The 144,179-nt window shown below is 39.5% G+C and overlaps 1 protein-coding gene across 5 annotated transcripts; it reads right to left on the reverse strand.

The window, feature by feature from the left end:
* Positions 1-12,124: 12,124 nt before the first annotated feature.
* On the reverse strand, positions 12,125-41,565 carry CPSF6 (cleavage and polyadenylation specific factor 6). Of its 5 annotated transcripts, none has more exons than XM_019748948.2 (11): positions 41,409-41,565; positions 33,277-33,486; positions 31,745-31,848; positions 28,290-28,435; positions 27,206-27,379; positions 26,964-27,074; positions 26,019-26,523; positions 23,676-23,791; positions 23,011-23,164; positions 19,524-19,713; positions 12,125-12,739 (listed from the first exon to the last, which is right to left on the reverse strand). In XM_019748948.2, the coding sequence occupies exons 1-10, from the start codon at positions 41,466-41,468 to the stop codon at positions 19,527-19,529; spliced, it is 1,767 nt and encodes a 588-aa protein (XP_019604507.1). In that variant the 5' UTR covers positions 41,469-41,565; the 3' UTR covers positions 12,125-12,739; positions 19,524-19,526. The 5 variants fall into 5 exon arrangements, with proteins under 5 accessions (XP_019604507.1, XP_019604510.1, XP_019604508.1 ...); XM_019748947.2 differs by having other exon boundaries at positions 12,312-12,739; positions 19,524-19,716; XM_074325433.1 differs by lacking the exon at positions 12,125-12,739 and adding an exon at positions 19,342-19,443 and having other exon boundaries at positions 19,524-19,716.
* Positions 41,566-144,179: the final 102,614 nt, after the last annotated feature.

A 144,179-nucleotide genomic window follows, 5' to 3' on the forward strand; every position in this document is an offset into this window, starting at 1 on the left:
ATTGGTCAGGATGTGGAGAAACTGAAATTCTCATGCATTGCTGGTGGGAATGTAAAACAGTGCAACTGCTGTGGAAGAGTTTTGGGGTTCCTCAATGTTAAACATAGAATTACCATAAGACCCAGCAATTCCTCTCCTAGGAATATACCAAAAAGAATCACAAGCAGGGCTCAGATACTTGTACACCAGTATTCATAGCAGTATTATTCACCGTAGCCAAAAGGTGGAAACCAAAATGTCCATCGACAGTTGAATAAACACAATGTGGTATATACATACAATGGAATATTATTCAGCCATAAAAATGAAATTCTGATACATGCCACAGGGATGAACCTTGAAAACACTAAGTGAAATAAGGTGGTCACATAGCACCACATACTGTATGCTTCTACTTATATGTGGAACCTAGAATAGGCAAATTCATAAAGTATAGCAGGTTAAAATAGTAGAGGTTGCCAGGGGTGCGGAGAGAGGCAGGAATGGGGGGGAATTAATGGGAAGAATCTGTATGAAAAAGTTCTGGAAATGGATAGTGGTGATGGCAGTGCATTGTGAATGTACTTAATGCCACTGAAATGTACACTTAAAAATGGAAACTTTTGTTGTATATATTTTTAGTGTGAAAGATGCTGAATTAGCTCTTACAACTGTATTATAAGCTTAAGCTAACAAGATAATGAAGTCGACCTACACTGAAAAGGACATTCATTTTATTCAAATATTTATTGAACACCTATGTGCCACATGCTGATGTAGGCACTTGGGACTTCACAAAAAATAAAACAAGACCCTATATATTCTAATGGACAACAAACATAATATATTGTGCTAGGTAATAACATATATTGTGCTAGGTAATAAGTGCCTGGGAAATTAAAGAATAAAGCAGAGTAGGGAGATAACGGGTTCCATTCTTCAAGAAAAAGGTGAAAATAAATCTCAGTAAGATGACACTGTGATGAAGTTATGCAAAGCATTCCAAGTAGGGGAAACAGCCTCTGTAGAGGCTGAGCCAGTAGCATGCCTGGCCTGTTTGGAAAACATGGAGGCTAAGAGTGGCTGGAGTGTAGTGAGCGTGGGTGAAGGTACTGAGAAATCTGATCAGAGGTTAACAGGGGCCAAATCATGGAGGAAACTTTTAAGGACTGGAGCATTTTTACTTTCACCATAATAAATGTGTATGATAGCTGCTATGTGTTGGGCATATAATCTAACTTAATTTTCAATGCAAGAGTAGGTGTTATATCCCATTTTATAAATGAGGAAAATGGAGCTCAGGGAATTGTTGTAATTCACCCAGGATAACACAGCAAGTGACAGAGTCAGGTTCCATAGAAATGGGGCACCACTGCAGGATTTTAAACAGAGACATGATAAAAACTCTTGACAGACGTGCTGAGAAGACCACAGGGAGGTTAAAAGCAGGACCTATCAGGAATTACTGCAGTAAAACAGGCAAAGAATGAAAGCAGTGGTAGTAAGTGGTCAGATTCTAGGCATTTTCCGATGGTAGATAAAAAGCTTTCCTGATGTATTATTGAAGGTGGGTGTAAGAAGTCAAGAATGATTTCAACATTTTGGGTCCATGCAACTGAAATGATCGTGATGTCAGCTGTTGGGGAAGTGGGCTGAGTGGGAGGTGGGGGAATGGTGGAGGGTGAAGAGTTCAGCCTTGTCATGTTAAGTTTGAGATGTCTATTAGATATTCAAGTAGAGACGTCCAGTAGGTAGTTAAATCTTCAGTTTGGGGGGAAAGGTCTGAATTGGAAATATAAAATTAGAAAATCGACAGATTAATACGTAAAGCTGTGGACACGAAAAGTACCACGGAAAGCAGGAAGACTAAGCCTCCTGGGAGTACTCCAAAATTAAAAGGTTAGGTAAGAGCCACAGCAAAGGAGACTAAGGATGTGTGGTATAATGAAAATTTAAATTAAAATATTCATGTATGACTCCTTGCTTTATCTGCCTATTTATGCTGACCAACTGACCAACTTCTGGTAAGTCACATTCCATCTTCAATATTCATGTAAGCTAACAATGGTAGGTTAACTTAGGTAGATTACTGCGCAGATATTCTCAACAGGGATGAGAGTTGTACCATTCAACTCTGTACCTCCATCCTCCCTTTAGTGTCCAATCAGATACTCAGGTCATTTAGGATGCCAGAACAACATAAATGGATGCTACGTAAGTTTATGGTAGGCAATCTCCCAGTGTGCACAGATGCACATGGCATGTTTTTTAAGTAATGTGAAATATAAAAACTGAAATTTATACATTCAAGGTAGAATGGTTGCCAGCAATCCTGGAGTAATTTCTGAGTTGTATAAAAATGACTTCAAAAGGTTAAGTGCTTACGATATACTACTGTGAAAAACCAGCCATCACTGATTAAGTATTAGCTCCAATCTTCACATTCTGCAAATCACTTTCTACTAAATTGAGCATGCTCTTGGGACAGGTTACATGCTTAGGAAGATTCTTGCATTTTGTGTTTTAAGGTGATATTCCCCTATGGAGGAATGCTGAAGATACAGGTAATAATGTAAAATGACTTAATCAGTTTGGGAGAAAAAAAAGAACCTAAAGAGGTAAACAGTAGTATTAAGATTCTATACTATCCTGGGGTGGGTCCCAATTCCTGAGTCAATGACAAAACTTTCCACAATGTCAATTTAACATTTTCACTAATGTTACACCCGTCTATCTTATACCTGGTAAGATAGCTATAGTAATTATGTAGGTAGAACCTGTGCAAGTTATCTATTAAAAAAAAATTAACAAGATACCACTAAGTTGCTATGGCCTGTCTTACACATAAATACCTAACGCAGTATCTTGTACAGAGCAGGTATGCTAGTTGTGGAAATGAACATTTTAAAGAATTCCTGGAGATCCAAGACGGCAGAGTAGATAAACACTGTGCCTGCTTCCTTCCATGAACAGATTAAAATTACAACTGAATTATAGATCAACCCTGAGAACCATCTTAAGTCTGGCTGAATGCAAGTTTTATAATTAAGGATATAAAGAAGCCCCAGAGACTGGTAGGAGGGGTGGAGACGCGGAACTGGCTAACCCCAAACCTGTGTGTGGCAGTTGAGAACCAGGAGGGACATTTCAGCCATGGAGGTTCCTCCTAGAGGAGCGAGGGACCCCAGCCTCACACTGGACTTCCCAACCCACAATACTGGTGCAGGAAGAGGAGCCTCCACATTTGGCTGTGAAAAACTGGGGATTGTGACAATCCGGATGGGACAGAATGGGGCAGAAAACCCAGGTGTTCTCTTAAAAGGGCCCATGCAGACTGAGTCCCAGGCACTCACCTTGGGCTCCAGCAGAGGAACAGTAACTCGATGAATGTCGGAAACACATGGAGGGGCTGAGTTCTGTTGCTTCAGGACAGTTGGCATTTTCTGTGGGGTCCTTCTCCTGTGCAGGTTGGTGCCATCTTTCCTGTGTTGAGCCCTCCTGCTATGCGTAAGGCCAAATCTGAGTCTGATTGGTCTGGTGAGCTCCACAGCTCACCCTGCTGACTCACTGAGACCCCACCCCACCCAATGACAGAGGCACTTTCTCCAACAGCAGCCAGCCCTGCACCACACTGCACTTTCTTGGAAAATGAGTCCAACAGACCCCAGGAGGGAAGCGATTGGCCTTGGTGTGCTCAGACTTTTGAGGAGTAGCTTCAGGCTCAGCACTGGCACCAAACCAGAATTTACATTATTCTGGTGACCACAACTCTTGCCACTCGTGACTCCGAGACCCTGTCTCACCCAACTTGTGTACCACATGAGGCTTTATCAGTGGCTGAACCTTAAGGGAGCTGGCAGGCAGAAGCAGGCCTCCGGGTATCCTGGCATTTTGTGGCGCTACCCCAGGCCCAGTACTAGTGGCAGACATCCTCGGAGGGGCCTCTCACATGCACTTCCAGGGTTAGCACAGGCAGTGAACTGCAGATCACTTTGCATCTCTTACCAGTAGTCTCTGGCCAGTCACAGGAAGTGGATGACCTGGGCCTGAACAGAGCCCCTTGGAAGAGGCCCCAGAACATACTTGGAGGTTGGCTTCAGATCACAGCAGAGCACTGCCCAATTAGCCCCATAAGTGGCACACCCAAAGGATGGTCTCAACAGGCACCAGAGCCCACAGGGGCGAATCCCACTCATTGGCTGAATCCCCCACACAGCAGCCTGTAAGCTGTGGACGTGGCAAAACCCCACAACCAATCAGCCTGAGGGTCGATCCCACTTATTAACCTGCGAATAGCAATCAAGTCTCAACTGTAACAGGAGGGCACACACAACCCACATAAGGGACACTCCTGAAGCACCGGTGCAGATGACCAGGGCGACTGCCACTGAGCTCCACAGGACACGTACTTCATCAGGCCACCTGGCCAAAATTAGGGGACGAACCAGATCTAATACATAGAAACAAACAGGAAGGCAGCCAAAATGAGGAGACAAAGAAATACATCCCAAATGAAAGAACAGGAGAAAACTCCAGAAAAATAACTGAAATGGAGACAAGCAATCTATTAGAGACAGAGTTCAAACAGTGGCTATAAGGATGTTCAAGGAACTTAGTGAGAACTTCAAGAAAGATATAGCAAGCATAAAAAAGGACACTGAAACCATAAAAAAGAAACCAAATTTCCAGGTATTTGTTAAGTCATGGGGATGTAATGTACAGCATGGGGAATATAGTCAATAATACTGTGACAGTGTGGTACAATGTCAGATGGTTGTTGGACTTATTGTGATCACTCCTTTAGGTACTTAAATGTTGAAAAACTAACGTGTACACCTGAAACTAATATAAAATTGTATGTTAGCTATATTTTAATAAAAATCATTTAAAAAAACTAAAAAAGTATTCCTAAATGCTTACAATTCAGGTATTAATATAGCTTGTAAAGTTTGCTCTTATGGCAGTGGGTAACATGAGCAAGTAACTGAAAAGAGCTGATCTGGCACTTCATAAACCCATGCTAAATTCGACTCGCTATCCTGCTGGTCATAACCCCTCAGAGACCATTGGTTCACTTGTGAAACAATACTATCTTGTAGGGTGATTTAAGAAGCTCTATGGAGATAATAGTTACACCAGCAATTTTTAAAAATAATGGCAACCTCTCCCCAAAAAAACGCATGGGTGATTTTACTCTGCAGCTGGGTAGACAACCACTGAATTGAAAAGTGATGAATTATTGTCTTCCTCATCCCATAGCTTGATCCAACTACCTACCTTCTCCTGGGTGACTGAATGTGTTACTAAGTGGACTGCCACCACTAAAATGGAGCCTACTTTCAGGTAGACTAACCAAGTCCTGATAATGCTTCTACAGATCATTCTCCCAAACTTCAGCTTGGACCTATTGCACAATGCCCTCAATCTCATTTGAAAGAAAAGTTACTAGAGATCTTAATATTTCTACCACCTTCCTACAGCCCAAACTTCCACATATTTACCTACCCGTCTTCCCTCCTGAAGGGGTGTTTCTCTTCCAGTCCAAAGCTACTCTGTTATACTACTGATGTCAGTGTTTGTGTCCCAAACCAAGAACCTGAAAGTTGTACCAGACTCACTTTCCTCTTTTCCACTATTCTTCCCATATTTAGATGGTTTCTTCTCTATTTTAACTGTTACAAAAGTTAGTTTTAACCCAGATGTCTTCTAAACTCCAAAACCATATAGCTACGTGACATGCTATTTCTCGCATTTTATACTGCACCCCTACCTTTCCTCAATTTCCCGTAGTGGCATACCATAACACAAGCTCTAAGTCACCCTTCCCCACCTTGTCATATCCAAACTTCCACTTACCAATTTTGTCTCCTAAGTCTTTCACTAAATCAATTTCTGTACCTCTATTATCCCCACTATCTCCCTATAGTTGAAGACTTTTAACAGTATCACTACTTTACCCCATTTATTCTTTTCCCTGTTTAATCAGCTGCCAACATCTCTGAAATACTAATCTAATTGTGACACTTCAATGATTCCACATCATTCTTAGGACAATCTTCAATGTGGTTTACAAGCCCTGCAGAGTCCTGGCACTTGCCTATTTCTCCAGTCCCGTACAGAAGCAATGTTCCTCACTCTGTCAGCCAAAATGGCATCCTTTCAATTCCTACAAATATGCAAATATGCAAAAGGCCTTTTATGTAAACCTCTTTGCCTAGAAGGTACTTGTCTTCCATCTTCAACCAAGTTATGTCTTATTCTTTCTTCAGGTCTCAGTGGAACATTAAGAAAGTAGACTCTTGGGCCGGCCCGGTGGCTCAGGCGGTTAGAGCTCCGTGCTCCTAACTCCGAGGGCTGCCGGTTCGATTCCCACATGGGCCAGTGGGCTCTCAACCACAAGGTTGCCAGTTCAATTCCTTGAGTCCCGCAAGGGATGGTGGGCTCTGCCCCCTGCAAATAAGATTGAACACGGCACCTTGAGCTGAGCTGCCTCCCGGATGGCTCAGTTGTTGGTTGGAGCGCAGGCTCTCAACCACAAGGTTGCCAGTTCAATTCTTTGACTCCCGCAAGGGATGGTGGGCAGCGCCCCCTGCAACTAAAATTGAACACGGCACCTTGAGCTGAGCTGCCGCTGAGCTCCCGGATGGCTCAGTTGGTTGGAGAGTGTCCTCTCAACCACAAGGTTGCCGGTTCGACTCCCGCAAGGGATGGTGGGCTGTGCCCCCTGCAACTAGCAACGGCAACTGGACTTGGAGCTGAGCTGCGCCCTCCACAACTAAGACTGAAAGAACAACTTGAAGCTGAACAGAACCCTCCACAACTAAGATTGAAAGGACAACAGTTTGACCATTGTTCCCCAATAAAAGTCCTGTTTCCTTAAAAAAAAAAAAAAAGAAAAAAGAAAAAAGAAAGTAGACTCTTATTTTCTCTAAGTTTTCCAATAAGCTGAATGCAGATTTTTGAAAGGTAAAGAATGTGTATATCCCTTATCTGGCATTGACAACAGCAGTCAACTGGAACTGATAGAACATGAAAATCCAAAAACTATTTTAATAAAATATAAAAGGGAGACTCAAGACAGGAAAAAACAGCATTAGAAACCATTTCTAGTAACATTTCTTGTTCATGGTAATGGTTAGGAAATAAAACTAGGGGTTTGGAAAAATTGTCTACAAATCCTTTGTTAAAAAGCCTCCCCTTTCACTATGTTAAGCCTTGACTGACTCCTATGAGTTTTGTATGGCACCTGGTTCCTAATAAGATGTTCCTAATAATCTTTTCTTTCAAATACTCTTTGCAAGTTTCAATGAACTCAAATGCAAGTGAGGATCAATGAATGCAATCTTCTTTAAAATGTAAACACATAACAAAGAATAATAGGGAAACTAACAAAACCTGAACCACAATTTTAACTAGGATATGGAAAGGGAATTTGTTATTTTTCATATGGTCATTTTACCTGTTTAGAACTGCTACTTTCAGCATACTTTGAAGCATACAGGTGAAAAATCTGAGGCCTATTACCTGGCACAAAAATCCTTATTGAAATCACAATTTGTTACTGTTTTTAAAATACTCTATATTGTTTCCAAGCTAGCAGCTGAAATACTTTGTCTGTGATCTAGAGACATTTTTGATTAAAATCTAATAAGGTTAATAATCCCTTAAAACTAGACAAATGTTTTCTGAATCTTAGATTTAAGAATAAAAGAGCCTAGAAATTTTTAGGTTTCTAAACCTTAATTTTAGCCAGTACCATCTGCTTTAAGGAACATCAAAATGCCAAATAGCAACTAGGGTGCTGACTTAAAGATAAAGTACAGACAACAGTCCAATTTTTCTTATACTGTATACTGCCAAGATAGAAATGTATTCAAATCATATACAATGGTTAACAAATTATAAATCAAACAAAAAGGACAAACTGCAAAATATTATCAAAACTGAGTTTTATTTTCAATACAAGATAAATACCATGCTTGTTCCTAGTGCAGTTTAAGGCCAACAATGGCCATACAGCAAACTGCTCAACAATCACCTAAATGCTAAAGAAAGAAAAGACAGAACGTAAACATTAAACACAAAATTGTAATTACAAACATTTTAATAAAATGGAATGAGCTTTCTAATAGAAGCTAATATGGAAATCTAGTTTTCATGGACACCAAAAAGATGTCATTTTCATCAAATATCACCTTACCTTTGCACAGAAATCTTTTTGTGAAGTCACCATAGAGTCAATAGCTAAAATTTTAAGACTTTCTTTGGCCTTCTGATATTAAACAAATTATTTACAAACCGTGATTCAGTAATTCATGGATACTGGCAATATGATACAATTTTTTTTTTGTTAAGGGCTTTCCATTAAAAATTGTAAAACAACTTTGTAAGGCTGTATAAGGCTGTAAACTACTTTGCTAATATACCATGGGATGACGAGGAAGAAGGAATAAGAATAGACCTTTTTTTAAGGCTCAAGTCATCAATGTTATAGATGCATTCCTTGGAATACACTATGATTTACCCCAAAGGATCTTTTCCCATTAAATGCCACCTGAGTACTACAATTTTCAAAGTAAAAATATAAACATGAATTCACCATTGTATTTTAAAATAATTTAACGCACAGAATGCTGAGAAGTGTTATGCAGTAACAATGAAACAAGAAAAAAACATCTTGAAAATGAAATGTTTTTACTGAATGCAGGGTCTGTTCAATTATGAAATTAATGTAAAACATTTACACCCATGGCGGAGTTTAGGATACTCCCACATGAAAAGCTTTCCATAGTATCTATTATCCGCAGATACCATTTCAAGATTTGTGTGACTTCAATTAAATTCTACCTAATATTTTAAAAGACTCCATTACAATACGTTGGTTAATATAGCAGGAAGTCTTTAAAATATTAAAATCTGTCTATAACTACCCAAGTCTTATACGTCCCATACAAAAACCATAGTAGCTGCATACTCAAAGTGAATACCAACCTGAAATTTTAAAGAAACATTGGTTAAAACAAGCCTAAATCAATCTGAACAGGATACAACTACCTGAATATTTTGAATACTCATAAAAATTCATATTGCTTCTTTCTAATGCCAAGAAAGAAGACTATAAGAACTTCCTCCCAGAAGCCTAGACATTTTAACATGTTTTCTATTTCAACTTACAATGAAACTTAAATCCTGAATCTCTTGATTTCTCTAAATCAAAAATCTCACATCACAAACACAAGGAATGCTATATGTAAGGCCACATCTTAATAAATTTATAATTTTTGGTTGAATATTTATTAAAAAATTAGTCTAAGGCTTCTAAGAGTCAAGTTGCTAAAAAAAAAATACACCAGTGTTTAAACTGAAGATTAATGTAAAAAAACAAGAAAACAACAAACACACACTTTAAAAACAGAAAAATAGAATGCTTTGCTACAAAAATCCCACTTAATATATTTTAGCACAAAAATGTCTAACATGTACAATGGATAAGCGTGCATTAAAGTACATACAACTATGGGAAACATTTACAGACAGCTATGGGATGCAAATGAACTTAATGGATTAAAGTTTAAAAGGCAGTTTCTGTAAAACACCAAGAATTCTCAATACTGTGTTTTCAGTAAGGAATCAGAACACAAACTTTCTCTTAAAATAACAAGCTAAGTTTAAAACACAAAATTGGAGTCACCTTATAAAATACAGAAAATGCAATGATCATTCAGGTAATGAAAACCAAAATGTCAAGAGCACTCCAACAGAAAGTCTTGTAGTAGTAGCATCTCATTGTATAAAACAGTATGTATTTAGGTTATTGGCACATTTAAATACATAAGGGAAAGAGAAAGTCTTTACCCTTCCAACAACTTTCCCCCTTCACTATAAAATGTTATACAACATTCATTAAAACCTTCATGTTTAAGAACTGACCTTAAAAACTAGTAAAAAACAAAGCAATATTCTCCACAGGAGAATTAAATGAAAATAACACCTTAAGCTACAATCCATAGTTATTTGTGAACTCCAAATTGTAGTTAACTGCTTAAGACTATTTTGATAAAGGGGACATGAAATGGACTAACTACGATCCATAGCCATTGCAACTTACTCCAAGTCTTGCTTATGAAAACTGACAAAATAAACACTTCCAAACTTACACTGGAATATACTTTCCACAACATATGTCCTTTAACTAGAAGCAGCACATTCAATTCAAAGTGTTGCTTCAGAAGCAACACCATTCAGGAGCTGCATCACTCATTTGTAACTTTACTGGCTGAAAAGGAATGTGACTGCATAGCACTAATAAATGCTATGGTTTAAAATTAAACTCAAGTTTGTTTTCATATCCACTATTTAAAAAGAAATGAAAGGTCTCTGGGACACTTTCTCTCTTTTTGGTGTTTGTGTAAAGATTTATCTCTTTGGATTGTTTTTACACACTAAAAAAAGGGATTTTTTTTTTTTTTCAAATTACATCAGCCCATAGACAACAGAAGGAATATAAAGAATAAAACAAGGCTTGCAATTTTTACCTTTACAGCTATACATTCATGTGTTATCAGGTTGAGAAAGACTGCAAAAATCAATTAGTCAAACCAAAAAGTTTCCTTCTGACAACACTTAAAAATAATGGACTAGCAGCAAGCAAGTCTAATACACTCACATTGTCTGCAACAAGTCACGTTATGAGATCAGCCACACGGGGAGAAGAGTGATACAGAAAGAGCAATTAAAGGGTTCCACTGATAAAAAATGAAAAGGTAAATGAAGGATTTAATTAGTACAAAATTTCCAGTTTCAAGTTCAAACGCAGTTAGATTTTTATGATTCCATTTTAAAATTCTTCAGAGAAAATTTTATTCTCATGGACATTTACTTACCTTTTAAGCTTACTATTAACTAATTTCCCTTGTAATATGTTTATGTCCATCCTTCTTTGCATTAGGGCATTGTAATTAAAATATTAAAAAGCTAGGAAATGCATAAACACCTATACACAAAACAAGAAAATCATTTTGATACAACTCTCAAATAATGTTAAAAAGGCAACTGCATTTTCAACAAAACACTTGAAAAATTTCTGAGCCAACAGTTCTGATAAACATCAATGATCCCATGCACAAATACTCTACTCACAAAATGTTTTAAAATAAAATGGGCAATAATGTGAATAACTTGAAACAACTAATTTTGTAAGACCTAGTGTGACAGTGCACAAGATGAAAGTAAAGAACTACAGTGCAAATCTCTGGAGGGCTTCTATAGTTGCATATGACATAATATCTACGGTACCTAAAAATACTTTAGTATTTTTGGCTATACTTTTTAAAAACCAATGTGTATTATCAGATCTCTCAAAGATAATCAGATCTTAAAAACATCAAAAGCAAATTATAATTTGCTTAAGGATCTTAACTCAAATTTCTGAAGTAGTGATTCAGAATGACCTACCTCTAAAAATGTCTAATCAAGGTGACACTGCCTATGCTGAGTTTGCAATTAAGAACATAAGCTAGCCAAGTGCTTATGGGCCGATATGCAAGGCAGGTTTGAAAATAATCTTTAACTTAGCGTGAATCATCAATACAGGTTGCATGAGTATACACAAAATTCCTTAAACTGAAGATAGAGTACACCTATAATCTCCCATTACATACACAGGAGAATATGACCCGATGTTAATAAACATCAGACCCTTCAGAAATCTATAGTTACTGAAAAATAAACTAAGGTTCTCTACTTAAATTTGTCTGCTGTATTTACACTGCCCATGGCTTCAAAAATTAACCACAAGCACGATCAATATAAAACCGCAAATAACTACCGCATCAAGTCGGAACTGTCAAAATTTCTTCAATGCCAGCAGTTTACAATTAGGCATTTCAGTACATCTGTGTGGTAATTAAGCTGCATTACTGTAGCAAATAATGTATGGTTTTGTACTAAAATGTTAAAACCACAAAATTTTTTGACCCCTAACACATTGACTGGATTGCTATGTCTGTGAAATGTCAATTTACAACTTTACATACCATTCAGCAAAATCACAAGCTAACTAGGTAAAAACAGCTAGAAAAGCAGAATATAGAAATATTAAATATCCATGTAATCACCTATTCTAATATCAAAATCAAGGGCAAGAGACACTTAATTAGTATGTTTAATTCACTGAACGCAAGATTAGATCGATGCATATCCAAAAATGCTATTGCAATGCTTTTTTAAAGGACAGTATAAATGTCATAGTAACATTATCTTTAGATATTGCTGAACACAAGACTTTCCCTGAGGTGTAAACATCAAATAACTTGAACAGCTTTACACATCAGCCCCATGAAACAGTTTATTACAACACTACATCTATTGTAATCAAAGTGGTGCTGTTTACAGACATTATCATATGAACATTTTTAACAAGAACAAACTACTATAAAAACAAGCATTTACTTGACATTTTTCCAATTGCTTGCACATTATAATGGCCAAAATGTATATAACCAGTAATAAAGTTGCAAAAGCTATAACTTTTTAAATCACACAGGTTTCCTTCAAATAAAACAGTTAAGCAACATAAAAAATAAAAGTAGAGCTACTGGTTACCATTTATGCAGATTTGCTTTATTCAGATCTATTCCTGTTCATTTTATCCATGAATCCTTACAGGTTCAGTTCAATCACAAGAAGCAAACTGCTGGACAAGCGTCATGTTTCCCTCATGAAGACTGTTTTGTCTTGGAAGGTGTTCCTCTTCCTTCAGCTGTAATGTGTCAAAATTTGTGATGTAGATTTTGCTATTCCCCATAATACACAGAAAAACGCTGCCTTAACTATACATACACAAGTCGTGCATCTACTTCACTGTTACGTATTCTAACACAAAGTAAGAATTAACTGAAACAGTAGCTGCTTTTGTGGTGGAGAAATGCTCCCAATTTCTGTGATAATTAAAACTGAAATATTCTGATTTCGTTCTTCTTAAACGTTATTGCCTTATAAATTTAATCACTGAAACAAATGAAAATATGGCAGCTACTGTTTCTGTGATGATGGAAACATTTGTAAGTCATTTTCTAAAGTATGCATACTACAAAAATAAATGGAAAAATACTTGAATGATTTTAATGTAAATATTTTTCATTCAACCACATATCAATTCTATAGAATGCATTAACAATTAAATGCGAACTTAATATAAAATGCAATAAATTATTTTACAAATTAGTTGTATTTATTTGACAACATACAGGAACGTCTGCAAATATTATAAATCAACCGGTACTCCATGTTACAAAATTTATAAATAAAATTTATAAATATATACTTCAGTATGCACATTTAAATATATATGACATCCACGTACAAATCTTTAGACATAATACAAATTTAAAACATTTACTTTGCTTTTGCTCTATTCCACCTGTATTTAAATACCTAATGTAATGTATAAATAACCAAAAATAATCTAAGTAAGAATCTACAATGATAATTTTCATGGAAAACCCACATAAAGAAAAAAAAACCCAACAAATTTTGTAAACTAAAATTTCAGGAATACATAAATATGTAAACTTCAGGTGGATTCACAAAAGAAACATTCAATTAACCTGGATATAAGTGATAACTGAAACACCGTATCTTTAAAATATAAATTCCGACAGAATTTCATTAAGATGATGTAAGAGGCAAAAGAGCTCAATATTTAGTGATATTTTACCATAAAATCGAAAATATTTTGCTCTACAATAAGAGTAATTAACATTTTGCCCAAACTATAAATTTTATCTTTTATGTCCTTTCCTCCCCACTAGGCTGTAAGAATCTTAAGAGCATCAGCACACATATGCATTCACATTGCCTAGCAGTAAAAACCGTAATTTTATAACTGCAAAAGGAAAAAACAATGTTATAGTCCTGGACTTCTCTTTTAAATAGTTTTTATCTGCCCACGTTTCAAAGAGATACTTAAGCCATTTTTAATGTTACTTGTTATTGTACCTTTATCTTATTGTTGATGAACCTTTTTGGTAGAATTATTTCATGAAAAAAAAATCTAGAAAGGCAGCTTTTATGTATTTTATTTTTACTATTTGCAATGCACTTTTAAAAACTAGTATTACAGTATTAAATATAAGGAATATGTTCTAGTCTGAAAAAAATGGGTAATGGGAAATTCATAAATCTTATTGCAAAAGATGCTATCTCCCTAATTTTTTTTTTGTTATGCTGAGAGGGATAAGTCATTAAGATCAAGTCACAGGGAGAGAAACAAAAATAACCAACCCTTCCAAAAAACATATGGCACACACTGCAACTTTTTATCATTCATTATTCCAATGGAGAATTTCACTACTTTTAATGTAGGAAATCCTGTTTGTGAAATTATAACACACATCTTTTTCCAGGACGAATGCGCTTATCTTCTGCTTGATTATACTTTATATTTATAGTTAGATCTTTACTATTAATGAGCCTCTCATTTTCACCATAGAGACATAAAATCTGGGGGATAGTCTGACAGTTTTTATTTCTATTTCTAAACACTTTACATTTATCCATTTGGAAATACAAATTTTACAATCTCAAACGGAAGCAAATTTGAAGGCAATACAACCATTTCCAATAATCCAATTCAGTGTGATAGTCTCAAATTTCTAAGTAGAAATCTACATAAACAAAGATATCAAAAAAGCTTAAAAATGACAAATACATTCAATGTTCTTGTTTTCAGAATACCATTTGGTCAAATCTTTTCATGTCAAAGCCACACAATTACTTGCTTTAGCTATCAGTTATAAAAGACCTATGTTAACAGTTGTTAAAAAACTAAGAAGACAAATGGAATCTGGAGCTCTTTAATAAAGTCTGTATAGTGAGCACTAAATAAAATTTCAATACAGATAAGCATCTGGATTTTGAGATAATATAAGATCAAATCAATACTAACAACTCAAATTATGAGTGTCTGTTAAAAACTTATTTAAGCAAATTTGTTAGCCATCAATATTTCTAAACTCATGGCAAATTTATCCTTCAAATAAAAGATTCAAATGTATATTTTCACAGTAATATATTGAATTTAAATAATTGTAATATAATTTTAGAGTTGTACTTTTATTAACTCAGTGAAATAAAAATCACTTTTGTGTGAAAATTTCTTTAACGAATGAAAATGGGGTGAGTAAAAGAAACAGAAATATCTAAATATACCGTGTTTCCCCGAAAATAAGACCTAGCCAGACAATCAGCTCTAATGCGTCTTTTGGAGCAAAAATTAATATAAGACCTGGTCTTATTTTACTATAAGACTGGGTATAACACAATATAATACATAAATATAGTATGTCGGGTATAATATAATGCAATATAATATAATATAATGTAATACCAGGTCTTATATTAATTTTTGCTCCAAAAGATGCATCAGAGCTGATTGTCTGGCTAGGTCTTATTTTCGGGGAAACACAGTTAAGTTAAATCTTTTAAAATTAAAATTCCTTCTTGTGTTGAACAGAACATACTACACAAAATTATGTTTACTGTAGATGTTTACAAAAAATTCCCTTGCTACCAAAACATTTTGTATTTTCATCTTTCTATCTTTGGAGATGGTACTTACCTCATTTTAACTAAAACCTTTTATCACACTATAAAACATACATGATTGTTGCTCTAGGCAGTTCACTAAATAGTAGACATAAACTTCATCACAGTCAAAGAAAACTCAGCTTTGCCCCCAAAATTTCACAAAATGGACATTTCAAAATAAACTGTTAATGTGATTTAGAATTCACTGTAAGAGTTAAAACATGCTACCACAGAAGGCAAATTAGTAAATTTGGATAGCATATATGGCAACCATTACCCTTTTTTGTTATTAGGTTTTCTTTAAACAATGCTAACTAAATATTTATTCAAAGCATTATTTATTCAGAACAATCTAATTTACAAACTAAAACAATGGTAATAATTTCACACTGAGATGAAGGTGAAAGAGCAAGATGACTCACATTGGCATGGAACTTTTTTTTTTTTTTCAGCAAGAAACACTAATTGTTTGTAAACAAAACCATATTCTTAAACCACAGTGAGCAAAAACACACTATCCATCCATTCAAAGAATCACTTCCTACCATCCTGTTACTTCAATTAAGATAGCTGTGTAGTCAGAAAGGTTTTACAAATAATATTAAAAGCAAGGAAAATTAGAGCGAAAAAAGTGAGAGCTAACATATCCAAATGAAGCAGAATAGTTAGTATATGGGAAAACACAGGAATGGACAATATTAGGCAGAACTCAGATGATCTAAGAGTTGAATAAATAATTTTTAAATCTTATTACCACCAGTATCATTCATCAGGTAATTAAGAGTTTAGTTTTCACATAAGCCTCAAAGTGAACACTACCTCTTACAGAGATGAAACATCTTCATACGTAAGAAAAAACTTGTTTCTTTCGCTTTGGTTTTCCCGAATTAATAAAAAGCTATAAACCGAGTAAGAAATGCAAAAAACCCTAAGTCTTGTTCAATAACAACATCTAAAATCATGATATTTATGGTGTAAGTAACCATACAACAGTGCAGTTATTTGATCCATATCTTATACATGATGCTTAAAAATTTTATCAAAGAAATGGATTTGAGAACACATGAACCCTCATATATCAGAAAAAACTGAATTGTTAACAAAAATATGCTGAGTAAGGTTGTTCCAAACAAGTAATAAGCAGAACATAAACTAAATAAAAGAACTACGAAAGTAAAATTATTTCTGTCAGAAGTATACAACCTTAAAAGACTGAGCTACTTTTGTTTTGCTCAGAGTGGTCTGAGAATAGAGGCAGAAATTACAGAATATGAAGCACAATATATATACATACCGAAATTTTACAATACTGATATTCCCATTAAAATATTATCTATTTGAACTTAATACTGTCTGCTTTTAGAAAAACTAATACATTTTTTAAATGAGAGAATGCAATTAACCAACAGTTACCAACAGTTTAAACACAAAAAAAATTAAGATGGGACAGACATTAACAGTTTGCCAACATCGTTTCCAGTTAAATTAAGAACTTGCCTTTTAGCCATTCATCATCACTTTAATAATAGATTACATTGTTTTATTTGTATACAGACTTACTGACATTCACTTTAGCTTCCAAGTTACCCTTCGTCCATTAAGTCAATTTAAGATTTACATGAAAGCTCAAAAGGACTCATATTTAAAAACTTCTAAAAAGGTCAACAGACCTTATTATTATGGTGATTAAGATGTGCAGATAGTTGATTTAAAAAGTTTTCACTTGACTGTATTTAATCCCAGTCCCCATCCCTTTATTCCGCAATAAATACTATTTAGTATAGCAAAGGTATAATATTCCAGGATAACAGAATTTTTCACACTGGAAATGCTTATGTAAAATTTTTGCTTGGATGAAGGCACATAACAATATTACAACTCAATTTTGATTAATGTACAAACAAAACATGGAAATTTTGGTATGGTACATATCAGTGATTAAGAAAAAATGTGAACAGTAGTTTGCAAGTTAGGAATTCATAGTTAATGTTGAATGTAATGAAACTCAAGCCATGATATAGTTAGGTGTACCCATTACTGAAATGTGATGTTAGTTAATTCAAAGTATTTAAAATTAACAATGAACTTTTCAAGAAGGAGTTTACTTGGCTTACTATTCTAGTTTAAATAGAACCAGTAAGAAAACTCATTCATTAACTCTGGGTATAAACTGGTTCAGAAGCCCCTTGATGGACACACCCAATTTTAGAGATGACTGAAAATGTATGCTAGCCTCATTACCATACCTTCAGTAACTAGAAGCTTGTTGATAACTGACAAAATCTAAATACAAGTATAACTCATAGGACCTGTATCTTACTATTATAAATGAAATGGCTGATATAGTTAAGCATTTCATGTAGTAAGTTAGCCACAATTAACCTAAGCAACTGATGGACACTGAGAATTGTTTTGTAAGATGAAATCAGATCTATTCAAACCAGGGGTGGAAAAAGCTACATCTTTAAAATTTAATGTTTTAAATTTACATGATACAACATTCAATTCTTACTCATATCCAAAAAACAATATCAATTTCACTAAGCTAATTTTAAAAGTGAAAGATGTTTTGCATATTAAAGAAATGTTTTTAAGAATTTCTTATATTAAACTCTACAATACAGTATGTGGAGGACTATTTTAAAATTAAAATTTTGATATTCACAATGCATATTCAAAATGCAAGGAAAAGTATTAAACTGGCCTTTTCACTTCAAAAGCCCTTAAAACTGTAAATCATGTAATAGCTTAATTTTAAACCATAAGACTGTATTACATGCTTATTTTCTAAATTTTATTATCCAAAAAGGATCTCATTTGCTAAAATAGTTTAAGAAACCACTATTCTATCACAGAATTACACACTTGACAAACTCATTTTGCCCATAACAATTTAAATACTAACAATTACCATGACTTAATTTTCAGTGTTTCCCATGATTATGGAAAATAACTGTGTAAAGAATAGTTACCTATAAAAGGTCTGTTTTAGCCTAATTTAATTTGAATGTCACCAACATATAAAGAAAAAATATTTGTTTACAGAATAACCTGTGTCACATGCACAAGCCTTATAGTGCCCCCTTCACATGAATTAATGCTGTTCACAAATATAAAAATAAAATTACACGTGAAAATGAAGTATAAACAGACAACTCTTTCCACTTTGTGAAAAATGTATACAATAAATAGTTTTAAAATACAGAAAAAAAGACAATGATTATGGTTTATGAATGAAACATCAAAGAAAATTATTTCAAGGTTATTATAACCTGGGATGTATGATTTGATACAATTTAAAACTCTTAGATATGGAGTACCCTAAACCCATTTTAATTGAATAAGTTTCACATCTTCTTTGCAAATTAAAGGATACTGCTTCTTTTCTTTTAAAAACAAAAAACAGATGCCAAGAAAAATGTTCTAAAAAAATTTTAAGCAGAAAAGCTCTTTCAACATTGAGAAACCATCCTCGTGCATTATAAATTATTATAGTGTTAAATTTTGTTTAAAAGTTTTAGGGATAAATGAAGTTAGTTCAAGGGGAGCAATTTTAAATTTATTTTTAAAAGCCCAAGCACATTACACATATATGAATTAACTCCCTGCATTTTATATTTTAAATCATATGCAAACTATGTATGTGATTAAGAGAATCCCAATTTTTACATTTTAGAAGTACACAATGAGTCCTCTTGATTATTTTCTTGCTTTCTTAAGACCCTTAATCTGAAACCTGAAAGTTATAATTCAGCAATATTCAAGGACAAGAGGTCAAATTTTTTACCTGTTATTTCTTACCTGTCATTTGTCTCTGATGTTTCCAGAAGATTAAATTCAGAACAAGTAGTTGATCATTTACAATGTAGGTATATACTGTATAAACAATAGCCTCGGAGTTATAATTGCTGTTAATAATGTACATACTAAATGCAACAGGAACAAGGAATACCCACCTTCTAACGATGACGATACTCGCGCTCTCGGTCACGTTCTCGGTCCCGGTCTCGGTCTCGGTCCCGGTGTCTCTCTCGTTCTCTGCTTCTCTCTCTATAATAATCATCATGACGATCTCTACTGCGGGATTTATGACGCCGACTCTTTTCTCGTGATCTACTATGGTCCCTCTCTCTTGATCGTTCACGTCTTCTAAAAGAAATTACTGGATTAATGCTCTCCATAACTGGATAGCTTAAAAAAAATTTAATATTTTGGTGTTTAAAAATACCTAAGGCAAAAAATTATTTATAAATGTATTTTAGACTTACGATATGTTGAACTGTCAATAATGATTTACCAACTCACCTAGAGGCATGAACTAGAAATTCCATTTTTTAAAAATATTCACTCCAAAATTGGGAACCAGACACACCAGGGCAATACATATCATCCATTATATTTATTATAACTAGATCTAAACCAGACATGTAGTGTTTACTGAATGAAAAAACAAAAAGGTGAAGGAGAGAAAATTCAAAGGCTTTGTGTTTTAAACTAAAGAACCTATCGAAGGTAGTTTAGATAGAACATTCATAAAATTACTCAATATACAATGGACTTAAAAACACAAAAATTACCACCCATTAACACAGGTTATCTAAACCTACATTTAAGTTATCAATTTTGCATTCCTAACTATCCAAAATATGATACTCCTCTGAGAAACTTTCTAATAGTATATACAGTGTTTCCCTGAAAGTAAGACCTAGCCGGACAATCAGCTCTAATGCGTCTTTTGGAGCAAAAATTAATATAGACCCTTACTTTAATGTAAGACTAGGTCTTATATAAGACCAGCTCATATATTAATTTTTGCTCCAAAAGACGCATTAGAGCTGACTGTCCGGCTAGGTCTTATTTTTGGGGAAAGAGGGTATATTTGCTGGGAGGGCTGGGGGGTGTGGTGGGAAGCAAAGGAGAAACCTAGTAATTATGTCCACGAGTAAAATCTGGGATATTATTCATATTATAATTTAATAAAGAGAAATGTTTCATGAACCAGCTTAAAAAACAAACAAACAAAACAACCCACAGGTAATTTATCCAAAATATATTGCCTAAAATACTTTTAGAAACTCTGCTATTCGAAATTTGAAATTTACAATAAGGAAATAAAAATTGCCTATTAGTGTAAATGTCTATTTTATATTTTTGCACCAGACAACTAGACTTAGCAAACATTATTAGGTGCTTACTTTGTGGACGTAAAAAGTTAAAAAGAAGACTATGTAAGATATGGTGTTTAGCTATGACACTTTTCTTCAGATACAAAGATCCTCAACACTAGGTCAAAAGTTGGGAACCAGACCGGCCCGGTGGCTCAGGCGGTTAGAGCTCCGTGCTCCTAACTCCGAAGACTGCCGGTTCGATTCCTACATGGGCCAGTGGGCTCTCAACCACAAGGTTGCCAGTTCAATTCCTCGAGTCCCACAAGGGATGGTGGGCTCTGCCCCCTGCAACTAAGATTGAACACGGCACCTTGAGCTGAGCTGCCTCCCGGATGGCTCAGTTGGTTGGAGCGTGTCCTCTCAACCACAAGGTTGCCGGACTCCCGCAAGGGATGGTGGGCTGTGCCCCCTGCAACTAGCAACAGCAACTGGACCTGGAGCTGAGCTGCGACCTCCACAACTAAGACTGAAAGAACAACAACTTGAAGCTGAACAGAATCCTTCACAACTAAGATTGAAAGGACAACAACTTGACTTGGAGAAAAAGTCCTGGAAGCGCACACCGTTCCCCAATAAAGTCCTGTTCCCCTTCCCCAATAAAAATCTTAAAAAAAAAAAAAGTTGGGAACCATGACAAAGATAAGCTCCTTTTTCTTAACTTAATGAAGAAGACTCCACCACCAGATAAAGTAAACAAAAGACAGATCTAAAAATATCATGTGAAGATTAAAGATCTACCTTTCCAAAATGTGTACTATTTCAAGGTTAGCAGAATGCTAAAAAAAAAAAAGGAATTTACCTCTAAGAATAGATTACTCATTCACTAACTCCCTTGTTCAAAAAACATTTATCTAGCACCATTCTGTATCAAGCACTGTTTAGTCATTAGAAACAATGTGAGAGTCACTACTGAAAACAGCATGGAGGTTCCTCAAAAAATTAAGAATAAGGCTACCGTACAACTCAGCAATCCTTCTTCTAGGTATCTACCTGAAAAATTAGAAAACATTTATTCATAAAAATATATGTATCCCTATGTTCACTGCAGCATTATACACAGTAGCTAAGTCATGGAAACAACCTGAGTGTCCACTGATGATGAATGAATACAGATGTTGTTCATCTACACAGTGGAATACTACTCAGCCATAGGATGAAGTACTGCCATTTGTGACAACACAGATGGATCTTTAGAAAGTATCATGCTAAATGAAGTAAGTCAGGCAGAAAAGGACAAGAACCTTATGATTCGACTCATGTGTGGGATATAAAACAGAAAGCAACAAATGAACAAAATAAACTCACAGACACAGACAACAGTATGGTAGTTACCAGAGGGCAATGGGGGTGGGGGGAGGCTGAAGAGAGTAAAGGGAGTCAAATATATGGTGATGGAAGAAGACTAGACTTTGGGTGGTGAGCACACAATACATTTCACAGATGATGTATTAAAAAGTTGTGCACTTGAAACTTATGTTATTAATCACTGTCACCCCAAATAAACAAATACAGAGGATGCACTGCCAAAAAAATGTATACACATTTTAAGGAAAAAACTATTAAAATCATGCTGATGGTAACCACTTTGAGTGCGTCTTGTAAATGCAGAAGTCAAACATGACTTGTATTCATCTTTTGTTATCGGTATATATTATTACAATTTTAAGTTTTTTCCTTTCTTAAAATGTGTATACATTTTTTGGCACCCTCTGTATACTGTAGTGAACAGTACAGATAAGGCCCCTTCCATCTTTCAACAAGTATAATGAAAAAACAAATGTGAATTAATAATAAGTAAGTATAGATTATGGTAAGTACTACGAAGAAATAACAGAACAACACAACAGGATAACCTGGGAAAAGATACCCCCCCCCCCACCCGCCAGAAGCTAGATTGAGTTGAGGCATAAAAGAAGCCAGCTATGTGAAGAACCAAGGAGAGGGCTCCTAGCAGAAAAGAGTATCAAATACAAAAACAGAGAGATGATCAAGCGCTTGAGTTGTCAAGAGGAAGAGAAGGGAGACCAGTAGGGCTAGAGAAGTGAGCAAAGCAGGAGGTACACAATGAGGCCGAAAGACAGACCGGAACTATATCACACGGTGCCTCAACGTTTGCAGTCGTATTCTGAGAGTAACTGGAAGCCTTTAAGGGTTCTAGCTGCTGAGTAAACAGTAATAAGTACAATCAAAATTCTATTTTAAATTCCCAAACATAGTAGTTTTTCCTGTTTGTAAAGTAGCAGTTTTAAATACACATGAGACAGGAAAGTGTTACCTTGATCCAGAACCATAAGACTTAGATTCAATTCCATGAAGGCAATCTTGCAAAGAGCTAATGAGAACTTTGCAACGATCATCAGCAGATACTTTGGATTGTTTAATTAAAGAAATTGCGGTTACCAATGTCTCAATAGCACTCCCATAATCACCTGTAAGGGGACAAAGAAGGGTTGAAGTGAAATAAATGTTATTTTCAAAATACCACCAAACCACCAATGGTAAGTGATAAAGCATTTCACAAACAGAATGCACTTTAAAATGACCACAGAAGATGTTTTAGCTTTTTTTTGTCTTTCACCATTTAGAAAAGGCTTTTAGGAGTATATGCATGAAATCAGCACAATTTGTTATTATTAAAGCTGTGTGAAGCAGGTATCATTTTGTAAATATGATAATAAATGAGCTGCCATAAGGTTCCTCAGCCATTAAATATCAGGGCAAAGATTTAAATCTACACCTAAAATTTTTAAATTGGGGATCTTTCCATTACACTGTGACAAACAACTTTCTTCAATGCATTTTAAAAAGTACAGGTAATGACTTGGGAATATAAAAATCACTACTATATGTAAATGATCAATCTTCAAGACTGTACTTAAGTTTTAGGTCATTCCTAATAACATAAATAAGAAATATTAATACAGAAGGAAATCTACAAACCAGCACTGGCATCAGACACAGCTCTTGAAATAGCACTGCTTGAGATCGCCCTATTTCTATTCATGATTTCTTCAAACTCAGCTTCACTCAATGGCGTTCTTGCAGTATCCATTTCCCTATAAAATCAAAATAAATCTTATATCGTACTCAACAAATTTTCTAAGTTAGTTTTAACAATATAAAGCAATTCATACTGGTTGCTTTTGACAAGTGCCTTAGAGCTAGTAGTTAGTTATCCAGATTGAAGCATGCTATTCCTCCTACAAAGAGAACAAATCTAAGCAAAATTTTCTTACACCACTGTCGTATAGCTAAAATAAAATAGCAGCTTAAAATCTTGCCTTTCTAAAGGTCAGAAATGATATATTTACATATCTACAACATAATATTTTTCTGTCATATAAAAACATAATTGTTTTGATGAATATATATTCATATTTCATGTACAAAATACATACAAATATACATACGTATAAATGTACATATAAACAAAAAAACATTGACTGCAAAAAAAATACATCCTACATAATCAAGAGCAGGAATTTGGTTTCATTTATGTTTGCATCCTCTAAGCATAGGGCCTGACTCACACAGAAGGATAATAAATGACTGACTAATAGAATTTCAGGAGGGACAAGATCTTAGACGATCCTGCTTGCCACCGAATCCCTAGAAGAGTTTCTGGAAAATAAAAGTTACTAAGTAAGTGTAAATATTTGTTGAAAAAGAATAAATAAAATGCCAAGATTTTCTAAAGCTGCTTAACAACTTTAAAAAGGTACACATGTACAGTACAGGAAAAGGTAAACTTTTTGCCATCTTAGTTACTAGTCGGTAGGACACTGAGTTGAGGCAAGCAATAGCCAGCTGTTCACGCTAATGAAATAAGGAAATAACTAATCTAACCTTTTGCTTGCTTACAAAGTTAATTTTATTCCCAAAACTTTATAAACAACCCAACCAAATTACAAGTTGTTCAAAAATCCAAGTATGAGTTCAACTAAATGCTGACTTGTCCATCCTATTTCCCTAAAAAAAGAAAAAAAAGAAAACAAATCCCAGGTAAGATAATCAGTTCTTTTCCCGATAAAAACTAGTCAATTATACCCCACACCCCCCTGCAGCCCCATTTCAATCTTGAAAATCTGACACTGGATATGAGACTCAATTTTATCCTGTCAAACTAAGTCACCTAACCCACTCCTATACACTAAGGGTAAACACTTGATATGTAATCGCTCACTGAAATTAAAGTGACCAGGAGAAAATTTGTACTATAGCTTAGCAGGTATAACATTTTTTTCTAAAGAAAACAAAGCATTTTTGGCAATCACAAAGATCTGACATCTATGGATAGGCAACTGTCAATAGACTCTGTTTACATCAAATTTACTGCTGGGGGCCTGTGCAATTGTATGAAATTAGGCAAACGTTCAAATCCATCCTACAGGACATTATCAGACAAACTGAAATACAAAGTAGAGTAATACTGACAGTTAAAGAATACAAAATCAAATGATAAACTCAAAAGAAACTGAAGGGCAAATTCAAATACTTCTTGGAGATTATAAATACAGCTCTCCAAATTATGAAGAGTACATAGATAATTTTTTAATTACTTTGGAAGGGGGCTAAGAGATCACTCAGTTTTTACAGGAGTTTCCTCTCAGCTTTTTTCTAAGGATCACCATTATTTTAATTTCCATAAAGTCTGTGTTTTACCAAGCCTTTGTGTACTCAAATATCCTTATAAATTATTGTTCCCAAAAATGAAAAGTTAGCAGTTTGCTACTCAGGACTCCCAATCAGCATGAGATAATCTATAGCACTTATCAAACTGATCTGATTCCTAAAACAATGAAGAAACTTTAGTGTTCTGTGTAGTGTCATCAATTAATAAATGAGATTCAGATTTAAAAATCTTAAAAATAACTTAAGGATTCTACTTGCTCACTGAAATTATACCTTACTTACTTATTTATGGCAGACATGATGACCCTTTATCCTTAAACTGTATTTTTATTTTATATAAATTTTTTAAGATAATAAATTATCTTTATTAACCTCTTTTAACTTAAGAAATGATGGAAGTAAATCCCCAAGATTTAGTGACTTGCCCTAAACCACATGGTGATGTAAGTGGCAGAGATCGATTACTCCCAACCAGGTTCTGTACGTTTTTCACTGTATCATACTGCCTCTTCTAACAACAGAAAATAATACAGAAAATTAAATATATGGAGGAAAGGCTATCATTTTATAGAAACCTCAGTAATGGAGCGTTGGCTATCTTTTAGCAAACGAATACACCAAACCTACTTTCAAAGGTCCACTCTAACTTACCTTCCAGGAGGCCCATAGTCACCCCTGTCATATGGGGGAGGTCGGCCATACGGATCTGTTGGTGGGGGACCCCGGCTATCTGATGTAGGCATGCCGCTGTTAGTTGGTGGAGGAAAGAAAGCTGGGTTCACATGTGGAGCTGGCGGTGGAGCACCTGGAGGTGGTCCAGGAAGATGCGGAGGAGGAGCAAGTGTAAGGGGTGGCCCCAGAGGGCCAGGTGGGCGAGGTGGAAAGGGGCCTGGAGGTGGAGGTGGTCCCTGTTGTGGAGGTGGTGGGCCAGGAGGGGGGCCGTAGCCTGGAACTGGAGGTGGAGGACCAGGTGGCAGCGGACCCAATGGAGGCTGCCCAAAAGGTTGTCCAGGAAAGAGAACTGGCGGTGGAGGGCGATCTCCTCGATTAGGAGGCCCAGCTAAAGGAGGAGGCAGAACCTGCCCAGGAGGTGGAGGACCTGGTGGGCCAGGTGGGCCTGGAGGACCTAAGGGTGGGCGTGGTGGAGTTTGTCCAGCTACGGAATAAAGGGGGAGAGAGAAAAAACACACTTCAATAAGGTATTTTAACTTTTATGCCAAGATTATACTTTTAAAGCATAACTCATAGACCAAGATTCTTTCTCTTTAAATAAAACCCATATGGTAAATGCTACACTAACGACTACAAAAGTGAAGTATATCCTTACAATTTAACTACATCAATTTACGCTTAAGAAAAATTATTGAAAACAAAAACTTTAATAAAGATTACAATGCTTAGTTAGAGATAGTTTCCATCTTTCAGCATAACACATTTCTTACAGTGAAATCACCCACCTTATATTCTACTCTGATGCCAAGCTAGAAAGTGAAACAAGGAAAAATGGTCTTGAAAGGATTTTTTAAGAGGTAAGATAATAAGACGGATGTAAATATTCTATATATAAGTCAAGCAAGTTTGGAGAAAAATAAAGACCTTTTAGGCCAAAAATGGGTATTTCCTCTATGCTGTGCCCCATATGCCATGGAATCCTAGTATCCAGGAACAAAGGCCGAGTTCCTTTAACAAGATGCTTGATCAAATTTCCTGGATTCCAAAAATAGCATAACAAGGAGAGTAAGTCACATTAATAATGCATTACTTGAAAAGAGAGAAAAGGAAAAGAGGTATTAGGTAGACACATTATATCCATGGTAATTTAAAAAAAAAAATTTTACCTGGAAAAGGTGGGGGTGGCCCTCCTGGTCCTGCTGGCCCAGGAAATCTGTCCCCACCGGGAACAGCCCCTGGAAAACGGCCCCGTCCTCTACCACCTTGTGGAAATGCTGCACGTGAACTGCCTCCTGGAGGACCAGCTTTACCTTCCCCAGACATTTGTCCTGATTGTGTAGCTGCAAACATCCAAATACTCATAAATAGCATTTATTAAAATAGTTCTCTGAAACGTAGCCACTGTTATTAGAAACAATTGCACCTCAAAATTCATTTACACTATACATTAACTTATAGATAGATGCCTTGGGCCTGTCCAAACTACATAAGAAGTACTGATTAGGAAAACATTCACATCTATTTAAGTTGTTTTGAAGTCTCAAAATATAAGGCATAAATGTATTTCCAATGAGTAAATAGTTACTTTCAAAAGACCAGTAGTAGTACTCTGCAGCAGCCAAGACCAAAATTCTCCAACAGAAATCTGAATTTCAGTAAGCACAGATCATTTAAATTTTGTAACATATTCTTTAGTTAAGTCTTAAGTGCTAAAACATTAAAAGAAAAACAACCACTTGAATTTCTGTAAATTACATGATCATCCATCTTATCTCAATAAGCGACTACATTCATAAGTGTGTAATGGCAAATCTTTTCTATATTCACTTTACCAAGTGGTGAAAAGTCTTGGTGCCAAGCAGAAATCAACGAATATTTTCTGGTTATCAGTGGTTTCTCCCCCACCATAACACACATCCACATAAGTTTCCTTCAATCTAAGGATTAGAATGTAGTTTCTTCCTTTCTCTAGGATGGGAATGACAGGACAAGAATGGCAGGGCTATAGAACTTGCACACTGTTGAATAGTATTGGGTTTGTGACACCTAGAGAAAAATGGGAGTAGGTTTCCAGTACACAGGACCAGTCATAACCAGTAAATAAATCAAATTCAAAGCATGGACTTTCTAAAATGGATTCTCCAACAAGCTAAATATTAAGATGACTTCTCCAGTATGACATCTAACAAATGTTAGCAACACTGGTAAAAATGCATATCTTTTAATAAAAGCCTCAGAGAGATTGCTTACTTTTCCTGGACTGCATTTCAAATTGACTCAGGAACTGTTTATTGCATGGAGTTACAACAGGATTCTGACCATGAAGTTCTCTTTTAGGCAACAGATCCATTAACTTTTTTGAGGATGCTTCAGATCCAACACCAACAAGGGCAAACCTAAAAGATGTTTAAAGGGGTGAGGGTAGAAAGTGAGGAGAGATTAATAATGCTACTGTTATTATAAAGGAAACGGCCTGAATTTAATTTTATCTAAGAGAACTAAAAATATTTCATAAATTAAAACTATATAGTTCAAACTTTCATCTTTAACTTTTTAAATAACATACCACACAACCCACTCATGAGTGTACAATTCAGTGTTTTCAGTACATTTAGTTTTACAGCCATCATCACAATCAATTTTAGAACATTTTTATCACTCCAAAATGAACTCCATTCCCACTGGCTGTCACGCCACTTCCTCCCATCCCCCAACCCTAAACAACCACTAATCCACTTTCTGTCTCTACAGATTTGCATATTCTGGACATTTCATATAAATAGAATCAAACAATAAATGGTCCTTTGTGACTGGCTTTTCACTTGGCACAATGTTTTCAAGGTTTATGCATGTGGCATTATGTATATGTACTGAATTTTTTTATGGCTGAATCATACTCCATTATACAGATATGCCACATTTAAAAAACCCACTCATCACCTGCTGGACATTTGGGTTGTTTTCACTTTTCGGTTATTACGAATGCCACTGTGAAAAGATGCTCAACATCATTCACTATCAGGAAAATCACAAAATGAAACCACGAGATACCATTTCACACCCACTAAGGTAGCTTTAAATGAAAAAGACAATTAAAAAGGGTTGGTGAAGATATGGAGAAACGGGAACCATCATACATTGCTGATGGGAATGTAATATGGCACAGCCATTTTGATAATCGGGCAGTTCCTCAAAAAGTTAAATATAAAGTTAACATATCTAATAATTCTACTCTGGACAGACACACACACACACTTAGCAGAATTGAAAATACATGTTCATACAAAACTAGTACATGAATATTCATAATAGCAAAAATGGGAACAACCCCAATGTCCATCAAATGATGGATGAAATTTAAAAAGGGGGTACATTCAATTAATGGCGTATTATTTGGCCATAAAAAGTACTGATACATGCTACAACATGGATCACCTTAAAAACATTAGGCTAAGTGAAAGAAGTCTGTCACATGGGACTACATATTGTATGATTCCATTTACAATGAAAAGGCACATCCATAGAGACAGATTGTTAATGGGTATGAGATTTCTTTGGGGGATGATGAAATGTTCTTCAATGAGGTAGTGGCAATGGTTGCACAACTTTGTAAATATACTAAACACCTGTGAATCGCACATTTAAAAGGGTGAATTTGATGGTATGTGAATATTCCAATTAAGAAAACTACATTTAAAACAAAGAATGAATGATTACCAATTTTGTACAGTTATAGGATATTCTAGATTATTATCAGAAGTGCTCTTAGGAGCTTAGAACCTTTTTCTCCCTAACATTCAAAATGGTCCATTAGATAGATCCCTTATTCTGGTCAACAAATTCCAGTTTGACTCAAGATTATCTTGGGTCACAACATTTAGAAACAATTTAATGAATTCATTAATCTAACAAATCTTTATTGAGCACCATCTCCTACATGCCAGGCAACATTCTAGGGCTAGGGATACAATAGTGAACAAAATAAAATCCCTGCTCTCGTAAAACTTACAGTCTAGTGGGAGACAAGGCAATAAACAAATAAAATACACCATCATAAAGAAAAAAAAATAAAGGAAACAGTGTAACGGGAGCAGAAGGTGCTATTTTGCACAGGATGGTCAGGGAGGGGATTCTTAAACCATCTTGAATGAAGTGAGATCCACGTGGACGTTTTGGGGGAAAATAACCAAGAGAAAACAGCTAGTGTAAAGGTCCTAACTAGGAATATGTTTGAGGAACAACAAAGAGACTAAAGTGGGTGAAATAACATAAGGAGGTAAAGAGTGGAAAAAGATAAGGTCAAAGAGATGGTGGGGAAACATCACACAGTGCCTTGTGGGCCACAGTAAACATTCTGGCTTTTACCCTGAGATAGGAAGACTCTGAGCAAATATTGATGTCACTTTTTTCAACTCCTATTATGTGTAGTATAGACTCTAGGGGATTGCAGTGAAAGCAGGAACACCAAGTAGGAGGGTGTAGCAAAAATTCAAGAGATTTATATAAAATGATGCCTACTGTAACATTATTTGTAATAGGTAAAAACTTGAAATCACCCAAATAACCAAAAATACGAACGGTAAAATAAATTACAGTAGCATACAAGGTTATAATGAATTAGAGAAGATGTGTATTTATTGATAAATATTTGTTTTACTCCTGTATCAAACATGTTACAAAACATGCGAGTTACAATCCTGTTTTATTCATTTTTTTGCAATAAACATAGGAAGCCCTATGAAGAAACCTGAAAGTTCTGTATTTTGCCGTGTATAATGCACACTTTTTTTGTGTGTGAGGGAAAAATAAGGATGTGCATTATATATGGGTAGTACTAATTCCGTATCTATATAAATGTTTTTAATTCTTTTATTTATGCCTATGAGTTAAAAGTGTAACTCTAGAAATCAATAATGATATCTGTATGCAAAATAATACCCTGGAATACAATTGGTTTTGTTGAACTTATGATGAACTTGCAATGAGGAAGAGTTCTTGGCCTTCTATGATGCGTAAATATTGTAAATTTGTTACCTGTACATAAAATTAATTCCTTGTACGTTGGCTCTTGTGTTTTGTAATTTGTTACATAAAACTTCTTGTACCATATGTTAAAAATGCTAAAATTCCTTTATAATACAAAAAACAAGTACCTAAATGTAAACAAATAAAAATTTGAATTAAACAATTAAAACAAGAGTTTTTTCCCTAAAAGTTTGGGCCAAAAACGTGGGTGCGCATTATACATGGCAAAATACGGTATATTCACTAAAATGTTAAGAGTGTTCATCTATGGATAGTGAGATTGTGGCCTTTTCTTTTCTATATCAGTATTTTATAACATTCCTATAATGACCCTACCACATTTGTATAAATAGTTTTTAAAAATTAAGCAAAATATCCATGTTATTCCCATTCTCCAGTTGCTCATCTTCTTGCATCCCTTAAGCACAGGGATAGTAAGTAACACTTCTTCAAACTGTTATTTCAACCATACATGGAACTCAGGAAAATTAGCTAGATCACAGGGCAAGTGAAATGAGTATGAATCTGTCCAGGAACCTCCTGCCAACGTGGATACTAAAGCATCTTACACACATGTAGTCAGCATTAACTTTCAGGAAACACCCCCCCAAAATTATAATCACTAGCTACTAACTTACACTAAAAAAAAAAAAAAAAAAGAATGAAAACAAAATTCTTACCCCTTTGACTGGCCATTTGCCCGATTTTCAAAAAATTTTATCTCCAAAATATCATTTACTCCCAAAGAATGAACTGCTTCAGTTAAGTCTTCATCTGTTGTCCACTGCAAGACATTTCCCCCCCATCAACCATCAAACCATATCCAAGATTCCTATTGCTTCAATTTAGTTTTTAAGGGTAAACTCAGGATAAACAGGAGAAAATTAATACTCAGGGAAAAATCAAAGTGCAATTACTGCAAGTCAGTCTCCAATTTTTAAACAGCAAAAAAGCACCTGAGGACTTAACTACATCCCTTGCTACGTTTCGGAAATCAGAAGATACAAACTCTTGGAGATCAGATATATGTATTTTTTTATTCTTAAAAAGTTCTGCTCTTTTCCAACTTTATAAACTGCTATGCTTTTAAGTTTTCAATAAAACCAATGTCACTTAGGGCTTCCTCTCTTTAAAGGAAACTATTTGGGGAAATAAATTCCATCTTATGCTTTAACATAAGATAAAAAGAAACATATGTATTGAGCACCTACCATGTACTTTATATCAAATATTTAACTCTTAATAACGTACAAGTCCTATTACTATTCCTATTTTACATGTGGTGCAATAGAAAGGTTAAAGTGCTTGTCTAACGTCACAAACTAAAAGATGGAGAGGTAAGATTCAAAGTCTTACTTAGCAACCACTCTCCATAACTATACTCCTGTCTCCAATATTGTAAAAAATTGCTCAGACCGGGTGGTAGATCACTCAATTCGTTTAATTAGTTTTCTTTTAAATGGAAACATTTAAAATGCTATTAAGGATGGGAAAGAATGATGAGTTTTGATTTCTACACAATTTTAAAACTTTACTTAGAAACATTATTGCATATAGTGGAAAGATGTAAATATTCTGTAGCACTGCTCTAATGCATATTTAAGATTTAATGCTAATAAAATTATAGATACACTGAACATCCAGTTAATGAATCTCCCAAACACTAATTTTAGTCTCATATACTCAAATTACAATACAATATATATAACAATATTTCCGTAAATCAGATTTCAAATTTAAGAGCAGAAATTAAACTCAACAAGCCCATAACATGGATTAGATATTGAAACGTTTTTTAGACCAAGAGTCATATTGTCTCTTTCTCTCCTTTTACAGTTCTGAATCCTGGTTGAGACCTTATGTAAGCAGTTTTTTTTTTTGTTTGTTTGTTTTTTTCGTAAAATTGGGATAGCTGAAGTGTAGGAATAGTAAGGTAAAAAGAATAATTGATTTGACGATAAAAATAATTGAATATATTTAACTGAAATCTCTACCAAAATAAGTTGAATGACTACAAAATTCAAAACTAGAAGATCTGAATTTATAATGTTTTAAAGATACTTTTATTGCCCTCCTCATTGCACGAGCAAGCATATAGAACCACCAATCTCGTAACTTCAAATTCTTATTTTATAAAACTGGAGAAAAACGTTATCTGGACCAGCTCAAAATCAATTACCAATAATTTAATTCATATGCTAAGTTTACTTACCCATGTTAGATTTCCAATATATAATGCAATTCTCTTTCCAGTATATGTATAGACAACATTTGGTGCTGCTCCTTTACCCACATCATCACCAACGGTTGGCGGGAGAGTATCCATGTAATCTCGGTCTTCTGGGGCATCTCCATTATTTGCAGATGGAGAGATGACATCATCATACAAATCTATCTGATCATGCCCACCATATTCAGCTTCCTGAGATACAGAAATAACGCTCTAGTTATACAATAGTCAAACTACTACTAAGATTTGAACACAAATTCAACATTTTTTGTTTTAAAAATCTGGTTGAAGATAGAAAAAGGCCCAAAGGTATAGATACAAATCTTACACTTTATGCCATACATGTATTCTTGAACAGTGCCCGTAAAGTGAATTTCTAGCCAAAGAATTCTATTTTCCCACAATTTTACTGTAATATAGAAAATAATGTTCCTCTGGGAAAAGAATGATATGGAGGCAAAATTAATAATGTAAAACTTTTCTTGGAAGTAAAATACTATTAAAGTAAAAGTAGTAACACCAGAATTAATAAAAATAGATAAGCTTTAGAAAATTGATACAAAATTATCACAGAAATCAGAGCCATTACAAATCTTTAGCATTTAACTGCAGAAAAAGAGAAAAGGACAACTATTATTTTCTGTGATATATCAGGATCTTCTTTCCCAACCCTGTGAAAGCTATTAGTTTTAGAAAAAAGCAGTGAGCTGAGCCACAGGGAATAAGGAAATGTGGGTAAGTAAATAATTCCAAATGTCATAACAAAGGTACAAGGGAAAAAAAATAAAACACACTTAAAACTATACAAATTAGTATCTATCGACAGTTGTATTATTCCCAGTCAACGAAGAGTTAATGCTTACCTGACTTCTCAGACATCTAGTCAATTAGCAAGAGAAAAAAGATGTGAACAAGGATTTGGCAGTAAAGCTTTGCCACTGTCACCAGCTGAATTAATGCAATGCTAGTGAATGCCACTTACATGCGTAAATAAGCAAGGAAAAGGAAAACGGAAAAGAAACATATGTAAAGAGGAGAAAAAATGGAATAAGGAGGGTTTAATTTGTAAATAAGCCCAAGAAAATGCAGGTATTGGCAGAACACTCAACACCATTTACATTGCCTGTGGTACCATTACTGGGCCACAGGCTAAGCTAGCCTACAGAAGTGAAACCATTTTCATTTTCCTCCCTTTTCCCACCACTAAGTACTTAAATTGATGTGACGTATTTTATTCTTATGATATAGAATATTTGAGATAATAGAGAGGCAATTAGTTACAAAACAACAAACTTAGAATTCAGCCATAACTCACATCCTCTCCCATTAATACAATCTATAAAGGATGAATTGTTATACAAATGGCATGTAAAAAGGAGCTGGTAGTTTTAGAGATTGACTATTACATGGATAGAGAATGACCCAGAGGAAGCAATCATTTAATTGTAAACAGATCAACAAAGTATTATTATAGGCCCCCGAAGGAACAGAGCTGCTGTTTTGTTATTCAGAAGGGAGCCAAAGTCAGATTTTTTTAAAAAGAAAAATCCTAGAAGGGGAAATACCATTTATACACATAGCCAAAGGGTCCTGAAATCTGTGACGTCATCTTCAGATAATCTTATGCATAACAGAGCTAACCAATTTACTAACTATATAACAAAATCTTTACATAACAATTTTGTTATGAGGTAGAATGTAAGGCTTATTTAATAAGGGATTCAAAATCTCAAGGTTAAGTCAGAGAACAAACCCATCTTTAGCAATGGGCAGACCAGAAGTCACTGAATAATCCATTAATTTTGCTTGTACAGCAACACCAAAATAATCTTTCAGAACTGAGTTTTTGTTAAACAAAGTAACATGCTCAAATTGCAGTGAAAGTAAAAATTAGAAAAAAGGAGGGTGAGTTTTGTTATGAAGTTTCAGTGTAGCTGAAGCTTCACGTGACGTAGTTGCAGCAGTGGTTCAACACACTTAAAATTACTAAAAAGCATCCCAGAAAGGGTAGTGGGCACTTTAAACTCTCTTGCAATCCAGTTCTGTACGTCAAGTAGAATTATAATAATAATAATTATTATTCAAAGGGAGCTGTGTTTCCATCCTCCTCAGCAGAGACTATAATCACAACATGTGGTCTGAGGGAGAGTAAAAAAGAATGCATGGGTTATTAATAGCAGGACTAAAATAAAAGTATTTAAATGTATACTTTCACCAAACAAGTTTACACATTATTAGATTTTTCATTGGTTGTAAATCTAGGAAAATGTTTACATAAGTAGACAATAATTTACAAGCATAATTGCAGCTACACTAACCTGGTGATCACAATCACTTACTATTTTTGTCCGTCCATGAATTCCTATGTTGACATCAACCAATTTTCCATATTGATATGATTCTACCAATATTTAGGATCAGCCAGATTGTCTGGTAGTTGGACTGCTTCCAATTGGTTGAAGTATGATGCTAATTGAGACCATGGTCCTGGGGTTTGATCTCCATGAGGACTAGTTAGCTTCGCTCTGTTCCAAGGCCACAGCCTGTACTTCTAGCCCCAACGGTATGCATTTGGTCGTGGTGAAAAAATATTAATGAATCTAAATACATTTGCTACCATTATAAAAACATAACTCAAAGCACACGTTCTTTTGTAGTATCAGTAGTCTTTTCAGCTTCAGCATACGACACCTACTCTCCACATTAAAAAAAAAAAAAAAAATACAGAACACAACCTACTTATTGTCCCCACTTTAAAAGGGGGGAAACACCCATATTCTGAAATTTTGCAAAATGTACGTCACAGGTCATATACAAAGAAAGTGAACTCTGAAAGTCTACTGAACAAACAAAAAAAATGGTTTCTACTTTGTTAAAGAGAAATGGTCAACAATGTCAGCTTCTACTACGTAAAGAGTCTTTTCAATTATTACCTTTTGGAAATTTTAATGGCATTCAAAAAACAAGAAAATATCAACATTACTCCTCTAATAATTTTAGATACCAAATGCTGCACAATCTCAACTATCTACTTTTCACAGTAGCTCAATAGAGCTGCGCATTATATATAACTTCCAATAATTAACAGCGCTTAGGGTTTATTTAAAAATCTATTGAGTAATTTTTTTCTTTTCTTACATTCTAAATCAACTACAATCACTCTAAAGGTAAGGTATCCTCTCAAGATCGTATACTTCAAGATTATGTTCTACATGGTGTACACATAGCTGTGGCCAAGAGAAAACACTTAAAAATAACATGGATAGTAACCAAAATTCTATTAGTTACTTTTAAAAACAATGTTTCTCAATCATTTTATTTTCATTATCACCCTCCCCTTCCCTCCAAGGAGTTATTTTTAGACATAGTTTCCCCTAATTACCTCCCATAAAATTTTAATATCACAGACATACTGTATATACTGAATACCATCATAGGGATGACCATGGTATAGTTGTAGTATACTCTTCATTCTTCCTGACCAGCCCAACACTGCTTTTGGTCCTAAAATTGCAGTAATACCATTCCTGCACGAGATGATACTACCAACAATGGCACAGCAAAGGCCATTTGTTTCAAAGCCCCTCTATTTAATCATAAAAAAAAAAAAAAAAGAAAGGAATTTAATAGTCATTTCCATTTAGAGAAATATATGCAGGGGGAAAAGTTGCATCTTCCATTTACAAAATGCACTCTATACCAAGGAAGACAAATACTAGTTATAGCACACAAAATCCAGTATCAGATAATATAACACATATGTATCTTTTTAGAAAATACAATCATTTTCTGATTTCGTCTAGCTATTTTCTGGGGAGATATTAAAATTAGTTTGCAATTCCTGTAAGAAGCTCAACTAATAGTAAGGAAGCCAACTTCGTACTGAAAACATTCCACATAAACCAAAGTGGACTTTCACTGGCAGCTGAATGGACTACACTCATAAATAATAAAATTGAGTGAGAAGAGTTCTAGCTCCTCTAAACATTTCTACCCAAGTTTCTGAATCAATCTCTACCTACTTCATCATTCTTGACCTTGGACTTTTTTTTTTTTTTTGGCGTTATGTGTTCACCACCTCCGCGGAGTCAGTTCTCCTCCCATCACCATATATTTGACCCCCTTTACCCTCTTCTACCACCACCACCCTCCCCCGTCCCCCTTTACCCTCTGGTAACCACTAAACTGTTGTCCTTACAGACTTATCTTACAGGGTATTCTATTAAATATAAATTTATCAGAAATAAGGTTTCACTGATTTGTCTAATAAACGTATTTTCCAAAACTGGCTAGACAACTGGATAGAGATACATAATCACTAAATATAAAATATAACTAATGAAATAAAGGCAAGCTGATTTATAAGAATGTCTAGGTGAATGTCTAGATTAACTTCTAAGGGAATTTTTTTCCAGCCACTACCTATATACATTTCCATTTTCAAGCTGGTGGTCAGAAAGCAGCACTGTTACAGTGACCCACTGCCAGACAGATCAGTAACTAAATTCTACATTAAGAGCTTCTGATTTCCAAACAAGCAAAATACACACTATTTCAATGCATACAGTCCAAGCTTTCCTGAAGTTCATAAAATTTTGGACTTTCCTCTTCCCTGCCAGCAAAAATTCTACAGATAAAGGTACATATAAAGGAGTGGATTCTACAATACACAACCTGTCTGTGTTATAATTACGTGGGTGTTTCTCACCCACACTACAGTGCACTCTAAAGGTAGAGACTACCGAAACTTTGCATCCCTCCTTGTTGGCATAAAACAGATACTCAAGAAATGTATTTTGAAAAATTGAGTTTTAAATTTTATTTAGTTTTGGTCAAAATAAAAGTCTATAATTATTAATTATTAGGCTATTAACAATAATTTGAGTACAAATCCCAGTTCAAATTGAACAGATACACACTAAAGGCTAAAACAGAACCGCTTTCTTCTCAACTCCAAATTCAAGTAATGTAGAGGTTTGGAAGTAGTTCAAATTCTCCTTCCACTGGGGCAACTGTTCTCGATTTGGTTACATCCAAAGACCTTCAATTTAAGAACTAAAGAGCACCCATAAAGAATAGCTCAGTCCCTTGTGCCTTCTCCCCTTCGGCTTTATTCCCATTCTTAAGTTCTTCTGGTGAAGAAAGGAACTCTATTATAGCTTCATTAACTTATTCTCACCCCATCTCCAAATTAAAGTTTCTTCTAAGACAGCTGAATGTCTCACATCTTTTTTTAAAAAACTTTTATTTATTTTAAGTGTGTTTTTTCCAGAACCCATCAGCTCCAAGTCAAGTAGTTGTTTCAATCTAGTTGTGGAGGGCGCAGCTCACAGTGGCCCATGTGGGGATGGAACTGGCAACCTTGTTGTTAAGAGCACCTGGCTCTAACCAACTGAGCTATCCCGGCTGTCCCCATCACACTTTATACTGTGCTTTCCCAAAATACACACTCAAAAAAAAGCTTCATGAAAGTACGACCATTTAAAATAGAATGGGAAATACATATTCTACAGAAAATTTCAAAGTACGTATACAAATTCAATGAAACCTGCAGTTCACATTAAAGAACAAAACATTTTTTAAATGTTTACAGCAGTTTAGAAGCTAAAGTAAATCAAGACTGGTTATACTTAGTAAACATTTTACTCAACTACAATAAAGTGAATGTTTACTATACACATACAAATAAGGTCATCAGCTAATAGAGTGCAAATTAATCAGTAATAACTTTGTAGTTGCCTCTAATTCTGATGAAAATTCAGAAAACTATTTCAATAATAGTAACATTTGAAAAAACAGGATGAACCTTGTTTTGGCCATATTTTGTACAGGAATTGCTACAGCAAGCAATAGAGTACAAAGGCCAATGACATGCAAAATAACAAAACAAAGCCTCTATTTAATTCCCCCATTAATCTATCCAAAAGTACAAATATTTTACTGGTAAAATTATACAACTATGTGTTAGATATAATGCTATTGGTACAAGTCAACAAAAAGTTACATTTTATTTTTTTTATTGAAAATAAATTTTTTTTTCAGTTACATTTTAAAAAGAACCATATGGAGTAAATTCCTCACCAGGGCCACAAAATTCTAATCTCATCTTACCTCCTGCTCAGTCACAGAGATAAGCACTAGTTACAGCACAGAGATAAGCATGTATCATTTCATCCAGCGATATGGAATAGAGAAATGCCAACCCCAAATTTAGTTTATGAAAGCCTAAAATATATTTCATGGACAGGTCCTAAAGAAAGCTCAACTTCTAAAATTGCACACCAATTTTTCCTTTATTGTGGGTAGAAAGGCAAAGCAAATGTATATTCTTGCAAGTAAAGCTAATGAAAAGAGATTTGAATACTTAATTGTTCCTTTACTTGCAGGTATGGCCCTCTTTTGCATGAAATGTTATACTCATTTGATAAATAAAAATTCCTGAAAGTATTTGTCCGACTTAAAAGCATTAGAATCTGACTTTAGCACTCAAGAGAATATTCTAATTTGTCACTGACACCATTAAGGCATCATATGTTCAAAATATAAGCACAATAAAAACAATAATTTTAAAGCTTGACGTTTGATTACACTGGGTTACATTTAAACATATTCAGTCTCTAACAGAGTAGGAAACATTTAAGCTAACTGAAAATTTGTTTCTAATATTTAAACCAGGGGCACAAAGTCATTCCTGAAAAAAAGAGCGGTAAGGATTACTACTAGCTTGCGCAATTAAAAAACAACAACATCCTGAGCCCCTAGTCACAAATAAGATCCTTAACGGAAGGGAAGAAACAAACAGATTAATCAGTAGAATTTGATTAAGTTTCTCATACGGACCTGGAAAATATAAAAAATAAAGCTTTCAGGTGCACTGCAGTTAGGCACAATTTGATTTTTTAAAATGTGTTACTACATAAAAGACAGTAAAGATGTGGACAGCAGGTTTAGAGCTTAAACGTCACTGCTCTAGTACGAGATCTTTTGCAAGGATGCCCAACATCAGACATCATATCTCCGCGGCTTAGTTCTAGGCCAACGGTGGCCTGTGAGATACCGGAAAAACACTGCCATTCTCACTTTCTGCACCCTTTCAAAATGTAAAGCAGATCCCTCGGAGGGTATCTAACATTGTGCTTTTGGAAATCGGGTCACATCTACAACCCTTTATTTTTAAACTATAGCATAAGCATTTCAGGTGGGCATTCTTTATTTTAACCACTCCATTGATCTCTAGGTGAGCTACCATCTTTTCTGTTCCATTCAATCATCGCGCTTGTAAGTCTTCCTTTTGGCCAGACCCCCTATCTCCACAGGTATTTTCATCAAAAAGGCCAAGAACGACTGGGCCTCAAAGGCACTGCAAGCCCTCTACCATCGAGGCAGGACCCAGCGCACCGACTTTTAAAGGATCTAGATGGGGCCAAAAGTCAAAGGACTTGTTGCAAACGCGCCCACATGCAAGCCGCCGTCTGAAAGTGTGAGGAGAGGAGGAGAAAGGCGACACGCCGAAACCTGTCGCAAACGCGAGCAGGAGGGCCCAGGAAACCGGGCGCGCGGGATACAAAGGGCGGTGAATGCGGCCTTCCATGAGGCGACCGTGCGCGGACACGGAGACAAAATGGAGCGACGACAGGAATCGGAGCCCGAGCGGCGGGCAAGGCCGGGGAAAAGGCGGGGGCCGGCGCGCGCCCCGCCGGGCTCGCTCCTTGACCTGGCGGCAAGGGAGGGGGCGCGGTAGCGACCCGTGCTGAACCCCCGCCACACACACGCGGCCCCACTGCCCGGGCCTAGCGCGGCGGGAAGCGCCCGCCCGCCGCCGCTAACAATGGGAGGCGAGGTAGCGGCGAGGGAGGGGCCGACGGCGGCTGCACAGCGGCCCGCGTCCGCGCTCTGGGCCCCCGCGGCTGGCCGCACCGCCCTCGGCCTGCGAAACGTCGCGGTAGAACGAGGGGCGAGAGGGGCGCCGCGCCGGAGCCGGGCGGCACGGCCCACGGGCGGCAAGGGCGCACGGTCTGCAGCCGCGCCGGCTCGCAGCCCACGACTGGCCCGGCTCAGCGTCCGGGCCGCAACACTGCCCGCTTCGGCGGCGGAGGCCTGGGGCCCTCACGTACCTGGTTGAACTCTTCACCCACATCCGCGTAAATGTCTATGTGGTCCACACCGTCCGCCATCTTTCCTCGGCCTCGGCCGCTGCCGCCGCCGCCGCCTCCTGCAGGTCCGCCCGCCGCGGCAGCAGCAGCGGATCTGGCGGCGGGGGCGGGGCGCGCTGCGTCACTTCCGAGGCCTGGGGGGAATGAGGCGGGGGCGGTTGGGGGCTGCCTGGGGCAGCGGTCTCCCCTGCAACCCCGCCAGCCGGCGGGCCTGGAAGAAAAACTGCGTCCCTGAGGGTAGAGGCAGTTTCTTTTGTGTGTCTGGGTTAGGCCTGCAGGCGAGAGCGGGGCCGGGTGGGGGGGCGGCGGGGGGACGTCCCAGTTTCCAGAGACTGTTTCCACGTTGCCCCAGGCACACGCAAACGTGTTGTAATATTTGCTCTTCCCAGTGTTTCTGACATTTCTCACAGCTAGGGCTTCGAGAAAGGTGGGAGTTACATGTGCACGATTAAATGCGAAGTGTAAATTCGCATTCTATGAGCGCCTTGAGAGCGAGAACAAGGTCTTACCCCTGCGTCCCCACTCAGAGCCGAGCAGAGTTTCATTTGCCTTGTAAACGCCAGATACCCGTTGATGGTTAGCTTGAGTTATTTGCATGCTACTTATGTTATTTGCGTGCTGTTTATGTTTCTGGCTCTGTCTTAGGTCATCTTTCATCTCTTCCCCCATTCATTGTCCTTCATTTTTTCCTCCTTAGAGCTGACGTTCGTTTTCTTTGGAATAATTCAGATACCTCTGACTTACATGCGGTCAGCTTAAAGCCCACCCAACAAGGTGCAGGCTCCTTGAGGCAAGAGGTTTCTCTCTTACAATCACAAAATATCCCAGTGAGAAGGGAACCAAGGTGTTACTAGGTCTAAACATCTCGTTTTACAGAAGAGGGAAAAAAGGCTTTAATAAAATCAAAGTGATTTAACCATTTGCAGTAAAGAAAAAACTCTTGCCACCCATACTTCAAAGATGTCGTTCCAGTTTGAAACCTGACCCCCCTCCCCCATTTTAATTTCTTTTTCATTCATTTAAAAACCCACCAAGTTAGAGTCTGTTTCCCAAGATATGAACTGGCCAGAAATCATTCATACAAGCAATATCTGTACTTGGTATGGTGGAAAAAGTGTGGAGTCATAGACGTCAATCTGGTGATCTGGATACAAATTTCTAGTCAGACTCTTTGCAAGCTAGGTGACCTCAGTCAAGATACCTAATTTCTCTCATGTTCAACCTTAGAATCCTTAAAATCAGGGTAATAATATTTGCTTAGCCAAGGTTGAAGGTTGATGGTGGTTTTAAATGAGGTAGTATGCAAAATGCCCTATCTTCTTGTGCTTCTTGGAAGTACTGTACTAATTTCCTTTTTCCATGGAGCTTCATAGAACAGCCACTCATGATAAAAGATGGGCACAGTTTTGGGATAATGTGGTGGGCACAATAATGGCCCATCATAGATGGCCACATCCCATTCCCCAGAACCTGTGAATATGTTACATTGCAAAATGGACTTTGGGATATGATTAAGGATCTTGAGATGAGATTATCCTTGATTTTCTGGTGGGCCCAAAGTAATCACAATTGTCCTTATAAGTGAAAGAAAATAAGAGTCAGAGAAGATGTGATGATAGAAGCAGTTTATGTTCTTTCAGTGTACTTAAAACTAATTTCCAGATTCTGACTTCTGTTGTTGCCTGTGAAAAGTCAGCTGTCAGGGTAGCTGTTTCTTTGAAGGTTATCAGGGGGGGTTTATCCCCTCTGGCTGCTTTTGAGATTTTTTTCTCTCAGGCTTTAGTGTTCTGCTCTTTCATTATATATGTTTGGAAGTATATTTCTATTTATAATGCTTGGGATTTACTGGGCCTCCTGAATACATTGATTGATGCCTTTCCTGAGTTCTGAAAAATTCTGTCATTACTTTTTCAGATATTGCTTCTGCCCCAATCTTCCTTCTTTCCTCTATGCCTCCAATTAAATGTTAGATCCTCTCTGTTTACTATTTACTATTTCTCTTACCTTCTCTTTTTATTTTTTTATCCTTTTATCTCGTATGCTTCATTTTGAATAGATTTTTTTTCTGACTATTTTCTATATTACTAATTCTCTCTCCTATGGTGTTAGCATCTAATTCTTTGCCAAAATTGTCAATCTTGGCTTTTATCTCTTTGAATGTAGCAGGTATCATTGGTATACGATCTGGGTCACTGATAATTCCAGTATTTGGAGTCCCATTGGGTCTGTTGTTGGTTCTTTTTGTTCTAGTTATTTGTTGTATATTGTTCATGCTGATTTTCACTCATGTTGTCTTGCTACCTGACTATATTTGTGTGCTTGACATTTTAATTTAATGTGAGACTTATGATGTGTGTTTTTTTTTAAATAAAGGATTTTCATTTTCTTCTGGCAGGTACCTTGGAACACCAACAAATCCAGATGATTGGGAACCTTGAGGAAACTAATTTAGTTTGGCTTGCCTTTACCTCCCAGGTGCTATCCTTTTGAGGACCAGCCCAAAACCTGATTTACCAGAGTCACCACTCTTGGCAGGTCCTAGACTCTATACTTTGTTCCCCTAGATGTCAAAAGTGCAGCTCCACCTCTCAACCATATCGTTTGAATAATCTAAAAATGTCTCCCAGGGCAAAAGCACTCTGAATGCATAAACCCAATCCTCTTCTGCTTTTTGACCAGGTGATTCCTCACTCACTCCCTGGTTACCTTTTTGATAATTTTAAAATATTGTTTCAGGTGTTAAAAAGAAGTCACTTTTAGTAAGCCCTACCATGACTTAATAATACCTAACTTAATTGCAGTTTCAGCCTCTCTCAGGAGTGGAATTTTAAACCAATCAGTCTGGAATTTCCTGGTTACCACTAGTGAGGTAATCTATCTGATAAGACCCCCTGCCTTCTGCTAAGAAGAGGTGCCCTTAATGATTCACTCTTAACGTTTTCTCCTCCACTCATTTCTACATATAAAAGCCATCCATTTTATACAGCTCCTGGAGCACCTTTCTTTTTTCTAGATGGGATGCTGTGCAATTCATAAGTCATTCAGTAAAGCCAAGTAGGTCCCTAAACTTACTCAGCTGAATTTTTGGTTCTTTAGCACAGGGTACCTCCTTACTTGACGATGTTTACAAAATGAAATATTATTATAGATGACCAAAAATGCATAATAATGACAACAACAAAACACTCCACCACTTATTGACTACCTTCCATGCACCAACGTCTTTGTTAGACATCTTATCATCATTAATGTACGCAGATGAAAGATTGGAGACTTGAGTTCTTGTCCTGGCTTTACTACTGACTAGCCAAGTAACCTAAGAGTAGTCCTTTCCCTCAAGTCATCCATGAAGGTCCCTCTCAGTTCTGAAATTCTATTATTCAAACCTACATAGAATTGAAAGTCCAAAGTGCCTTGGGAGGAATTCGACAATGGTATGTTAACTGTTGCAGCAGAACTTCCTTCTAGCCCACCTGCATTAGTTTCCTATTGCTGCTGTAACAAATTTAGTGGCTTGAAACCACACAAATTTATTATAGTTGTGGAGGTCAGAAATCCAAAATGTATCTCACTGGACTAACATCAAGGTGTTCACAGGGCTGTGTTCTTTCTGGAGACTCTAAAGGAGAGTCCTTTTCCTTGTCTTTCTCACATTCTTTGGCTCTGGACCCTTTCCACAATGACATCACTCTAACAGTATAAACAATATAAAATCAAAATATTTAAGAAGAGTAGTCAAGAGGTTAGAAAAGAGGTAAATAATGTCCTAAGGTTATCGCTATATCTGCTTCTGGCCTTCTAAGCTTCTCTGTACATCTACTTCTCTGTATTGAGGAACTCTCCTTTCCTTGCACGTGGCTATGCGACAATTGCAACATCAATTCCAGAGTTCAGATCTCCACCATTGAAGAAAATGGCCATCTGTGTTAGTTTCAATTGCAAAAATCTAAGGATAAAGCAATTGATCAGTTCAGTTTTCATAGGAATCTACTCCTAGCCCAATGAAGTTTGTCGAAGGGGATGGGGGTCACAGAGTAAGAACATGGCTTAGGAATTCGACTTTGTGAGTTAGGAAAGGGTAGAGAATTTTCCGTGAGAGAAGGTTGCTTTGAGCTAAGCAGACATCCCAAAAGTTGTCTAACACATTTCACCTATGGTATGACAACATGTAGACAAAGGCCTGATGATTGGGGAAAATCCATAATCCATAAATAGTTAACACATGCTATCGATCTCACTTCAAATAAATCAATGCCATCATCTCTGTAGGAACATGACTTTGGTTCTAATACACTGAAGACCATAGTTGAGCCCTGTGGTCCCCAGACTTTTTTCTTAAAATAACCATTTTCCAGCACAGTGTGAGCATGTGTTTAAAAAAATAAATAGTTCTCGTCATGGTTTTAAAGTGTATGGTTTGTTACAAGTGGTCTTATTTTGTGCTTTGTAAAATGTGTTTGTTGTTGTGTTTTTAATGATTTGTCCTGAAAATTACTGAAGGCGAAATTGAAATACAAGGTGCATGTGAAGGGCTGGACTTCAGCAAAATACAATAACATTAATATGAGTGGAAGTATTTTTCAATATCAAAAACTGCTTTTTAGTGGAGCTAATGGGACTCAAAATTAGTAATTATACTGTTTATTTTTTCTTACAACTTATACAATTAAATAAATGTGTAATGACAGAATTTATTCATTTCAGCAAACTATTCAACAAATATTTTTAATGCAACTACTGTGCAGTGGCCACTGTAGTAGGTAGTAATGAGCAATACAAATGTAAATAAAATTATAATGTAGTGAGAAGTGGCATAGTGAGCTGCAAAGTGACGGATCGTGGTTTAATACACAACTCTGTCATGTGATACCCAACTGTGCCATTTTGGGCAAGAGTTATTTAACCTCAACAAGACCTGTTTTAAAAAATAGGGATAATAATATCTACCTCAAATGAAATATCAGGTTGAGGATGAGAGAAATAGAAAGAAGTCAACAATTATTGAACACATAGTAATACCACGTTTCCCTGAAAATAAGACTCAGCAGGACAATAGGCTCTAATGAGTCTTTTGGAGCAAAAATTAATGTAAGACCCGGTCTTATTTTACTATAATATAAGACCAGATCTATAATATAATATAATATAATATAATATAATATAATATAATATAATAATATAATATAATATAATATAATATAATATAATATAATATAATATAATATAATATACCGGGTCTTATAGTATATACTAATTATATTAATTTTGCTCCAAAAAATGCATTAGAGTTGATTGTCTCGCTAGGTCTTATTTTCGGGGAAACATGGTATGTGCCAGTCCCGAGATGAATGCTTTATAAGCATCAAATCAAATTAGAAAGTATATGTACAGTGTGGGAGATGAGGTTGCTGGTAGTCCTTAGAAGCACAGATGTTACTTTGGAATTCTCTGGAAAGATGTGTCAGTCAGAACCTGGCAGGAGAGAGATGGCACACTCAGCAGGGAAAATGAAGGAGAATTTATTTATGAGGCTGTGGGCAGGGTTAAGAGAAACTAATAAAAGATGACAAAGCACTGTCGGGTAAGCCTGAAGGGACAAAGAAACAATCGGTTATTAAAGCTCAGAGAGAAATCTGTAACTGTAGGCGAAGGTCACCTGACTCTGCTGTAGCCTTCAGGATAGCCAGACCGTGGAGAAAGCCTGGAAAGGGAATACAGTGGTTTCCCCCTTCTCCATGGTTTTACTTTCCATGGTTTCAGTCACCTGCAGTCAATTGCAGTTTGAAAACATAAAATGGAAAATTCCAGAAGTAAACAATTCATGTTTTAAGTTGCATGTCGTTGTGAGTACTGTGATGAAATCTCCCCATCTTCCTCCAGCCAGCCTGCCATGTGAATCTCCCCTTTGCCCAGCACATCCACACTGTGCGCTCTCACCATTAGGCATGTGGTAGTTGTCTCAGTCCGCAGATTGACTGTCATTTTATCACATGCCTGTGTTCCAGTCACACTTATTTTACTTAATAATGGCTCCAAAGCACAAGAGTAGTGATGGTAGCAACTCAGATATGCCAAAGAGAAGCCATAAAGTGCTTCCTTTACGTGAAAAGTACAGTTGAATAAGATATTTTGAGAGACCACATTCACATAACTTTTATTACAGTATATTGTTAAATTGTTCAATTTTATTATTGTTAATCTCTGACTGACTAATTTATAAATTAAACTTTATCATAGGTATGTATAGGAAAAACATAATATATGTATATACACATATATATATGTGTGTATATATATATATGTATATATGAAGTCTCAGTACTATCCTCAGTTTCAGGCATATACTGGAGGTCTTGGAATATATCCCCTGAAGATAAAGGGGAAACTTCTATACTTGATATTACTCCTCTCCTGACCCTACCTGTGGTAGGGCCTCCCATTAGTCGAACCCAACTGGAAGTCAAGAGGGGAGAGGTACCATTGATATGGGCTAAAAGCAGTGTGGAGAGGGTAGAAAGCAGATCTGGAGGGGCAAAGGAGATTATCTAGCATAGAAAATGTAGAAATGAGCAAATGTTACCTTCCATGTATGTTGATTTGTGGGATCAAAAAGCTTTAATACACCTGTTTGGAGACCAGGGACTTCAGAGAAGGGATCTTTCTAGGCTAGGCTTACTTTAGAACACGTGTTGTTCTAAATCCTACCTCAACAGTGGTGACATTAAAGTGTAGATATTACCAGTAGTTAATTCTGATAAACCTTCCACATGGCCAATTCAGTGATTAAATTTTCAATAGTGAGCACTTACACAGGTTTTTAAAAAATAATGTCTCCTCATCATCCAGAGTCAAGAAGAAATGTTTCATCTCAAGAGCTAGGTAAGCTGTTCCGAAGCATGGGTTCCGACTAGCAAGCTATTGTATCCCCAACTCCATCTCATTTTCATGGACCCTCACAAAATGAAGCGAATCCTGCCACTCTTTTCTATATGCAGTCTCCCTTCTTCAAAAAACAACCCCAAATACATGGAGCCAAGAACGGAAATACCTAGGGTGAAGTTACAAACTATTTCTGCACTAGGCTCCAATAGTATTAAGACTGGCCTTGGACGCAAGCAGACCTGAAGAAAAGAACATTGATGATGATGATGGCGATGATAAACTCTTATATCACACTATTATACTGTGAATTCCTTGAGGTCAATGAACATATTTTCTCATCTTTTTGTTCCCATAGCATCTGGAAGGATGCCTTAATTGTATAAGGTATTTAATGAATGCTGGCTAAATTTAATTGTTAAAACAAATCAACAAATTTCAGAGCTGAAAGGACCTTGAATCCAAGTTCCCCCCATTTATTTACAGAAGCAAAAATTAATCCTAAACAGGTTGGTGGTAAAACAGTGCTGGTCCTACCACATAAATCTTTGAGTAAATAGGTAAAAGCAATTGGAACTGAGATACAGGTGTTTGTTTACTAGGTAGTGTTGAAAATAATGAAAAGAAAAAAATGCAAATTGTTGAAAAACTTGGTGTCACTCAGTCTCTAACTTGTTGAATTTTCCTTTAAATGTTTCTCAAATACTTTTTTTTCCTGCTATTATTATCCTGACCCATGCCTTCATCACCACATATCACCGACAAAAATAATCTAATTCAATGTGCTAATTTTTCCATGGAGGAAAGTGACTTGCTCCAGCTCATAGTTAGAAAGGATGCATTTTGTTCCCTCTTTATGAATGATTTTCAAGTTTTGCCTAAAGTAGAAATGGAATCCTCATCTATTAGCAAACACTTTTTTGCTTTAGTTTTCCTAGCTTCCTTTGTAGTTAGGAAAGCCCTGTGACTTGGTTGTAGCCAATGCAACCTAGTTGGAATTCTGCTAGTAGAATATGGGAAAATGTTGGCTTTCTTTTATAAAAAGGATAGATGTAACCTTTATTTCCCCTCTCCTTTTTTTTCTGCCTTGAATGTAAACTTGATACCTAATGCAGTTGTGGCAACCATATTACAACCATAAGGCAATATGGCAAAAGCCAGTATGATGAAGAAAATGGAATAGATAGATAGAAATGGCCTGTGCTAAGGTTCTGTTCTGAAGTATGATAGAACTATTGAATAACTTCAGACATTGATGGAAAAAAGCATATGTTAAATTGTTGTATTGTTAGGTATGTTATTCAAAAAATTAAAGGTCACCTCCAAAATCAGAGAGACAATGTATAGCCTTCACACCAGGGAGAAAAAAGGTGGGAAGTAGAAATTTTTTTGCTAATCTAACAGGAAACAGGAAAGGAGAAAAGAAAGAAAAACAGAAGTATAAATAGAAAACACAAAATAAAAAGTGAGAGTTTATGTCCAAATACATCAGGACACAACCAATGTATATCAAATTAAACTTACCAATTAAAAGACCTACATTATCAGAGTCAATATGATCTTGAAATGATACTATAGGAAACTTACCTAAACAAAGACTCACAGAAGGGTTAAACATACAGGGACACAAAAAGGTGTAACAAGCAAGTACCAGCGGAAACAAAGCTTGCATAACTACATTAATATCAGATAGAAGAGAATTTAACCATTAATAAAAATAAGTATAACAATGTCTCTTCTTTAAAGAAATAGAATGCATAAAAAAGTATGAGATGAAAGAAAAATCACTGTGTAGAGGCAACTACTATCAATACATTGGGTATTTTATTTGAGTATTTTCCTTCGCTTTATTTCCTGACTAAATATAACTCTATTTTTTAATATGCCACAGAAAATTAATATATGATAAGTACAGAAAAATTTAGACAATGCTGAAAAGTAAAAAGGGGAAAATAAAAGTTAATTAACCTTATACATGGAGATAATCCTATTACCTTCATGTATATCCTCCCAGATATTTTGATGCATATGTATAAATATACATTTGTTTTTAAAATGGCATCGTAATATATGCCCCCTTTTCACCCAAGGATATAATGTTAATGTCTTTTTATATCAACAGATATTCCTTTATATCATTTTCATGCATATTTATTATCCATTGTGTGACTTTACCCTAATATTTCTCAATGCATATTATTTACAAAGTTGAAATAATGTTATGTATCATTTTCCATCTTGCCTTTTTCACTTACAATAAAATAAGCAATTTCTCATGTTATTGAAAATTTTTTCCTAAAGATATATATGAATAATCAAATAATATTTTGTCTGTGAATAACTAACTTAGCTATTTCTCTATTCTTGAATATTTAAGTTGTTCACAATTTTTCACTCGTAGATACTGCAACAATAAGTATTGTTCAGGATAATTTTTTGAGATTTGGGTTCCCAAGATTTTGCCTCAAAGTTATTCTAAATACAAGGAAGTCATCAGCAAAGCATTAATTAAATGTCTGATTAGTAATTAATATTTATATAATTAACATATTTGCCCCGGGTAAGTCAAATTTATGATTTAATAATGTTGAATTTAATATGCTGATTATGTTCTTGATAGGGTAGTCTTAGGAAATCTATGCAGATAGGACACTTATTTCTGTTTTATAAGACTTAAGATGCTTATTACAATTTTTAGGTGGTATAGACTTTTCCAATTGATTCTTCGCTTTTTTTGATATTTCATTGGTCAAATCTGTGATTTATTTGATGCTGAGTCTTTGGTAACATGATACCCCAATCACAACATTGTTCTTCCCTGAATCCCTTCTTTCCTTTGTCATAAGGACCGGCCAGGCTGGTGGGGGAGGTCTGTTGCCGGAAACTGTAAATGTCTCAGGAATCGGGAGCGTGCCAAGCACAGAATTACATGTTGAATTGTGCAGAGTGAGCTGGAGAAGAGAATTCTTGATCTTCAGCTGAGGGTGAGGGGCAGAGGCAGATATTAGAAGTCAGAGTTGTGCCCAGAATGGAAAATGCAGGGAGAGAAGAGTATAGAAAAGATAGATTTGGTGAAGAGTCTGCAGTCTGGGCCTGTCCACATACCTGGTTGGAAGCTGTTACTGCTGGCTTTATGGCATTTATCTCTGTGTGGCACAAGAGGGGGTGTTCAAAGAGTCAGGAGCAGAGCTATCACCAAACATGCCCCTCCTGCCACCTCCAACTTACCTCCTTCTTTGGATTCAGTAGTATTACAGCTTCCCTATGTTAACAGTGGAAGACTTAGTTTCCTATGGTTGCTATAACAAATTACCAAAAGCCTAGTGGTTTGAAACAACACAGCTTTATTGTCTTTACAGTTCTGGAGGTCAGAAGTCTGAAATGGGTCTCACTGGCCTAAAATCAAAGCGTTAGCAGGGCTTGTTCCTTTCCAGAGAATCTGTTCCATGCCTTTTCCATACAAGATCAGTCTTCAGACTTAAAACATGCCGGAGGAAACCTTTGGCTGTGTGATTACTTGCACAAAGGCTCCCAATACCTATGCCACAAAAGTCCGTTTTGAAAACTAAGCAATCCCAAGTCAAGCACGTTCTACACAGCCTACTTCAGATGTGGCCCTAGAGAAGAACGGACAGGAAGAACCTCCCATAGGACAAAACGTAGGGGTCATAGAGAGGGACAAGGATTCAGGAGAAAGGTCTCCATGGACCCCACTCGCCCACCCCCCAGGCAACAAAAGAGAAACTGCCAGATGGATAACCCAGGAACTGAACTCCACTACCAGGGCAGGGAGGCTTTGCAATAACTGCTCTGTAGGATTTGGTGATGGCTATGAACCAGAGGCTGCTGTGTCTTTCCCATTCTTCCCTTTTTCAAATAGATTATCTATCTATCTATCTATCTATCTATCTATCTATCTATCTACACACACACACACACACACACATACGTATATATAATCTCGGGGGTGCCAAAAAAATGCATGCACATTTTAAGACATGTTATCTATGTATTACTATTCAAAGTTGAATTGAATTACGGTAGCAATATGTAGTATGACATTCACTCAAAAGATGTTTTTGGGAATGATCGATTTTACTTCCAACAAGTATTACAATTTTAATACAGTTTTTTCCTTTCTTAAAATGTGTATACTTTTTTTGGCACCCTCTGTATCTAAAAGACCATGTGTGCTATATATATATATATATATATATATATATATATATATATATATATGTATATGCATATAATATATATAATATATACACATATATTATATATATATACAATATGCATATATATAATATATATATATATGATCTCTCATTCCTTCTGTGCAATTTCTAACAGGAAGATTGGAAGAAGATGACTTGTCTTTTAGTTTATATGTAAATAATCTAGTTGCAAGTCTTTTAGTTTATAAACTTCTGGACCATGAGAAATTATATGTAGACATCGCAAAGAGGACTGGGAATTAACCAGAGATTGTGCACTTTGAGCTGGATGCACTTTGAGCTGGATGCAGAAACTGGGTGGGACTTTGGTGATTTCTGCCTCTAGAGAGGAAATAAATGTGTGGGAAGAAGGGTGCACATGGATATTCATGTGACCAGAGTGGCAGCATGGCCAGAGACTATTAGTTGCCCCTCAATATCTCTTCTCTTCTGTCTTAGAAGTCTTTAGTTTGGAACATGGCTACCCCAAAAGACAATATATTTCCCAGCCTTGCTTGCGACTAGACTATTTACATATTAAATCCTTAGCAATGGGATCTCAGTGGAAGTGATGTGTGTGACTTCTGGGCTGCACTCTTAAAGCGAATAGTGTATTCCCCTCCTCTTTTCCTTCCTTCTGGTCAAAACGTGATACGATATTAAGTCATTTGGGACCATGAAGAACAAGCGAACACCATGGGGACAGTGAAACTACAAGATAGAAGGTACTTGGGCCGTTGACACTGTGGAGTAAAATACCAGACTTTTACATGAAAAAGCAATATCTTTTCTCCTGTAAAGCCAGTATTCTAAGTTTCTATTTGTGTGCCTGATTATATCTTAACTTCACAAACATGATGAGTTCAAGATGCCTTTAAAAAATTTCTTACGGAAAGTGTCAAGCATACAGAAAAGTAGAAAGAACAGTATAGTAATTTCATGCGTACTCACCTATCGCTTCAGCAACTACTATTTCATCTATCAGATTTAAGCTAAACCTACACTTCCCCTTCTCTCCACTGGAGTATTTTGATGGAAATTTCAAATGTCATATCATTTCTTCTGTTAATATTTTAGTGTGTATTTATACAAGATAAGGTTTCTTGTTTTAAAAAGTAGAGTTTCAAATACTTTTGAATAAAACAAATGTAGACATCTAGCAGACAGTTGAGCATATCTCTGTGACATTCAGGACACAGGTCTGGCCTGAAGGTACAGCTTTGAGAGGTATGGTATTTAAGGCCTTGGTAGTAGATGAGATAAGCCAGGGAAAGTGGCCCTGTGGGGACAGAGCCAGGAGTGCAGTTTCCAGGCTCTCGGCCTCACGTAGAAAGGTGCTGGCTCAGGTAGTAAATGGCCATCAACTGTGATTGGATGGCCATCAGCCGTGGCTAGTTGGCCGTCAGCTATAACCAGTAAGTCATTGGCCACTAATATAACTGCTGTGGCTACGCTAGCAGGAAAATGGGGGCTAGCAAGAAGATGGTGGCTGAGCTAGCAAGAGCGGATTGCAGAGAGGCGGGTGCCACCAGCGAGAATATAGTGATGTGACTCCCCTACTTATGGCTCCGTGGGTGTTCCTTTTTGGCCTCACCATGTTCTGCGTTCTTATGTGGGGAGCGGGAGCAGAGACCCCACATGACACCCTGCACGACAGGCCCCCTGAGTTGAAAGTAGAAAAATTACATCAGTTTAGATGAGCAAAGTTTTCTTTCACTGATGTCAGGTAGCGTGGGGGGTTGTGAAAGATAGGATAAATGCCCACGGGTAGGAATATTTCATGTACATTGTTTTCAGTACTCCACATCCCTTTCTCATCTTGATTTTCTTTGGGGTAGAAAGCTCCAGTCTCATTTCCTAGATACTACTTGTTTGTTCAGGGATGGCCAGGCATCTTAGTCACAGCTGATAAGACCCACGGAATGTTTGCTGGGACTTCTAGGAAAGCCTCTCAGTTCTTCAGGAACTACTTATGCGTGCCCGGATGGTGTGGTGTGATGGAATGTGCTGGAATTGCAGCAGTCATTTCATTAACATGAGAGAATTCTAGAACCATCAAAGGACCTTGGTGCCGAGACAGGAAAGAGCCAACACTGAGTGGAGAGATGGAGATGGTTTGTGCTGCAAGTTCAAGTTTCTTAAAGCCAGCATTCACTCTGGATTTTTGAGTTACAAGTTTTGGGGACAGAGTCCCAGAGAGCAGTTTCCAGGCTCTCGGCCTCGTGTGGAAAGGTGCTGGCTTGGTTATTAGATGGCCATCAGCTGTAATCAGATGGCCATCCACTGTGGCTGGGTGGCCATCAGCTCATCAGCTGTTACCGGTTAGCCATTAGTCACTAATATAACTGTCGTGGCTATGCCAGTGGGTTGGTTGTTTGGCAGAGAAGTGGATGGCAGGCTGCAGATCGTGTGACTCCTGCTTCCTGAGGAATACACTATATTCTCCAACCCAGCCGCCAGTGAGAATATAGTGGAATGACTCCCCTATCTATGGCTCTGTTGGTGTTCTTTTTTGGCCTCACCATACTCTGTGTTCTGGTGCGGGGAGCAGGACCAAAGTCCCCGCATGACACAAGCATGAGCTAACAGTTTGCCTTTGTTGTTGAAATCGTTTTAAATTGGATTTTCTGTCACTTGTAATACAAAGTGTTCTCTCTGATAGAATAGGCCACGAGGTCAATGTTTTTCAAGACCTGGAGGAACCCCAGTGTTAGTGATCTCAGTTTTATTAAATAGCATGGGCAGGTGATATGTTTACATTAGAAATAACTAGACTAGGCTGGTTGGCTCAGTTGGTTAGAGCGCAGTGCTCATAACACCCAGGTCACCGGTTTGATTTCCACATGGGCCAGTGAGCTGCACCCTCCACAACTAGATTGTAAACAATGACTTGACTTGGAGCTGATGGGTCCTGGAAAAACACACTGTTCCCCAATATTCCCCAATCAAAATTTATCAAAAAAAAAGAAAGAAAGAAAAAGAAAGAAAGAACTAGACTATGTCCTCTACTCAATACATTTCCTTGGTGTTCAGTAGCGGTAAATACCTATTGTTTGGGGCAGATAGGAGGATTTTCCTGCAGGCTTTCTCTAGTGGCTTACAGCTTCTACAGGAACTGGCCAGCTGCTGGGAGTAATGGTGGTGCTTAAAGGGTTAGGTAAATAGGAGATGTGGAACCAGCTGCTGTGAAATAAGTTATTCTGGGTAGAGAAATGCAGTGAGTTGTGTATAAAATCTGCTTTGGTTACGGGATAGACCTTGTTATTCTCTGTAGACGTACAGTCTGGAGTATTGCCCTAAGACCTACCTATAAACCCAACCAGGTGAACAGAAGGATGCAAAATTATATCATTTTGAACTTTTTCCTTCAAAACAGCAGTCAGACTGGTGTGGATAGTTCTTAGAGATGGATATTTCTTTGACAAAATGCTGAGGGGCGGGGGTGTGGACGGTGCTAATGGAGGGCTGGAGCAGGAGATGAAATGAACTATATCGATGAGAGATGACCTCACACTTCAAGGCTGTGTTAAGCTGTGGGGCTGTCATCGCAGGAGTGTGGTTTCATTCGCAGCACTGACACTTCAAGTCATCATTAAGCAGAGTGCTCAGTGGTAGGTGATGTGGACAATTACTCAAGTTACCACTAAATGATGTTTTTATATGTGGAAGGGGGAATCTCTGTTCCTTTTTACGTTCCATTGGGAAAACTGGCAGCCATGAGGACTGTTCACCAGGAAGAGTACTCATACTTTTCGACAAGTCAGGAAAATGAACTGAGGTCACAGATCCCTTATTAGGTAAATGGAAAACAGCACATGATTATTTCAAAAAGCAATTTACACCTATTTAAATTTAGCTCAGAGTACTATAGTTTGTCAAAACTCCATGGACAGGGGCCTATAGAAGGACAGGCTCATTTCCATTTTTAAGTATCTAGAACCCAGCATTTAGAGAAGCAAGAAGGGATTTATTATTTAATTATAAAGTATTTATGAATACTCGCATTAGCAAATCAAGCATTTTCTTTGGAATCTAGATTCTAAAGTAATAGAATTAGTAACTGCATTTGCCAATGTTGGGATAGGGTGGGGCAGCTCTCTTAGAAAAAGGGAGCAAAATATTCCAAGTGGTAGAGGGAACTCCTGAGGACAAGGATACAGAGCCCCCTTCTGGCAAAGACTAGAATAGACAGACAGAGACCAAAAAACTAAAAGCATTCACCATAACGCTGTCTGAAGTAATGAAGGTTTAAACGTGACGGTTTAAAGTTGCCGTGTCGGATTAGGTGTATTGTCACCCTTGGCAGGACAAGCTGAGAGTTTTCAGGGTTAGAGGACCTTGGCGTGTCCCATAAAAGTTTACCCAACTGGTACAAATGAAGATTATGGAGGACCTGAGTAGGAGTCAAAGAAAACAGTAACAAAATATAACTAGCAGCAGCCAGAGTCACAAACCACAGGTATAGGTGTTGGTCTCTTGGGGGATAAATGAATTGGTAAGCATAGAAGTGGCAATATGGGTCTGAGGGGCAAGTTTTGCCAACAATTTCTCTAGAACTAGAAGGACTTTTTGAGATGATAGTCTCTAGATGCTCCTGGCCAGGGACTTAAACTGTATATTCACCTGATATCTCCGTTCACTCCCCGACCCCAACCCCAGGCTTATTTATGAAAAATATTAGGAGATCTGACTTTGTGATGACGATGGGACCTCAAAGAGGTTACTATTTGTAATCGCTGCTTGCTGTTACTGGGCCCCAAACTTCTGGACCACTTTCAGCCATCCTATTTTCCTCAGGGCAAGGATGGTGGTTGTTTGTTTGTTTATTTTAATCTTTTCAGCTGCTCTGACCCTTCTGAATACAATACCTGATTCATATACTAGATGCTTAATCCATACTTGTGAAGTAAATGGATGAATCATTAAACCAGACCTGTGGGAGGCCTATAATTTGGTGATATCTCAGAAGGGTAATTTACTTACATTTACTTCTTACTTTAGCTCTATTATGTATTCTTCCACAAGGGATTTGGAAAAGCTTATAAGAATACCTATGATCAAATATAAATAATAAATACAGCCAGGATCATTGGAAACATGTATTAGGCAAAAATAAGTCACTGGAATGGAATGAGTTATGCAAGCAGTAGGGCTCCATATAGTTATGGAGCCACAGATTCAGATTTGAGTTTTCTGCTGAACAAAGGAAGGCCAATCACAATTCTCATGACTGCAGAGGCAAAGCATTCTAGTTTCTCAAGCTTTTTACTAGAATTTAACCCTAAGATAAATTTCTGGTATGGAGCTTTATATGTGGGACCGTGAGTGACGTGGCAGTGTCCTCAATGATATTGTTACAGCAAATCCAATAGGGCTTTTCTAAAGCTGTGTCTATAGCATGAAACCTGAGGCATGTCCCATAGTGCAACTCATTGGAAGAAATTTCATAGGAGACCAAGGAAATAGGGTTTAAGACTGAAATTTTCTAAAATTTTAGCTAAATTAAAGAATATGTATAGAAAATCCCAAGGAGTGCAAGCCTTCAAACAGTTCTCCATTAAGATAACTTCTTGGAATCAGACCTTTCATAAGGGTCATTGGAGTTTATATCTTCTCTCAAGGCCTGAAGGGTGATTGTTCTATGTTGCTCATTTAGAGTGGCAATGAATACTGTAGTTATCAAATGAGATTTTTAAAAAGCTTTTATGAAAATTGAGATATCTAACCAAAACCTTTTTCACAATGGATAACTAGCCAGCCCTCTGTTTTGGTTATCTATTGCTGCTGTTGACCTTAAACAAATAGACAGACAGCGGATATTTCTCTAGCAAATGGGTTTCTTTGGAAATGACAAAGAATTGCATTCAGGACATGCGGTCTAATGGCAAACCATGTCATGTCCAGAGAAACAAAGGAGAAGACTGCTCTTTATTGGACTTGGGAGAAGCAGTTATTAAGGAAGAACTCATTGGAGGAAACTGAAAGGTTTGAAATAAAGTGACTTTTCATTGGCTGAGTATGGCAATCTCCCATTGGCTGAACTGTTACTGGGCAAGAAGAAATCTTTTCTTCTTCCTGAGGTAGTAAGGTAGTATAATTTACTGTCAGAGATGCAAGGTACATCTCTTCCTGTTGGGGTCAGTGGTATGTGGTGAGTGACACATGTGTGAGAGTCTGTCTTCTAGCATCCTGACTCCATTTTAAGTGAGGTTTCTGTTTTTTAAATTTTTCAATAGCTAGCAAACTATCCTAAAACTTAGCAACTTAAAATACTAATCATTGTTATTATCTCCCATGATTATAGGGGGTGACTGGGCTCAACTAGGCAGTTCTTGTTCAGCTTTTGTCATGCAGTTATAGACGGTGCCTGGGCCAGAATTATCTGAAGTCCTGATCACTCATATATCTAGTACCAAGTTAAAAAGACTCAATCATCTGGGGGCTGGAACAGCTGGGCTCCTTGGGTAACTCTTTGTAGTCTCTGCATGTTGTCTCTCCAGAAGCATGGCTTCATGATAGTTGGACTTCTTACGTTGTGGCTCAGGCAGAGAGAGAGAAAGAGAGAGAAAACCAGGTGGAAGTCATGCACTGTCATTTCTACCACATTCTATTCATTGAGGCATGTACAAGCTCTGCCCAGGTTCAAGAAGGGGGCATATAGACTCCAGAAGGTATTGATGGGGAAGTGGCAGAGTTTGGAACAGCACATGGGACCAGAAATACTGTTGCAGCGATTTTTGTGAAATATAATCTGCCACACCCTCCTCATTCCAAAGGGAACACCTATAAACTGGCAGGATTGTTCTTAAGGACCTATTTTGGCACCTTCATTAAGTGAACAAATTCAAGTTCCCTCCCCCCCAATTTTTATCATAGAGCATAGATGCGGTGACTTAGAATGGTGGATTTTCCAATCACTCACGATAGATATAGAAAAAGCTGCATAATGCACCTAAGAACAGTCCAGTTTTGAGCAACATTGAAGCCATTCTTAGTTCATGTCTCCATAAGGGAGGAATGCAACCAGGTCATCCAGTGGTTTTCTGTCGTTCAAAGAGCAATTAGAAAGAAAGTGTGGGAAGAAGGAAGAACTTAGTCTTACTTTAGGTCCCCCAATATAGTTATCTGGTTTGCCAGGAGACCTGTCAGACGACTGATACTGACTCTTGCTAAGATGTTAAAATGCAGCATTTGTATAAGAACCAATAACTAGGAGTTAATAATGTGCTCAGGAAGCTTAACCTAGAATCGTTCTTGTCCAGGGGTAAAGACAAAGGAGAGGTAAGTTAAAAACAAACAGGAAAAAAACCAACTCTGAAATTCATTTATTTAAGTTTTTAAGTTATGCCCATTTAATTCCAAGAATTACCAATCTATTGTATTATTCTTTTTTTGGGTATTATTCTTGATAATTTTTCCCATTAGGAAATAGTAGAGTATCTGTGTTTGAAACTCTATTGAATCTTGTATAAAATATTGATCCAGAAATCCTCAGTCTGACATATTTGAAGGAAGAAATTGGCATAAAGTTTAAATGGACTGTTTAACAAACAGATGGGTTTATATATTAGAGGAAGTCATTTAGAACAGGCTTTGAATAATTTTGTTAGCAGAAAGTCTTCACCTGCTTCTTTACTTAAATTAAACCTAACCAAATGAAATAAATGAGGAGATTCCTGGGTAGTAATCAGTGAAGACCTTAGGAACTACAAATTTCAGTGTAGTCCTAGGATGATACTAGCAGGAAACAAGGGAGTCCTCCCAGTAGCCAAGTGAGATTTGCGCATATTTGTGCTTCCCATAAATAATTATGTTTCCAGATCTGTCTTCTTTATTGGTTCTGACAATAAACACCCAGGCCCCCCACAATGCTCATGAAATGGAATTTTAGGCAACAGGTTTAAATTTGAGGAGATCCTGCCTAATCCTTCTGCGTTCCTTTTACACACCACTGCACCGACTCAAGTAATGATCAGAGGAGTATTGATGAGAATTTTGAGTTCCCAGCATTCTAACTCCACCAACCTCCCCGGTGGACGTGCTGAGAGAGAGCTCCTCAGACGCTCCTTTTTCAGAGGCTCAGTGGGGAATGCACTCCAGATACGTAGTGTAGGAAGACCAGGAACGTCTGTTCTCAGATCTCCTGGAGTGAGTGTGGCAGACACTGTTCTGATCATTGCTTACCCAACAGTTTCTTGAGAATAGAAACTTTTACAGAGGTATAATACACATACACCAAAAGCACAAAAGCTAAGTGCAGACATAGCTCAATGAATTATTGCATATGTATTCACTTGTGTCATCACCACACAGGTCAAGATACAGAAAATTTCCAGCACCTCAAGAGATTCCCTCTTGCTTCTTCCCAGTCTGTACCCCCAACCCCATGGGGAGGTAATCACTATTCTCACTTGTATCCCATTGACTATTTTGCCTGTTCTTAAACTTCGTATGAGTGGAACCATACACTACGTATTCTTTTAAATCTGGGTTCTTTCACTCAATTCCTATGCGATTCATCATGTTGCATGTACCAATAGTTTGTTCTTTTTTATTGCTGTGTAGTATCCCATTTTATGCATATTCCACAATTTATTTATCTATTCTTCTGTTGTTGGGCATTGAGTTGCTTCCACTTTGGCTAATGTGAATAAAGCTGTGATGAACATATATAATTTGTGGACATACATACTCATTTCTCTTGGGTAAATCCCTAGATTTGGAATTGCTATCATGGAGCTGGCTGCATTTAGCTTTAGCAGAAACTGCCACATTTGTTTGCAAAGTAGTTATGCTATTTTATACTCCCATCAGCAAGGTACAAGAGTCTCAGTGTCTCCACATTCTTGCTGTCCCTTGGCACTGTTTATCCTTTTAATTTTAGCCATTCTGGTTGTTGTCTTGTGGTATTTCATTGTGGTTTTAATTTGCATTTCCTTAATGAGTAATGATGCTGAACTCCTTTTCATAAACTTATTTATGTTTGGCTATTTTATTTTGTGAAATGTCTGTTCAAGTCTTTATGCCTACTTTTAGTTGAGTTGTTCTTTTTTTTTCTTACTGATTTGTAGGGGTTCTTTATGTATTCTGAACATGACTTTCGTCAGAAATATGTCCTGTGAGTATCTTCTCCCAACATGTGATTTGCCTTTTTATTCTCTTAATGGTATCTTTCAATGAAATAATTTTAATGAAATCCAACTCACCAAGTTTTAGAGTAGTGCTCTTTGAGTCCTGTTTATAAAGTTGTTGCCTACCCCATTGTTATGGTATCAGTCAGGTTTGAACCACAGAAGCAGAACCACTAGGAAATATGTAAGTGTATTAAGAGATATATTGCAAGGAATTGTCTTATGTGGTTTTGGAGTCTGCTAGGTAAGTTCAAAATCTGTAGGGCAGGCTATCCGGAAGGGCAGGATGGAACTCTTGGCATGAGCTGAAGATGCTGTACACAGGCAGAATTTCATCCAGAAAGCCTGCTCTGAAGGCCTCCACGGATTGGATCGGGTCCACCAGATTAACTAGGATAGCCCCCTTACTTAAGGTCAACTTTCATCATATCTACAAAATGCCTTCACCACAACAGAACAGATTAGTGTTGGAATGGGAACTATAGCCTAGTTGAGTTGACACATCCAAATATCATCGTAGTCATTCCACATTTTTCAGTTTTCTTTTATAAGTTTTATTGTTTTACTTTTTTACTTAGTTGTGTGATCCATCTGGAAATAATTTTCTTGTACATGGTGTAAAGCAGGGGTTGAGGCCAAATGGGGTATAGTTATGAGGCAGCAATATGCTCAGAGAAGGTGGGCTCTGGCCCTTGCCCCAGGGAATGGGTCACAGATTGATCCAATCATGGTAAGTTTTTGTTCCTTTCATTTATTTAGCAAATACGGAATTTTTGAGTGCTTACTATATGCCAAGCCTGTTCTCAGTTCTGAGTGTACAACAATAAATAATCTAGGTAAAGTTCCCGCTCTTATGACATCTCCCTTTGCAAGTAATTGATTAGAGATTAGGTATGTGATGCCATCCTGGGTAATGGGATCTGAAGGGAAGTGTGCTGTGGACATCTGGGGAAGGTGTTTCTCCTTGATAAAAGGGAGACTTTCAAAGAAAAACTCCCTGCCTTGCATATGGGAGCACATGATATTTGCTGCTGCAGCAGTCATGTTCTAACCCCTAGGGTAAATACCCAGAGAACGACAGAGAAGCCAACCCAGAGTTCTGCCATCTTTGAGTTCCTTTATTAATTGATTCTGGAATGGCCTATGTCCAGGTTTCTTATGTGACATAATTAAATATCCTTATTGTTTAAACCAAGCTAGGGCATTCTGTTAGTTGTAGCTATATATACATAGATTCCTTGGCAAGACACCACTGCTCTCTAATACTTGTGCCATAACTTACATCAGTTCCTTTCACCATCCAGCTCCAGCCTTAATTCTGTCTTCCATCTTAGACACACACTGCAAAACTTTTCCAGCTCCCATTCTAATTTGCTTTGGCCTAAATAAATCAAATTGATCCCTTCTGCTTAGATCACTGCCCTAAGTTTCCACCTCAAAACTATATCCACCTCAATTTTCCTGCCACGTCTATCTTCCCTTTCTGGTTTGACTCCCGTCTCCCCAACCCACACATACCAAGCCCAATTGAAGAGGTAGGCACTAGATTATGATTATATAGTGTTTGAGCCAGAGGTGGTGCAAAGCCAAACAAAAAGTGATGCCGTGGAGGAACAAAAACTAAAAGCTTTGTCCAGAAGCCAGACTTCAGAGACTGAAGTGGACATACAGCAGAGCTGAGGGAACATGCTGTCCCCGAGAGATAGAGAATAGCTGCCTGATAATTTCCAGTTGCCATATGGCCTAATATACTTACTGCAATTGAGTTCCTTGGAAGTCCTCTGTGTTCTCGTAATAAAACTTCCAAGCCACCTTGAAAGGATTTCTGTTTCTTGGAAACAAGTCACTTAGACTGTGTGGCTCTTGTAGCCCCAAAAGGGGCCTTATTCTTTCAAGTGTACAATTCCCTCTGTTAACGAAAGTTAGCAACTGTTTGGAAGTTAAGCCAGGTACATCTGTTAAGTGCACTTCCAAGCTGTCCAGCAATGCCTTCTGCAGATTCTAGCTTAGGATTCTGAGAAAGGGAAGAATGCTTCCTCAAGCCTTCCTCAAGGTGGGTTTCTTAATTCCTAGAGTTCCTTTCTTGAGAAGCTAGGAGAAGTGTTTGACTTCTGTTTTAGTTTAGGTTCTTCCCCAAAGCAGAGCCTGGGACAAGGACTTGAGCTCAGGTAGTTTATTAAGGAGAAAGCAAACAGACAGTGACACAGGGTGGGAAGAAAAAGTCAGTAAGTGGTGTATTATAGGACTGGTTACAGCTGCAGGTGACTGGGCTCAACTCCACTGGAAACTTTCTGAAAACCCATGTAAAATATGCCTTAATATCCACCTGTTCTGTCTGCAATTGGTTAGGGTTTGTCCCCAGGATGTTAATTCTCCTGTACTTTTGGGTTATTCTTCACAAAGGATGAAAGAACTCTTGTGGCTTCAGAAAAACCCTGGTGGCAGAATAGCTGAGAGTTACAGGGGCACTCGATATGGGACACTGGCAGTGAACATGGGAACTGTTCAACTTCGTCTGAAATCAGAGGTCAACTAAGGGGATACCATCTTCTATATCCTCTCTTTGGGGGTAAGGGTTTTATCCTAGCATCATTAGACTTGACTATGAGCCCTGAAAAACAAGGACCCTAGAAGTATGTATGGTAATCCTCTGTGACAGACCTGCTATCTGCTCACCAACAACCCATGGCCTCTTCTTCCTAGGTATTCGGCTGGCCCATATTTCCCAGCCTTCCTTGCAGTGAGGGGTGATGAACTCACTGAGTTCCAATCAATGGAATCTGAACAGAAATAATGTGTACCATTACTACCAGACCTCGTCCATACAAATCCTCCCAGCTATACTTCTCTATGTTCTGTTCCCTTCTGCTGGCTCAATTTTGATTCTTAGGTGACCTTGAGACCGCATGCTGAAGATAGCAGTGCCTGGGTCCTTGAATGATGATGTTACACAGCATCTCTTACTCCCTCTCCTCCCATTACTCCAGCCCCACCTCACCCACCTGAAACTGCCTTGCTCTGAGAGAGAGAAACTTCTATGGTGTTAGGGCCATTACACGTCTGGGGATTAATTTATTACTGCAGCTAGCCTAGCCTAACTGATATACCTACCACAATAGCTTACCATTGCCCTGGCACAGAAATTATTCTTCAGGTATCTTTGAATTACATTATTTATGAAAGTTTAGAAATATAATTATAAAATTAATACATGAGCATGTAAGAAAAAAAATACAAGAGAGTCTAAAGTCAAAGTAAAAGATGTCTGTCTGCCTCCTCACCCCACTTCCAGCTCCACTCCCATTTGCAAACCACGTTTTAAGTATTTTGGCCTTTATTTTCCTGACTGTTACCTCTATATAATCACCTCTGCTTCTAGTATTATCAACATTAAAAAAAACAAAAACATTTAGTGGTATCTCACTATGAAAGACAAGTAATTACCACAGATTTATTTTTTTTTTTAACCTAGGAAAGTAGAAAAAAGTACTAGGCAGAAGGAATAATGTGATGGTAGAAGAACCTTACACCTGCTTTAATTATATGAAAGAGAAGCAGCATGGTGATATGAGATAAACACAAAATTTGAAATCAAATTTGTGCAGAGTTTAGCTTCTGCTTATTTACAAAGTTAGAAGGTTGTTATGAGATAAAACAATGCATCTGTAGGTGTTTTGCTATGAGTTCATCTCTAACGATATTTGCAGGGTCTTCACACTAGATGGTGGGTGCCAATTAATCTCATTGTCAGATCTGATAAATCAAACGCTTCTGGACATCTGTGACGGATCTTCCATTACTGAATAAACAATTCCACTCAAGCCTACACCTCTCGCTCCAGCCAACAGAGGGCAGTAAAGAGACACAGAGTGCATTTGCTTTTAGAGCAAGGAAAGTCTTGCTTAGAAACCTCAGATTTGAAATTGTAGTCAGCCTATCAAAATGTTGTCAGATTTGAATTGCTGTCAGCCTGTCAAAATGTTGGCCAGAAGCCCAGAAGTATATAAAATCGCCCTTCTCAAATGATAGGTCAATCAAAAACAACTTGAAAAAACATCCAGTGTATTTTTCTTTTTCCTTTTTAAAAATTTTTATTGGGGAATATTGGGGAACAGTGTGTTTTTCCAGGACCCATCAGCTCCATGTCAAGTGGTTGTTTTTCAATCTAGTTGTGGAGAGCGCAGCTCACTGGCCCATGTGGGAATCGAACTGGTGACTTTGGTGTTATGAGTACTGAGCTCTAAGCACTGAGCCAACCGGCTGCGCCCAGTGTATTTCTTGAAACATCATAAAATAATACAAATTCCATATTAATTTAGAAATATTCAAAATTATAATTAGACACTTTACTTAACCATCAGGTATCAGCCATGAGAAGATTATGATCCTATTGGTAACGGTGTTCTTATATGAGGAAAAGAGCTCATTTTCTTGTTCTCTGTGTTATGTCCAAACTGCTGATTCATGTCCCTAAAGAAATGACATCATCTAAAATCTGCCACAGAGTATTCTTCTTTGGTGAAACTCTTCTGCTTCTGTCTGATTACATGTTCCACTGTGGAATTTTTTAGACCGAAAAAATAACAAACTCCTAACTGACGACTCAGTAATGGAAATTTCATAAATCCTTAAATTACATGAATAAATCATGGAGGGAGTATGCCTTAGACAGGATGTGCTACTATGGATCAAAAGATACACGTTAGGCTTTCAGACTTGGAAAGCCAGTCATTTTTTCCATTGCTACTTGATCTTAGAATTTAGATACATATCGATTAATTCCAAGTTTAGGTGGGAGGGTAATGTGGGAGAGTGGGTGTAAAGGAAGAAGGAAGAGGTGACTACACCTCAATATCATTCCTTTTTTCAAAAAAATTGTTATTATTTATTTTTCAACATCATTCTTAAACTTTTTTGTCAGAAGGAAGCCTTCCAGGATAGCAGTTGGGAGCCTCGAAATAGTTAATGTGTGTATTTTATGGACCTTCTAGACTATGCGTTTTTGTACTCTTGGAGGACATATTAGAAACTATATGCACATTCCAGCAGAAGGCAGTATTCAACTAAAGTGAAAATATTCAATTAGTGTTTGTCCATTCATAAGCCTGGAGGCAACTCAATTGGAAGAACAAAACGTTTTGTGGAAGAGGGAGCCTCGTTTTAAATAAACATTAGTAGCCAGAACAATGAAAAATCTGACAATACATAAATTTAATATTAAAAATAAATAATAAATTGTTAATATATATTTTAAACATCTCTATAATAATAAAGAAAATGGTGTTTATCAGAAATTTTCTTAAATGAACAATTCATTCTCAATTTTTCTGCATGTATTGCTAGACTCTTGATTGAGAATCCTCACTGACCCTATGAGTTTGCATATTTAAGTAGAAAAGGATAACAGTATCCTTCAAATATTAAGAAATTTATTTGGTATAAGTGTTAGAAAAGAAAGTTGCCTTTTTAGGTAAAACTCATCAGGAGGCAGTATTGTGAGGTGGTTAATAGGTAGGGCTCTGTGTCAGACGGATCAGGTCTCCTAATTCAGCTCTACTACTAACGAGCTGTGTGATCATGAGGAAGTTACTTAGCCTCTCTGTGCCTTAGTTTCCTATCTGAAAAATAGGGGTAATGATAAAATAGGGATAATGCTCAACTCATAGGGTTGGTATATTTGGGATATGCTAAGCACTCAGTAAATATTGTTGTGTTTTCTTTTTTTTTAGTGTCAGAAATCATTTTTTAGTAAATGCCTAATAAATGTTAGCTTCTGCTATAATGATATTAGTCCGTAACTTCAGTAAATATCAGTTATTTAATTTTTCAAACAGCCTTAGCTCCTCTATTACCTGCATCTGCAAATCTAGGAGTATCCACACTCTGATGCTTGGTCCTGCTCTAACAAGAATTGTAGAGCATCTTTCATAATTAATTGTTCTTGATAGGGATAATCCACACAGATTGGAGAGGCCAGGACTAGAATGGAAACAGATTCATGGCTAAGCCTGCAAGTCTGAACATGGGAACAAGGGCATGGGGCATGTATTTAAGACTGCATGTGGGACATCAGCTTACACAGGAGAAGGAGGTTGTAGGGGAAGGGGAGGAAGAAGTATGGAGATAACATTAGCCAATTGTTTATACTGATCCTGGATGCTGGGTATGTAGGGCTTGAGCAGGCAAGCACTAGCACTTAAGTCACCAGTACCTGGTAGGTCTTTATATACAGCTGGCATTCACGATAGTCAACTGATATTAACACCCCAGTCATGAGGACACTGGGATTCAGGGGCAAAAAATCCACACTCTGCAGAGAATGAGGTACCAGAAGGAATTTGGTTTGGAGAAAATTGGTAAAAGACAAACTATGGGGGAACCTGGGATTTGTTTCAAGGAAATTAGTTAAGATTTTCTTGGGCAGGATGACCCTTGGGTATGTGGCTTCTGTCCATATAAACCATTTGAGTCACCTAAAATCAATGTGTCAGCACCATTCCGTTGGCTCAATTTCACATGATTTCAAGTGAGGGAAAGATGCCTGCTGGTCAGTGGAGCTATCTGTTCCCCAGTCAGCCCTCCTGGAACTGGAGCCATCCATGGGCTCCCTCAATGATTCCAAAGGTTCACATCTCAGAGTACTTTGGGGCATCTATTCAGCTCCTCTGATTGAGTAGGAGGTGTTGGGGAAAGTGTTGGAAAGTTCCCCCAAACAGAAGAACTGGGACCAGGGCCAATGGAGATCTTGGTCCAGACTTGAGTCCCAAGCACTGGATGGGGACTAGAAATTTTGGGGGAAAGTGCTCCAAGGAGAGAGGCTATGCAGGACCCAACTTCCGGGCCCTGCTTGCCCAGGCCCAAGGGTGGTACTTAACGTAGGTCAGAGTTCATCAACAGCTCCTATATATTAACTTGTTTAGCTAAATAGCCGTCTGAGAACAGGATTGATCTAGAAAAAGGAGGACCCTACTCCTGACAGTTAAATGCACCTAGCTATGAAGGTTAAGCATATCGGACAGTGCTTGGGCTCTACCCCGGACCAATTATTAATAAATCAGAGTCTGTGGAAGTGATGGTCTGAAATCTGATTTTTAAAAAGTCTCCCCAGAATGTAGCCATAATTGAGAGCCACTGTTCTAGATGTTCCTTACCCCAGGTTGCTCTCTCTCGGTTTGATTTCTGGGATTCCACTTGGTAGTTACTGACCACAAATAACTGTGCTCTCCAGCCAAGTCTGTAATATTTAAAATTGGGGACCCCTCACTTACTCATTACTTCTGTCAGCCCCAGATTTTGTAGCTTTTAGGGCACCTTTCCAAAAACTCTGACTTCAGTCTGGTGTGCTTTCTTGCCCAGTGCCCCTGTTTTGCATTGACCATATTGCATACCTTTATTCAGTCATTATAGAGCTATAATCCTTGGTATTCTTGGAATCAAACAAATGGGTTGTTTCGCTAAAAGTACTCTGTGGGCTTTACTTATTTTATAAACCATAAAGGAAGTGGAAATTAACTTGGTTTGGAGACTTCTGAGAAGCATTAGAATATCATAAACGAGATTGAAAATAATTGCTATAGAAATACCTTACTCCTTTAAAACAACAAGGAAACCCTAGCAGAAGACTTGACCGTCAGCCCTTTCTAAGAGTTTTTCTGTGCAGGTAAGCAGGAAGTGTTGGGGAAAGTGTTGTTCCAAGCATTTGTAGGTGTTTTCTTCTCCAGGACAAGGAAAGTGTACTGAAGACTAGAGGCTCTGAATTCTTGCTCTGAATTCCCTTCCTCCCTCCCTCCCTCTCTCCCTTCCATTCATTTATTTTACCCCTTAAATGGCTTCAAGGTGCTCCTGCTGGAGGAAAGTAGATGGAAGAAGCAAGCTACCAGAATACTTTTTAGCCTCCACATCTGATTTTTATTAGGAAAAGAAAGAAACTGCTTCATTCGGAGCAACTATTTTATTTTACAAAATCCTTCCTCAGCAAAGTATCCATATCTACCAGTTTTCTAAGTTCTCTCTGATAGATGCTAGCCCTTGAAACCCACAGCATTTATGTGTGGCCTTCCTGTGACAATTTAAATGTCACTCAGAAAAACTGACATTTAATAATAATTTTGATGTTTAAAATACCTTTATGTCTTTTACCTCCTTGGAGTCTGACACCAACCTGGTGAGGGGCAAGGGACAAGGCATGTAAGTCTAGTCCCATTTCCTTTTCCTGTTGTACAAGTGAAGGACTCAGACTCAGCTTAAGTGGGTCTGGAAAACATTCAGTGAGTCAGAATCAGGACTCCGTTCCTGGGTGTTGGAGTTCATAAGTCTGGCATCTCCTCCTGAACTGTGAAAATGTTCAATCCCCCACATTTATTGTTGAAGACTGTATTAGTCTGGGTTCTCCAGAGAGAAACAGAATCAATAGGAAATTATATATAGAGAGAGATTACAAGGAATTGTCTCATGAGGTTATGGAGGCTAAGTCCCAAGTTCTGCTTCCGGCAAGCTGAAGACCCAGGAGAGCAGATGATGTAATTCTAGTCTGAGTCCAAAGGCCTGAGAACCAGGAGAGCTGATGGTGTACATTACATTCCAAGTCCAAGCCCAAAGTCAGGAGAAGACCAATGTCCCAGCTCGAAGACAATTAGGCAGAGAACCAATTCTCCCTTACTCCACCTTTTATTTTATTTAGGCCTTCAAAGGACTGGATGAGGCCCAGCCACACTGGGGAGGGCAATGCTTTACTCATTCTAGCAATTCAAATATTAATCTCATCCAGAAACACCCTCACAGAAATACCCAAAATAATCTTTAACCTAATGTTTGGGTACCCCTATGGCCCCGTCAAGCTGTCACATACAATTAACCATCACAAATACCCACATAATTGTATGTACCTCTCAGTGCTAAGACATTCCTGGTACTGCCCCATTCTGTGTCCGTTCCCTGGAAGTCAGGAACCCAAGTTGCCCTTTTGGATCTCACATGAACTGGCTGTGGTAGACAAATCATTTCATCTCTATAAGTCTCAGTTTTCTCAAAAAGAAGGGGGTCAGGTTTAGATGACTTTGTAGGACACAGCTCTAAACTGGTATTTCTGTGATTCTGTAATTGAATTCTAGGAAAGATTTAAACACTGATTTGACTTCTGTTTCATTCAATGCTGTGTTCTGGCTCCAAGAAAAGCATGAATATTATGGGTACTTAATCATCAAGTAAAATTAACACAAAGGGGTGATAATGCTGTATAATTGAATCCATAAACAAAAGTGTGAAAAATTACGTGGTTAACTTTATACTGAGTGTCATGGTAGATCCAGATATAATGCTGCCCTTGTACCAGGGACATTACAATCTGTCGGAGAGATAGTTAGCACATGAGAAATTCTGGTATGATTTAGAATGAAGTATAGACTACAGGTGCCATTACCAGACAGAGAGGGTGGTCAATGACTAAGGCTTACCTTGAAGTACGAAGTAGGACTTGGGCTGGGTTTAAGAAACAAAACAAACAAACAAAAACATGGGAAAGATTTGGATGCATAAGAGGAGAATTTTTCTGGCCAGGGAAGAAACCCAGGCCGCGATAAGCAAAGATCATTTGTATGACAGTGAATGGACCAGGCAGATATGTTCGGATAAGTGGGACTGCCAATAGAAGACGGCAAAGGAAAGGCAGTATTTGAAGAAAGTGTCATCTGACAGCAATGGGATGATGGATCGAAGGGGAGTCTCAGAAACTAGCTACCTCTTACTAGTGCCTATTATGTGCCAGGCTCTGTGATAGGATTTTATGTATATTATCTCGAATCATTGCAACAATTTACAAAGTAGGTTTTATTATCTCTCCATTTTACAGATAAGGAAATTCAAGCTCAAAGACATTAAGAAACAATCCAAGGCCATTCAGCTGACAGGAGTTTCAGTAAAAAATCTAACCCACTTTGGTCTGACTCCGTAGTAACCCTGTATTCTACCGTCCCACACTGCCTCCCCAGAACTAGGAAGCTGTTGGTATTGCCATTCCCCTAAATCAGCCAAAACTTTGAACCCTTGGTGGATTTTGCCATCGTGGCAGCCAGTTACTGAGTAGCCACTCTGTGGTTTGTCTTAAGGACAGGTTCTGACCCAGTGGGTGGCCGGCAATGTGACTGAGGACAGAGGAGCCGTGAGACTGACAGCTGCTCACAGTAGTGATTCCCAGAGGCATGCTGCAGAGGCAGCCAAGGACAGTCCTTTATTTGTACCTAATACAGAATAACCATTGGTCACGCATCAGTTGTTTCAGCAACACCTGCACGTTCATGGCCTTTGAGTACAAATTAAAAACCAAATTTCAGTTCCAACGTGAAAGTTATTTACATGAACTGCTTTACCACACAGAAGATCCGAGGGAGAGCCCGAAGTAGAAGTCACAGTTTATAATCTCCACATGTCCTTTGTTAGTTTCCCAAAGAAATCAGAAGAGGGATGATTGTATGTTTGGGGCGGGGGGGGGGCGGGGGGGGCGGGGAAGAGATCCGATTGTTGTGTAAGAATTTCTTTTAAATTATATAATAAAGACAAATAATTGTATAAACCATAGTTCTGGAAAAACTAGGTCTTCTCTGTCTTTAAAAATAGAGTTGATACCCTGCACCCCACATCACTGATGTGGTTCAACTTCACATAAACAGCCTGATTACATCACAGTTGCACCTCCAACTGGCTTCTCTATTGAGACCTTCCAAGGTGTAAATTGCAGTTGTGAATTAATCATTATTCTAACTGAGTCAGACTCTTAATTTCCTCTTGAAGCTTTCTGTTAATTTTCCTTGAATTGGTTAATGTGAGGACAACCTCAGTAGAAATTATTCAGCAATCCGCTACTAAACATGCACAATTGTTTTTGTTATGCACTCTAACTATCGCATGCAATTTTATATGTGGAAAAGTCATAATCAACCAGTTATTCTCAAATTCTGTTTTAATTTCTTTATAATCGTTCATGTTCAAGAGTTCAGGATTTTTATCAGGCTCTCCTTTGCCTTTCACACCCTGAAACCTACAATGAAATCCGCTTTCAGGCTTTTCAGAAAGTCACCTATTTCAGAAAACAACACCAGTAAATATTTTGTACGACTGCTTTTCAAAAGTAATATCTCTTCTCTGCCGTTATGTACATCAACAAAGCTGTTGTAACAGTCTCATTATGATAAGAATAAGTCAGCAAAACTGGTCATTAATCTATCAAAGGGAGGATGTATAATTCCTCTACTTTCCAGAAGTTTTCAGTGCTGGAGCTGAGGGCTTTTAATGAAAGTGCCTCATTAATAGTATCTAGAGGAAAGTTGCTCCTGTATCTTAGGAACCACTGGGACTCAGTAGGGGTCTAACCAGGAGAAGTCTAGCATTTGGCGCAGAACCCCTTACTGGAGTATTGGGCACTGGGGATGCTGACCTTCTCATACCTATTTGGTAAGCATGCATGTTCAGTGGGTTGTGGTCTGGGCCTGAGGTTGGGAAAGAGAGAACCAAGATACAGCGACGGGAACCAGTTTGATGCTTAGCAGATACCCACTTTTTCAAAGAGGTAAAATCCAAAAAGAGTCAGAAATCCAAGGAAGAAGTCAGCATCTGGCTCATTTGTCAAAGAGCCACTAGTTTGGGATGCAAGGAGCAGGGCTTCTTCTTGAAGGAGCTGTCTCAAGGCCAGGTGCTAGCACCAGGAGGAGATAGAGCAGCAGCAGGGTATTCTAGGACCTCTGCTCAGTACACTCCTAGAATTCTGTCCCCCTACAGTACTCAGCCCATCTGTGGATACTAGTTGAATGTGTTCCTTCTAAGCTCCACGAAGTTAGAGACTTGGTCTCCCGCTTCTCCTCTTTCCACACGCTGCCACCTCCTCCCCAGCCTCCCCTTCAACTAGCTAATTTCTTCCCATCCTTCAGCTCTCCCCTTAACAGTCATTTCCTTGGGAAGTCCTTCAGTGAAACCCTGGTCTCCCTGGGAGTCACACCAGTAGCTCCTGGTGCTTCTTTTTCATAGCACTTTCCCCAGCTTCTGATTCATGCATTATTGTCCTTATTAGATTAATGCCAAATTACAAGTCTAGTTTGACTTGTAAATTCCATAAGTGTGGGGAATGTACACATTTTGCTCAGTGTCTGCAACAAAACAGGAACCCTAAATATATGTTGAATTAGCTCATGAATACTTAATTTAATGAGAATTGGAGCATCGAGAGGACCGAGGAGTGGAGGGCCCTGGGCCTTGTGAACCAGGCAAGAGGGAAGTTACTAGACTCGGGGACGGATGGAATTAGAGCAGCTTGACACGAAGCCACCAAGAGGTGGTCTGGAAGGGAGTAAGCACCTCCTGCCTCAGCTTTGGAGGGGCCTCATTTAACTCTCCCAGCCACCCTGCACTTAGGTACAGGAGAGGAAGTGACACGTTAGGTACAGATGAATAAATGACCCCTTGCCCAAGATCACACCGTTGGTCAACTGATGATCCAAGACTCAAACGACCTCTAAGTTCAGGTGGCCCCATCACACCACAGAGCCACTTCTCTTTTGTGTGAGAACAATCAGGTAGCAGATAAATAATTACTGAGGCGTTTGTCTGGGACTTCTCCTGTCTTGTTTCTGCCTGTCTCACCCTCAGTAAGAGCAGCAGCATCTGTGTTACTCATTTATTGATTCTTCCAGCTTGAGGACCGGACATTATCTAGAGGTTTGGGCAGAACATCTGTATTCCAGGCTTTGCTGTTAGGGACTGTCTTCTGCTGATTCCTGTGGGTACTGTCATTGGCCAGAATGCTGATGGAGCTGCTCAGGAAGCCAGATGGGAGCTCGTCACCCTGTGGAGTTGCTGGTGGCAGACAAAGTGGTAGAACAGACAGCAAGCAAGCTGGACTATGGATGTTCCTGTCTCAGGAAAGGCTTTGGGGTAGCAGCAAAGAAGGCAGCTGAGAAAAGTGCCAGAGACGGGCTCTGCGACAGCAAGTCAGATGACACCCCATTCAACGAGTGGAAAACATCAACCACATTCCCACACACACTGGGGACTTTAGCAGAAGAAAGACACACTTCATTTTGTCACTTGCTTTAGTATGCAAGTTTTTCTGAGAGAGGAAATCTGTGGTATTAGGAGAGATACTTTCCTGAGTGTACTGTATTCTACCAAAGGTCTGTTAAGGAATTGGACACTTATTGCCTTCCTACTCTTTGTACAGTTGTGTTTCTATTGATTGAAGGAATTGCCACGGTGCCCTTTTGGGTTTGCTTCATTGATTCACAGCCTTGATTTTAAGCCATTTTGTAAAAACAGAATTTGCACCTAATGAGAAAACCTTTCTTTTTAGAAACAATTTCTTCTGAGCCTTTCAGAAATTGTAAAATCCTGTCTCTGCTTCAATTTCACGACATTGAAAATGTCTATACAAGGAAGGTCTCAGAAAATGATGATATTTAGTATCTTTTAAAAATTTACCTAGAATTCTAATTTCTAGCTGTTTATGCAAAAATGAATTTCTGTACTTCTGTCCCTTTTTCAAACAATTCTAAAAGCTTTATTTCAAATATCTTTGCTCATTTAACTTTGGTTAACAAGGTTTTATATCAAATGACCCACTCAGACAAATGCCTTCAATGGAAAAAGTAAATGGCTCTAGGAAGATAAAGATGTACCGTCCCTTACCTTATAGGCTGTGAAATATTCTTCATGTGTCCTTGGAATTCTTTAATGACTTTTGTCCTTGTATCTAGATAGGTGATATCTGCAGTGATACATGAATGTGTTTAGAATCAAACTTTGCAATGTCAAACCACTGGCTACTTTAAATACGAAATCAATCACATATCTGAGTCATTTTAGAAACGAGGGTTACATAACACACATATCCCTCCATACTGTATTTTTGGAAGCTATTACAGACTTAAGATGTTCCTTAAATAAGGCATTATGTTTATCATTTATCTCAAGCCATCTTTCCCCTTAGTTGTGCACATATTTGAAGCAGGGAACTTATAAACATAGCATGAATCCACTGATTTGGTATTTTATTCATAAAGTGAAAGCTTACGCTTTCTCACAGCCTTTCCAGTTTTTTTTAACTTGACAGTTGTTGAAATAAGTGTCATAGAAGCTCAGGTTCAAAGGCCCTTTTGGAACCCATCTAAAGACCGTAGGTGCCCTTAACATGCTCGCTGCTCAGGAACTGGGCCTTGGGCATCAGCGAAAGGCTCTCAGTCCTAGGAATGGAATGGAAGCCCTTCAGGCCTCCCTGTGAACTTGCTTCCTGTGTCCATCTTGCAAACCCCAGACTAGTACTATTCTCACTCTTGTCTCCAGGATTTGAAGCATTAGACCTTTCCTGGCTTCCCAGCAGTCCTCTCCAAGATGTGTTTCATTCATCTTTGCTTTATCCAGCTTCAGTCTAATGCCAGGCTCTGGCTGCTTTCGGCTCCATTTCTCCCCTCGGGCCAGTCTGGCCCACCTCAGAAGGGAAGATGGGACAAAATTATTTCCTAAGTGTGTGTCGTGCGGGACACCCTGCTCGCTGCGCCATATGTCGTGTGGGGGACCCTGCTCGCTGCGCCATTTGTCATGCGGAGCGGCCTGCGGGGTCTCTGGTCCCGCTCCCCACATAAGAACACAGGACATGGTGAGGCCAAAAAGGAACACCCACGGAACCATAAATGGGGGAGTCATACCACTATATTCTCGCTGGCGGCATCCTCCTCTTTGCAATCGGCTCTTGCTAGCTCAGCCACCATCTTCTTGCTAGCCCCCATTTTCTGCTAGCGTAGCCACAGCAGTTATATTAGTGGCCAATGGCTCACTGGTTACAGCTGACGGCCAACTAGCCACAGCTGATGGCCATCCAATCACAGTTGATGGCCATTTACTACCTGAGTGAGCACCTTTCTACGTGAGGCCGAGAGCCTGGAAACTGCTTTCTGGGGCTCTGTCCCCACAGTGTGAAACATACCTATCATCTAATTTGGAAATATTTTGATATTGGTTTATTCACTCAACAGATATTTATTGAGCACCTACTCTATGCCAGGCCTGTGCTGGGAGCTGGGTATAATGCATGAAATCATCAGGTTTGTCTGTCATCACCTGGCTGACCAACCAGTGGGGAGGCAGACATTACTGGAAAAGTCACACAAACATCTACATAAATAATTAGAGAGTGATAGAAAGAATGGTTTAGGATGCCTTGGAACTGTGTCAGGGTGACTTGATCGGTAAGAAAGGTGGTGGCAGAAAAAGCAATGGGATGATTTTTTTTTTTTCTTTTTTTTAAAGACACAGTCCTGTTATGCAGCCTAATTTGGCTCTTCTCAATCCTGGCTACATGTGGAATCTCCTGGGGAGCTTTACTAAATACCCAAGCTTGGGCTTCATCCCAGAGATTCTGATGCACTTGGTCTGTGCATCAGTATTTCTTCTAAAGCTTTCTGTGTGATTCTAAAATGGGACAGAGTTAAGAGTTACTCTTTTAAACTTATATGTGTATTGTTTCAATGTCTTACACTTTTATCTGCTGTTCAAATGCAAATCATCTGTATGGGATAGACCTAACTAAAAGTTTCAATAAAGTTGGTAACAATACTTACCATTCCTTACTTACGTGGAGTAACTGCCAGTAAATACCTTGCAAGCTGTACTTTTGTTATCTTTAAAATATTTTCCCTTGTGAAAGTAACATGAGCATATTATTAAGCATTTGAAGAAGAAGAGAAGAAAAATGGAGACACATCCATAAACTCACTATTCTACTATTATACAAGCACTGGGAGAATTTTAGTGTGTGGTCTTCTCCCTTCCCCCATGTATCTGTGTAGATAATAAATTAAATGATGATTTATAATCTACAAAATAGAAAATAGTTTCGATATAAATTATATATTATATAATATATATCACTAAATTAAGTTTTTTGGACTGAGGAAAATTCTTGAATCCTGTGACCCCACCCCCCAGCATCCCTAGCCAGCTCAGTACAGACTCCTGTCCTCACCTCTTGATCAAGCATTGCTCTCTGGCTTGAAGGAATAAAACTTGGCTTGGCCAAGGTCACGGTGACCTCCTAACTGCCAAACTCATACACTCTTCAGCCCCTATTTAACTGCTCTCTGCAGCGTTTGGCACAGTTGCCCCTTGACTTCTTGAATACCATTTCCTCCCCTATTTTTCTTCCTCTTTCTCTGAAAATTCTTCTTAGTTCCCTTTGGAGTTCTTCTTTCTGGTCCTAGATATTGGGGTTCCCCAGGGTTCTATCTCTGGCCCTTCCTTTTCTCTACCTACTCTTTCCACAGGATTTCATCTAAGCCCATAGCCTCAGTTCCTATTTATAGGCTGATACCTCACTGGGACAAGCCTAACGTACTGAAACCTCCAATGGGCCAATGGCATGGCAAGAAATAAAATGCAGAAGTCTGTTGCTGGGGTGCAGCAAGAGATGACTTATATGGAGACAAGCTGTACATTTGAATGGTGACCTGTTTTTCCCTCTTCGCCATCCTCTACCACAAGCCCTGCCTACAATAGAATAAAGACAGCAGACTGAGCCCCACAATTCTGCTTCTCACAGATTTTTCACACCTAAGCATTGTTGAGACCAGAACTTGTGTCTACGGGACCATGTCTGCACACCCTCAAATGGTGTATATCTTTTGCAGGGTTTGTTTGGAAGTAAAACAGTAAAAAGTGGCCTTTCTTGAGTTCCCAGTCATCATTCTTACAAATCTTTGAAACTGAACTGATCTCTGTGGCCTAGCTAATGCCCAAATCTATTGTTCCAGTTCAAGCCTCCCATCTGACCGGCTCACGCAACTACCTGACTTTCACCCAGCTGGGCCACATTCCCCAAGTGGGATCTCCATCTTCTTGCAAGAGCCTTCGTGATTAGATGCCCTAGCGCAGTGGTTGGCAGTGCCACTATTCTACCCACTTGCTCATGTCGGAAAGTTGAGCATCAACCTAACTTTTCTCTCCTCTCCATGCCTATATTCCGCTATGGTCGAGTCCCATCTCATAAATACCTTTCAAGTCTGCACTCCTCCCCTCTAGCATCCACTGTCAAGGGCTGGATCCACGCTTCCACGATCTGTTAAGGCTTAGGGTTAAGGCTTATGTGTGGAGCCAGTAGCCCTCTGGGATTTGAAAAATACAGATAAAACCAGAAAATGAGATCAATTTATTCCATTATTAAGAAAATTAACCTATTTAGAAAGATTACAATTATGCTTCTGAAAATGGAAAGGGTTATAGGGTATTTTAAAAGTCGCCATTTATTTTTACTCCCTGAGCTGCTATAGATTATTTTTTAAATAACGATTATCTTACTTTTCCCAAATAAGCAAGAAATTGGAGAATTTTTTGTTGGCTTGTTTTCCTTTTAATAACTAGGCTTTTACTTACCACTACTTAAACTATATCAATCATATATTCTTCAACAACTTTTTTCTTTCGTCCAGACTTCTAAAGGACTTGAGACCAAGGAAACGAGTTCAGTTATCTTAAATCGGAACACAAATATGACTGAAAGATAGATATTATGGGTCAGGAGAGTGCATTTTGGGGCCAGGAAAGTAAAGCTGGTATTCCTACAACTACGCAAAACTAGTACCAATAGTTAAAAAACAGCATTACGTGGATTGAAAAGCCCTCTTCGATATCATTTTTCTATATTCTCTAAATATAAATTATTGTTAGCAAATAACCATGGTGACAAACAACACTGTCACTTAATTTCACGCAGCTGAGGTCTGGCAGAGTTGAAGCATACTGAACGTAATAGCACGCAATTTTAGAATTGAACAATTAAACTCAGAAAACAGAGGAGAAAGGTTACCTTGACAACCCAATCCCATGACTTTGCGTGTGGCCATGTTGTTTCAGTGTTTGAGTCACAGCAGCTGGTTATTGTGATTTATCATCCAGGTAGTTTGGGGGTACAGATAGGGAGTTTCCCTTGTGCAAGACGAGAAAGGACAAGTACTTTGGAATCTGCAAAAGAGGATTGTATGATCTTCAGTGACACTAAGTTAATGGACATAGTAGTAACTAATAACATTTAGTTTTAAACTATGCCATAAAAATAATGGAATTATGTGCTCTGTAAAAATAATTGCACTGAAATTTAATAGTTAAGTATAATTGTATAACTAGTTTTTATTCATTCAAAATATTGATTAAACCTTAGCATGTGCCAGACCCTACTGTAGGTGCTGGGATTCAGTAAACAAACTAGGGGAGACAAACAATATACCTTTAGTAAATAATTTATGGTATCTAATGTAGTAGAATATGATAAGGGCTATCAGGACAAAATAAAGCAGGGAAGGGGGATTGGGAATTCTCGGGACCGTCCAGGTGTGGTATGCCAATTTTAAATTGGCCTCACAGAGAAGACCTCACAGAGAAGATGGCATTTGAACAGACTCAAAAAGGCCTCACAGAGAAGATGGCATTTGAACAGACTCAAAAAGGTTAATGGGAGGACTCATGTAGACATTTGGGGAAGAACATTCCAGGCAGAGGGAATGCCAGTGTGAAGGCCCTGAGGTAGAGGTATGCTTGTCATATACAAGGAAGCAGTAAGAAAACTGGAGTGGAGGGAATGAGGGTGAGAATAGTGAAAGGTGAGATCAAAATAGTAACTGGGCAAGATCATATAGGGCTTTGTAGGTCACTGAAAATGTTTTGGCCTTTTTTGGAGAGAAATAGGCAGTCAATAAAAGATTTTGAACAGAGGAGTGACGTGACCAGTTAGAAGGCAATAGCAAAAACGAAGGGGGTAGATTTTGGTGACCAAGGGGTTAATAATGGAAATAGGGAGAAATGGTCAGATTCTTTATTTATTCTGAAAGTAGGAACAATAGGATTTCCTGATGGGTTGGATGTGGGGTATGAAAGAAAGAGGAGCGTCAGAGATGACGACAAGGTTTTGGGTCTAAGCAACTGGAATAACGGAATTGCCCCCATTTGAGATGGGAAAGATTACGGATACAGTGGTGGAGGTGGGGTGGAGTGGGAGAGCAGACTAACGTTTGAGATACCTATTAGACGTACAAGTAGAGAAAGAGAAGGCAGTTGGGTATACAAATCCAGAGTTAAGGGGAGAGGTCTGGGCTGGAGCTCTAAAGTTGGGAGTCATAGGGCAAATAAAACCACAAGACTGGGTAATTCAACCATGGGACAGAGAAGAGACCAGTCTGAGCCCAGTGCACTGTAACAGTATGATGTAGAGAAGAAAAGATGGAACAAGCAATAGACTAAGGAGAAGCCAGAGAGAGAAAAGCCAAACCAAGACTGTGGGGTCCTAATAATGAAATGAGGAAAGCATTTCCAGGAGGAGGGAATGATCAAGGACTGCTGACATAGTAACTGTCACTGATCTCAGCCACGGGGAGGTCAGTGGTGCCCTTGACTCATCAGTGATGAGGGTGAAGCCTGACAGGAGTGGATGCAAGAGAGTGTCAGGCAAGGAATGGAGACAGTCGGGAGACAACTCTTTTGATGAGTGTTCTTTCGGGGTGTCAGCTAGAAAGAAAGTGGGCTCATGAGGTTTTCCTTGTTTTGTTTTGTTTTAGATAGGGGATTTAACGTAAATAACAATGTAGTATGTTTTTATGCTATATGTGTATGAAATTACTATTTTATATATATTTTTATTTTATATTCAAATTTATCTTTCAGACACTATATCCCCTATCCCTAGGGCCTTCAATGAGTTAAACCTTTGTCCTTCATTTGGGATATTGATGCTTTCCTGGCTATAGCAGTGTCTTTATTCAGCCTGGATGACGTGGTCAGTCTTTCAGTCTGGAATTTCTCACCAACATGGACTCGAATGCTCCTTGTTTTTCCAACATGCCCAACGAGCTACTCCAACACTAACAGTCTCAGTCTCTATTCCTAGTCTCAGGTGCCACAGTGATGCTGGAGGAAGATGCAGAGCACGCAGATGTGATCTGCAGCTCATCCATCATGTCCAGCACCATCCCAGCCCTTGGTTGGCACTGTGGGAATTTCCTGTATTTCTTGTTAGTTATCTATTGAACTGATCCCAGTGACTGTTTTAGTCGAGGCTAATGGGATCCCTTGCAGATTGTGTGCCACCTGGAAGCTCTACCTCCCAGGCCAAAGGACAGGATGGCTGTAAAACCAGGCAACATCCTTGCAGCCCAGCACAGAGGCAGAGCTCACAGGCAAGCAAGAGAGGGGTATGACTTTCACGCAATAGCAGTAGCAGCTGGCATTTGCAGGAAGGCTCACAGGAGCAATGCAATCCCTTTAGGAATATAGTGTGACGATGCTCTTGGAGGGTGACCTCTGAGAAATCACAGGCAGAAACTGACAGTCCCCTTCTGTGTACACAAAACCCTCTTGCTGGAGATGGCCCTTCAGAAGCTGACAGGGAGAGAGCGAGGCTGAGGGGTTGAGTAGATGGTGCCCTACCTGGCTGAACAAAGAGGATCCTCACTGCATAGGGAGTGACTTTTCCTTTTCCTGCCCATGGACCTCAGGTGCAGAGCTGAGTTAATCAAGCTCCTGGGCTTGTTTGATAGCTCCCTCCCCAGTCCCACCTACCATCTCATTTTCCTAAGTGCAGTTATTTATAATTGTAACAACACACACACATAAAGGTAGCTCATTTTCATAAAACTGTGTCCAAATATAGCTCTTATTCCATTGTGAGGGTTCACTGTTAATACTTTTACTATTTTCATAAAGTCATGAGGTAAGGAGTTGTTAAAAGTACAGAAATTGGTGGCACCAACTAACAACTGTAGTGAACATTTTGGTGCTCACGGTGAGCATTTAGTCTTATTAGGTAAATATTTATTAAATGTCCACTCTGTATTAGTACAGTTTTAAGTTTTCTTTCAACTTTTAGAACTACTACATTTATCAAGTATCCGCCGAGAGTGCTTTTCTGACCGCCAATCAATTCTCTGACTCCAGCTGGGTGTGCTCCAATTCAATCCCGTTCTGACACCCAACTACTCAGAGTTACTGCAGATCTCACAATGTAAGGACTCAGTCCCACAAGACTGTCTCCATTTCAGATACCAGTTGCAGATCCTGGGCCACTTGTACATCTGACCAACTGGCTCATGATCCCTTCCTCAGGTTCCGTAATTTGCTAGAATGGCTCACAGAACTCAGAACACACTTTACTTATGTTTACTGGTTTATTATAAAGGATACAACTCAGGAACAGCCAGATGGAAGAGATGCATGGGCAAGAGATGCATACGGAGTGGAGGGTGGAGGAAGTGGAGCTTCCATGCCCTCTCTAGGAATGCCGCCTCCCAGCACTTCAATATATCCACCAACTGGGAAACTCTCTGAATCTCATTCAAAAGTTTTTATAGAGATCAATTTCGACCCCCACCCCCTTTCTGGAGGTTAGTGAATGGGGCTGACGTTTCCAATTTTCTAATCATTTGGTCCTTCACATGACCAGCCCCATCTAGGCTATCCAGGGGCCCCACCCTAAGTCACCTCATTAGCATAAGGTCAGTTGTGATCAAAAGGCGTTGTCGTGAATAACAATAAAAACATCTCAGGGCAGCTGGATGGCTCAGTTGGTTAGAGCCTGAGCTCTGAACAACAGAGTTGCAGGTTCGATTCCCACATGGGCCAGTGAGCTGCGCCCTCCACAACTAGATTGAAGGACAACGACTTGGAGCTGATGGGCCCTGGAGAAACACACTGTTCCCCAATATCACACCCCCAAAATGTATATAAAAAAAAAACCCAAAAAATAAACCTCTCATCACTCAGGAAATTCCAAGTGTTTTAAGAGTGCTGTGCCAGGAACCAGGGACAAAGACCAAATCTACTTTTGCGTTCTACTACATGACCATTTGTCTCTAATTCACTGCCCATATCTCTGCCTCAGATCTCAGCCTCATTCCCCAACTGCTGGGAGTGCTAATGGCACTTGACAGCTCTCAGCCTCTGGGAATTGCTCTCAGCTGACAACATTCAGGGCCTCCAAGGTCACTTCCTGGGGAAAGTCAGCGGTCAATGACTGCCTTGTGGGGGGCAAGGCAGAAGGACTTTGAAGGTCCTCCCCCCGCTCCAGGCCTCACTCTGACTGCATTATAGTTCAATTTTCCTTTCTGCCCACTCCTGTTTCTTCCTTCCCCTGTACTGTTGATCATAAGACTTTCCCTAATAAAACTGAATGCAAACCTCCCTCTCAGAGTCAGTTTCCAGGAACCTACCTCAGACACCACGCATTATGCTTGTAACACATATTTTAATTGTCCTAACAAGGCAGACATTATTAACCACTTGAAAGAAGAGGAATACTGAAAACTGGTGAAGTTGGATAACTGTTAAAGAAAAAAACCATAGGCCCAAAACTGCATCATTAGTGCTAAAAGCCCATGATATCAAACGTAGATTTTAATACCGGATCTAACTGCAGTGTCAACCTCTCCCAGACACAACCTTAATCAACCACTCTGGAGTTTTCTGGTCAAGCACCAGTCATGTAACTGTCACAGTGGGCCCTCCTTGTCCCCCACAGGAAGATTCTGCATGATGAAAAGCCTTGCTATTCCCTTCTCCACCAAAGGAGATATCCTGGTCTAAAAATAATCCCTTCTTTTCTTTTGTTAATAGCTTCCTTGCCCCTCCCCTCTTCCTATGGAAACCTTCCACTTTGTACAACCCCACTGAGCACCCATCTAGTTGCTAGATGGAATGCTGCCCAATTCATGAGTCGCTTCATAAAGCCAATTAGATCTTCAAATTTACTTGGTGGAATTTTGTTTTTTAACGTAACTTTCTCAAATTCACAGAGCTAAGAATGTGGCAGAAGTGGGATTTGATTGGAGTCCATTTAACTCTAAATCTATGCTCTTCTCACTGTGATGCCTCAAACTACTGGCTGCTTTAACTGTTCAGGTGTGACCCAGAGCCTGGGGCAGTCTGGTGGGAACCAGGGCAGGGAGTTGCTGGGTGTCAGGTTAGGAGGGTGTTAAGAATTGCTGAGCTGTGAGGAAGAAACGAAAGCGAGGAAAGAGTCAAGGTGGGAGGCAGGAGAAATCGACTCCTCCACCAAATGGAGGAGGCCAAGATTGAGAGACTCCATAGGTCGGAAGAGTCAGATATAAAATAGGGAAGGAAGAATGAATTGAGGGAGCGAATAGTGAAGTAATTCAAAGTCTTAATCTGCAAGTCAGAATTTCGTGTGTCTGTGTAGGTCCTGGAGAATGTTTACTGAAGTGGACATATCTTTCAAGGAGCTAATTAAGTGTAACATTGGCAGTTTTAAGGACAAACAATTTAACCAAGTAAATTTAAAGACCTAACTGGCTTGATTGAATGATTCATGAATTGGGCAGCATTCCATCTAGTAAAAAGAAAGTTTCTCTGAGGAGCTGTACAAAATGGATGGCTTTTATAGACAGAAACAAGGCCAGAAAAAAGAGTTAAAAGAGTGAATTATTTCAGGCAAAATCACCTTCCCTTAGGGGAAGGCAATGGATTGTATCAGGTAGATTACTTCACTAGTGCTGACTAGGAAATTCCAGACTGATTGGTTTAAAATTAAAATTCCAGACTGAGTGGTTTAAAATGCCACTCCTGGGAGAGGCTGAGACTGCAATTAGGTTAGGTATTAAGTCTTGGTGGAACTTTACCACAAGTGACTCCATTTTGGGTCTGTTTTTTCCTTTTTAACAGCAGCATGCCATAACTTTTATGTATTATTGTCATTTAGGAAAATCTTCTTTTATGTTCTAGATTTGCCACCAATCCAGAGTAATGTATTACACAGGTATTATGAAATATCCATGTGTAATTAAAAAGAAGGTTCACTTACCTGTTCTACCATTTATTTGCTAAGTCTACATTATTAAATGTATAATTTTGGTCTGTAGTTTTAAAATATTTCTTTGTCACGTGAGAAATCATGCATCTAGGAGATGTGGGTTTCCAAGTACATTTATATTTTTATATCTTCTTGCCTTTCTGCTGGTTCATCCTTCCATTAAGCCTTTAAGGAACACTTATTACGTTGGACTTCAGGCAAACAAAAATCAATAAAACAAAATTCCTGTTGCCGTATTAACAGTCTAGTGGGAGGAATAGACATTTAAACAATAACAATAGAGACAAAAAGGCATATACAGCAAGCTCTGAGGGCCCACTGGAGGGAAACACAACCGGGATAATAGTTGTAGAAGGGTTTAAGGGAAATGTCTCCAAGATGGAAATCAGATTATACTGAGAGCAAAGCCAGTCAGAATCAATTCACAATGGATAAGATTAGCCATCGGGAAAAATTATTCTATGTGTTGTCTATAAATGTGTCCCTCTGCTTAAACCTTTCAATGTCCATTGTTCTTGGAAATAATTTCAAACTTCTTACGACAATCTTCGACTATTCCTGATTGCTTTCCCAATTTCATCTCAGATTCCCAGTTATTAGTAAGTACATGAAAGTTTGAGCATCACGTGAGATAATATATGAGAGATTTAATAGAGAGCTTGGCACTTGTGACAGTTACGGTTTTTCATCTCCAAACCACCTAGAGTACAATCCCAGTTCTCTTATTTTGTCTCTAACTCAGATTCTCTTTGTATGTTGACTTCATTCTTTCAAGTTTCTCTATGTGGTGGGTGTTACAGGCTGGAAGGAAGACCCTGAGAGGGAGTTTAATGCTCAGGATATTTATTAAGGAGCACCCTCAGGATTAGTACCTGTGGAAGGGAAAAAAGCAGGATGCAGGATTGGGCAGAGGGAAAGTCGAGCTGTGATGCAGGCCCAACACAGCCTAGGCTGACTCCCTCATGAACTATGAACTTAGAATGGCTCTTCAAAGTTATCCTGAGGTGGACTGAGATGGCCTGGCTCATTCCATCTGTCAGTCTTTGGATGTGAGCTGCCCAGGGAAGGGGGTGACCTTGGGCAAGGAGGCTCTCTGCAGCTGAGACAATCCCTGAAGGCTGACAGCCAAAAGCTGTGTGTTAACAGTACTCCCAGCAGCTGTGGCAAGTCTTACACTGAAGAAGGATCTTGGACATGCATCCTGTGGGGAGTATGACTGTCAGCCATTCTGGAGTCACATTCTCAGTTCCACCTAAGAAAAAGGAAGAGCTTCCTTGAATTCCAACAAATTCCAGGGAAGGACTCTGGCCTACCTTGAATCATATGGCTACATCTTGGGCCAATGATTTGGCCAGGGGGTGAGTAACATGATAGGCACATTCTTGGTCATGCCCACCCTGTGGGCAGCTGGGTGTTAGCAGGGGATGGGGGTTGGCAGTCCCACAAAAGCTCCATAGAATCAAGGAAGAGCATTTCCCCAATAGAAGGGATGGTGGTGCTGTAAGCCCAAGAAGAAGAAAGGAGTACATTATGTGACTAAAATAGAAGCTGCTACAAATTTTCCCTTCATTCTTTCTCAGTTCAGCCTTTCAACGTTGACCTGCCCCACAGTGACACTGGCAGCTGCACCCCTTACTCAGTTGGAAACCTGAGAAGGGCATACAGCTATATACTTAGGGAGAACAAAAGTCAGCTGCCCCCTCCATGCCCACAAGAAAAAAGGATCAGAGTCACCTGTCAGTGTCTGATCTCAAACTAGCCTCATAACAGAGACTCTTAATTAGTTCCTAGCTTTTGCAGAGTGTTCCCCCCAATCAACCAATAGAACAGGATGAGTCAGGAATTGAATACTAGTCTGTCTTGATCCTAGAGCTTTAACCCAGCTTGATGCATACTCCAAACACCTGCCAAGTCACTTCGGAAGGTGCACAAATCCTGTATTAATAGAATATCATCCAAGATCCTCTTCATTAGCTCCCGCACTGCTTCCTCTCTGTACTTCTCTCTGTTCCATTCCCGAGTTTTGTCTTCATCTTTCGTTTGTGATCCCCTTCCTGTTCACTGACCTTGGTATTTGCTTTGGATTTTCCTGATCCTGACTTTTGGCTCCTACTCAAGGGCCCTTTCTGGGGTTCATTGCCCACACCTGTCCTAGCCAACCCTTGGGTCCCCACTAACTTGGCAGCCACTTTGCTGTCTGCTTGATGAGTGGGGCACAAAGGGACTCAGAATGCTGTGCTCTGTGCATCTATGTTGTTTTTAATTCTTTAGCAGAAATTCGAATGGAAAAGCACATGGTGACTAAAAATAAGAGTAGTGCAAATAGGAAAAGTCACAAATCTGCCAAGAGATTCACAAAGTAATAGTTACCTGATGGATTTCCCATGGTCCAGGGTCTGACTTTACAGGCAACCGTATGCTGCCTGTATGTCAGTTGGTTGTGCTGAGGGAAGTTGACTTATACCGCTGAAACATCACAAGAGACTGAAAATTATAAATACAGTGACCATTTATTATTTTACAGAGGAAATGTAACTATGAAAGGGACTAGATACTTCAGCCTTCTTACCAGCGTATCCTCTCCTGTATGGCAACTTCCGATTTGGGCTCATTTTATAAGGTAGTAAGGAAAAAGGCAATCAAATAGGTAAATGATTTCAGTAATCCACACAAGGTCGACGAATGAACTAAACTATTAGGTGGTAGGCAGTGCCACCTTGTGGCGGCTCCAAGTATCCTCTCGTCAGCTGAGTAAAGAAAGTTTAGTGTGTGAAATGGAGCTTTGAGTGTCTTAGTGGTGTATACAAGTGTAGTTTGTGTAACGTACTCAGGAGAGTCAAGGACTGCCACTACCTTTTGCATTGTGTGAACATGTGTTTAGATCTCTTCGTGCCCTCACTCAGGTCGTCTTGCTGGCCTCAGAACCATTTATTTTTTCTCTCTGAGCTGACTGCAGATCTCTGAGCAGTTAACGTAGTGTGTTTATATCTCAGAGAGGAAGTTTATTTCTAAGTGCTCGGGGGACAATTTACCATCTCCCCTGTGTACAGACCATGTGGCTTCCTGCTATTACAAGAGTCCAGGAGATAGGGCCAGGCCAGCACGCTTACGATGCTATTGGAGGCTGTTCCTGCCGAGCCGCTTTCTCCCCGGGTCTGCTGAATAATCCATGTGGTTCTGCTCTGCCATTTTCCACCCCCAACCCCCAACACCCCCTAGAGACTGCCAGAGACCTGCTTCTCTCTGGGGGACATTTCTAGTTATCCTTTCCTTTGCTTCATTTTGGATAGCTGAATTACCTGGCTCTTCCCCATCACAATTTTTCAGCAAGTGCCTAGCTACCTGCTCTATGTCTGCATGCCCTGTGCTTGGGGACTCAGTGTCTGTTCAGACCTTGGGTGGCAGGTCTACAACTGGACTGAATGTCTTTGCCCATGTTTGGCCTTTGATCATCTGTCCCAGGAAGGGAGCCCGGCTCTGATCTCCTCCAATGTCCCTGTTTGCTCCTCTTCGGCTTCCTGCACCCCCTTCTCCAGGCATGCTGTGGGGCCAGTGTCCCAAGTGGATGACGCCAAACCCTTGCTGGGGCAATCTCCATCCAGTCCCAGAAAAAAAAAAATTGCCCTTCAAGTCAGTCTCACCTAATATCCCTGTTTAGGTGCAACCTCACCTCATAGCATGGTTCGCCAGTGCTGCATTTAGTGTCACAGTGGAGGTCACGTGCATTTTCTTGTCACAATAAAACAGAACATAAGAGTACCATTCTTGCATGAATCATTAGCAGATGGAATGTAATGCATTCAACTTATTCTTTAGTTTAATAATTCTGCTCCATTACTGGATAAACGATGAATAAGAAAGAATGTGGTGCATTTTTGGCACTGTAGAGGAATATTAGGAGAAATTTATGCTGAGAGTTTTAATGCATTCAGATTCTACATTCATTCGTTTATTACTTGTCCCCACCGAGCACTTTTGCACACTCTAGTTATTGTCCATAAAATGTGTTCTGCAGTGTAGGAAATTCTGATAGAGCTCTCTGTATTACCTGGTTCCTCTAGTTTGTATCTTATCACTTTCCCACCTCAAATTCTATGCCCCGGCAATACTAAATGCCATTTGTGGGGACAGAGCCCCAGAGAGCAGTTTCCAGGCTCTCGGCCTCACGTGGAGGGGTGCTGGCTCGGGTAGTAGATAGCCGTAGGCTGTGGTTGGTTGGCTGTCAGCTGTAACCATTGAGCCATTGGCCACTAATATAACTGCTGTGGCTACGGAGGAGAGTCGAGGGAAGTCGACGAGAGTCGAGGAGAGTCGGTCGGTTGGCAGCAAAGCTGACAGCAGGTCGCAAGTCATGTGAACCCAGCCTGCAGTGAGACCATAGTGGTATGACTCCCCTACCTATGGCTCCGTGGGTGTTCCTTTTTGGCCTCACCATATCCTGCGTTCTTATGTGGGGAGCGGGAGCAGAGACCCCGCAGGCCATCCCGCACGACACCATTTACTGCCTCGAATATGCCACGCTCTCTCGCTTCTGATTCTTCTCTCTTATAGTGCCTTTACTTCTTCCTACCTGTAGCATTGGTCCAGGTAGTGTGCTCTCATAGCCTGAGCTCCCCAGGGTGCCCACCTAAGAGCATGCTAAAACATCACTGGAAAGTTATCCTTTCCTTTGCCCAACTCTTACACAACTGATGAGATGTAAATTGGTCTCATATCTACTGTAGCAGACAACATTCTTGAATGGAACATTTAAAGAAAAATTAAATAACTGTCCTCTTTAGCACAGACTGTTTCTGTTGACCAGTTTTATAGTGTGCATGTGAGGTAGCAGTCAAGGCAGCAGAAATTCTGTAACTGAGCCCCAGAGCCCCAGAGAGCAGTCAATGAGATATAATTGACTGTACTAATATACAGTATAGTGATATTTACAGTGAATGAGTGATTTACTCTATTTTTAAAATATCAATATTCTTCCCAAGAATGTGTGTGGTTCAGAAACCCAAAGGCAAACGTGGGAAATAATTATAAAAAGCAAACAATAAAAATCTTTGAAAAATGCTTCAGAACTTTGATGTGCTTTGATTTTCAGCAAGTGGAAGTGAATTAATTAAGTAAATATCCCCAAACAAAGATTTTATTAATAGGACATTTGTTTCACTGAAAAAAATTCTAGGGCGGCCAGTTGGTTCAGTTGGTTAGAGCGCAGTACTCATAACACCAAGATCACCAGTTCGATTCCCATATGGGCCAGTGAGCTGCACCCTCCACAACTAGAGTGAAAACAACGACTTGTCTTGGAGCTGATGGATCCTGGAAAAACACACTGTTCTCCAACATTCCCCAACAAAAAATTAAAGACAAAAATTCTATATGTCACATGGCCTATGTAGTAAAAGTGTAAAAATGTGAATGCAGGGAAGAGACACATAGGAGGTTTCAACTGTATTTGTAGTAGGTTGTTTTTTCTTCTAGTTTTATTGAGATATAATTGACATAACATTGTATTAGTTTAAGGTATATGACATAATGATTGATATATGTATATATTGTGAAATGATCACCACAGTAAGTTTAGTTAACATCCATCACCTCACATAGTTAAAAATTCTTTTTCTGGTGATGAGAAATTTTATGATCTATTTTCTTAGCAGTTGTCAAATATACAATACAGTATTATTAACTGTTGTCACCACATTGTCCATTGTCACATCATTTATCTTACAATTGGAAGTTTGTGCCTGTTGACCACCTTCATCCATCCCCCACCTCTCTGTAGTGTTTTATTTCCTAAGTGGCGTAATGGATGTACCAGTGTTCTTTATATTATTCTTTTAAAAAAAATAGTTTAAAAATCCATGTTCCATATCCTGCACTGAATAAAATCAAAATACTGTCAGGTTAACAGCCTTCCCAGGAAGCACATGTCTCGTTCTTGCCATGCACGTGGCCTTTTGTACTTTCCTTCTCTTGGTACTGCTCACAGTGGGCTGTATTTTAATTGCCTGTATATTTCTCTTTCTCTGTCTCTCCCAGCGGATTGTGAACTCTTAAGGGGAGGGGTTGCTGATTTTTTGCTGTTGTCTCCCTAGCCCCAAGTGTAATGCTAACACAGAATTGGTGTTTAAGAAGTATTTGTTGAACGGGTGATAGCCTGAAAAAAATTCTCAAGGGGCTGTTTAATATGTTGTAGAGAGAATATGCTCAAATGGCAAAGCCCCACCCACTGCTATTATTCCCTAAGGAAGCGCTCTCCTGGGAGGTTCATAGCGAGGAAGGGTAGAGGCACTCCCATTTATTCATTGTCTACCATGTGCTTAGAACCATGCTCGGTACTTTCACATATAATACGCTCATTTATTAACAGTTCGTACAACCATAATGTAAGTGAGGTATTACTCTCCCCATGTATGTTGGTGAGACAATGGAGCTTCAGAGCGATGATGGACCTTGACCAAGTTACATGCAGTAAGAAGTGGAGCCCAGGCTTACCCCTCAGGTGTGTCTGCCGCCAAAGTCCAAGCATGTTCCTTTTACCATGCACTCCATGCTGTTAGAGTCATGGAATACTTTGACCTGAAAAGAACCTTAGAGGTTGTCCATACAATCCACTTTTTGGTATTAAAATGATTTTCTTAAAAAAAAAAAAAAATTGGAACATTTCTCTTGCTAAATAGGATTTTGCAAATCATGATTTTGCCAAGAGAAATAGAATGCTCAATTATCCTTTAAGTCTGTAATTGATTGAGCAACTCTTCAAATTAGCCAGGAACCTGTTTGGTCATATTGGATGAGTCGGCCGTGCCTCGTATCTGGGGCATGAAGTCTGGCATAGTTCCCTGTAGCAGTGGGATTACTTCCGTTTGTCTCCAAGGGTAGCTCCCTGGCCTTCTTCACCACGACTTCTGCTGTCAGGTCAACTCACCTATTAACTAACATTTATTGCACACTTGTGATTTGCCCGGGCCAGGGCTAGGCATTTTACCTGAATCTCAGTTAATTCTAACTGTGACTTTATGAAGACTATAATATAATTAGCCCCATCTTATCTTTAGGAAAGAAATAACTTGCTCACAGAGACTACGATCAGTGGGGCTGGGTTGGGATCCAGACCTGTGTCAATCCAGAACCAGTGTTTTCACCACAACTTTATCAGTCTGCCCCACAGGTAACACTGTAGTCATGATATAAGCACTGCATTCTGAACAGCTTGCATTACTGGCCCCCGTGGTCAGCATTTGGTGGTTTGAGTTGCATTTGACAGGTTGATTTTTTTTTTTCTTTTCAGTAATAGAGCTGTTGTTTATGGAACTCTCAGGCTTTCAGGCTCATCTCCAGAATCACACCTCTCTCTCTCTCTCTCTCTCTCTCTCTCTCTCCCTCCCTCCCCCCCACCCCCAGTCATTTTTCTGTCTGGATTTTTTAAAAGGGACTTTCCTTAGAAAGGCCCTCTTTGTTGGGCAAATGCAGAGACTTCTGTCTGTTTTCAACTTGGGCCCTTGAAAAAAGGGAACGTAAATCCTTTCATGTTAGTGGCTGTTACCAGATAGCTTTATATATAAGCAGAATGGTCGAGATTGAAGCCATTTTTGGAAGATCTTAGTGAACACAACTAATTTGGTGAGATTTATATCGTGCCTAGAACATTGCCACTACACATTGTTTTTTTGTTTTTAAATTAAGAGGATTTATTTCTTAGGTAACACAAATATAAACAGACTGTAGAAAACACCCTCAGGACTGAAACTAGAGAAGTAGTGCTATAATGGAAACAGCTGTAGGAGAAACTTCGTGAAGCTCTGTTTATGATCGTCTCCTTTTGGGAGACGAGGAACAGAAAGCAGATGTCAGTCTAGGAAATATTTTACAGAGAATTATTTATGATTATGTCACCTAGAGTAGAAGGAAAAGTAAGAGCAATACTTAACGTTTAGTTGGAATGTAGGATGAATCAGGGACTATTTGGTGAGTAAGACCTGGTCACCGAACTACTGAACCAATACCAATTAGGCGAGGGGGTCAGTAAGAAGCTGGCCCTGCTCATATGGACAGGAGTGTGTGTGTGTGTGTGTGTGTGTGTGTGTGTGTGTGTGTACGAAAGGGGAGAACAGGGCATGGTGCCAAATTGTTCCTATTACAGTTCTCTTGGCCTATCACTTTTCTCTTTTAAAACAGTCTGTTTTTCTTGATTAGATTTTACTATATGGGTGGGCTGAGAGGATTTTTTTGATAACCATTTCCTTCTCCAAAAACAGCTCCAGCTAACTCAGAGATGCCATCCGCAATATACCTCTAGAGAAATCAAGAGACCTCAGGCTTTCTGCCTCTGCCACTAACTAGCTGTGTGAACTTGAACAAATCACTTAAACTCTCTGGGCTTTATATATATTCTCAGGAAAAGGAGTGATTTGGTAAAAGTAATTTCTAAGGCCGTTGTCAGTGCTAAATTTACAGGGCCAGCTTTCCTATTAAATTCATATGAGGTTATTTTGTGTCTGTTCATATGTTGTATTTCAATAGTCTTGAATGGAACTTGGTAAAGAATGGTAATTCTGGTCATGGTGGAAAACCTGGGTCTGACAATTAAGTTCGCGAACTCATCTTAGAAAAAGTGCTACATACTTTATTGCTGAATATCACTAAGGTCACCTTCCAAGTCCTCCCCTTGGGAAGCTATGCACCGATGCCAGTGCCTAGTCCATCCTTCAAAGCAATTTTGGAACTCTTCTGGAATGGCCATCAGAGCTGTCATCGTACTACCCTTGAGGTCCTAAATGTCATCAAAATGTCTTCCTTTCAGTATTTCCTTTATCTTTGGGTAAAGAAAGAAGTCATTGGGGGCCAGATCAGGTGAGTAGGGAGGGTGTTCCAATACATTTATTTGTTTACTGGCTAAAAAACTCCCTCACAGACAGTGCCGTGTGAGCTGGTGCATTGTCGTGATGCAAGAGCCATGAATTGTTGGTGAAAAGTTCAGGTCGTCTAACTTTCACACAGCCTTTTCAGCACTTCCAAATAGTAAACTTGGTTAAGTGTTTGTCCAGTTGGTACAAATTCATGATGAATAATCCCTCTGATATCAAGGAAGGTTAGCAACATCCTTTTGACTCTTGATTTGGATTGACAGAGCTCTTTTGGTTGTGGAGAATTGGCTGACTTCCATTGTGCAATTTGACTCTTTGTTTCAGGGTCATATTTGTATACCCGTATTTCATGACCAGTGATAACACAGCTCAAAACATCATCTTGCCTCTCCAAATGGTCTTGGCAAACTTCAACTCTCCTTTGCTTTTGTTCATCACTGAGCAACTTCGGGACCATTTTTGCACATACCTTTCTCATGCCAAGATTTTCAGTTAAGATTTTCCTGACTTTATCAATGTTTACTTGGTCTGCTACGCTTCTCACAGTCAGCCGATAATTTTGACACACAATTTAACGAATTTTTGCAACGTTTTCGTCAGTTCTGCTTGTTACTGCCCGCTCTGACCTCTCTTCATCAGCGACGTGTTCTCTCCCCTCAGAAAAACATTTAATCCATTTGTACACTGCTGTTTTCTTCATGGTATTATCCCCATAAACTTGAACTAACATGTCCCTGATTTCACTTCCACTCTTGCCAAGTTTGACAAGGAATTTAATGTTTGTTCATTGCTCTGATTCAAGCTCAGACATTCTCGTGATGGCACACAAAAACACGTAACAACAATAATGAACGCCACTCAGCAAGACACTGCCACATGTCGACACGAACACAGCTGTGAGACACTGATATACCAAGGTTATGAAGCCTTACTGAGCTGTTTGTACAGTGCTACCAGTGTAAGCACACAGTGGCAAGTTCTTGTACTTAATTGTCAGACCTCATACAATGGACGGTTTCTGTCTGCAAGATTTCCCAACCTTATTTCACATTGCCTAGCAATGAAGAAGTTTCTACATACTGTAAGCTGAGCCTTGACAAATATACACGTATCTCCTTGAAACAAATATTTCTGGAGGATTCCTGGGGTGGTTCATGCATTATAACTTTATTCCTTTTAAATGCAGCATTTATTAACTAGTCTCATAGCTGTGGCTAATCATTTAGATCTTACTATATTTTAAGGAAATATGATAATGAACGAAACCTAACTCTTAATATAATCACTGTCTCACTTCATTATAACTTATCTGTTTCAAATCTGCTTTGCCAACTAAATTGTGAGCCATTGAAGGTAGAACTCATGTATTATTTTCCTTCTAGACCCTACTGCTGAATACAGTATTCTGACCCAATAGTTATCATTTAAATAAAAGATAACTCATCGCTGTCAATCCATAAGTTACAAGTCAGACTTGGCTCACTACCTCCATGCCTTGTGTTGGGAAGAGCACAGTAGGGGGGGACTCATGAGATTCCCCCAAAAGCCTTCTCTGGCTCCTCCTCCATCCCTACGCACACACTTAGTGGTAATGGAAGGGGTATATTTCAAAAAGACTCCACACATGGTTATACTATACATATTTCTCATCTTCAGGAGGAAGAAGAAACACACACTCAAAAGTCACACATTTCCTGGGCATTCCTACTGTGGGTTCTGGGCTGTGGAGCTCCTAGGTTGCTCAGGACACTAAAGAGATGTATGCAACATGAGTTGGGGTAGAGCGGAAACATATTCTTTCCTACTGTGCAGACCCGCATGGGGACAGAGAGAGGGAAAATAACATGCCCTGCTCTGAATGCCTGCTCTCCTTCTCACCAGGCAAGGAGACCCGATACACCTAAACTGAAGTCTCATGCACCAGGAATGAACGTGTTTTTTAAAGGCAGTTTGTTGATGCAGCTGACACAGATATACTGAGAAGAAAAAGCAGAGTAGAGAACTAGTTCATGTAAAAATAAATCATACCAACTTGCCTTCCAAGCATCAAACTAATATAGAAGTGTTCACAAAGAAACCTTGCCCCAAAATGGAAGCTTCAAATATTTGGAAATTTTAAACCAAAGCAGTGAAACTGCATGAAGTAGAAACATTTGGGTTGAGTGTTAAGCGAAAACAAACTGGGCACCCATTAACTTTATGGAAGTTTGAGATCTTCAGCTCAAATACTACCAGCTCCTCGGAGGGCTTTCCCTGAACACTCAACCAGTGACAGGTTCTTAGTCACTCACTCTGTTTCATGTCACTCTATCTCATCATATTGCCCTGTTTCATTTTTTTTTTTTTTCATCACATACTGAAATTATATGTGATGTAAATACATCACATACTGAAATTATCTTGCTTGTTTTCTGTAGAATGCTCTTGAATGCAGGCATCCTTTCTTATTTCCTACTGTGCCCCCGTTCCTTGGCAGGAGTCGGTGCTTGGTAAATCTTTATTAACTAAATGACAGAATGAATATAATGCATGGTTAGTTACAGAGAGTTCCTGAGAACTATTTTTCAAGACGGAAAAAAAAAAAATCACTGTTTGGGATTTGCCTCCAAAGAATGCTGGGAGAGGCACCATAGCATGTGGCTAACAGCACGGAATGGAGTCAGGATGCCCGAATGTGTCTCCTGTAGAACCCAGAAAAGCATCCACTAAACATCTATCAAGTGAAAGTTTCAAGATTTAGTTCAACTTTGTGCTCACAGCATTAGAACACATTATTTATTTTGAAGCCCTCCTGTAGTAGGGCCCAGAATGTAGCAGAAGAATAAATATGAGATTCTTTTAAAAATAATTTCCATGCTTAAGGAATGCCTAGACTTACTAACCTCAAAAAATATTTTCTTCCATCTTCCATGAAAACACAAAGCTATTGAAGTCTTTAAAAAATCAAACATGGCACAAAATTTGTCTTCTTGCCTGTATTATGCAACAGCAAAGAAAGTGGAGTCAACGATGTTAGTTCTGGTTCAAACCCTGCCACTTAATAGCTTGAGTAAGTCACTTGAGCTCTGTGAGCCTCACTTTCTTTATCTGTTAACAATTTTGAAAGCAATAATACAAACATTCTTGCCCCTCCCAGGGTGGCTTTTAGTCTCCAGGGAAATAACCTATGAGAAGTGTTTAGTAACAGTGCAAACTATGAAGGGGTGTAAGGATATTAGCTATTTTTTACATTGATGATGGAAATATGTGTCAACTTAAATAAAGAGGTAAACTGAGGCAAGCTCAAATGACCAGAAACTGAGTTTATTCGGGAATAGCAGAGGAATGGCACATCAGGAAATGCATGCTGTAGCAAGACATAGGAGAGTCCACTGAGGGAGTGTAGTGGGCTGCAGTTATGGGACTGGCGTGAAAAGATGGGGAAGTCCAGCCAGAGTCCAAGCAGGAAGTTCATTGGCTTGAGGATGGGGAGAGATTCTTGGCAAATATTCACTAGCCAGGAGATAGGTCTCGGTCTTCTGTAAATCAGGCATTTACAAAAATCAATCTCTCAGATCTTATGTGAGTTCCTTTCTTCTGAGGGTGCATGCATAAGAGTCTCCATTTCGTATCCTCTAGTTCCATTTAATTAATTGACTAATTAATTTTCTTTTTGTTTTAAATTAGTTGCAGGTGTACAAAACAACATAACTCTGGTTCCATTTTAGATTGAAATACTTTCACAGAGGTAAGCATATTATGACTGTGACTGGTGGAGAATTCAATTTCAGTGATTATAGCAAAACACTCAACTGTCTGAACTAGCAATACTATTTGTCTGCAAGATTAAATAAAGTGGTAAATGCAACAAATAATGATAGAGTAGAAGCTGAAGTTATGCCCATTTCTAATTGGCAGATAATTGCATTTATCAGAAATTTAGCAACTGGAATAGATATTTAGAAATCGAACTATATGGTCTCTTATCTGTAGTAAGAGACACTAAATTGGAAAATTATCTTCTGAATCCTTCTTATTTATTTCTATTCACATTCAAATAGTGAATTTCCTGAGCAATAAGGGCAATGAGAGCATCTTTTGCTATATTTGGTCTTTTGTCCTCAGTTCCTGAAATCCCTTCAGAACCACACAGGTAGCTTGGGTGTTATTCATAACAAGCCCCTTTCCTCCACAACTGGGTTTCTGTTAATGATTTTTGGAACCCACCTGTGGGGAGAGAGTCCCAGAGAGCAGTTTGCAGGCTCTCAGCCTCACGTGGAAAGGTGCTGGCTCGGGTATTGGTGGCCATCAGCTGTGGCTAATTGGCTGTCAGCTGTAACGAGTTAACCAATTAGCCACTGATATAACTGCCGTGGCTGCGCTGGGTAGTCAGTCGGTCGGTTGGTTGGCAGGCAGAGAAACAGACAGCAGGTTGCAGGTCATGTGGATCCAGCCTCCAGGGAGATTATAGTGCCTCCAGTGAGACTATAGTGGTATGACTCCCCTATCTATGGCTCCCTGGATGTTCCTTTTTGGCCTAGCCATATCCTGCATTCTTATGTGGGGAGTGGGACCAGAGACCCCACAGGCCACCTCGCAGGACAAACGGTGCAGCGAGCAGGGTATGGTGCCGGCCAAAACTTACTGAAGGATGGTGGAGCAGTTTGTGCGTGTGAAAGCTCAGCTTTGGGAGGCCCGTGAGGAGCGACACCAGGAACAGGAGGTGTGGTCTGCCTGGGAGACTCTAGCCTCCAGATGGCACACCTCCTTCTTGGCCATAGAAGGTGTCGCCTTCCTTTTGGTGGTCTGCTGCTGCTGTAGGCTCTAAGGGTTGTGGACATCTTACACAGAGGCCTCCACCCACTCAGATACCTGGCATGGCGAGCAAGATTCCGGCCAGGTAGGAATGGAGTCTGACTCTGGGCAGGAGGACATGTGGCCCCCACACAGTGTGTGGTGCCCGGTGGCGACTGTTCTCAGGAGTTGGACCCCCAAGGGTGGGAGGACATGGATGGCTCTCTGGCCAGTGTGGAGAGGGCCCTGCAGGCTTTAGCTGAGTGGTTGCCGGAGGAGGCAGGGGTGAAGGCTACAGCTGGCCACGTGGGCTGGATATTCCTCACGGTCTTGAGTCTTAACACAGAAAATGCGACTAATGAAAGAGCCCAGGTGCTGGACCAGGTGTCCCGGTTAGAGGCTCTGGAAGCTCGGGTCCGCCTATTAGAAGAGGGGCCCCACAGTGGAGACTCTGAGGCAGAGGCGGAGGAAGCGAGTGGAGACAATGTAGCTCCCAACCCCCAAGCCCGGCCAATCTTGAAGCAAAGCGAAAAACATGAGCAACCTTTGGGCCCCGGGGGTATTGCTGCCAGCAACCCAGCTGTGACTGAGTTCATGACCTACACTCCTTACACTCCCACTGTGTTGCAGGAGCTGGGAAGGCAGTACTGGTACCGACAGCGCCCTGGAGAGCCAGTCTCAGCGTGGCTACTATGTTTATGGGATGAGGGAGCATACAACATTCTCTGCCCCCCAGGCGAGATGGAAAAGCTAGCCTTCGTGACAGTGCATCCGTCCCTGCGACAAAGGTTACAGAACTGTCATAGGTTGACCCAAAACCAGGGCAACCATTCTCTAATGGAGTGGCTCACTACTGTGGTACGCACAGTATGGGGACAGGCTGGCGAGCTGCCAGGCACTGTGAGTCAATGGCAGTCATATACGGAACTTATGAAAATCATCCGTGAAATGGGTATGAGACATGCTGTTTTCAACCCTAGTATGCAGGGGCCGGATGACGAGCTTTTTACAGTCAGCATGAGAGATCTGGTTTTGGATACTGCACCTGCCAGTGCTTTTGGATCCTTGGTTGCCATTCTTACGCCCTATGTGGGGCGGCGGATCCATGAAGTTACAATTGCCATGGCCACCCTAGGGGATGTTGAAAGCTGGAGGCAAAGGAAGTTAAGACAGGAGGTCTGCACAGTTGAGACCTGGAAACCCAAATCAAAAGTAAAGGGGCGAAGTCGTGGGCCTCAGAGAGTAACACGCGCACAGATGTGGCATGATCTCCTAGCAGCAGGGGTCGATCGGGAAAAAAATAGACCGACAACCCAATGCACTCTTGTTGGAACTTTGGAAACAGTTGCGTCCAGAACAGCAATTCCAGAGAAGCCTAAAGGAGAAGCCTGGGAAAGCGCGACCCGTGTCCCTCCAGGACTTCATGCAGCGGCTTGAGGCTGACTCCTTTCAGCTTGATTAGGGTGGGGCCAAGGTACCCGATCAGAGGGGACTATCGGGGACCGGAGGCCCCACGTGGAACTATCCATACATTGGTCCCTTTCTAATGTGCAGAGGGTTTTGGCCCTACTTGACACTGGCGCAGACTGCAGTCTTGCTTATGGGAACCCAGAACTGTGCCCTGGACCAGCAGTCTGCATTGATGGCTACAGGGGAAAAACTGTGACTGTGAAAGCCATTTCCTTACCACTGGGTATAGGAAGGCTTCCTCTTCGTACCTACAAGGTTTATGTCCCCCCCGTTCCGGAGTATATTCTAGGGGTGGACGTGCTACATGGCCTCAGCTTACAGATGTCAATAGGAGAGGTCCGTCTCTGGATCCAGGTGGTGAAAACGGTGACACGCGGGCATGCTCACCACCCTCCTCAAATGTTGCCACAGCCCCGGCACATGGTTACAGTGTGACATTACCACCTGCTAGGAGGGCAGGAGGAGACTGGTGGTACCCTAAGAAGCCCAGGAAGTCTGGCTGTGCTCAGAAGGACTGGTGGTGCCCTGAGAAAACCTGGCTGTGCCCAGAGAGCCTGGCTGTGTCCAGGATACTGCATTCACCTCCAGGCTCCTCGCACAGGGACCCTCGCGGAAGACGCTTGTCACGTAGATTGTGAAGCGAGACCGTGTAGGGGTGGAGTGTGGGGACAGAATCCCAGAGAGCAGTTTGCAGGCTCTCGGCCTCATGTGTAAAGGTGCTGGCTCAGCTAGTAGATGGCCATCAGCTGTGGCTAGTTGGCCGTCAGCTGTAACCAGTTAACCAATTAGCCACTGATATAACTGCCACGGCTGTGTTGGTTAGTCAGTCGGTTGGTTTGTTGGCAGGCAGAGAAGCGGACAGCAGGTTGCAGGTCGTGTGGATCCAGCCTTCAGGGAGACTATAGTGCCTCCAGTGAGACTATAGTGGTAGGACTCCCCTACCTATGGCTCCGTGGGTGTTTCTTTTTGGCCTAGCCATATCCTGTGTTCTTATGTGGGGAGTGAGACCAGAGACCCCGCAGGCTGCCTTGCATGACACCACCTAAGGATGGGGGCTGGCTGCCAGATGAACTAAACATGTGATTCAGGGTTGGAACTTTCAGTCCCACCCCTCAACCTCCAGGAGGGGTTGAATCAATAGCCAATGGCCAATGAGTTAATCAATCATGCCTATGTGATGAAGCCTCTAGAGAAACACAAAAGGAGAGGGTTCCGAGAGCTTCCATGTTGGTGAATGTGTGGAGGTTCTGGGAGAGTGGTACTCCTGGAGAGTGGAAGTTCTGTGCCCCTTTCCCCATACCTTGCCCTACGCATCTCTTTCATCTGGCTGTTCCTGAGTTATATCCTTTTATAATAAACCAGTAATGTGGTAAGTGAAATGTTTCTCTGAGTTCTGTGAGCCACTCTAGCAAATTAATTAAATCTCAGAAGGGGATCGTGGGAATCTGATTTATAGCCCAGTCAGTCAAAAGTATAGGTAACAATGTGAACTGTTGACTGGTGTCTGAAATGGGGGTGAGGGGAACAGTCTTGTAAGACTGAGCCCTTAACCTGTGGAATCTGATGCTATTTCCAGGTAGATAATGTCGGGATTTAATTGGTGTCGGAGAATTTCTTGTTGGTATGAGAAACACCTGCCCCGACCCCCCCCTGACCCCTCCCCCCCCCGGCCCATAGGAATTGGATGTAGAAACGTTAGTAGCCAGGGTGGCACCTTTATATAACATTGTGGACCCAATCAAGGTGAGGACTTTATCAGAACCAATTGTGGAGGATTTCCCACCATTTCTGTGCCTGACCCAGGTCTATTAGGCCAAAATTTCCAGGTGTGGCTACAATTTCAGAAAGCACCTGGTACAATTCTGTGATATGGTCCCTCCAGTTGTGAATCACGAATGTTTAGGACACCCTAAAATGGAGTTCTCCAGCTGCTATCTGGCCACCAAGTTACTGTGGGAAGAAAGTCCACCCATGGGAACTCGGCATTCAACTTAGGTGAGGCTTGATTTTCCTCTTGTTCTCCTGGCACCCACAGAATCACAAATAGGAGGATACAAAAGACAAGGCAGGATGGGAATTTCATGAATGTTCTCATTTGTCTGAAGAATTGCTGTGATGCCTGAGGATGAAGGTGTTTTACTGTCTCCTACCAGGTTAAATCATTAGTTTTGACTTTTGGGATGTGAAATGGCATCCCACAAGTCTGTTTAGAAAACTAAATTAATTATGAAGATGGTTCTAACAGAAGTGAGAACTGATTTAAATAATCCTGAGTTATATTATCCAGTGCAGGTGGTGACTTGTTTGCCCACTGATATTGTAAATCCCAGCTGCAGAAAATGACATAGAGTGCTTGTCAGGTGTGGTGAATCCCTGGGCTGACAAATGGGCTAAGCAGTGACAGTGAAAGAAATTTCATCCTTTCTTCAGTGGTACCTAATCATTGAGCGCAAAGCCTGATAAGAGGCAGGCAGAATTTTAGTCAAAGAAAAGAACCTGATACGCAAATTGTATGAAATCTTATGGATTTTTTATCTGAGGTTAAGCCTTCAAGATACGTTAGTTTGTCTTTTAGATATTTTGCAATTTTTTCTGAAAGAAATTAAATATTACTTAGTTAACATTTTTCTCAGCCTTGGATTTATTATCCTAGTAGTTAAAAGACATAAAGAAGTGCTTGAATTCCTTGTGGGAGGATGAGAAATGGAATGTAAATGCAGTAAAAGCTGAGAAGCTGTTTTTGATAAAAGCAAATCGGCCTATTCCTGGGCTTGTGATCGCTTTGGTGGCCTGGAGGCTTAATAGCAAGTTCATCTGGGTGATGACATTGACACAAGGCAGCCAGTGTCTAGCTCAAAGGAAGTAAGCTGGAATTTTCATTCTTTTTCAGACGTTCCAGTGATTCTCCCTCAAGGATGACACGTTTGAGGATTGTATTCAGGTAAGACGCATGTGGTTAACCGTCTTTACGTTGTATTAAAACCTCCTCTAACTTGAACATGCTTAAGGACCATCTGAGGATCTTGTTAAAATGCAGTTTCTGATTAAATCTGGTGTGTGGCCTGAGGTTGTGCATTCCTAAAAAGCTCCCAGCGGATGTTGACACTGACAGCCTGCAGACCACACTTAGAGTAGCGAGGCTATTGAATTTTGTTTAAGCCATGTGTATCAGTCAGGGTGTTCCAGAGACAGAGCCAATAAGACAGATGTAGATATATACACATATATACGTGTGTGGGTATTGAGAAAGGTATTTATTTTAAGGAATTGGCTCACATGGTTGTGGGATCCGTGGGGTCCAAACAGACTGGAAACTCAGGCAGGAGTTAATGCTATAGTCTCCATACAGCATTTCTTTAGGAAACCTCAGTTTTTGCTCTTACGGCCTTTCAACTGATTGCATGAGGCCTACTCACCTTATTGAAAGTGATCTTCTTTCCTTAAGGTCAACCGATTATAGCTGTTAACCACACCTACAAAATACCTTCACAGCCATACCTAAATTAGTGTTTGATTAAATAACTACATAGTGCGGCCATGCTGACCCATAAAAATCAACCATCACAACTTGCAACTCTTAATTTAGATGGCAGTTTCCAAATATGCCTAGTGAACAAAATAGATAAAAGCATAAATGCTCTGTTTCAATTAGAAATCTGCTCCTGGAGCTTGGCCTCTCATTCCTCAGCCCTATGCCCCTGCCCAGCTCCTGCCCACTCCCCTCAGGAACATAGTTTCAAAATCATTGCTTTATATTTCTTTACCTGTAAAATGCAGATAGTAGTAGAACTTGACTTGGGATTAAATTAGAGCATCGGAGGAAAAAAAACCATTTAGCGCAATGTTGTCTGGCACTATTGTAGGCATTTTTTACATATTAGTGGCTTTTTGTATTGTTATTACTCAAAACAATTGAAAGATAACCTTCCTTGCAAAGAAAGAAAAACTTGAAGTATTTTGGTATCAGGTTTAGTGAGCTCCTAGGAGGTATTGCTGCTCACCTGTTGGCCGGGTGGACTAGCTTCCTTCACCTTGGCTCCAGGTGAGTTTCCAAGTGGGAGATGCTTTTGTGGGCCCCGCATTGGTATTAGCTATTAGACCTGGGAGAGAGAAGGTTTGCTTTACTGCCTCAAATGACCACATTTAACCTTTCAGATCTGTTGTCCAAGAATATAACTGGTTTGTCTCACCTGGTGGCTGGAGGAAATAAACTTTAGGTCTTCCTTAACTTCTACTGAAATAACATGGCTACAACCTAACAATTTTGTTAGTGAAAAAGGCATAGCTCTCTTCAATAGTTTTCTTAGAAAGTAGAATTTGAAAAGCAAAAGAAGTTACTGTCAATAATACTCATTTGGCCTGCAAATAATTTAATGGAGGAGGGAACTCAAATGTGTTTAAGAAAAAAATAAAAGTCAAGATTATGAGGGTCCTTGAGCACCTTGAGTTTAAAAAGCAGGGTGGGATGACAAAGAATTTTCCCTCTCAAAACACTGGGATAATGAATTTAAGATAGTGTTTCAGCTGCTTATTTTATAAAATCATCCCGGAACTTGGCAACAAAATCATAGGCTTCCTGCTTGGTTCAGAAACAAATGAAGACAACATATTTTCTGTGATTCCTTTGACAATTGGTATTTATGATACATGGGATAGAAGAGCCTCCAGCTCATTGCACCATAGCTATACTGAGTCTTGCAGTAAGAAAAGCAGTGAATTAAGAAGTACAAATTGGCAGGTACAAAAACAGTCATGGGGATTTAAAGCATAGCATAGGGAATATTAGTCAATAATATTGTAATAACCATGGATGATGCCAGATGGGTACTAGGCTTATTGTGGTGATCACTTTGTAAGTATATAAATGTCTAATCACTCTGTATACCTAAAACTAGTATACTATTTTATGTCTACTGTAGTTGAAAAATATATTTAAAAGATGTCTAGAACAGTTTTGGGAAGTCACGTCATTAAAAAAAAAGGAAAGCAGCGAAAAATATCAACTCTATTAGTAAAGTGAGCAAATACAACTTAGAAGACATATGAGGGATAGTTCCTTTGAGTTCAGGAAGTTACTAATTTCCTGATGACAGTCCTAGCTTACATGAAGCAGCTTAAGGAAGTTTCCATTGAATGTAACAGATGTGTCTTGTTTATAATTAATATTAATTATTGCTATAGTTAAAGCTAAAAAAATAAACAAACACACAAACAAAAACCCAGCATGGAGGCAGGGCACAGTGAGTAGTTATGAATGGTTTTGCTAACACTTTGTTTTCCGACAGACTTGGGTTTAAGCTCAAGTTCCAATTAGTTACTCTGTGACCTTGGACAAGTTACTGAACTTCTTTTCCTTGTCTGTAAAATGTAGTAATACTTCATAAGGATGTTTTGAGGATTAAAGAAAATAAAGCCTGTAAGCACTCAATAAGTGTAAGATACTCCTGTTGGGTTAGGAAAAGAAAACTGGGACCGACCTTGGACTGGGCCCTCTCTGGGGTCATCAGGCTGTGATATCCATACGATACCACAAGAAAGTTCTAAGAGAGTCAGTGAATCACATGCAATCTTGTTAAATTGTTCTAGGGGCCTAGTAGGATGAAACTTCCTTAGAGCTGTGATGCTATGGGCAAGGTAACCTCTCTCAGCTACAGTTCTCTGGAAATTAGAGTCATAGAACCTATCTCATAGGGATTTTTTCCTTAATAGATTTTTCATTTTGGAGTAATTTTAGATGAACAGAAAAGTTGCAAAGATAACTTTCCCTTAGACTCCTCACCCAGTTTTCTCTGTCGTTTACACCTTACGTTATTGTGATACGTTTGTCAAAACCAACAAACTGACGTTAGTACATTACTATTAACTAAACTCCAGGCTTCGTTTGGATTTCCCCTGTTTTTCTGTTGATGGCTTCTTTGGGTTCCAGGATCCGATCCAGGAAACCACATTGCATTTTGTTGTTTTGTCTCCCCAGTCTCCTCTGGTCTGTGACAGTTTCTCTAGCGTTCCTTATTTCCCATGACCTTGAAAGTCTTGGGTACAGCCAGGTATCCTGTAGAATGTCCCCCTGTCTAGGTTTGTCTGATGTTTCTCTCAGGGTTCGACTGGGATTACTTCATAAGGCTTTTATGGAGATTTAATGAGAGAATCTGTAAAACACTCAGGACCTATTCAGCAGGAATTTTCATTCTTAATGCAAAGGGGCAAAGCTGAGTCGGGATGAGACGAGAGACTACAGCCAGCAGTCTAGATCCAAGTCCTGCTCCTTTCTAACTATGTGACCCCCGACACGTTTTTAACCTCTCAGTTTTCCTCTTCTGTAAAGTAAGAATAATAGGGTTGTTGTGAGGATTGAATTGATGTACATGTGAATTGATTGATGTAAAATGTTTATTACATTCTGGGTACTTAAAGAGATCTCTTTTCTTTTTGCTATTAATATTACTTTTTAAATGAATTTATGATAGTATTCCTTTTTTTAGCTTTTTAAAAAATTTGAGTATAGTTGGTCTACAATATTATATTAGTTTCAGGTGTACAATACAGTGATTTGACATATATATACCTTACAATGTGGTCACCCACTGATTTGGTAATCGTCTGTCACCATGCAAACTTACCACAATATTATTGAATGTATTCCCCTTCACCTTTTTCCCCCATTTCCCTCACCCTCTGGTAACCATCCCTTTGGTCTCTGTTTTTATGAGTCTGTTTTTGTTTTGTTTTGTTTGTTTTGTTAGATTCCACATATAAGTGAAACCGTATGGTATTTGTCTTTATCTGATTTATTTCACTTAGCATAATACCCTCTAGGTCCATCCATGTTATTGCAAATGGCAAGATTTCATTCCTTTCCTTTTTTTATTGCTGCTATTAATATTGATAATAGCAGTGTGGGGCCATCTCTCCCTTGGCCGTCTTCAGGGTAATTCTGAATCTTCATGTAGCCATTTATCTACAGTGGCGAAGCCTGTGTGAAACACGGTGTGTCTGAAGGATGCCCATCGGAAGTGTCATTGTGAGCACAGGTCCTTGGGCTGATTTCAGAGCCACAAGAGACATCCTTCAGTAACAGCCCTCACATAGCTCCCTGCAGAATTCTCTGTTTCCATGTCAGCCCCATCCACAGGTAGGGCCAGGTGAAAAGGTGGAGAGGGCGCCTGCCAAGATCTTGCAGGGAGGGTCCTGGGTCAGGCAAACACCAGATGGGGCCTGGAGGAAGGCATTGGGGAAGGGCAGAGCTCGGGCTGCAGGGCCGGGAGCCTGGGACCCATGGCGCTACACCTTCTGATCATCACTAAGGTCAGACTTCATGTAGGGATCCCTTGTTCAGCAGAGGCAGACTCACAATTACACCACAGTGTGGTTTAACTAATCCTGGAACAACCTTAAAATTATGCAATTAAAGACTTTACTTGAATGAAGTGTCAGAGTATACGATTGCACAAAGTGAATAAAAAAGGATGTAAAAAAAAAAAAGAAGGAAAGAGCGAAACAATAAGCTTGGAAAGAAAAAGAAAATTGAAACCCACAGCCTCCCTCTGCCCACTTCCTGCTGCCTCATTCCTGTGGTGCCTTTTTGTCTAGTCTTATTTATTCGTCTTACTTACATGATAATCCCCCCAGGCAAGAAGGGTGTCACCTTGATTTCAGTGCAGCCTTGGATGTTAAAAAGCAATAACACATTGCAAAATCACACAAAAGCAACATCACATTGCACTCAGTTACATCCTAAGGGCTCTTCCTTGCCTCTTAATAATTATCCATTCATGAAACACTGTTTGGAAGAGTGTTATAAAGTTGAAGATTTTACTCTTCCCAGATATCTCAGTAGGTGGGTGGGCAGCAGGTATTCATTTATTTAGCAAATACTGAGTGCCTACCATAGATCGGGCACTGTTCTAGACACTGGGGATCCCTCAGGAACAAAACAGACCAAGATGCAGGCTCATATGTACTTACATCTCAGTAGGGGGAGACAGACAGCACTCACAAGTGAAATAAACAAGTATATTATATGGTGTGTTAGAAGCTAATACGTGCTGTGGAAAAGAGAACAAATACAGGGGAATTGGGAGGGATGGGGGATGAAGGTTGGAAGGGTGGGTTCTTAATTCTCCCCATTTGCCAAAGGGAGGCTGCATTAGGAGAAAAGCACTCTCCTCTTCCCCTGACGTTTCCCAGTCTCTGACCCCCTTTTATATCCTTTTAAAGGGAACAGTATTAAATGAACTTAAGCACTACACTCTGGAGCCAACGTGTCTGGAATTGATCCCTACCTCAGTGGCGTGCTTCTCGAAGTGACCTTGGGCATTAACTGCTCTCTGCTTTGACTTCCCCACCTATAAAGTTTGCATACCTCACAGGGTTGTAGAGAGGATTAAATGTATTACTATAAGGTGCTTAGAGAAGTGTCTGGGACATAGTAAACACTCAGATGTTAGCTTATAAAAACATGTCCATGGATTGTGGGTCATGTGTGGGGGTGGGTCATGTGTAGTGGGAACGCCTCTGTTACTTGGAAAATAACAGGCAACATGAAGTGCCAGACCCATTTCTATCCCTAAATACCCCTTAGGGCCCCCAAAGCTACATGGGGCTCCCTCCCTCAGCAACCCAAGGTATGAAGCTTGGTCTCCCCTGCCTTACTCATTCAACAACTGTATTGAGACATGTTAATACCACGTTCAGGGCCAGAGGCTGCTTCAAACACGAATAAGTGGTTCCTCCCTTATGTCTTGGTTCATTCCCAAGAAACACTCTTCTTATCTGATAGTTTTCCGTATTTGTTTTTGTTGTTGTTGTTATTGTTTGTTTGTTTTACAAATTCTCACATTATTCTTTCATTTGTAACTCAAGGTTTATCACACGAAAACATAGGCATTTGCTTTGTTGTACAGCTGCCTGAAACAATTGTTACTTCGATCTTTTTTAAGCTGTCATTTTCTGATGTTTGGCTTGTACTTTGTTGCTATTAACAACCATACTTCCATACCTCACTTTCATAAAATAAAGCAAGTAGCAAAACGTGAACTATTGAAGAGGGATGAAATGGGTTGAACCATTTTAGGTTGGAGAAAATATTCATGATTTCACATCTTCCCGGGGATTTCTACAAACCCAGCCTCCTCTAGAGCAGAGAATGCAATGCATTGAAGACCAAACTCAAACGGGTGACTAGAGAATTCGCACAAATACTGGCAAACAATCTCAATGTATCTAGGCAACTCCCCTGGAGTAACTTATTTCCTGAGTGTTGTAAATTATTAAGCTTAGTGCAAGTTCTAAGACCAAGATAAAAGGAAAAGAATATTATTTAAAGTGGAAGGTCAAACACATTTAATGCATCTCTGTGATATGAAAATCCGGGGTCTATCCTTTATCACAATGACCAAACAAGGAGTTGTGCAAACAAAACATAGTTGCAATGATGCCTTCCGTAGCCCTCCAGTTCTCACAAAGTTGCTTCCCTTAATTGTGTCTCAAGGGCAGGCAGTTCTCTTTGTCAAGGGAGAATTAAGGAATTCCAAGTTTTCAGACCAGGTTGTACAGCATCTTGTCAGTCTTGCTCAAGGCCTTCACTGACCTTCTACCCCATTTTCCAATAACTGGATCCCTACCTTGGTACCCCAGTTCCTCTAAGACTGGACAGAGACTGCTTGTTCTCGCACCCTCCCAGAGGCTGGTATCCTGATAGTGCTGGGGGAAGCTTTGGACTCAGTCTGCCTAGATCTACAAATGATGCAGATCTCCACAACTGACCATCACTGTGCTGTCCACCTGTCAGGACTTGTTCTTACCATGGACCTTTCCAGCTAGCACTCTGCTTCTTGGGCCACCTCCTGCACCTAAATCACCAGATAACATATTCTATACTATATCTGGACTTCCTCTATTGCACCTGTATCTCAGCCCCTCCGGCTCTGGCTGATTCCTCTGTTCACCAAGTTCCTATCCTGACCTGAGAACTGGAGACAGCTAGAGAAGGCAGAAAGAAATAAGGTTATGTATGTTAGAAGTTCAGTTCTGATCCAGAATGGCAGTACTTCTTCCTTATGAGGCCATTATGAAGAGTAAGTGAATATATGCATCTACATGACACCTTAGAGGAAATCTGAATGTGAGAAGGACTTATCTGGATGTGGAAGAGGGAGAGAGGCATTCCAGACAGAGAGAACAGCCAAGTAAAACATAGACACCAGTATCCACACTGCACAGAGGTCTCTGGGTGTCCCCACTGGACCAAGGAAGCTGTCTATTGCTGTGGACACCAGGCTTCTGGAATTCAGTCTTCTCAAATGGGTCCCAGCCCAGGAGACTGCTCAGCCATGTTTTGCCTCAATTCTTGCCAGCTAACCCTAGACATTTTTTATTAGACTGTAAGGTGTTAATTAAGATCACCAAGTGAACCACTTCCCATTTCCTCTTGATTTTCAACCGCCACTCTAATGATGCATGTTATTAAATGTGTCAGATTAGCTTGGCTTTAAATTTTAATTCACTGTGAAACTGACTCCATTCTGTAAGTTTTCCTCAGTGGGCTGGTCACATAGTGAGATGATAGTTTGCAAAATTGTGAGCATTGGTTAGATATTGTGAGTCCTGTATTCAGCTATTCATCATCTTCTCTGTCTACTTATAAGTTTAAGTAATTCTTTATGTAATCAAAAGTCCCACAAAACACAGAGTGATACTTCTTTAGTCCTCGTATCTAACCCATGTGCTTGTTATTTGCCTTTTTCCCCAGGAGTATGTTAATTTGTTTACTATACGGTAGCTCCTCGAATAACTTAGTTTCATTCAATGTCATTTCATTACAATGTTGATGAAATGCTGTAGGAACTTAACTCTTGTTTAAAATAAATTAGCCTGTGGTACAATTGTTATTTTGCTTAAGGTCACAGAACCCATAGAAAATGGTAAGTGCAGACCTACTGTATACCTTGCTTTTTCTTATGCATATGTTTTAGAATATAATAAAGGGGGGAGGAATGTTCAGCAGGAGAAAGTTGAAGGTATTTGATTACTTTCTAATGAATTTGGATCACACATCTAGTAGCCTTTTCGGCATTATCTCTAAAGATTAATAAACAAAAGATTACTCTACGTTTCCCAACTTGTTTCTTTACCCTTCCTCTCTATGCTTTAGCCCCTAGAGTATATTTTTGTTGCTGCAGGATAAACATTTATTTCTGACTAATTCACACAGGGGTCCAAAGGCTCTTGTTGTTAATGATATACAGCATGGAACCCCTTGATAAAACAGACATTAGCCATCTCTTAGGTTGAATGGGTCATATTAACCACAGACTATGTGGAAAATATGATTGGATACATATAAAAAACCATGTTCTAATGCGATATAAAAAGTTATAAGATGAACAATCAATGGGGAAAACAATCATATGTTACACTGACAGGCAAGAATTAGTATCCTTATTATATAAAGAACTGATTTGAGGATTCATTTATCTAGTTGGTCGTTATTCATGCATTCATTAATTCAACAAAAATTCATTAAGCATTGTATGAGATTAATTACATCTACCCTCAGATTCATATGTTGAAATTCTAACCCCTCATATCTCAGAATGTGACCTTCTTTTGAGGGGTCTTTACAGAGGTAATCAAGTTAAAGTGAAGTCATTAGTGAGAGCCCCAATCCAATATGACTGGTATCCTCACAAGAAGGGGAAATTTGGCCACAGGGACATGCTAGAAGGAAGATGATGTAAAGAGACAGGGAGAAGATGGCCATCTACAAGCCAAGGGGAGAGGCCTGGAACAGATTCCTCCCTCATGGCCCTGAGAAGGAACCAACCCTGCAGATACCTCCATCTTGGACTTCTAGCCTCCAGAACCGAGCCAGTCATTTTCTGTTGTTTAAACCATCCAGTTTGTGGCTCTTTGTTAAGGCAGCGCTTGCAAACTGATATGCACTTGCTGTGCCCCCCACACTGTCCTAGGTGCTGGGAATATGGCAGTGAAAAACACCAAATGTGCCTGCCTTTCTGGAACTCACATTCTAGCATGAGAAACAATAATCAGGAACATAAACAGATATAAAAGAATATGTCAAATCAAGATCTGTGCTGTGAGGAAATATAACGCAAGTTAAGGAGACAGAGTAATGAAGCTTGTTATTTAGATTGGAAGAGCAGTTCAAGGAAAATGTCTCTGAGAACATGAGATTTGAGCAGAGACCTGATTGAGGTGAGGGAGAATATTATGTGGCTATCTGGGGGAAAGAGCGTTCTTGGGAGAAGGAACAGCAAGTGCAAAGGCCCTGAGGCAGACAGGTTTTTACTTTGGTCTTCCTTGAACATGTCAGTGTGTTTGGAGCACAGCAAGAGAGGAGGAGTGGTACATAATGGGTTCAGAGAAGAACACCAATGTCAGACATTATAGGACTGGGCTCCACAAGGGTTTGGCTCTTATTCTGTGTGATGGGAGCCATCCAAAGGTGTTAAGCAGAGAAATGATAAGATCTGATGCATTTTTAAAGGCTCACTATGGCTGCTGTGTGAATAGATGGTAGTGACACAAGAATAAAAGCAGGGAGACAGTTATATATTAAGAGGCTATTGTAATAATTCAAAAAAGAAGTCCTAGTGGCAAGGACCAAGTTGACAGCAGGAGAGAGGATAAGAACTGGTAAATCTTGGATCTATTTCACAGGTAGAATCTACATGGTTTGCTGGTAGGTTGGATATGAGACGTTAGAGAAAGTCAAGGGTGATTTCAAGGTTTGTGGCCTGAAAAACTAGTGAATTATGATGCTATTTATTAAGATGGAAAACACTAGAGGAGGAACAACTCTGGGAAAGAAAATGAAGAGTTCTGTTTTGAGCACGTTGATTTGCGAGTGTCTACTGAACATATAAAAAGAGGTTAGTAGAGAGGTCTGAGCTAGCGATGTTAAACTGGTGAGTTTTGGGGATAAAAATGATAGTGAAAGCCAACGTCCTGGTACCTAGAGAGTAACTGTAGAGAAGAAAGAGATACAAGCCCTGAGCCTCCACACAAGAGAAGGATGAAGGAAGGGAGACCCATCAAAGGAGCCTAAGGGGGGAGGAGCAACTTGTCCTAGAAATCAAGGGTGACAGTATTTCAAGAAGAAGGGAGTGATAAACTCTGTCAATGGCTGCTCACAAGTTGAGTAAGACGACTAAAAACCGCTTTTTGGTTTGGTAACTGGGAGACCATTGGTGACCTCAAATAATATGGTTTTGGTAAAGTGGAGAGATGACCACCTCATTGGTTTGGGTTTCAGAAAACGGATGGTGAAGAAGGAGCAATAGAAAGTCTTTTCATTTTTTCAAGGAATTTTTCTACAAAGCAAAAGGAAGCGCCAGTCAGACTCTGCAGAAGTTTGTTGTTTTCTTTCTGTTGTCTTTGTTTTAAGCTGAGAGATATTACGTCTATGTCATACCCTGCAGATTTTACGCTAAAGGAAATTATGCAACAGAAAGCGGGAAATTGATGATATAGGAAACATGGCTCTTGCAGAGCTGGTGAGGGAGATGGAATCCATGCACAGCTGAAAGGTTGGTCTTGGCGTGATGTTCTGCTCTTTCCCATTCAGGCTGAGTCGCCCGGTGTTACAGGAGGAAGGATAGACCTGTGGGAACAGATGCACAAAGGTGGGGAGGTGAACGCTTGATTTCGTCGGTGAAATAGGAAGTAAGGTCTTCAGCTGAGGATGAGGAGAGAGGAGGAAATGTTAGGGGGGTGTTGAAGACAGAGGAGAAGGTGTGAAAGACTTTTCTTAGAGAGCGGATGAGTGGTTGGACTAGGAATGTGTGTACACCTGCTGGGTGGGATCACTGGAGGCTTGAGATCCTCAATTTAAAGTGAGATTAGTTGGCATGGTTGTATGTTTTTTCCTGCATCTGTGTCTGGCTACTTGGGTACAAGCACAAGAGTAGGGAGTGACGGATTTACACAGTGTTATGGACTGAATTGCGTTCCCCCCATCCCCCACCCGCGTTCATATATTGAAGCCCTAATCCCCAATGTAACTGTATTTGGAAATAGGGATTTTAAAGAGGTAATAAATATTAAATAAGGTCATAAAGATGGGGCTTTAATCCCATAGAACTGATGTCCTCATTAGAATAGAAAGAGAAAAAAGCTCCCTCTTTCTGTATGTGCACAGAAGGAAGGCCATGTGAGGTCATAATGAAAGGTGATTGTGTGCGACGATTGTCTGCAAGCCAGGAAGAGAGCTCTCACCAGAAACCAACCCCGATGGCACTTGGATCATAGGCTTCTCAGACTCCAGAACTGTGAGGAAAATAAATGTCTGTTGTTTAAGCTACCCAGTCTGTGGAATTTTGTTACGGCAGCCTGAACAAACTAATACAACGAAGGGTGGAGTTTTACCTGACAAATGTTACAAAAGACAGAACAGGGAACGATGATAGAGGTGGAGTGAATGTAAGATAGGTGAAGAATGCCAAGTCGAATGTGTGGAATATGGCAATTGCTCAACCAATGGTAGATGCTGCCGGCTGCCTTCTAAGTACTTGTCTTGCTTCTGTTCCCCCTAGGAGAAGTACTGTGTCAGGAAAACAATCATGTAAGCAGTCAGGGAGCTCACACTCAGCTGGAGGAGACAGAAACAGATAATGTCAGTACAACATAATCAGCACTGTCGTAAAAAATTGATAGCAGTGGGAGCCAGAGGGAGCGTCATGGAGGAGGTGACGTTTGAGCTGAGCGCTGAAGCTGAGCAGGACTTTGCTGAAGAAGAGAGGCATTCTAGTTGAGGGAACAGAAGGTTCGAAGGAGTGCAGGACAGTTGAGAGAGCAAAGCATTTATCAGCCTTCGTGCAGGAGGTGGGGATGGGGTGTGGAGGTGGGAAGGGAGTGAGGAGGTGCTCATTATAACCAGAATGTGAAATCCCGGAGTTGATTATTCACTAAGCAGTAAGCAGGAGTAGATTTTTTTTATTAGGAAGGATAAAACTCTGAAAACATTGTAGAAGATAAATTGGAATAGAAAAAGAACTTTTAGGAAGCATTTGCAATAGTTCAGTGGGGCCTGAACATGAGACACAAGGGAGCAATATTTGGGAGAGAATTAAAAGTTTTGTAGCCAATAAGAGGGGATATGTGGGATAGCTGAGGGGTAACAATGACTCCTAATTTTCTGGCTTGAATGACTGGGTGTATCATAACACTATTAGCCATAAGATAATAACAGGTGAAAAACAGAATGAAAATGTTCGACAAGGTTGGGGCACAATGGTTGGAATGACGGTAATGAGTTCAGTTCTAGACGAACTCAGTTTGAGGGGCCTGTAGATGTGAGAAGGCGGTTAAAATACCAACTTGGCTTTTAGGAGAGAGCTCAAGGCTGGAGAAATCCATTTCATGATTTTGTAAGTAATTGAAGCCATGGATTTTGTAGAGAAAAAGACAGCTAGTGTTCATCATATGCCAAGCACTACACTTAATGTGGATTACCTCATTTAATGCCGATGGCAATTTTATTTAGAAGGTACTATTGTTATTGTTGGTTTTTCACATGAATAATCTGAGGTTCAGAGAAATTAAGGAATTTGCCCAAGTTCACATACAGTAGTCCCCCTTATTCTCAGCGTATACCTGTCAAGACGCCCAGTGGATGTCTGAAATTGTGGATAGTACCAAACTCTATACTGTGTCTTTCTTTATACATACATACATTGTATGGCTACTCTTTGGCATATCAAATTGCCAGCATCATCACTATTGCTCTTGGGGGCCATAACTGAATAAAATAAACGTTACTTCAACACAAGCACTGTGATACCGAAACAGTCATCTGACAACAGAGACAGCTACTAAGTGTCTGATGGGCAAGTAGCACATACAGCATGGATACATTGGACAAAGGGACAATTCATGTCTCAGACAGAACAGAGTGGGACAGTGTGAGATTTCATCACGCTACTCAGAACAGCATGCAATTTAAAATTTATGAATTGTTATTTCTGCAATTTTCCACTTAATGTTTTTGGACTGCAATTGATTATGCATAACTGAAACCCACAATCAGTGGAAAGCTAAATTGTGGATAAGGGGGAACTACGGTAGTTGATAAGTGGATTTGAACCCCAGTGGTCTGTCCCTAGTGTCATGCTCTCTGCCTTTTGCCATGGAAATATCTATGTTTACAAGCAAACAAAAGTGGAATCTGGGCAGAAAATAGTTCTTAAAAAATTTGACAGAGAACCAAGAAACCAGAAGGAGGCCATCAAATGTTCAAAAGCATCAAAGAAGGGTCAATGGGGATGAGCTGTAAATTTAAGCCCAAATTAGATAAGACCAAGGATGCACTTCCTGAGAGCAGTCTCAGTGAGTGACAGGGCCAGAGGCTGACTGACAATCTGAGCAAATAAAGCAGTTGTTTGATGTACAAGCAGGTCACACGGCACCTGAGGAAGGAGAGAAAGCTGGCCACCTAGACGAGCACAAGCGTGATATCGCCTTGGCAAATTTACCTCTAGTCCTCAGTCTGGCAGGCTCAGAATCCAACTTTGCCAGCACAGGCCCATGAGAGCTTATGTTTATAAACCAAAATGTTGATCGAATAATTGGTACTGAGCAATAAACTACCACACAAACCAGATGTTCATGGTTTGCTAATGAGAGCATCATAGCTTTTAGACTACACCTAATTCTGTGTTTCCCCGAAAATAAGACCTAACCAGACCATCAGCTCCAATGCATTTTTTGGAGCAAATCTTAATATAAGACCTGATCTTATTTTACCGTAAGACCTGGTTAATATAATATAATATAATATAATATAATATAATATAATATAATATAATATAATATAATATAATACTGGGTCTTACATTAATTTTTGCTCCAAAAGATGCGTTAGAGCTGATGGTCTGGCTAGGTCTTTTTTTGGGGAAACAAGGTTGTAATCAAAATTTTGCCAGGAAGCATGAACTCAGAGCAAGAGGAATCATCTAGCTATGACTGGTGTCATCAATCTGATATACTGTGTGACCATCTCCACCATGGAATATACTCTGGGTGCCAAAACAATGTATACATATTTTAAGAAAGGAAAACTATTAAAATTGTAATCCTCAGTATATACCGATACCAAAAGTTAAATACAAGTCATGTTTGACTTCTGCAATTATGAGAGTTGCTCAAAGTGGTTACCATCAGCATCCAGACACTTCTGATTATGGAGAACTACTGCTTGAGCAACATTGACCAACGTGTCCACTTGTATACATTTTTTTGGCACCCCCGGTACTTGCCATATAGTTCAGGTGCTCGGGCTTATGGGCTGTGGTATCTTCTCCCTTGGGCAGCAATGGAGTTGTGCTGACAAATTTTATTTCTCTGGATTTTTTTTTTTTTTTTAGGGAAACCATCCCATTTCTTTTGGCTCAGTGCTTCCTAAACATGGCCATTCTCATACTATCTTCACAATGTTTGCTATATCCATATATGTACTATTATTAGCTTAAGTTCTAAGTTCTAAAAATTAACTTACTTAAAAATTAATAATAAAAGATTTTTTTAAAGGAACATTTTATGAACATAAATGCAAAGCCAGTGTCCCTTGCCACACATAGACTATAAAGCTAAAGACAGCTTTAAAATTTTCTTCTGATTACGTGTTGCACCCCCAGGTCTTCTTGAATACTAGTAATGATGTGCTTACTAACCTCTGGGAGGTACTTTTCTCCAACAGCACGATGCAGTTACTAAATATACATTTTCTCAGTGACATTGTCAATTACCAGAATGTCCCACCGTCACCTGGGCAGGGGCAGATTTACTATGAAACCAATAAGTTTTGAGCTTCTGGACCCATTACTTTTACCTGTCCCTTCCAAGGCCTTGAATATTTGTACCTAATTTTATATTCTTTTTACCAAGAGAACCCCACCACTACCATTTTGCTATAAGGTTTAGGCTCCAAACTTGTATGCTTTCCTACTTCTGGATTATTCTAGAGGTGGCTGAGTTCACCACTGAAAGCTTTCTTTTTCCTCATTTCATACTGAAGGAGTAAGCTTTTTTCCAGGTTTAGTGATGTCCTGCAGTTTATCCCTGTACCTCCTTGGTAAGGAGAAAGAGATTTGGTGAGTAGCTTCAGGGTAGGCAAGTATAAAGGGAAGGATTGTGCTTAGAGTAGAAAAACTTGAATGTGTTTATGAAGAAGGGTGGATGGAGGGGTACTAAGGTTGTCTAAAAGATGAGGAAATTGATAGAGAAGGGATTTAGCACACAGAAGAGGGGCTTGACCTTCAAAAGGAAGAAGGCCCCTCTCCCTCTATGCTAATAGAACGGAGGCAAGAGGAGATGTATTTTAGGTAGATCAACAAAATGCAGGGAGCTCTGACTCTTATGACCTCTATTTTCTCTTTAGATTCTGAGAAAATATATGCCAAGAATGAGGGATATGGAGGTTGTGTGGGAAGTTTGAGGAGAAGTCTGGAATTTTCAACATGGAGCCTGCCAGAGGGAGCTTGCCAGAGGCAAGAAAATGCACTGTGGAGCAGCTTTGATAAACCAAGCTTATAGGGGTACCAGGCAGTGCAGTGATGGGCTTCTTTCCCACATGACTCTGAAGCCCTCACAGTCTGATTCTACAAGGGCCTGAGTCAGCTGAGGAAGGAGAGAAAGGATGCCAAAGAGGCAGAGGAAATGGAGTTGCTGATAAATATGTCACTGAAGGCATTAGCCAGAGAGCAGGTCATTTATAGATTGGAATTTGGGGACTACAAGTCTTTGTGAGGTCAAAGAACATATTCAGTGGGAATAACAGTAGGGGGAAAAGAGGAGGCCATGGTCTGCGCAGGATTTCAGAAGGAGAGCTTGAGAAGGCATAGATATGTGTGATGACAAAACCCAGGGTTGCCAAAAATGAGACCTAGAAGGGTAAGATGAATGGCACAAAAGAGATCAAAGAATCAATAGATCAAGGCTAGACATCACTCAGGACTATGGAAGGGTTGAATACAGAGATCTCTGCACCAGAGAGCACTAAGCATAAGGGAATGACTGGCTTTCTGGAGATAGGAGCTCTCGATCTCCAGGGGTGGAGAGAGGTAGGATGACGTCCACTTCCTCATCCCCATGACCTATGAATATGTAACCTTACATAGCAAAAGGGATTTTGCAGATGTGATTAAGTTAAGGGTTTTGTGATGGGGAGATTATCCAGGTAGAATCAATGTAGTCATGAGGGCCCTTAAAAGAGAAATAGAGGCAAAAGAGTCAGTGAATGACAAGTGGTGACAATGAAAGTAGAGGTGTGAGTAATGTGATTGATTCCCAGCTTTGAAGATGGAGGAAGGGGTCTCAGACCAAGGAAAACAAGTGGTGAATATAAGGTGGAAAAGGCAAGGAAACAGATGATCCCCTAGAGCCTCCAGGAGGAACACAGAAGTGCCGACACCTTGATTCTCGCCCAGGAAAACCCATCGTGGACTTCTGACCTCCAGAACTTTAAGATAATAAGTTTGTGATGCTTTATGCCACTTAGTTTGCGGTGATTTGTTAATAACATCAACAGGACACTAATAGAGATGGGAAGCTAATTAATACGAACTTTTTCAAAGGAAAGGATTTTGAAAGAATGTGAAAGAGCAGTACTGTGTGGGCAGAAGCCTAGAGCCAAAAGAAACTACCTGTGGCCATCGGATAGATCATGCGTGCAAGGATGAGCTGTCTCTACTTGAGAGGGCTGCAAAGGACAGAGAGGCCTCCAGGGCAATCCACGTTTCAGTTAAATCCAGGAAGAAGAGGAAGTAGCGAGCGAAAAGGTTAAGAGTGTACAGGACTATTTTACTTTTTGGCAACAGAACAAGACTTTCAAAGTGTACAAATGTCATGCGGGAGACCCTGCTCGCTGCGCCATTTGTCATGCAGGGTGTCATGCAGAGTCTCTGGTCCCGCTCCCCACATAATAACACAGGACATGGTGAGGCCAAAAAGGAACACCCACGAAACCATAGATAGGGGAATCATACCACTATACTCTCGCTGGTGGCTGGGTTGGAGACACAGGAAGCAGGAGCCACACAATTCGCAACCCTCACTGCGCCGCTTGCAGGCTCAGCCACCATCTTCTTGCCAGCCCCCATTTTTTCTCCTAGCATAGCCACAGCAGTTGTATTAGTGGCCAATGGCTCACTGGTTACAGCTGACGGCCAACTAGCCACAGCTGATGGCCATTTACTACCTGAGCCAGCACCTTTCTATGTGAGGCCGAGAGCCTGGAAACTACTTTCTGGGGCTCTGCCCTCACAACAAAATAAACAGAAGTTGGGTCACTGGGAGAAGAACAAGTTGAATGGAAATAAGAATACTTAACAGAATCTGTGACCTCCAGGGGTAGCACATTATGGGTCGTTCTTGAGAATCACAGGAAAAAGGGGGGGAGGGCCTTGGGAAGGGGGATAACAAGGCCAGAGATGGACCTTTGCTTAGCCGTTTTAATCAAATGCCTTTTTTCTCCTCCTTCTATTTAGCTGGTTTGTTTTGATGCATACTGCCTGTCTCTGCTGATCTTAGTTAAATTCCAAAATAAAACTTTTGCTTTTTAAAGGACCGCGGCCATTCTTATGCAAAACAGCATATCATATGCAATACCAACTAATTAATCATTATCACAGATAAATCAAAATAAACTTGTTTCTTCACAAACTATACTAAATATTTGTTTCAGATTAGAGAGTGACTTGCCCATATTAGGCTTGTACTCATAAGTGATCACTGGGTTTAACTGAATTAAGAAAAGTCATAAAGTGCTGGAAAGCTTGGATTTAGCTCCATCTGAGGTAAATCAGAGAATCATGAGAGAGCTAGGTGGGAGGGACTTTTCATGCAAATGTCAGGTTTATGACTATAAAACCTCAAATCCTTTAGTCCTGTTTGCCTGGCTCAATTATGCATGGGGCAAGGCCCTCTTTTTGTACCTCTGACAAAGACCTAGAATAAAAGTAGGCTTAGTTCCTTTCCCCAGGCCTACCCCCTGAATCCTGGCCTTGAGATATTACCATGTATTATTACCATGTATTATTATCACCATGTATTATTATCACCATGTATTATTATATATATATAATTATATATATAAAATTACAATTAATACAGTTTTTTCCTTAAAATGTGCATACATTTTTTGACACTCCCAGTGTGTGTGTGTGTATTTGTGTATATTTTCATCCATTTGTTCCCTCCCACATATCAAGTTAATTACTTCTTTAATTAAACACTCTTCACTCTTATTAGAGCTGTTAGCACATTCAAGAACATTTGCTGCTCTTGGCTTCCCAGTGGACCAAGGCATGCATTTTCAGGAACCAGCTGGTGCTGTTTATTTGCACAGTGTGGATCAGGTGTGAGAAGGATTATTTACTACCTTTCCAATACCTTGTTCTTCCCCTTCAAGTGGGTGCACCTGCTTAGGAACCCAGGGTGTCTGGCTGCATTTGTCTGTCACTGAAGACAGATGTCGGCTAGCGAACAGTCTCCAAAGCCAGACACAGAATTAACTGTCTTGGAATCACTTGTCTGTGAATCTGAGAAGCTCTGCAGGGAGATGTGGATGGGGACCCTGATGGTTTCAGGGACTGTAGAAGGAGGACTAAGACACAGAGAATCACTGCAGTGACCGCATGTGGTGTCCCTACGATGCCCAGTCTCACAATAGTGATCCTTGGTGCAAGAAAACCACAGGGGTTATTCTGAATTATCTGACCAGTTCTCCTTTCACAAATATTGAACTGGGTCTTTTCAGGGCTGGTCTTTATCTTTCTGGAGACCAGCATCTGGAACAGGGCCGGCTTTATGAATGTGAAACCTGCATAGTCACATAGGATCCTGCACTTAGAAGGCCTCCATGCTTGGTTTAATACTCTAGTGCTGCTGTCTTGAAATGCTTAATTACTTTTAAATAAAGTGCTCAAAATTTTCATTTTTCACCAGGCTCTGTGAATTATGGAGCCTGTCCTGGTCTCCAATATGGTTTCTTCAGTTGAAAGCCCTCAGATCTCAGGGTTACTTCTTTAATAGTCCCAAACCCTCTTTTGCATGCATTTATGTACATGTCTATATCTAGTTTTCAGACTGCAGGTTTCCCTGAGGGCATGGCTTTCTTATCTCTTTTTCTTCAGGGTCTAGAAGAGTGTTTGACAAATCATAAGTGGTAAGACAATGTTTGTTAAATGATCGAATGCTTGAAAAAGGCCTTAGAGTTATTCCTATAGCCAAGGTAAGAGCGGACCATTGGGATAGTGCCACATTTGGTATCAAGTTCACCATAAAAGGGGTCATTAATTCTGGACACTCCCTCCCTCCCTCCTCCTCAACCACTTCTCTCTGTCTGAGCTGTAAGCTGCTTTAATGCTTGATTGCCCACACTGATTCTCCGTTCACCTGATTCCGTAAGCTGATCATGGAACCTTGTACTGACCCAGACAGCCGTGTTAATGGACCAAGCTGAGCTGCTGTTGTCAGGGTCCAGAGAGACAGAGTTTTGATCCAGGCTTAGGCACACCTTCACCCTGGCCAATAGAGCTACGGGGTCTTAGACAAGTAAATGTGAGAACAAACATCAGGACTTCTGAGAGGGTTATAGAAAGAGGTGTCTCTCTGCCCACCCCTGGCAGTTGGACCATGAATCTGGTATATGTAAACACCAGCAGTACCGTAAGAGCTACATCTGCACTGTGGGTCCTTTCCCTGGAACATTTAAGGTGCCTAGTCCAACAATTTTTATTGTACTTTACATAAATTGGAGGATAACTCAAGGAAATGTATATATCTGGAGATCACAAATAGGATTCATTTCCAGTGACTGCCTGGAACACTGCTGAATGAATAGTGTTCTAAGACAGAAAAGAGTGTGGTGATCGATTAGTAATGCCTGCATGGGCACTTATGCTTGCATTTATTGAGAGTCTAGCACAGCATTGAATACATAATAAATGCATTTGTTGATTGAATAAATAGATCAATGAGGATTTTCCATTGAAAGAGTGATTCAGAACATGCCACCCCCAAATATACCCCTCTGGCATATTGATTATTTTGAGCTGAAGACACCTGAGAAATAGCAGGTGCAGGAAGGGCTCTCTGACCTCCCGCTTTCGACCTAAAAGCAGATCATAAAATTTCCCATGAGAAAGATGCCTTTCCTGTACCAGGAAGAAAAGAACATTTTTATCACCAGAGCCTGGGAGTTAATGCCTAAAAGAACCTGTACAAACAACTGTATTGAAATAACCCTGATCTTCTATTGGTTTCCCCCACATACTTCCTACTCACTGTGTCACAATTTACTGCCTCCCAGCCCAAGCCCCTTTGTCTTGTCACATTCCCCAAATTGATAGTTCTTCATGTAAAATGCTATATATAAGCTTTTTGGCCTAATAGCTTCTTCAGGTCTTTATTTTTCTCCAGATGTCTTCTGTGTACATGTAAAAAAATCATATGTTTTTTTTCCTGTTAATCTGGTTTATGGCAGTTTAATCCTCAGGCCTCACTACAAAACCTAAGAGGGTAGAAGGAAGTTTTTCCTCTCCTACACCATCAATGTTCTAAGTCAGTCCCTGGCACTAAATAGGTAATTTTGAATAAGTTCTTCAGTGTGAGCTTCAGTTTCCTTAGCTGTGAAAAGACTTGAAATATCTTCTAACCCTAATATTCTGTAATCATGTCAATATCTTTGTAAAATGAAGCCTGCTTGTGTTAAATAATACTAGTCCCCTGGCAGCTCCATGTTGTCTGTATGTGCCTAAGTCTCCATTTCTTTAAAGTCCTGCTGTGGGGGCCTGCTTTAATTTCTAATGCAGCAAACGATGTAGTATATCATTCATAGAATTGCCAGAATACATTTCTTTTGAATCTGGATTGTAGCAAATCTGGACTGTGGCTAATGATGAAAAGTGGGGATTTCAAGAATTACATCTTGAAGTGACTACTGTGACTTAGGACGCAAACTTACAGCCTTGTTTCTTTTTTTTTTTTTAATTAAAGTTTATTGGGGTAACAATGGTTAGTAAAATTACATACGTTTCAAGTGTACAATTCTGTAATACATCATCCATATATCACATTATATGTTTACCACCCAGAGTCAGTTCTCCTTCCATCACCATATATTTGACCCTGTTTGCCCTCATCTAACATCCCCCTCTCCCCTTACCCTCTGGTAACCACTAAGCTATTGTCTGTATCTATGAGTTTTTGTTTCTTTATTTGTTTGTCTTGTTCCTTTGTTACTTTCAGTTTTATATCCTACATATCAGTGAGATCATATGATTCTCGACTTTTTCTGTGTGACTTATTTCACTTAGCATAATAATCTCAAGATCCAGCCTTGTTTCTTTAACATTTTATAAATCTAATAGACATGTGCCCTCTCCAGAGATTTGCAATTCTTCATGGCAAAAACTGAAAACCGAAACATTTGCCTTGGACTGTGGCTTCTATGGGTAGGGTGGAGGAGGGGGGGCTAGGGGGGACTAAGCCAAAACATAGTTAATTGCTTACTACATTTTTCTCTTTCCTCTTCCCAACCATTGTCCCTTTCCTGGTACTTCCTGCATCTCCTAACTTCAAGAGAGGCTGCCCAGGGAACTTCTTAGGAAGATGAGCCACAGAATCAGATAGCCAGAGAGGGTAACTGGGTATTTAGGGGAACGTGGATAGGATGCATTTGCCATTATTTTTTTTGTTTTATTTTGAATGACAAAGGAATCAGGGAATCACAGGGATCTTTTTGTGGAGTTAGCCTTGTGCTCCTGCATCAGAAGAATTGTCTAATTTAATTTATGAAAAGCATCAGGTGTCAGGAAAGCCTTTTGACCACGTAGGTACTCGCATGCAAACCATTCCTTTGCTGCCATTTTAACAGTATCTTAGGCAAGAAAGAAGATAAATGCTGTGCTCAACTCACCATCTCGAACCCACATGGGGCAATTGCCAGTGTGGAGCAATTTTAAGAACCCTGGGAATCCCTCCTGATCCACATGATTTCCCTTTCAACGTTCCTTAATCTCTGAATAACTTCATTAGGATTCATCCTTTGGAGTTAAGGTGTTTTTCCCCCAATAAAAATAAAATGTTCATGGGAGAGTGAACACATTGAATGACTGTCAGCCGTTAACTATCAGCCGTCATTTTTTTTTAAATTTATTTTTATTGCAAAAATAATATGCTTTTCTTGTCAAAACCTAAAACAGTACAGATCATGCTAAGCTTCCCTTGATCAGAACCACAGTGTTGCACAAATTCACATTGACCTTGCACACCAGGGGTTGTACAGTTTACCTGTAGATCCTGTCTGTGACCACTTGCTCCTCTATCCTCAACCCTATCCTCCCACCAGAGGGAAACATTGCTCTGTTTGGTGTAAATCCTCCCAAACTGCTTCCTGTGTATTTGCATACAAACATATGTACCCACTGAACATAAGGAATTACTTTGTATCGTGTTCCTTTTTATATAAATGATATCATAATGGATATATCATTCTGAGATGTGCTTTTTGATACTTAACAATATTCCTTGAAGAGATCCTCATATTAGTGTATATATTTTTTATATATGAAAACATTCAACCAATTTGACACATGGTTAAAAAAAAAATCAGATAACACAGAAGACATCAAAGCAGCCATCCTCCTTCTTAATATTTTTTTCTCTTGGTTCCACATCTCAGAGGGAACCACTTTTAACAACTTCTGCTTTAAATTCTTCGGACAGCTACTTTTATATCTATAAATAACTTGATTTATCAACTTGGCCCGCTGTTGACTTCCTGTTCTGACAAATGAGGACTTAGCGTCCTCTCCTTTCCCACCATGTACCTGCTCTCCCTCCTGTTTCAGCTATTGCACCATTTTCAGTTCCTCCACTGGTCACATCTGAACCTTCAAACTGCCAGCTCAGCCTCTACTCCTCGTTCCACCAACATAGACTGTGCCTCTCAAATCCCTGTTGTAAAAGACAGTGATAAGGTCATTTAGCATGTCCCCTCTCCCACAGTAGACCTCCATCAATTTTTTTCTTGCCAAAACTGATACCATGATGTTTTATTGTGTCACCATAGTCAGTTTTCCATGATTGATCTGTAGGTTGGTTTTGGAAGCTGAACAACAACAAAGAACATTTGCATTACAATAATGCCCAAGCAAGTAGTGTTCCTTGTAGCTGCCACTGTACCGCTCACATCAGATCTGTGGTCACAGCTGTGCCACTCAAGGAAACGAGACGATCCAGAGCTGCAAGCAGAACTGAGTCCTTCTTCTCCTCTTACTTCCCCTCCTTCTTCAGACCATCTTTTATACTCACATTTTCCTTTTCCACTGTCTGTCTTTTACTCATACCTCCTGTTTTAGGTCCCTCTGTTCACTCGCACTCTGCCCTTTCTTTGCTTCACCCAGATGGGAGCCTCTTCTAATTCATGCTGGCCGTTCTTAGTTTTGGCTTCCTCTGCTGTGGGTCAACACTCCTCACTTCATTTTCTGTTTTCTAGAAATATTTTGAAGACTTTCCTGTTCTCTTTGTTGTTGCAGATTTATCCACTTAAAAAAAAAATTCTTTTGCTGCTATTTTAAGTGTCTTAGGTAAGAAAGAAGATAAATGCTGTGCTCAATCCACCATCTTGAACCCAGATATTAATACCTTACTGTAAACTGGTTGATCCCCTTTTCCAAAAGGAGACCAAACTGAGAGAGGATTTTTGAATGTAGAAGACAGAAAATAATCATTAAGTGCAAATACTGTTTTCTGAATTCTCTTCATTTTTCGGTAATGCTTGGCACTATTGACCACTCCCCTTTTTAGGACTCTTTCTTCCCCTAGCATTTGAGATCCAATCCTTCTTGCTCTCTTCTCAACTTAAAAACTCTTTCACCAGCTTTTTATTTTTCCAACTTATCTCTTTAGAGATTCATCCTCATTCTTTTTTTCTCCCATGCTAATGTCTTTTCTGAATTCCAGGCCTTCATTGCAGGTTGCCAACAGGACAACTCCGTCTTGGTGTTCCACAAGCATTCCAGACTCAGCATGCTGAAAACTGAGTTCATATCTTTCTATCACATCTTCTCTTCTGTGTGCCTTATTTTGGTTAATAGAACCATTATCCAATTCATTCTCTGACTCAGGAAGGGAAGTCACAGCTTCTAAAGAGATTGTTACTGAGAATGCTCTTACCTGGTGTGATGAGTAATTAATTATGTGTCAACTTGATGAGGCTTTAGTACCTAGTTTAGTCAAAACCAGTCTAGATATTGCTGTGAAAGTATTTTTTAAGATGTGATTAACATTTGCAATCAGTAGACATTAAGTAAAGCAGATTTTCCTTCATAATGCGCGTGGGTCTCATTTGATCAGTTGGAAGTCTTAATAGCAAAGAGTGACGTTTACTGAAGGAGAAATTCTGCCCAAAACTGCAATACAGAAACCCTGCCTGAGTTTCCAGCCTATTGTAAATCTCCCCTACAGATTTTAGACTTGCCAGCCCCCACAATGCATAAGCCAATTACTTAAAATAAATCTTTCTTAATCTCCCTATCTGTCTATCATCTATCTATCTATCTATCTATCTATCTATCTATCTATCTATCTATCTATCTATATCCATCCATCCTATTGGTTCTATTTCCCTGGAGAACAGCGACTGTACACCAAAGAGACAATTCCTTTCCACATGATCCTTTTAACGTTCCTATCGCCATGTCAGTCTGGGACTGGATTTAAGCTGTGTCTGTACACACACCAGACACTGCTCATGGACAGAGATAAGCCACAAAGCTTTTTAAAGAATTGAAACATAATGGCCCCTTCCCCACCCTATATCCTGAGGACAGGACTACAAAAAATGTGCAACCAGAGGGTTGGAATATCCTCTCAAAAACATCGTATTTCTCAACCCCTGTCCCATCTCACATGTGTGCAAGAATCCAGAATGAGGATTGAAGCTGAGGAACAGCAAAGATTCTAAAGTAGACTGCAGAAAGTCACTTTGACTTTGACTAGAGCCTAAGGTTACAGATAAGATATAGTGGTCATTCCTGAGGAGTCAAATACTAAACAAAGCAAAACAGAAAGGAAGAAACTTTGAAAAGTTAGCTCCTTGTCTAAGGCATTGGTCAGGCCTCAGGGAGAGTGAACGTGGGAATTCACCCATATTAATAGCTAATCTAATTCTGGGGACAAGATATCAAGCAGGACCTAGGCATAGCTGGAAAGTGAGAGATTCCTTGGGTCCTCTGTTTTCCGAGGGGAATCTCTTCCTTTTCTCTGTTTGGCTCATTGCCATAATGCCTGTGGAATCAGTTGTTGTCTAGAGAGCATCCCTTGGGACTCCAAGATTAGCCTTTGGTCTGCTCATCTCCTTTCTGTTATTTCTTGCTCATAGAGCTCACTTGTTCTTGTGACTTTAGCGATTACCATTCTGCTGCCAACTTCCCAGCCCCACTTCCCACTCCAATCCCAGTCTCCTCAATCCTGCTCGCTAAAGGGCATCCACCCTTGGTCCATTTCAAACCGGCTCCTTTCTAGGGTCCTGGCTTACCTCACAATGGATGCATGTCAGCTGTTAGACCAACTCTTAAAGATTTACACAAACCATCTCCTGTTCCTGACTCTAAACCACTGTTTACTCCTACCTTCAGACTCTTCACCGACCCCTTTTGCTTCATTCTTCCATATCCTCTATCTGCTCCTGCCTCTTCCTACTTTTTAACTGCAACCCAAATTTTAGATGCAGAGCCCATGAATTGAATTATGGTAATTGCCCTCCTGGCCCAATTACCACAGCCTTCATAAGAGGCATTCTCATCTTTCTCCCTGGACCACCTCCCTAGTTGGGGCTGTTTCTTACCCAGCCTCCCCACAAAGGTAAGAGGTTTAGAGACTTACACCTCCATTTCTCAATGTCCAAAATCAAGGTCATCAGCTTCCTCCAACACTTCCTCCACTTGCCGTTCTCTGCTTCTAACTCCTGAGGTTTGAAACTTTAAAGACATTTTACAATCAGCATTTTCCTTTATGCTCTCATTCCACTTAGCATCGAGCCCCATCACATCTGGGCTTCTACCTCATCTCTCTAACCAGGCCCTCAACACCACCTGCACGGTGGTTTCTACTCAGCCTCCTGACCTCAGTGCTTCCCCTTCCACCCGCCCTGCATACCACTGCCATATTCTTCCTTAAATGCCTCTTCCAGCCTGTTATTCACCTTCTCTACAGACTTTCAGGGCTCCTTGTTTTCTACAGCATCATGTCTCTACTTGATGTACTATTGCAGCGGAGGGATATGCTAAGCTGGGGTATAGTTGAAGCTCCACCACATATGAATATTAGTCCTAGAAGTTGGGCAAGTCAGTTAGCTTCCCTGAATCCTAGTTTTCTTATCTGTACTGTGGTGATAATGTGAAAGCACTTCTTTTCTAAAAGATTAGAATCCAATCTTTTGTCTGGATTCTAAGATTCCCCATAAACTGGTCCCCAGGCAGTTGGACGATTTCCCCTAAATCCTGGTCTTAAAATTCCTAAGGCAGAGGTTCCCAAGACACCACTGGAGTGCACTGAATTACTTCTGGACATTTAGTTTCCTAAATTGTGACATTCCCTATTGGTCTTATCTTGGGTTAGTGAAGTGGCTATAATCTGGGGAGAGGTGTCTGTGGGATCAGAGACAGGACTTCTGTGATCCTTACAAAGGTGGTAATTAAAGCTGTTGCTTTAGAGAATGAGTTTGCCCAGAGAGAGTGAGGAGGTGAGAAGAAGACCGAGGACAAAGCCTGGGGCAACACCACACAGGGCTAGATCATTTGTTGGGTTTCCTAGAGCCTAGGTCAGTGCCTGTTGTGTAGCAGGTACTCAATTAACACTTTTTAAATTGTATACTATTAAATAGTATGTATATATTTCATTCATTGATTGATTCCTTTACTCAGTCGATATTTATTCAATTCCTAGAAAGGATTAGGTTATGTGCTGGATATTGAGGGTACATTGATGATCAAAATAAGCACTGTCCTGGGAGCTTATAGTTGGGGGGGGGTGAGAGGTTGGGTACAGACTTTGGTCAAATAATCCCAACAATACAATCACCAACACGATAACATATAAGCTAGTCTAGAGTGTGAGGGAATGTGTTTCTAAAAAGTGACATTTCAGCTAAGATCTAAAGACTAGCTGAGTCGTGGAATGTTTCATAAATTTTTATCAGCAGTGACGGGTGGCCTCTGCTAGCTGACCCAGAGAAGGGACTCTGACATGGAATTTCTGGGTGAGAGGAAGCAAGAGCTGTTCCAGACGCAGGATGCTGGGCAACCACATGCTTTTCTGCAAGTGAGCCTAGTAGGGTTTTTCAAGTGACCCTGTGTAGGTTGTTCCCCAAGGGGTACATAAAGTTGCCTTACTTAAGAGGGGAAGTATTAAAAACCTGAGTTTGAAAATTACTTGGAAAAGTATCGCAAAGTATCGCAGAGACCCCTCTGCTGAGAACCTGTCTAACCCAGCATCTGGCTCTGTCCTGTCTGGGGAGAACAGCACACTTTCGGCATCAGGCAAGAGACTTCAGCCTGTAGCAAGACCTTCCCTTTATGTTACACAGCTTTTCAACCAGTGGGTTTTCACATCCTGCAGCGTTATTAATTCTCTTTGCCATTTGAAAGGTCACAAGGCTGTGTAGGTTAACAACTAAAGGGAGTATGCGAGAAAAGCATTTTCTTGTTTCACTTTTGTCATTTTAAAGGGAAATAATGCTTAGGAAGATGGGATGGAATTTCCCAGCAGAAATCACAGACTCAGGTTGCAATGTAATTGAGTGTCATGGAAAACAAAAGCAATGTGCTATATATAGTAGGTGCTCACTCAGTCCAACCATTAAAAGTCATCTTCTCGCGGATGCTAGAACTTTCCAAGGCTTTCCTCAGGCCAACTGTGAGGCTACGCCCTCTAGGTATTTTTTTTCCTCCCCTCCTTTAACACCGTGCAAAAGAATATCCTAATCATAAAGCAGTATGTACACGTGGGACTTACAAAATGAATTATGGAAGCAAATACGATGCATGTGAGGAAAACAGACCATGCTGTTTTATGCTTATCATCCTGTATTTTCATCTTCTTTTTTAATTAATTATGTTTTTTCTCACCATCTTTGAACACATCTCTTCATCTTTCATGTTGTTTCTCAGAGCAATTTCATATCTGGTATTTTTATATTTTTATAGCATTGAGGGGGACGGTCACATAAAACATTAATTACTTCATATAATACAGAGTTGTGATGTCTTCTAAATAAATACCTGGGTCACAGCTAGATTATTTAACTAGTTAGATAGTTTGCAAGGGCACTTTTCTTAACATGTGAAGTTATTCTATTTATTTGCTTTCACCTCCTGCTCTTTTAATGACCAGATTCTTCCTTTTATTTAGCAAAGAGATTTGTTCTTCCTGTCTTTTTGTGTTTGCAAATCTCTGAATTCTCTATCAAGTTGGAATGCACACAACTCTGAAAACTGGGCTGGATTCACACAGGGCCTGGCTTGCCCTTGATCTCCACAATTTATGAACCCTCATCCCAGGCACTGTTTTCCTTTGGTCAATAGATTTTTTATGCCCCAAACTTTCATAGGGAGACTTAAGGAAATAAAAATATAACACGCCAGGGTTTGCAGAAAATCATCCCCAAATCAAAATGTTTTTGTTTTATGACTGTCCTTGCTGTGAAAAGAGCATGTTTTCAAAAGGCCAGAGGCTGAACTAAGGAAATAAAAGAAGACAACTGTTAAAGAAGAAAGAAGATAAAACTGGCCATACTCAGGGAAGAAAACAAGATAAGGCAAAAGACAACTGAGGCTAAAATTTAGCAGGCGATCCCATGGTGTCCTATTTTTAGAGCTTTCCCATTATTTGCTGGATTTAGTGTTAAAAAAATTTAGCATTTGCCAGGTGAGCCTGAATGGAAGTGCTTGGATGTAGCAGATACAGGCCACGTGGAGTTAGCCTCCTTCAGGGACTGGACATGAATTCCTTTACTTCATGACTTCTCTGGGCAAGTAACAAATATGTATTCAAATTAATTTCACCAAAATAATGGGAAATTCATTTGAACAGATGTTAAGATGTCTAACAGAACCCAAGGCAGGAAGTGTGCTGAATGACCACAGAGATGCATCCAGAAATAAGACCGTGGCAGTTACTTTCACGTGAGAGCTACTCTCACTTTCTATATCTGGATCCACGTGTCTGTTTCTTGTCTCTGCATATTGCTGCTTTATTTGTGTCACTTTCTCTATAGACTAGCTTTCTCTGTTTCTGCGTATTGGGCCTCTCTCTGTGTCCTCTTAGTTCTGGTGCCCCTAATAAACTGACTAGTATCTCAATACCCAAACTGCAAATGCTCAGGATTGAAAAGCATTTGGGTCATGCCAACCAATGAATGGCCTCCATCTGCATCAGATGACCCCTCTTATCCAATCAGTTGAAGCCCATTGTAAGGGGTTGGGGACACACTCGACTTTAGGGACCCACACCTGCATGTGTGGAATTGTTCTCAGAGAAGGAGGTGAGGCAGAATATCCAAAAGCTATTCATTACATTCCAATGCCTTATTTTTCACTGAATGTGTTAGCTCTGAGGAGAACTGTGGAGGAGAGAAAGGAAGCAAGAAAGTCCTGGCTTGTCCACTGAAATCCTTGGCACAAAGTATTACACTGACAAATAAAATAGAAAAGTGACAATGGAGGCGAGGAAAAGCAGAAGGGTGCTAAGCATGGATGATAGTATTTGATTTCATAGTCATTTTCTTCCCATTAAAAATTTAAAATTGTTCTTATTTGGAAATGATTGCAAAGTGACTGCTGTTCCCATACACAAGTATATCCATACTCAGCATCATCAGATTTCAGGAAGATGCCCATTAAAGCCACACTGAATATCATTTCACATCAGTCGAATGGCTAGAATGGAAAGGATTGACAATTCTAAGGGCAAGAACATGGAGAAACAGGAACTCGCAAACATTGCTGGTTGGAGTATAAAATGGCACAACTTTGAGAAACTGGTTACATATAAACCCACCCTCTGATCCGGCAATTTCACTCCTACATATATACTCAAGAGATACGAGTGCCTATATCCACCAAAAGACATGTATAAGAATGTTTATAGAAGTTGTTCAACCATGGTAAAATGGATAAACAAATCACAGGATATTTACATAATGGAACACTACACAACAATAGAAAGGAATAGACTACTGCTACATACAACATTGATGCTACTCATAGATGTATTCGTGAGTGAAAGAAGCCCAAAACAAGAGTATATGCTATAAGTATACACATCATGATTCTATTTACGTGAATTTCAATAATTGGTTATAGATTGTAGTTACTTTTGAGAGGTTGTTGACTGACAGGGAGCATAAGGGAGCGTCATAGGGTGACAGAAATAGTCTATATTTTGATCTGAGTAGTCATTTCACAGGTATAGACGTGTAAAAATTAATCCAACTGCACACAAAATGTGTGCTTTTCACTGTGTGTAAGTCATGCTTAAATTTTTTATTTAAAATCCACTTGTTCTCTTCACACAGAAAGACCTTAGTAGGATTTCTCCAGGGCCATAGAGAATGCTCTCAGAACTCTTTCTGTCTTTTCCTGGTGATATTCAAACATTCTAGTCTAATGTCATGACTTTTTTCAAAAGCCTGCTTCTAAATGTTTTGGTTTGATGAGATCATATGAACAAATGATGAGCATCTCCTTTCAGTGTCGTTTGCATGGGATGGACTAAGCACAGAGTAGTATTTTGGGGTTCGGCAACATGGTATCCGGGTGGTGGGGGAGACTGGGGTGCAGCATATTTGGCACACATTCCACGCTGCCTCAGGGACGATTCACGCACAGAAAAACAGATTTCTTCTGGCATGTTACTTAGCTCAGAGCCTATCCTGGCTAGAAACACTGGCATCCTCTACATTTCTCTTCCTCTGGTTTTTGCCCAGAGAATGCTTTGTGCAAGGAGGTAATCAAGGGGTCCTAGAGGGCAGTGGGTTCGTCCTCATCTTAGTGTCTTTCCCTGAAGAGATAACTTGACAGCATCCTTTGTGGTACAATCACTAAGCACGCCCAGAGGTGCATAACCTCCCCTCACATTCCTTCTCAGCTCAAGCCTTCCTCAGCTCCATGTCGTGTCCTGAATGGACAGGCACTTCGTATGAGTTTCCAGGCTTTGGCAAGATTTCGTCTTTCTTTGTGAACCTCAGGGTGGGCCCTTTTAATTAATCTCCAAAGCATCTGGATCCTGTTTCTCGACACGGGTTAAATAACTAAGCTTCTTGAGCCCCTCTATCTAAGCTCCATGAGAATGAAAGAGTGAATTACTTTCTGAGGGATTTGCCTCAATTCCACAATATCTTCCTTATGCGAGTTGACAAGGTGCTGTGCTGCATTCCCAGGAGTAGATGTCACTACATACTGGGGATCATTTCAATTTCTAAAATGGGAGCTGTGCATTATGGGATCGAGAAGAAGCTTGTGCGAAATCTCTTTGAGAGGTACTGGAAGGTTTTCTTCTGTTTTCGATGGCCTTGTTTTTGCCACTCCCGGCATCCTTCCCTGCCTTCTCTCATTTCCTATGGTGTCTTTTTCTGAGACACGCCCCCTACTTTCTCACTGAACTTCACCAATGATTCTGTCCTATCAGTTGTAGCTCCTAACATCCTTCCCTCCGGCATCACTTTTTTTTTTTATGTGCAAACTATTAATAGATCAGACCACCCATTAAGTGATCAGACTACTATGCACACTTCTTGTATAGCCCCTCCTCCTCTACCCTGCCTCCATTTAACAAGTTGACTCAACAAAATTCATAGGATTTTGAGAGCTATTTACATTGACATCTTTATTTATGTAAATCAAGATGTTTTGTTAGAAATACACAATCTGTTTTTTATTTTCACCAAAATATACCAGCAAGATAGATGAGATGACCTTCATTGTATGCCTTCTAGTTTGCTTAAGGAGGATTTTTAAGTAATTCTTTACCACTGGAAAATTTCCATTTCTTTAACACTGTTTTTAATTTGGAATTTTAACAATATTACAAAAAATGTGATGAAGTTTCATGTACCTATCACCCAACTTTCACAATGATCTGTAATTTGTTGATTTTGTTTCATTTATCCACCACACACATTTCTCTTTTCTTGAGTGTTTCAAAGCAAATCCCAGCCCCCATTTCATTTCTTGTCCATACTGCAATGTATTCATTGACGTTTAATAGTCACAAAGAAACACAAAGGTAGAAGGTATAAGAAAATCATTAACATTTTTCATAGAACTGTCCATTTTTATTGGTAAATTTGTTTGGAAATGTAAAGAGCCAATTTATTTATAGGATAGTTCAATTGTGTTTCATATTATTCCAGAGCCTCAGAGATAGGAATTCATGATAAAAGACATCTATTTTTCTTTCTTTAATTTTGTATGATGTATTTTTTTAATTGCTAAAAATTTATTTTTCAATTACTGTTGACATACAATATTATATTAGTTTCAGGTGTACAAAACAACATAGTGATTAGACATTTATATACCTCACAAAGTGATTACCGCAATAAGTCTATTACTCATCTGATACTGTACATAGTTATTACTATATTATTGACTATATTCAGTATGCTGTACTTTACATATCCATGACTTTTTTTCAGTTATAGTTGGCATTCAGTATTATTTTATATTAATTTCAGGTATACAGCATAGTGGTGAGACATTTATACAATTTATGCAGGGACCCCCTGATTACTACCAACTTGGCACTATGCATAGTTTTTACAATATTATTGACTATATTCCCCAAACTGTACTTTATATCTCCATGACTATTTTGTAACTACCAATTTGTACTTAATCCCTTCACCTTTTTCACCCAGCTCCCCAACCCCCCCTCCCATCTGGTAACCAGCAGTTTGCTCTCTGTGTCTGAGTCAGTTTCTGTTTTGTTTGTTCATTTATTTTGTTCTTTAGATTCCACATATAAGTGAGATCATATGGTATTTGTCTTTCTCAGTCTGACTTGTTTCACTTAGCATAATACCTTCTAGCTCCATCCATGTTGTCACAAATGGTAAGATTTTGTTCTTTTTTACGGCAGAGTAATATTCTGTTGCATATATGTACTACATCTTTATCTAATCACCTATCGATGGGCGTTTCAGTTGCTTCCATATCTTCGCTATTGTGAATAGTGCTGCATTAAACATAGGGGTGCATATATCTTTTTGAATTACTGTTTTGGATTTCTTCGCATAAATACCCAAAAATGAAATTGCTGGGTCATAAGGTAGTTCTATTTTTAATTTTTTGAAGAATCTTCATCCTGTTTTCCATAGTGGCTGCACCAATTCACTAATAGTTCACGAGGGTTCCCTTTTCTCTACATCCTCACCAACACTTGTTTTTTGATTTCTTGATGATAGCCATTATGACAAGTGTGAAGTGCTATCTCATTGTGATTTTAATTTGTATTTCTCTGATGATTAGCATTGTTGAACATTTTTTCATAAGTCTGTATGTCCTTTTTGGAAATATGTCTATTCAGGTCCTCTGTCCATTTTTTAATTGGATCATTTGTTTTTTTTGGTGTTGAGTTGTATGAGTTCTTTATAAATTTTGGGTATTAAGCCCGTATCAGGTGTATCATTGTGAATACCTTCTCCCATTCAGTAGGATGTCTTTCTGTTTTGTTGATAGTTTCCTTTGCTGTGCAAAAGCTTTTTAGTTTCATGTAGTCCCATTTGTTTATTTTTTCTTTTGCTTCCCTTGCCCAAGGAGATATGTCAGAAAAATTATTACTAAGGGGAATGTCAGAAAGTTTACTGCCTATGTTTTCTTCTAGGAGTTTTATGATTTCAGGTCTTACATTAAAGTCTTCAATACATTTTGAATTCATTCTTGTATATGGAGTAAGAAGGTGGTCCAGTTTTGTTTTTTTTTGCATGGATCTGTCCATTTTTCCCAGCACCATTTATTGAATAGATTGTCTTCACCCCATTGTATATTCTTGCTTCCTTTGTCATAGGTATAGGTGTAGGTTTATTTGTGGGCTCTCTATTTTGTCCCATTGATCTACGTATCTGTTTTTCAAACGGCATCTATTTTTCAACTAGCATTTATTCTTGGTTTTTCCCAGATATATCCACTTACCACAGGGTGTCTATCATTCTTGAGACCCATGAACTGGAACCAAAACATGACACTTCAAGTAATAACCCAAAGGGAAGATGGCCATCACACATTGTACTTTGTGGTTTACAACCAGTAGGACAACTTATTTGGAAGTCTAAAATATCTTTGTTTGTAAAATGTCAAGTTCACCCAGTGCCAAATGGTTATTTGATGTTATAATTTTCAAACAAACCAGAGACAATGGAAGGCTCTATGCATCAGTAGGTCAGAACCAAAGAATAACAACGGTAGCTGTTCCGTTGGATGTGTTCTCTTTCCTAAGCTCTTCTGTGTTTTCTCCTCGAATTGAGGCTGTGAACTGTTTATTAAGAAGCTTTGGAGTCCCAGAATGAAAGCCTTGTTAAATTTAGATTCCTCGGCGTTTTGCAAAAACAGCCAGAGAGGTCTCAATGGTTTCTACTATAAAAATGCTTTATTCTGTGTGGACTCTTTCCTCTTGGAATGAATGAATTTGTTAGCTAGAAGCTGGGAAGCTGGCCTTTGCCTTGTCTCATATTAATAGCTCTTCCTTTGAGGGTTGGGGGAGTAGAGAATGGCCCAGCTTCATAATAAGTCTCAAGCCAAAGACTGTTGAGGGTTCAGCTTGCAATTCGAGACAGTGGTAGCTTCCAATATTTCTATATGGGAGGGGCTTAAAAAGCAGTAATCTAAGGATTGTACTTTTCTAGTATTTTACATAAAATGCAGGAAATGTCAGCTGTCTGTATCAAAGACGGGGGCATGACAGATTATTGTGGGAGGAGATAACTCCAAGGCTCCACCACTGCTTCATGTCTACACATGGGAGGAATCCCACAGTCTCTTCTCTCCACCTGAATTCAGGTCTTCAGTACTCAGTTGTCATTGTCCCATTATCCTGTACAACCTAAGAGGTGAGTCATCTGTGTTTGACTAGGCTCTCAATTGAATGCTCTCAGTTTGCTTTCCCCTGTGATGATCCATGGGTTTCTAACACATTTAGGTATTTTTAGCAATGTGGTCAGGTGGGCTCATAAAAACTGTCCTTTTCTGTAAACGTTCAATTCTCTTTTGCCAAAGACAGACACAGTGAGTGTGCCAGCCACATTCCTGACCTACATGGGGAAAGGAACAGCATTTCAAAAATTATCCACAGTAATATTCACCACTATGGATATAAATAATTGAGAAGTAAGTGTCATTAGGAATGACAGGCTTCTAATCACAGAAAAGGCCTTTCATCTGCAAAGCTGAAATATAGGCTTATGCTGATAGTGCCATCACAAAGTTGCATAATTTGTCTTTAGAGTAGGTATTGTAAAGCCTGGGCTTTTGAATTTCCCATTCTGCCTTGATGTGGTTTTCATTTTTTTCTTAAATTTTCTGCTTTGTATTTCTTGAGGGTTTTTTTCTTGTTGTTAAGCTATGAATATAAAAAGGATATTTGATCACCATCCTCTGAGCATCTTTTCAAAAAGTGACTTCAGCACCTGAGGTTGAAGACCTCTAAACAGAGGTTTCCATGCTGCAGTTCATAAACCTTTAGTGGGTCATGAAATCAATTTAGAGTGTTGCAGCATGGACTTATGTTTTTAAATATAATAGTAGACTATAAAATATCAGAGGGCATCATATAGAGTAAGTATTATTTTATGAAGTTTTTGTTTAAGTTATTCATATGTGTTTTGGCAGTGGTGTGCTAGTAAATATTTAACAACTGGTTCTCTGGAAAAAAGTATGTGTATATATCCATAAATGTATCATAAATTTTACTGATATAAAGTATGTCTAGCTCACAATTTACAAATTATAAATACACAATACTCTTTATTATAAATTTCATATAGCCAATTGATTTTCCAAGAATGCTTTCATTGATTTTTTTGACAAACTTTTGTGTCCATATCCAACCTATGGTTGCAATGCAACTCTTAATTTGAGAAAATCAGACTATGCATAAATTCTTGGTTTCTATCTGATTCAGCAAAGAAGTCCCTCACGTTACTGATGAGTGAGTGTATCCTGATATGACTATTAGATAATATTTTCATTTACGTTAATAAGGTGAAAGTAAAACTAATGAAGATATGTCAGATCTTCACTAGTTCATCGACCACATGAGTACATCTTTATTGAATCAGGTTGTAATTTCCAGATACTGGAAGAATATTTCTTCAACTTTTGTGCTATTCACAATGTAACAGCTACAGACACTTTTAATCTGTATTATTAATATTTTTTCCATCACTTTCATAAGTAGAGTATCGACAGAACAATAAATCAAGGCTGATTTATAGAGTTTGCCAATTTCTGTGGTGTAAATATTAATAAAAGATGCTGTTTGTAATTCTTTACTAAATAATAATAGTGAATATTTATCAAATAAGTGCTCTGTGTCTGCCACTACTGTGTGTAAATGTGCAGGTAATAGACACTCAGTTTGAAATGACTGATGCACTAACGTTTATTGGCTCATAACGTGCACTCCAGATGCTGGAGGATGTTTGAAAAAAGACAGATCCTCTCTCTTTCTATAAGCTACTTGACACAAAGTTGGCTTCATTCTTAGAGCGCTTTCTCCCTTGCTGTGGCTGCAGCAGGCATCAGCCATGCTTCTTTGTTCCCGTCCAGCCAGGGTAAAAGAGATTGACTACCCATAGCTTCATTCCAGAAGACCCCACGGAGGCTCTCCTCATGTCTCATTAGCCCAAATTGGCTGATCCTTGAACAACCAGGGACATGTGGGGTGGGATTACCATGACCAGCTCAGACTAACTACAAGGGGAGAGTGGATGTGGAAGAGTCACCACAGGTCCTCTCCATGGCACTCAGAGTACTTGTAAATCTTGCTTTGTCACCTACTTTTCTTATCTAACATCTTGGGAATTCTTTTTTAGTAGCCGGAAAAGGTGGAGCAGGGGCAGTTCTGTGATGGGTGCATAGTCTGTAAGGAAGAAATATTTATTACTTTTGATGGGTTACAAGTAATAGTCCTGAAGTGCAAACATATGCGGGATTCTGTGGAGTCTGGTGGCCACTACAGAAGTGGATTCAAAGCGGCCACATACCTTCAGGCATGTGAGCCGGTCTTTCAGTAGCCGGCCCACAGCTATTAACTGGTTAACCCCTCTTGTCTCTTTCTCTCACTCTCCGGCCTACTGTAATTTAATTTAGAACATCTCAGAATTTTTTTCTTGTTAATTGTTAACTAGAAACTAGGTATAAAGTTGATGGCAGAAAGGATAAAAAGAGGAGTGCACGGTATGGTGGACGTAACTGCAGGACGCTGCCATGGCCCTGAGGGCTGACAGAACCCAGGGAAGACACTGGAATGATTAACCTGTAGAAATGTAAAGGAAGGGCCTCAGCAAAGTTGAAAGTCTGACCTCTGAGTTAGGGAGCTCTGCTAGGCTGGTGCTGCTGTCTTTTCAAGGAGGGTACGAAGAAGTTAGTTTTGAAATGTTGAAAAACTGTGACCTAGGTTCAACTGCTGTTACCAGAAGGAATAGCTACTACCAACTGGAAGAAGCTTGCTAGGATGACGTGCTCTGAAACAGGAAGCAGATGCAAGGAGCAAATCCTCCTTCCTCCATAGGCGTCGCATCTTCTCCATCTCCTGCAATTGGCAGGGCCTAACAGAGAGCCAACTGGCAAAGCAGAAAAGTGGTTTGCAGACTTCCAGGCGCAGCATCAAAAAGCAGAGTACAGAAGGGAGAGGTTGGAGCCGAAGACAATAAATAACCTAATAGTTGTCACATCTATCTGCCTGGTTGATCAAGCCAAAAGCCTCGGAGTGATTGTTGTTTCTTCTTTTTTATTACTCATATCCAATCCATCGGTAGCACATCCTGAAAGTTCTGCCTCCAAAATGTATTTTCACTCTGCCCCCTTCTTTCCATCCTGGACACTGCCACCCCAGACTAAACCATCCACAGTCAATGGTGGATGATTGCAATGGTCTCCTACCTGGTATTTCTGACTCCTTCCTTCCTGAAATGTATTCTCCTCACAGTAACCAGAATGGTCTTTTAAAAACATAAACACTCTAGTAGCTTCCCCATTGTGCAAACACTAAACCCACACTCCTCATCAGGGTCTGGATTGCCTCTGTCCCTTGGTTTGATATCACTCTAGCCACACTGGCCTCCTTTCTCTCCTTTGAGCATGCCAAGCTGGATCCAGCCTCAGGCGTTTATTATGTTCTTCCCTCTGCCTGAACCCCGCTCTCCCCACCCCCTGCCCCTTTCACAGAGCAGGTTCCTTATCTTTCACACCTCAGCTCAAATATCACCTCCTCAGAGAGGGCTTCCCAGACTACCCCTTCAAAAATAGCACCCTTTAGAGGCAATTACAGTGTTCCTGTTCATTTATTTGTGGCTGTGGGTCATTTCCCCACTAGGAGGAAAGCCTGAGAGAATGCGGACATTATTTATCATTCTATCCTCAGCACTAGGATAGATGCCTGACAAGTAGAAGGAATTTAATAAATGTTTCTTAAATTATGAACCACTTTAGTTGTCAGAACCAGTTTTCCTTATTAGATAGGTAATGAAATAAGAATATGGAGAGGATAAACAAAGATATCCAATGGCAAAAAAAAATGAAAAAAGACTTGAACCTACATAGTATCACTACAGCCTAAACTCTTAACTTTAATATCACATTTTCAGCCTTTAATTTGTACATGTAACACTTAGATTGCATGCATTTCCAAAGGAACTATAGTTTAAATAAATGTTTCTCTCCATCTCTTGAGAAAAATGTCCATTAGCTTTTTATAGTCATCTGCTCTATAGTGGAAGCAGCCTTTTCTTGCAACTGCTAAAATTCATGGAGGAAATTGACAGCCAGAGTTCTTGAGTGAGAAGCGTGGATTATTTTAAGAAGATATAATTTTTCTAAATGCTGCCACCCACAAATAGGTTTTAGGAGAGAACACTGTAAGTGACAGAAATCTTCCTTTCTGAAAAAGGAAACCAAGTGTTGGATTCCAGTTAGTAAGTGGAACACAATTGGTGCATCTGAGCTTTCATCTCAAATATGTCTACTGATCTGAGTGAGCTGCTTAGAGTGCAGCTGATCCCGTTTCTCTGTCACAACTCCCTAGTTCACATGGAGAAGCAAGAAAAACATTCTCAGATCTTGTATCACTTTTTAAAAATTCAAGTTATTACTCTGGGCGGGCTTTCACAGAGGTAGAATAAGCATTATCTCAAATTTCCCATGAGCATGCCAGCCATAATGAAAGGTTGCTAAGAAATACTTTATTTCCATCAAAGAACTACTTTGGGGAAATGGAGCCATGGGTGGTTCCCACTGCCCCAGGCTCTAAAGCCCTTCTAAACAAGTTCATTTTAGTTCCTTGCATATTAACTAGAATCATACTGGAAAATCTTTACAAGATAAGATAGTAATATGTTCCTAAATTATGGGATTATTTTCTGTGCTTCAAGCATTGAAAGTATCTACATGAATTAGCCGTGAGCAAATATTTCAAGATGTGCTCTACACTCATTACCTTGATTCTTGTGAAGCTGACAATCCTCCAGATTGCCAAGATTTCCCACCAATAGATATCTAATTTACATAGCTCCCCACTTTTCAGTCATTTCTTCCACCAGAAATTGGCTTAAGAGAAAGAAGTGGAGAGGTAGAAAGCCTGGAATGAATTTAATAGGATACATGAGAAAATAAATTCTGTTCATGCTGGGAAGAATGTATAACACACTGCAAACATGTTGAACATGTTCTGATTTCCAAATTCTATGTAGAAGTTTCCTGGCTGATGCCTAGCAGTGACTAGAAAGTACAGAGGATGGGAAAACTGTCTTGTACTCTTCCTGCATAGCTTTGCTTATCTTGAAGATCAGTCACTGTTTTCGTCCTAGTGCCACCTTTCTCATCACAACATGAAAAATCGATTCATCTGCTATTCTCCTCATATACTCCAATGGCAGGATTATAACAGGGTAGGCATTTTTCACCTTTTTCTTATGTCTTTGACTTTCTAGGGAACACTACACTGCATCATGTCACCTTATCAGATTGGCAAAGAATAAAAGCCCGGCAGTACTAAAGGATGTAGAACAATGAGAACATTCACACAATGCTGCTGGGAATATAAATTGGTCAATCCCCCTGGAAATGAACTTGTCAATATTTGGAGTAGTTGAAGATATGTATAACCTCAAACCTAGTGATATTACTTCTAGGAATAAACTCTGAACATTTGCATAAGAAAACACTGAATGTTCATGACAGCTTTATTGGTAATTGTAAAAGTTGGAAACAGCACAAATTTCCAACAAAAGTAGAATAGATTGTGTATTTAATGCAATAGAATATTCT

The sequence above is a fragment of the Rhinolophus sinicus genome, linkage group LG02 (assembly GCF_036562045.2).
Source record: "Rhinolophus sinicus isolate RSC01 linkage group LG02, ASM3656204v1, whole genome shotgun sequence".
NCBI lineage: Eukaryota > Metazoa > Chordata > Mammalia > Chiroptera > Rhinolophidae > Rhinolophus > Rhinolophus sinicus.

Excerpts from the sequence above, each read along its gene's own strand:
- CPSF6 (XM_019748947.2), bottom strand. The coding sequence starts at position 41,468 with ATGGCGGACGGTGTGGACCACATAGACATTTACGCGGATGTGGGTGAA. Across the intron at positions 31,849-33,276 it reads ATATTGGAAATCTAACATGG|TGGACAACAGATGAAGACTT; the intron begins GTAAGTAAACTT and ends AATGTCTTGCAG. Across the intron at positions 28,436-31,744 it reads GCAAATGGCCAGTCAAAGGG|GTTTGCCCTTGTTGGTGTTG; the intron begins GTAAGAATTTTG and ends AACATCTTTTAG.